Consider the following 144,179-nt stretch of genomic DNA (forward strand, 5'->3'; position numbering starts at 1 on the left):
CTTATAATTTTTTTATCATCAGTGATGACACGTCTGAGCATACAATGTCAGCTTGGTTCAAGAGTCGTCTGCATTATTTACGACAGGTTTTTTTTTCTAACTACACCTATTTAAAAGTTTGGATAATACGAAACTGGTTTATAGGTTTATACTGCATCTTCTGGTGTTGATTTGTGCGACAGCAGAATATATGAATTAAGTATAAGTGAAATAAAGCATAATTAATTTTATGATCAACTTGTCAACGTCAGGATCACATTATTTAAGGGACGATCAGGGAGTTTGCGTTCGAAGACCGTACAGTCCACAATCGGTACGCCAATCAGGCTAAGTCGCCGTGAGCATTGAGGCACTCATACCACCTAAGCACCACACTGAAGGTCTCCCTCTGATAAAACATCGTTCCCTGCTGCCCGAAGAAGTCTGTAACTACCTGCCTCATATCCTCATCGATTCCCGAAGGCCTTTTTCAAGGAACCGAAGTTATGGTAATCGCTTGGGGAGAGGTCAGGACTACAGCGCGGGTGCTCGAATGTCTCCCACTTGAGTTGTCGTCACTTTTGCATGACGTCACTTGCAGTATGGATACGTGCGTTATCATGAAGTAGCAGCGCGGAACCTAGCGCACCATTCTCCAACGATGGTATCCGACAGACTTGCTGCCCCACGCACGTTCTTCATTCTCCTACGGATGCCTACCGGTGTTTGTCATTCGTCAGCCAAACAAAGAATTACAGCACGCTGTCTTTGGAAGCATTTGGAAATGTTGTTGTTGTTGTGGTCTTCAATACAGAGACTGATTTGATGCAGCTCTCCATGCTACTCTATCCTGTGCAAGCTTCTTTGACTCCCAGTACCTACTGCAACCTACATTCTTCTGAATCTACTTAGTGTATTCATCTCTTGGTCTCCCTCTACGATTATTACCCGTCACGCTGTCCTCCAGTCCTAAATTGGTGATCCCTTCATGCCTCAGAACATGTCCTACCAACCGATTCCTTCTTCTAGTCAATTTGTGCCACAAATTTCTCTTCTCCTCAATTCTATTCAATACCTTCTCATTAGCTATGTGATCTACCCACCTAATTTTCAGCATTCTTCGGTAGCATTTGGAAATAACATCGCCATATTTCGCGTTTCCGCATTTACCGCATGCATGTTGAAAAGACAAGAATGCCACACTAATCCCATGCCAATATGTCGGTGCTTACATACACGCATCGGACTGGCGCTACGTTGCATATATGCCGCAGCAATGTCCTCAGGCGGAAACTTTTTGGTCACCCTTTGTAATTTCAAAATCATGCAACAGAACTGTCGCCTTTTTTCCCTCACTTAAAGAATTCTGTTAATTCTTCTCATAACTGGAACACCTGTTAACAATAGTCTGATCTGAACGCAGAATCGGGAAGTTCTTTGCTCTGCTTGCTAGTGATTCTTCGTAGCTGCCATGCCGTTGCTGGAAGGAAAACGAAGGAGGGTCTGTAGTCGGCACTTCCAGGCACTTATAGTTAGTCATTCAGGTTAACTGGAGGTCACTAGCTTGCACACTATGCCTTAGAATTCAGAGCTTGCCGTCGAAGTAATTATTGGATTTGGTGCTACCATAATAACACCGCTAATATTGGACCTGGATATATTCAAGTAATGTGAAATGTTGCAAGACGTCGCTTGCCTTAATCATAAATATGTGTCTGAGTGATGCTAAATGTTATTATTTTTGCATAAAGAAAAGTATTATCTTCTCATTGGCCTTCGAATTGTGAGCTACATCCTTAATTTTTATATATGAATTAGTCAATTTAGTCATGGTATTTTTGTTGCCTGTGCCTATGGTCACTTTCAAAACTCAAACTAATAATCAAAATAATTAATTTAATAAGATTGAACCTTAAATTGCTGATGTACCCATGTACCACCAGAATAAAACGGTGGCGTATTTAAGTTTACAAAATAATGAGAAGTTTTATTAATCCTTTTGTAATCGGTTCAAATGGTTCTGAGCACTATGGGACTTAACTTCTGAGGTCATCAGTCCCCTAAAACTCATAACTACTTAAATCTAACCAACCTAAGGACATCACACACATCCATGCCCGAGGCAGGATTCGAACCTGCGACCGTAGCGGTCACGCGGTTCCAGACGTAGCGCCTAGAACCTGCTCGGCCACCCCGGCCGGCCTTTTGTAATTAAGTAGCTGATAAATGTTACATAAAAATAACAAACACAAATCAGGAAAGGGATGGTGTCTGATTGGCAAAACATTCATGGATGCTGTACAAATTCTCCCGTCAATTAATCCCTTTTACAAGCGGGTCTGACTTTGTTTGGATGAATCGACTGTGAGACCCAACTCTGTTCAAATGGAATCAACTATGACCAAGTATACCACAAACTACGGCTCACCTGAGAACATGGAGCTGTGCATACCATATAACAACCCTACGCTGGTGCAGCAGTATTATATCCTTTCACACTGATGCAGGAGGAAGCAGAGGACGACGCGCTGTGGCGAGGAGCGGTGCGCTGCGAAAGCTGTAGTCTTCTCATTGTCAGAACGTTCGAAACTTCCGGATCAGAGCTCTGAAATCCCGGCAGATTTCAATGTGAGGTACACCCGTTCGCTGGTCTGGCCAAACCAGTTTGACTCACAGGTTAGACGGAGAGTGCTGGAATTGTCAAACGTGAGACGGCCGACTCAGAACGAATAAGTTCACCCGATGACACACGATATGTCCAAGATGATATGCAGTTCCACGTCGGTACAGTTGGAAACTGCCACTGGTTCTTAGTCCACCACAACATACAGATACCAAGTCTCACCTACTTGGGAAAGACATGATGTTCTGCCACCAGGGGAGGACCAGAAAACGAAGAAGCAAAGAATCAAGGACTCGGTACAAGAGCCGAAGCAAAACCAGCACCCCCACACTGCACAAACCAATCAAACCATCCTCTAATCTTTGAATCTCACGTCTTGACTGTTCTGTTCGCCTGGTAGCCAATCCAGACACAGCATGAGCGTTCCCACACTGGGGGAGCAAACCTCCACTTTGCGAATCCTGAGAGGAACCAATCAGCGACTCCAAATCTCTCTTGCATGAAAAAAGATTTTTGACTAGGGAGGCATCGTTCTCACAGTAATCATGACCACAGTGCCTCATTTACGGAGAGATCTAATCTTTCCAGGCCGACCATTTCCAATTTCAGAAAGAAGGCTGTTAAGCTCCCCAGACAGTCGAGCCCATGAAATATTTTTTTTTTTTTTTTTTTGCACTCGCTAATGGGACCTCATAATCATCAGTAGAACCTGGCGTCGGGGGTGGGGGTGGAGAGGGGCTTTATAGTGTTTCCTCCACTAAACACTTACCCCAGCTGCTCTGTCCATATCGTCTCAGCTTCTAACATGAAAATTCATGGAGTTTTATGACATTCCCACTGTTTGCACAAAAGCTCAATTTACAGTATTCTCTCTTAAATGGCTTCCTCTACCCACTTTCAGCCAACTGGCGTCGTGATGGGCCCAGGTAAAATGTTTTGCAACCAAGCACCTAAGTGCTAAGTGGAAAGAGGAGAGAGCTTCAGCCAGATGTCCCTCTGCATGTACAATCCACTGAGCGCTGCTTCCCCGAATCATTCACACAACCAGGTCGCTGCACTCAGCAATTCTGGCTCCTAATTCATCTCAGTGTTCTCCATCGCCTCCACTATGGCCCATCCAGTACAAGCTCTCTGCAGGTTACACATGCAGTTATAAAAGCATTCTGGCCACAATTTCCCAATGTAAAATAATCATAAACCGCACATAACAAATGTAGTTGGGGAACACCGAGACCATGACCTAAAATATGAACGTTATCTGACTGACAGTGATGTTGAAGTGAGAGAGTGGCGTGGGCTGCTTCAAACATGTTCGAGCTCAGCTTTCTCCTTGGCGACATTTGACAAAGAGAAGTTAATGATGCTGACACATTGCGATTGCATGCTCTCAGATGTTCAGCCCAATGTCACACAGAGTCGTTACAGTGTACAGGCATAACTTATCTCTTAGTATACAACTCGACAAATTGAAGTGCTGTCCTGAACGTTTCACGAACTATGCAAAGTTCACGGGACAAGGCAGTGTTGGGTGTGCTGTTTGCGAGCTTATACACTGTAGTTTACGCCATTGTAAATTATAACACTAAATGCGTCCACAGAAAGATGCTATGTCATGTTGCTAGAAATATCAATTTCAGTAGTGATTATAGTAACAGGAGACCACGTACCTACCAAACAGCCAACCCAATAAGCTCGATTATGTTAAAATATTGCAAGACTGTTTACAGAAAATGGACTATGTGGTAGCGAGTAGAAGTACAGTATTCTCCGCATGGAGGAAAAAGAACAAGAAAAATGCTTACTGTAAGCACTTTATCGACGATCTATGAGGCAGATACCTCTCTGTTCTGTGAACACTACTACGAATTATCAGATTCATGAAGAATATTGCCAAATTTGTTGCACAGATGTATATGTGAAGGAGAGGAAAGAAACAGCCAGAAAGAAGATTTTATCTGTTTTAGCGGTTTTAAAGGGGCCGTAATACGTAAGGTTCCAAATGCGAACTCAACTACTACTTACACATAACTTACCTAAGGACATCACACACATCCATGCCCGAGGCAGGATTCGAACCTGCGACCGTAGCGCCTAGAACCGCTCGGCCACTCCGGCTGGCTGTTAATCAAAGTTCACAATCCAATCATTGCTTTGTACGTAAGAAAGATGTGCATTCGCGCACTAAACAATATCTTAGGAGTTGTTAAAGCGACAGTATACAGTCATACGTCAAGTAGTTGTTTAACTTTCAATGATTCTGTCTTTTCCTGTGCATCCAACGACCTACATTCTTTTAGGAAATTGTCTAAATATATCCGATAGGCAATGAATCATTCAGACTGTAATATGAAAAAAATACTTCTGTTTTTCAGAGTAGTATTAATAACGTCTCCCTTAAAGAGCAGTAAAGGATCGCCACATCGTACTACAAAAGTATATGATAATTACTGATCAAAACATCTATTATTGACATAACTTAAAATACTTTAATATAAGACATACCCAAGTAAGAGCCGTTACGATTCACAAGACCTCGATAGTGCCACAAACTTAATAGCGACGATACTTGCTGCAGCATATGCGCAACAGAAAGAGTTCTATTTGTTTCTAGTAGCGTGTGGTAGCCACTTCAGTCATCATCTAGTCGAGTAGTGTGTAAGAGTGTTCAGCTTCTGAACACTATCTGTTTGATGCAAATACGTAGCCTTCTGCGGCCGTTGACCGCCTCATCAGATTCCTCCTGGTTGTACTGCCGAGTCATCCTGAAAGTGCTAAAATACTAAACTAACAGTCCTTTCGGTTGTGTTTCAGCAGCCTGCACCAGTGCATAGACTAATTCATTAGTACATTCCCTAAGAAAGGTCGCTGCAACGCTGCTGAAACATCATTTGCTTTAGTATTTTAGTTAATTATTTTGTAAGATGAAGGAGCTGAGTATGTTTGGTTCATACATCCGCCTCTCTCTCTGTCTCTCTCTCTCTCTCTCTCTCTGACAATCAGAACGAAATTACAGTTTGTCTTATAGGGTGCATGAGTTAAATGTGTGGCCGTTCACCTGAAACAGGTGAAGTGATAAGAAGTGTGATGCGTTGCAGACTGATCAGATGACAGAACTCGCTTTTCTCAACGAATAGCAGTCAATGCGAGGAATATTCGCGGCCATAAGACTTGCAGTCCAACGGCATGCTCGCCTATTTCAGGTAACCCTTGACAGTTGGAAAATTTCTAACGAGCGGTAACGAATGCCGGCACTGAGATTTATTTTAAGTAGCCATTAAGTGATACAACTCGACTTCGTTCTAATCTTTTCCGCTCCTCTCCTTTCTGTAAGGTTATTACTTGTAGAATATCATTTCTTTTTTCGTACAAGGCATCTAATAAATGTTCGAATTTATTAAAAAAGTAAAGAGTTCTACAAACGTCCTTATTGCTTAAGATAAGTATTATCACGTTGTTTGTGATAGGATGTTTTACTGTACATATAGTAACATCTGTAAATTGAAACTGACAGTACCCAATCGGTTCTCAATACAACTGTCTGCGAAAGAGTAGGCTGAACAGCGCTGTTAGTTCCTTAAATGTACGCAGTAACCATCAGTACCTCGGTCACAAGAAATGCTTTATAAACTTGGGAGTGATCCACCTAGATAATTTACTACCCCACTAATAAAGCAATACCCGGTGTTACTAAAACCTTTACTAGGCCACAGAACAACAAATCTATAAACGTAACGCAGACCCAAGATTTCAGCTGCAGCGCTTCTGAAGCCACTGGCCGAGAATATGATGACTTACCTTTCTAGCGGCAAACTAAAGGAAAGGAAGAGTAATATCAAAAGCTGCCGTAGGGAATTGAACTTTCTCCAGAATTTAGTTTCTTTCTTGCACATATTTTTCTGAGGTTTTACCTAATACTACACCAACATTTATTTACTCAGTAAAAACTTAAAATTAGGGTTTTAATGTGAAGTTTTCCCCTATTCGAAGGAAAAGAATAATAATGCTTATTAACCTGTGAGATAAGTACAGCTTGCATTTCTCGGACCCCAATGCCAGAGACATAATTACTGAGAGGGATTACATTTCGATTCTAAAAATGTCACCTCTTCGCCGGATGACAGTTTTCTCGTAAAGTAACGAGTTATTACACCGGAAGTCCATCCTCTGTAGAATGGCCAAAACACAAAACAAAGCTCAACATGAATTACACAAAATAATGAGAACACGAAAGTTAATTATTTAAGAACGTCTTAAACAAAGTGTTGATAATTATTTTAAGATGTTGTCGTTGTCAGTGCTCAATGCTCAATATAATACTACATACGTTTATTGAAATATGAGCTTGTCTTTATGCAATAACCAAAGGATTCGCAATCGGAATTAATATTTCGTTCTTAACATGTGACCCACTACTGCCGTAAGTGAAATAACTGTGGAAATGTATTGCATAAAAATGATATGAGATGTATTGGTCATGGTAGAACTCACACTACCACTTATTTAATCAGTGAAAACTTAAAATCAAGCTGTGAGCGAAAAAAATCATAATGAAACTTCCTGGCAGATTAACACTTTGTGCCAGACCGAGACTCGGACTCGGAATCTTTGCCTTTCGCAGGCAAGTGCTCTATCAGCTTTTTTAAACTCTATTTTGTTCGTTATTATAATATATGGACTATGTAATTATCCTATTCAACTAATTCTAATAAATGCCACATAATTCATTGGAATTATTATTACGTTTTCTTGAGTATGCTTCTAACGTTTCGAAGTACAGCTATTCAACGTTTTCGCCTTTGACTGACGCCACGTCTGCAATTTTGACAATATGGTTATTTTCAGATGGAAGACTTAGTGAATACGTGCATGTCAAAATTTTTATTTCTACTGTTATTCATTTCATGTTGTGTCATCTACAGCATGAAATGTTCATGTATGCCCGAAACAGTATCAGTTGATGTGAGCGCAGGCATGCGGTCATACACTTGAAAAGACCAAAAGCTCGAAAATGGAATCTTCGTTACCAAAGTCAAATTGATAACTAAACACGAAAACGTTTTCTTTCAAAAACGAATTGCTATCTACACACACTATGGCGTTAGTAATGTTAGTAGGATTACCAAGGTCAAAGATCAGTTTCTATTTCTGGTAGGACAATAGAGACATAATGAACAAGCGTATTAGAATTTTTGGACAATGGGAGAAAGGGGATGCACCAGGCATATCACATACTTACAGAATCTTACATATCAACAGTCAACGATAAAGATCAAAACTGGCTGAAGAACTGACAAAATCGAAGTAAATCAGGAGACGGACGAGATGATGTATGTCCACAGCACTTTTAATATGTCTGTTAACGACTATTGAGAAACTGGAAGTTTTTAATGCATCCTGGTTTTAAAATATCATACGATACGCAAACACTTGTTTCTTCTCTGAAGAACAGTTATTTAAATTATATATGGCGCCGAAGACAAACTGCAAATCGCTACCCATAATCTGAGCTTCTCTGCTGAGGTTATAATATGAAGATCTCTACCGATAAGACAGTAGTAATGGCACTTCTGGAGTAGAAAATATACGATCAATAAAAGTATTATATGACAAGACAAGTCAAAATTTTTAATTATCTTGGAAGTCAGATACGTTATCTCGAAGATCAAGATGTAAATACAGAACTTGCAAAATTCCAATATATTTGTGGTGCAGTAAAAATAACTTTAAAAAATTAGGTCGGAAATTAAGTTTTATGGAACGGCAGTGAGACCTTTGCCCCTACCGAGCGTCAGAGAAATATGCTTCCAGCGTCTGAAATATCACTAAGAGACGTGAAAGGATGTACAAAGTTAGATAAATAAGGAAGAGAATAGAAGCGAATAAAACTTGAGAAGAAAATATAATGGAAGGGCCGCTTGGAAAGAATATGAGAGCGTCGATTACCTGCAAACCATGAAGTATGTATCTCGTGCAAAGTGAGAGCTTCAAAGACACAAGAAGAGATGGCCGATAAGATGAAGATAACTTTTGCACACCCAAAATGTAGCCCGAAAACACTACAGTCTACGGCGGGTAGGAAGACTAGCAATGTGAACTTTAACCTTTTTTATGATGCACTCTTTTAATAGCTAGCGGGATAGTCGCCGGGTAAATCCGTACAAAATCGCCGATGCCGACCGAAATATAGCCGTTTTTGTACGAAATACTTCTACCAGAGATAGTAAAACAGTCTGTTTTCTATTTGAATTCGCAAGAATACAGCCGTCCAAAACTGACGACTGTAGTTTAACATCCACAATCTCAGTTACTGTCTCCTACAGTGACAACTTTTTTACAATGAAATAAATAAGATTTCGATTTAGTTAGGAACCTCCGTTCAGATGATACGTATTAAACTAACATCTTACACTGTGCGTCCTAAAGAAGGAGTGCATCGAATGTTATATATATGGGATGACAATTATTGAACTATGTGAAATCAATTCTTCATAATTTCTGAACAGTTTGCGTTAGGACGTTCAAACTGCCAGTTTGGCCGCGGGACATGATGGGAATTAGTGGTTTAGTTTAGCAGTGGTTTAGTTTAGCGACGAAGCCGACATTCGTATGGATGGGTTCATCAATAAACAAAATTGTCGCATTTGGGGGACTGAGAATCCGCATTTCGCGATCGAGAAGTCTCTTCATCCTGAATGTGTGACTTTGTGGAGTGCAATGTGCAGTCACGGAATAATCGGTGCGATATTGCTTGATGGCACGGTGACTATCGAACGGTACGTGAAAGTTTTGAAGATGATTTCATCCCCATTATTCAAAGTGAACCTGATTTCGACAAGATGTGGTTCATGCAAGATGGAGCTCGACTCCGTCGAAGCAGGAGAGCGTTTGATGTCCTGGAGGAGCACTTTGGGGACCGCATTCTGACTCACGGGTACCCAGAGGCCACTGGTAAGGCCCTCAGATGTCCTCCATATTTCCGGACCTGAACACATGCGACTCCTTTTTATGGGGCTATAGAAAACAGAAGGCGCACAGCAATAACCCCAAAACTATTGCTGAGCTGAAAACAACGATTCAGGAGGTCATCAACAGTATCGATGTTCTGACACCTCTGCGGGTCATGCAGGATTTCGTTATTCGTCTGCGTCACATCATCGCCAATGATGACAACATATCGTACATATCATAATCTAAATCCCAACAGCTGTAGTGACGTTTACATGTTGAATAAAGTGTGTGCAAGCCGTAGTTTGTAACCAATTCAGGTTTTTTCCATAAAGTTCAATAATTGTCACCCTGTATTATTTCTCAAAACAACATCCCTTTTTCTCGACTCATATTAATCGTACGCAGATGAACGAGGTACCGTTAGAAAGTTTTTTTAACAGTTTCTGACAATGATGCCAAATTTGCGCTAAAACATACCACTTGTGGAAAATTTTAACGTTATAGAGACTAATTGTCATAAGCAAAAGGGCCTCATGAATGCCCAGATTCATACCTATATTTTACAAAGCTAACTTATTAATAACGAATAACAGACTCCCTTTTCATGTTATTTTGTAACGAATACCGTTTTATTTGTTTTAAAGAAATTATTAACTAGATAATTTGTATCAGTAGTGTCACAGACAATAACATTGATCACTGCGGGTAGCCAGTCGTACAAGTTGACTTTTCTAAACATATTTATAACTGTCGCCTTTAATTGTGTTTTAGCTATTGCTACGGCCCAATGTGATTACACAAAGTCGTAGATAAATTAAAATCTCAAAATACAGTTAAAGGTTATTGCGGAATCAATGACACACAGGGTAAGAAACGAACGCTACGTTCTAACCTACACTTATCGCTTTTGTTTACTGCTTCGCATTTTGTATTCTTACTGCCTAATAAAATTTCATTTGTTATCACTACAAACAAATCGGAGCGACAAACGCTTCAAACAACAGTACCGTATTTACCAAATCCAGTCTTCACTCACAACCAATTGTATGCAGCGTTTACAAGGGTAACAAATCAACCAAAATTTTTGTATCCCTTTAAGAAAATGAAAATCAAGTACACAAAGGCTGCACTCTTATTTCAGATATCGTATACATCGAGGTATTCTAATGCACTGTAAAAAAAATTATTCAAAAGTATGTCCATGGAATTTTGTATACAAGGATGCGTCATAAATTCATGATTATTAATTCATGTCGTTCGATGAATTTTTAAAGGTGTTTTCTCTCCGTTCCCACAACTATCCTTATCCCAACGACTACACTTAGTCCAAACACCGTCATTTTTTTAAACTATAAATGTGTGAAAGTTTCGCACAGGTCCCCTGGTACTAATAAACAAAAAACTAGGCTCAAGCTTAAAAAGTCGCGTCGAGTCAATGTACAAGTAAGTCAGGTACTAAAGTACTGACGAATTACGGTGGTGTGAGTTCAAACATGTCTCGGGATGTAGATACTGCGATAATGAACACCGCTTTGGGTATATCAATTCAGGGACAAACAAATCTAAAGTTGGGCAAAAATATTTTGATAAAAGTAACAACGTAGAAACAGATAGTAAGAAATGAAATGGTCCAGTTTCTTGAAAAAGTACGACATGAAAATTTTAAAGTAAAAGAACATAGTAACGCTAGTCATTTTGAAAAGAAATTCATAAAATGTGCATAGAAGCTAAACCGGAATGTCTATAGTGAAAAGCTGAAGTTGTCTTCAAAAGAACAGAATTCAGCGTACAGATACGTCAAAAGCAATCTAGGACAGTTTAAAAGCAAAGACGGTAGCATGAAGAGTGCAACATAAATTCCGCTGTTAAAAGTAGAGGAGAGATCGGCTAGGTCGAAAGAACACACTGAAGGCCTCAAAAAGGGGTCGATGTCGACCCCCTAGAACCGACTAGAACCTACGAGACCAGAAACATACATTTGGACTTTCGAAAGTATTTAATTCGTTCAACCCCACAAAATACCAAAGGGAGATAAACGTGAAACTGTCGTACAAACAATTAGCTTGACACAATATTCATGCAATTTTGTGAGCAGAATGGTACAAACAAAGGAATGGAAAAAGGAAATTAAAGATCTGTTAGGTAAGGAACAGTTGCGTTCTAGGAAACGCTACTGACAGTAGAAGGAAGAAGAAAATCCAGCATATCTTCATAGGATTTTTGGAAGTGGAAAAACCACTGGAGACTGGAAAGTGGTGCGAGATATTTTATATCATAAAAATAGGTATACGCTACAGTTTTGTTGTTGTATTCAGTCCAGAAACTGGTTTGATGCAGTTCTCCAAGCTACTCTATCCTGTGCAAACCTCTTCGTCTCCGAATAACTACTGCAACCTACATCCTTCTGAATCTGCTTACTATATTCGTCTCTCGGTCTCACTCTACGAATTTTAACTTCCACGCTTCCCTCCAAAATGAAATTGGTGATCCCTTGAAGCCTCAGAGAGTGTCCTACCAACCGATCCCTTCCTCTAGTCAACTTGTGCCACAAATTCCTCTTCTCCCCAGTTCTGTTCAGTACCTCCTCCTTAGTTACGTGATCTACCCACATCATCTTCAGCATTCTTCTGTAGCACCACATTTCTAAAGTTTCTATTCTCTTCTTGTCTTAACTATCTATTGTCCATGTTTCACTGCCGTACATGGCTACACTCCACACAAATACTTCCAGAAAAAACTCCTTGACACATCTATACCCGATGTTAGCAAATTTCTCGTATTCAGAAACGCTTTTCTTGCCATTGCAAGTCTACATTCTATATATCCTCTCTATTTCGACGATCGTCAGTTATTTTACTCCCCAAATAACAAAACTCTTCTACTACTTTAAGTGTCTCATTTCCTAATCTCATTCACTCAGCATCATCTGATTTAATTCGAATGCATTCCATTATTCTCGTTTTGCTCTTGTTGACGTTCATGATGTATCCTTTTTTCAAGACACTGTCCATTCCGTTCAGCTGCTCTTTCAGGTCCTTTGCTGTCTCTAACAGAATCACAGTGCCATCGGCAAATGTCAAAGTTTTTATTTCTTCTCCACGGATTTTTCTTTTGTTTCCCATACTTCTTGCTCAACATACAGATTGACTAACATCGGTGATAAGCTACAATCCTGTCTCACTCTCTTCTCAATCACTGGTTGCCTTTCATGCCCCTCTACTCTTATCATTGCCATCTGGATTCTGTACAAATTGTAAATAGCCTTTCGCTCCCTGTATTTTATCCCTACCATCTTCAGAATTTGAAAGAGAATACTCAGTCAACATTGCCAAAAGCTATGTCTAAGTCTATAAATGTTAGAAACATAGGTTTGCCTTTCCTTAATCTATCTTCAGTACTGCCTCACGTATTCCAAAATTTCTACGGAATCCAAACTAATCTTCCCCGAGGTCGGCTTCTACCAGTTTTTCCATTCGTCTGTAAAGAATTCGTGTTAGTATTTTGCAACCTCGACTTATTAAACTAGTAGTTAGATAATTTCCACACTTCTCAACACCAGCTTTCTTTGGGTTTGGAATTATAATATTCTGCTGAAGTCTGAGGGTATTTCGCTTGTCTCATATCTTGGTCACAAGATGGAAGAGTTTTGTCATAGCTGGCTCTCCCAAGGCCATCAATAGTTCTAATGGAATACTGTCTATTCCTGGGGCTTTGTTTTGACTTAGGTCTTTCAGTGCTCTGGCTTATTCTTCACGCAGCATCACATCTCCCGTCTCGTCTTCATCTACGTCATCTTCCATTTCCATAACATTACCCTCAAGTACATCACCCTTGTATAGACCATCTATATGCTCTTTCCATCTTTCTGCTTTCCCTTCTTTGTCTAGGACTGGTTTTTCATCTGAGCTCTTGATATTCACACAGGTGGTTCCCTTTTCTCCAAAAGTCTCTTTAATTTGCCAGTAGGAGTATCTATCTTACCCCAGTGATATATGCTTCTACATCCTTACGCATGGCCTCTAGCCGTCCCTGCTTAACCATTTTGCGGTACCTGTCGATATCATTTTTAAGACGTTTGTTTTCCTTTTCACCTGCTTCATTTACTGCATTTTTATATTTTCGCCTTTCATCAATTACATTCAAAACCTCTTCTGTTACCAAGGATTTCTACTAGCCCTCGTCATTTTATCTTCTTGATCCTCTGTTGCCTTCACTATTACATCTCTCAAAGCTGCCCTACTATATTTCTTTCCCCTGATCTTGTCAATCGTTTCCTAATGCTCTCTCTGAAACTCTCTACTACAACCTCTGGTTCTTTCAGTTTATCCAAGTCCCATCTACTTAAATTCCTACCTTTTTCCAGTTTCTTCGTTTTTAATCTATAGTTCATAAATAATAAATTGTGGTGACAGTCCACATCTGCCCCCATGTCTTACAATTTAAAACCTGATTCCTAAATTTCTGTCCTACAACTACATAATCTATCTGAAACCTTCCAGTGTCTCCAGGCCTCTTCCACATATACAACCTTCTTTCATGACTCTTAAACCAAGGATTGGATATTATTAAGTTATGCTCTGTGTAAAATTCTACCAGGCGGCTTCCTCTTTCATTCCTTACCCCCCCCCCCCCCCCCCCAGTCCATATCCACCAACTACTTTTCCTTCTCTTCCTTTTCCTACTATAGACTTCCAGCCCCCGTGACTATTAAGTTTTCTTCTTCCTTAAGTATGTGAATAATTTCTTTTATCGCATCATACATCTGGGGAGCTAGTTGGTATATAAACTTGTACTACTGTGGTAGACGTGGTCTTCGTGTCTATCTTGGCCACAATAATGCGTTCACAATGCTGTTCGAAGTAGCTTTCCGCTTTCCCATTTTTTATTCATTTTTAAGCCTACTCCTGCATTACACTTATTTGATTTTTTGTTTATAACCCTGTAGTCACCTGACCAGAAGTCTTGTTCCTCCTGCCACCGAACTTCAGTAATTCCCACTATATCTAACTTTAACCTATCCATTTCCCTTTTTAAATTTTCTAACCTACCTGCCCGATTAAGGGAGCTGACATTCCAAGCTCCGATGCGTAGAACGCCAGTTTTCTTTCTCCTGATAACGACGTCCTCCTGAGTATTACCCGCCCGGAGATTTGAATGGGGGACTATTTTATCTCCGGAATATTTTACCCAAGAAGACGCCATAATCATTTAACCATACAGTAAAGCTGCATCCCATAGGGAAAAATTACGGCTGTAGTTTCCCTTGCTTTCAGCTGTATGCAGTACCTGCACAGCAAGGCCGTTTTGGCTGCTGTTACAAGACCAGATCAGTCAATCATCCAGACTGTTTCCCTGCAACTACTGAAGAGGCTGCTGCCCCTCTTCAGGAATCACACGTTTGTCTGGCCTCTCAACACATACCCCTTCGTTGTGGTAGCTACCTATGGTCCGGCGGTCTGTGTCGCTGAGGGACGCAAACCTCCCCACCAACGGCAAGGTCACGGTGGGATAAGCTACAGAGAAAATATATAATATGTACAGTAACAAAGAAGGAACCATAACAGTGAAAGATGTATAGAGAGGTACTCACAATAGGATGTAAGGTAGGAGATAGACTTTCTTGTTCAACTTCAACATAAAAAAAACAATGTAGGATAAGAATGAAAGATTCAGAAGCTGGATTGAAATTTTGGGTAGAAGGGTATGAATGAAAAGATTTGCGGACCACATTGCTATGGTCTGAGAAGGTGGAAAGAAATACAGAAAGAAAGGACGATTAGGGTTCAACGTCCCGTCGACATCGAGGTCGTTAGAAACGGAATACAAACCCGGATTGTATCAAGGATGTGGTAGAAAATCAGTCGTGTCCTTTTACAGGAACTATCCCGGAATTTGGCAGGAGTGATTTAGGGAAATCATGTTGTCGTTGTTGTTGTGGTCTTCAGTCCTAAGACTGGTTTGATGCAGCTCTCCTTGCCACTCTACCCTGTGCGACCCTCTTCAACTACGAATAATTATTACAACTTATATTCTTCTGAATCTGCTTGCTGTATTCATCTTTTCGACTCCCTCTACGATTTTTACCCCCTGTACTTCCCTCCAGTAATAAATTGGTGATCTCTTGACGTCTCAGAATGTGTCCTATCAACCGATCCCTCCTTCTAGTCAAGGTTTGCCACAAGTTCCTCTTCTCCTCAGTTATAATCAGTACCTCCTCATTAGTTACGTGATCTACCCATCCAATCTTCAGCATTCTTCTGTAGCACCACATTTCGAAAGCTTCTACCCTCTTTTTTTGTCTAAATTGTTTATTGTCCATGTTCCACATCCGTACATGGCTACATTCCAGACAAATACTTTCAGAGAAGACTTCCTAAAACTTAAATCTATGTTCGATGCTAACAGATTTCTCTTCTTCAGAAATTCTTTCCTTTCCATTGCCAGTCTACATTTTATATCCCGTATCATCAGTTATTTTGCTACCCAAATAGCAAAACTCGTCTACTACTTTAAGTGTCCCGTTTCCTAATCTAATTCCCTTATTATTTACTTCCACTACATTCCTGTATCTTTGTTTTGCTTTAGATAAAGTTCATCTTAATCCTCCATTCAAGATAATGTCCATTTCGTTCAGCTGCTCTTCCAAGTCCTTTCCTGTTTCTGACAGAATAACAATTTCATCGGCAAACTTCAAAGTTTTTGGAAGTTTCTAGCAGTTTAAAACTGTGTGCCGGACTCAGAGTCGACCTGGGGACCTTTGCCTAAAGCGGGCAAGTACTCTACCGACTGAACTACCCAGACATGACACCCAACCCGTCCCCACAGCTCTAATTCCGCCAATACCTCGTCTCCTACCTTCCGAACGTCGTAGAAGCTCTCCAAGCTAGACAAAAGTTCCGAGTTCAAGTCTCGGTACGGCGCACAGTTATAATATGCCAGGAAGTTTCATACCAGTACCAGCGCACACTCAGCTGCAAATTTAAAATTTCATTCTCAAAGTTTTTATTTCTTTTCCTTGAACTTTAATTCCTACCCAAAATTTTTCTTTCGTTTCGTTTACTTCTTGCTCGATGTACAGATTCAATAACCACTGTGTCCATTTTATGCCCCTTGACTCTTATAATTGCTATATCGTTTCTGTACAAGTTGTAAATAACCTTTCCTCTTTGTGGTTTGCCCCTGATACCGCCGAATTTCAAAGTGTGGCTCAAATGGTTCAAATGGCTCTGAGCACTATGGGACTCAACTTCTGAGGTCATTAGTCCCCTAGAACTTAGAACTAGTTAAACCTAATTAACCTAAGGACAACACAAACATCCATGCCCGAGGCAGGATTCGAACCTGCCACCGAAGCGGTCTTGCGGTTCCAGACTGCAGCGCCTTTAACCGCACGGCCACTTCGGCCGGCTTCATAGTGTGTTCCAGTCAATATTAGCAATAGCTTTTTCTGAGTCTACAAATGCTATAAACGTAGATTTGCCTTTCCTTGGTCTGCCTTCTAAGATAATTCGTAGGAGCCAGTATTGTTGGAATCCCCGACGTAGGCTTCTACCAGTTTTTCCATTCGTCTGTAAAGAATTCGTGTTAGTATTTTGCTACCGTGATTTATTAAACTGACAGTACAGTAATTTTTACACCTGTCAGCAACTGCTTTCTTTGTAATTGGAATTACTACATTATTGTTGAAATCTGAGGGTATTTCGCCTCTCTCATACATCTTGCAGATGGAATAGTTTTGTCGTAGCAGGCTTTCACAACGTTATCAGTAATTCTAACGGAATATCACCTGCTCCTGGGGCCTTGTTTCGACTCAGACCTTTCAGGGCTCTGTAAAATTCTTCTCGCAGAATCATATCTACGTCCACTTCCCTTTCTATAATATTGTCCCTCAAGTACATTTCCCTTGTATAGACCTTCTATATCTTCTTTTCATCTATCTAATTTCCCACCTTTGCTTAGGACTGGTCTATCACCTGGACTCTTGATATTCATATAGTTCCTTCTCTTTTCCCCAAAGGACTCCATAATTTTCCGTAGGTGGTATCAGTCTTTCCCCTAATAAAATATGCATCTAGATCCTTACATTTGTTCTCTAGGTATACTTGCTTAGCCATTTTGCACTCTCTGTCAATCTGATTTTTTAAACGTTTGTGTTCCCTTTCGCCTGCTTCGTTTGCAGCAATTTTTTATTTTCTTCTTTCATCAATTAAATTCAATATCTCCTGTGTTATCCAAGAATTTCTACTAGGCGTGATTTTTTTTACCTATTTAATCCTCTGCTGCCTTCATTATATCATCTCTTAAAGCTACCAATTCTTATCTACTGTTTTCCTTTCCTCTGTTCTAGTCAACCGTTGTTTAAAGCTCCCTCTGACCGTCAGCAACCTATGGTTCTTTCAACTTATCCAGGTCTGATCTCCTTAATTTCCTACTTTTTTCCAGTTTGTTGTCTACAATTCATGAGCATTAAATTATGGCCAGAGTCCACATCTGCCTCTGGAAATGTTTTACAATTTAAAACTAGTCCTAAATCTCTGTTTTACCATTATATTATCAATCTGAACCTTCCAGTGTCTTCAGGTCTCTTCCACGCATACAGCCATCTTTTATGATTCTTAAACAAAGTGTCAGAGATGACTAAATTATGTCTATGGAAAACTTTGCCAGGCGGATTTCTCTTTCATTCCTTTCCCGGCACTCCATATTCAACTAGCACTTCTGCTTCTCTTCCTTTTCCTGCTATCGAATTCCAGTTCCCCATCACTACTAAATTTTTGTCCACCTTAACTGTCTGAATAATTTCTTTTATTTATTCATATATTTCTTCAATTTCTTCATCTGTGGAGCTAGTTGGCTTTTAAATTTATACTACTCTAGTGGGTGTGGGCTTCGTGTCTATCTTGACTACAATAATGTGTTCATTATGCTTACCCCCATTCCTATTCCCTTATTCATTATTAGACCGATTCCTTCTAACTTCAGTCAATTGGTTTCTATTAAATACTTCTCACAATAAGAGATGAAGAAATTGGGACAGGAAATTAAATCGTGGCAGGTTCCATCAAACCTGTCAAAGATAGCTCAAAAAGTGAAAGAGGACACATCAGTTTCGTCACCAGTGCTACTGGAAATACGCAGTCTCATACACCGATTAGCAGCAGAACATTCATTTCAAAAGAGAGAACAGTCACAAATAACAAACGACTTTGCTAGTGCCTCACACTAGATTATAGATCAAGTTATTGTTCTACAGATTCATCGTGAGAAGATCCCGAATAAAGGGAGTCCACTTGAAACTTTTCTGATCTGCACATGCAATTTTTAAAAAATGTATAATACACAGTTATTTATGGTATGCAGTATCATGTAAAGCAACTCAAAAAGTTTTCTGTGGATTTTTTTCAAAGCAATGCGTCCTTTTTCAGGTGCTACACAAGCATCAGACACGAATATATCTCAAGAGGAAGCCCAATGCTAAATGTGGAATACGGAAACGAAATCACCAACTGCTGTCCAAAGAAATTCCTGAGTTGAATTTCTAAAAGAGCAACCAAACGTTAAGACGATTGTGGCTTGGTATGACAAGTTTCTAGCCAATGAGGCTGTAGACAGATTGTCAGGTTCCAACAGGAAACACACATCTGATGCAGTGGAAGAGGAGATCAGGTACATCTTCCAAGGACGCCCATTAAAGTTCGTTCGCCGAGCATCATGGGAGCTAAACGTCCCACGATCTACATTTAACATGGTGCTACATCAGCAAATTCGTTTTCTCGCATGCAAAGTTCAAATTGTGCAAGTCTTGAAACAAAACGACTTGAATATTCGCCATGAATTTGCTAATGAGATGTACCTGATCGGACAAAACCCAAGCTATCTAGAAAACATCGTTTTCTCTTCCTCACACGGCACAATATTCACATGTTGGGTTCAGCAACCCTCATATTTTTCGGGAGCGTGTCTCAGGCAGCGAAATTATCAGTGTGTGGCGTGGGCTGATGAAAGACAGAGTAGTTGGACCATTTTACTTCATCAATCAAACAGTAACATGAACAGTATTTTTGGACATTCTTGAGAAATTTTCTATCCCTTAGTTTCTTTCACTTCAACCAGATGTTATCTTCCAACAGGATAATCCAGCATCCACTGGAGTTTACACGTTCCTGAATCTAATATGTCCTCAGCGATATGTAGGATGTGATTAGCCAACCAAGTGGCCCCCGCGATCGCTGGGTGTAGCCCCTCTGGAGTTTTTCTGTGGAATTATGTGAAAGACATTCCGTATACCCACATGGGTTGAGACAGACATTTTATTAGTAACGAATGGAGACTATGTAAAAACGTACTATTTTTTTATTCAGAACATTTTTTGTTACATTAACTGGCTTCTGTGGTCGAGCGGTTCTAGGCGCTTCAGTCCGGAACAGCGCTGCTGCTAAGGTCGGGTATGCATGTGTGTGATATCCTCAGGTTAGTTAGATTTAAGTAGTTCTAAGCCTAGGGGACTGGTGAGCTCAGATGTTAAGGCCCATTGTGCTTAGAGCCATTTGAACCATTTTTTTGTTAATTTACACAATGTTGCAAAGTTCTAGTGTCTCATAGTATTTTAACTGCATTTGGAAATCAAAGAGTTTTCACGTGCACACTGGACATGCTTCCAAAAAAATGGAGATATGCTAATGTCCCTTCCACAAATACTACCTGGAAAGGTCGCTATGGATGTGCAATAAGACAAGAAACTTAATAATATTTTCATTTAAGAGGTAATAGCCAGTTTGTCACAAAACTCATAAATTTATAGTATTACCCTACAAAATAAGCCTCCTAATTCGTGAGACTGCTAATTAAATATCGATGTATCTGCAATGATCCAGATTGTATATTATTACTGTAATCAAGAGTTAATGCTTCCATAACGTCAGGCTATTACTTATTGCATTTAGACAAACTCCGAGTAAGTTGGAAATCGAGTGATATCGCTTGCAAAAAAGAAGAAACGAAGGCTGTCAGATGTAATGGGACAGAAAGTTCAACCTACAATAATCGTAAGCGCATGATATATCATGATAATTAACTAATCACATGCAATTTATTTATCTGTAACGTTTTTTGCTTTATACTGATGATGGGTGTGCGATGTCCCCATTCGGTTCAATTTATTTTATCCTAATTAGGATGTAATAATTGCTTTATTAACTTGTATGGCAATCAGAGTCGTAAATTACGGGAGACGATCGCATGCAGTAGATACTCAGCTATGTGAACTCTCTTTTGTCTCTGAGAGTTTGGAGTCTACCACACGAATTAGTTTAAATGATAGTAAACAAGCAAATGATTGTAGAGGAAGTCTAATAATTGTAATGTTAACTGCCTTTGAGGTGACAATTGTACACGATGTCAGTTCAACACAAAACACTTAAATTCGTAGGAATGCCTAATATTAATGTGCCTGTAATCACGCATAAGTAACTACTTTAAACAGCACCGCACTTGTGATCCAAAGTGACTTAAAAAGCTTTTAATGAGTAACCTAATAACCACTGAAGAGACTTATCTGCTTGGTGGTAAAATATTTAACGTTAATATTACAGAAATATTTCAGACACGGTATGAAAGAGTATAAGTCATTAATTATATAATGGTCCTCATTTACTATCTATAATTGATTTTAATTAACACAAGCTCAGATTTCGTGACATGCCACTGGTTTCGTTTTGCCAAGTACACAGTCACCAGTTTTCTGAAAGAAAAAAGTAGAAGTTTCACTTTACTTTGTGGTGTGTTCTTTTCAACGGTAACAGCGACACTCAGGATCGATTAAGAAATTTGGTTGGTTTATAATTTATATATGAAATCTCAGTGTTAGTCGGAGAACGGTTTTGTAGTCAAATAAATACCAGCTTTAATCACTGTAAAAATCTTTAGTTAAAACATTGAAACTCTAAGGATGTTGATCTTTAAATACATAAATAAACACATTACATAAGCATTTGCTTTATGAACAACCAATATATTATTACTCAAGTTGCAGTCACAATTACGTCATGGCTTTCAAACCATTTGCTAATGTAGCTTCCCCACATGAAGTCGACTTTACCTTCTAGCACAGACGAAATAATATTGTTACATGTTGTAGCACAGACCAAATAAAACTGTTACATTTCGCATGATGACGAGCTATGTCCAAGTCTCTTTAACAAATTCTCCTGAAACATTAAGTGGAAGCTTACTATTCGTGGACCTGAATGCTACAATATCTTCACTTATACATATAGCCAGCAATATGTCTCTTGTAGCTTGCAGATGCCCATGATCCACAATTTGTCAGAGCAAACCTCTTCTTCAGTAAAACACAGTTTACCTGTGCTTTAAGATATAATAGTAGCATCATTATATATAATAGTAGCATCATTATACAGTCATTCGAGGCTAACTTTAAAAGTGCTCGATTTTCACCACGCTAACACCATACCCTTGCACTGTGCTCAACTGTTACTGACTACTTAGACAATTTTTATTCGAGAGCAGTCTCTTCTCAAAAAGGATGAGATACTGATACTAAGATTAATATGCAGGAATTCCGTTAACAGTTATTAGTTATGTCTAAAGCAATGACTGTTTATGATAGACACTACATAAATTTTACAGTCGTTTTAGCACACTAACCGTTTTCACCAAATAAACAGAACCTAATGTATTTATTTCTTGATATAATTCAGAAAATGTTGTTCGTCATTTCCACCACGAGGTGGCAGCACATTACTGTGACTCATAATCCACCTGTTTATACAACCAGATTGCGTCACTGCAACTGCTACATAGCATGATCGTTTACATTAAGCTTGTCTCATACAGTACATCTTTCAGTGCTAGTGGATCACTACTTCAGCAGTGCCGCCTACTATTTTACAAAGTTACGATGTGTAAAGACAAACAATTTAAATGATCAAAATTTAGTAATTCTGTTGTTTGGTGGCAGAATAAATGAAGGTCAGATTCGCACCTTACATGAGAGCTTTATACATCACAACGGGAAGGTAACTATGACACCTAACTTAATTTGGCAGTAATGAGCAAATTTGCCTAACAGTTTGTAATGCCAAAAGGGATGACACTCAATCAGCGGTAATTAACACACCGTTCTCATAATTCATGTTTGAGCAGAATGTGAAACAAGCAGCAAGAGGCGTTTTAGTTTGGAATTCAGTGGGCGAGGGCAAAGGCAAGGCCCCACTGCAGGGGGTACCACGGAAATCACTTAAAGGGGTGTCCCAAGTGGAATGTCAACGACCGACCAGGTGACTCAGACAGGGAGAAAGAGTATAACGGCCCATCTGAGGGAAGACAGAACTGCCTTTCGGAATTCTAAATGGATACGAAACAAGACCACTGACGCATTTTCGATCATGTGTCCAGCGAGTGGTACATACGTGAGAGATTCAATGTACGCATTTAGGCGTCTGGAACGGGCACAAAAAATCCGATTGGCGGAAACGCGCAAGGAAGGAAAAAGAACCAAAGTTTTGACGCAATTTAATGGGAGGGACCTTGCGATTCGTAGCGAGAGATTCCACAAAATAAGAGGAAAGCCGTGACGTGAAGAACGAAAGAACCCAGGTGGGCAGACAGTTTGGCTATGAGTAAGAGAAGACGGAAATTTTCGAGAACTCTTCTCTGAACTGGCGTCAAGTGCAGAATGGAGCGCTTAATGCTCTGTACGACACAGAGGAGCAATTTATGTGAACATTTCGTTTGCAGCGGCTAATATCCATCTAGAAATTAGCTGTAGCATCATTTAGCTCCAACTGTGGAGAAACGAACCAGCTAATTAGGTAATTGTTCTTGCAAGAACTGAGAGGGAATTATAATATGCACACTGCTCTAACCATGCGCCACATTCTAAGACTAGGGATGAGTACGTGTTCTCGCGCATAACGAGAAACATAGGGAAAGTTTCTGCTGAAAAATTCAGCAAAGGTGTAATTAGTTTCATAGGAATTTCAGCGGAAGGGAGCGGGCTAGCAAACGACAGCTCATCGCAGCTTAAGGTAAATACCACGTGCAGAGGCGTAAACTTGTTGGTTCACCAGCTTGCGTCCACTGTAAACTCGAGCGACCTTGGGTAATCTTTTGCTCAATTTGCCACATAACTAACCATTCACCATAGACTTGATTGTCATCTTAAAAATAGTACCGAACTTTGAACCGGAATCGGACGATTTTCGTAGTACTGACCAACACCATAATGTAAGTGTAGGAACAATCTTGTAAAGAAACTTCTAGTTAAACTTTAATAATGTCGCGTTTAGGATAATTTAACTTTCTGAGAGTTAATATTTGATATTATTGCGTTTAGGATTATTTCACTTTTTGATGTTGACGAGATGCGTTATTCTGACAACTGTTTTTTGTTGTCACATTGAAAACTGTGTAAAAGCGTGTATTTTTGTGCTAATATTGCGACATTAAACAAGTCATTTCAACTTACATAGTTGTCTTCAGTCCTAGAATAAGTAAACCAAAAATATTGTACCTTACACTGTTAATAAAGAAATAGCGGCATTCCCGTACTGTCTATAACCGACATACGACGAAAATGTTTTTGTCGTATAATAAAATGAAGGCTATTCTCAGAGTCTGTGCTCTCGGGCTCCTTAGACGAAGGACGTCAGGACAGACTCTTTTGTAGCACAGGGCTGAAGCTGTTTGTAAACCCCGCAGATACTGACAAGATCGTGATGTCACCTCATCCACTGCGGAACGGCTACACATGTTTTGAAAAATAGTTTCCGAGATGAGAAGTTTTTCTTTCTTGGTCACTGGAACTAAGAAATGAGCGTGATAGGTATAAAGTATCATTTCTATCATAGAACATTACGGTATATTGAACTAGTGAGCTCGTCCACTTCTCCTGAAAATCGTCATTACATCACTTCAAACTATATTCATCATTACTGGATAATTTTCCATCAGCTTATATTTACTAGGTACTCTGGAGTTAAATTTTCGTGATACTTGGCTGTTACAAAAATTAAAGACACAAGACACAGAGGCATTGCAACCTGTTCCATCTGTCTCATTTAATATTTGTACATCATAGATGTTAACCATGGCTACTAAAATACCGCACGTTTCTAGTGAGTTACTGAAAGAAGAAGATTTAGAATGTAGAAATTTTTCAGTTTTGCGCCCAGTTACAGTAAAGCACAGGTACATTTCGGTAATGTTTACATCTATTGCAAATACAACTGTGTTCCTTTGTTCTAGTTTCTTGTTAATCGAGAGCCGTTTCGTACTGAATAAGACAAAGAAAGACAGAATACAGAGGGATTCTCCTACAGTAATTATGTTACGATGAAAGCTATTGTCTTCTGCATTCCGACTGTGCGGTACCTTTTTTAATAGAAACAATAGAGATCTCAGGTGTGACAATCTGTGTGATAATCGTCCTCGTAAAACTCTGCGCAGTCCAGAGTCCTGCCACTGACGCCGTCTCAGGCGTAGGAATAAGCCCTTAACTTCGTCTTCCTTCGTCTTACCTTTGCAGCGCATTACGACCTTCTGCTTTTACAGACAATGCTGATATTTCCATTTCCCTGCGGCCTTTTTAGTGACGTTCGTCACCTCAAACAGTACAAGTATATAACATTCTTACTACGAGTATGGTCCATGGTATATAAGCAACTTATCGGTTTTGTTCTGTAATTCTCGATTCGTTTGCTTATAATTTTCATTTATGCAGAAATCAAAAAGAAATTTTGGATCATGATGTACCTTTGCCGTACGCCTCAATCTACTTCCTTCTTCAAATCTTCGTACCCAACCACGGCGATTATTATTTTACATACAGGCCAATAATAACTTCTACAATTGGGAAAATTCCTCGCAGATTAAAGCTACTGTATTCTGACCCGGAATCTTTCCCTTAATGGGCAACGTCCTTACCAACGTAGCTATCTAAGCATGACCTGCAGTTCACCCTCACAGCTTCTATTCTCCCAGTATTTCTCATCCTCTTGTCAAACTTCTTAGACCCCCCTCCACCCCCCATTGCATACTTTGCAGGACTGACATTTCTTGATAATCAAGTATTGGCTAGATAGCTCACTAAGAATAGTTCCCATCAAAAGCAAGTTCTGATTTCTAATCTTGGTCCAACACACAGTTTCAATGCCTCTGGAATTTTGAAAATTGCGCACACTCACTACTGATAGCCTTCTTTCTGACTTTTGTATTACAGATAATCCTTGCAGTTAAAATTTGGGGACGGAGGAGGATCTCCGAAAGAGGTTGTAATCCCCCAAACGTCTTCAGCTCGATAAAGCCCATCACTTGTTAATATCGCTTCAACTTATTAATGCAGAGTTTATTAAGAGGTTCGTATATATATATATATATATATATTGTAAACATGTGACACCTAAAGTTCGAGAAAGTTGTATCCTGTCAAGTCAGCGAGTTTGCAACGCCCATCTGACCGCTGAATAGCGGTGTGTGGGAAAGATGACAACTACAGAGCAGCTGGGCGCTAGAAACCTTTGCCGATGACTGCTAAGAAGAAACTCTTATTGTTACGGACAGAATTAGCGTAATATGTTTGTTCGGGGAGAATGGTTTTGGCTTGTCCTTTTAGAATCTGAGTTCAGTAGCCCAGTATTGTTCGATTTGTGAGCCGCGAGAGAGGTTATCTCAAGAGTGTGATGAGATCGGCTCACATGTACGATACGTGAACTAGCCTGCAATGGGGATGGAACTCAAGTGTATTCTAAATCGTTTGGAAAGATATTTTGAGAAAATTATCGGCTTGTATAGAAAGTGAATATTTCGCCGATTTTGGTAGAGTGTAGACTCGTCAGTTTTAGGAAGAGCTCCGATTTATTGAAGCGTGAGACAAATTTCTCCTGTTTGTGATTAATGTGCTGCTTAATAGCCATTTGTAGGCGAACCGTGTTTCAATGTTTTTGGGAGATTTTCCGTTGGATGGTGTGTCTGAATAGACGTGTTCACGCGAAGTGGTTTAGTTATTTTGTGGTTGAAGACTGAAGCACGCTCTAAGGGATGGCAGCGTTGCATTGCCTTATTGTGGATGTATAGGTGTACGCAAGCAATTAGGAATAGTGACTTAGCGGTATTTGGATAGAATTTATTGTGGGACTTTAGCGTGAGCGCCGTAATATGGTAAATCCCGAAAATGTCGTTGGTTGCACTGAATGTATAGTCTATATTAAAGAGAACGGTCGTCCTACGTAGTAGTTATTTATTGAGAAACACTCGCAAGTTTACTGGGAATTTGAAAGCTTTTCCACTTGTCCGTAAACGACAAATCAAGTACCATTTATTGGGGAACACTATAATTCTCTCTGAAATAGATCACCGAGTGCTGATCCAGCGAGCTGGCGCAGTGGTTTGCACATTGGACTGGCATTCGGGAGGATGACGATTCAAACCCACATCCTTCCATCCTAATTTAGGTTTTGGGTGATTTACCTGAATCGCTTCAACTAAATGCCGGGATGGTTCCTGGCACGGTCGACTTCCTTACCGAATCCGATGGGACCGATGACCCAACTGTTGCGTCCCCTCCCCCGAATCAACCAACGAATCATGGAGTGCTGTGTTTTGAGTTTTAAATATTAGTGAGTAGCGGAAGTCAACGCCTGAAGTGGTTGAGCTTTGTTTATTTAAGGACCACATAATTAAAAAATGGCGGTGGCAGCCAGGTTTTTTGTTTTATTTTTATTATTTTCCGCTTAGTGAAGTTTTGGATGGAGAAACAGCAATCGTAAAGCAAAACACTGACTTGTATCTGTAAACAAATGAATGGTAGGAAATAAAAAATTCAATGTTTTAAACTGAAAAAGTCAGTATCCGACTTGTCCTTTATCCCTAAACTATTACAAAAAAATATTCAGAAGTTTTTTTCAAAGGAGGCTTATATCTCGGATATACGTACTTTTCGTATCAAAGTAAAGGCCAATAAAGTAAAAGACCGGCATGATGGTAAAAGCAAAGATCAAAGAAATTAAAACCCTAAAGAGAGTTAGTAGCTTGTATCCAAAAGTAAGATAATTAATCTTTATTTAGAAAGCGATAGCAAGTTTGTGGTTTATTGAAAGATGATTAATTGTAAATGAAACGTTATTCCATTTAGATCTGAAAAGTTGAGATTGACGAAAAAGTTTATTATGATAAAATTTTAATAGAGTCAAGGATGTTCTTGTAACACGGCGTTACTTATATAGGTTATCGTTGATTGGCAACGAAAGATAAACAATATTAAATTATATCTTTCCCTTATGAACGTATTCTCCAATTTACTGATTGCTTCTACCTACAATTATTTGTTGAAGCTTTAAAACAGAAGCAACTATAAAAGGCAATGGATCTATAAGAAATATTCATCAGTTGTCTACGAAAGCTGTCGTTTCTGGTACCTACGTTGTTGAGAAGGTGCTTGTTTGTGCCACCAGAGAACACAGATTAAGCTTCGCTATAGATTTCTGTTATTCGTAAAGTAAATATATCATTCCTACTCCCCGTAGACACTCGCATTTGGTATGTTTCTGGTGAATGATACTAGCTTTGGTGCTACTTATCTTTCAAACTAGTGAACCCTGATGAATACGTTGTTGTAATTAATATCCAGGTAGCTACCACTGACCCCATTATACGACGAAAAGTGTTATTGTGTCCATCCTTTCGTACCTAGTGATGTCGTAGCGAGCTGTAGTGTGATGTATAGCTTGAAAAGCTGAATATCAAATCTTACTTGACGTCGTCGTGTTAGTACACACGATTGTTTCAAATCTCGCAGATTATGTCGTTGAGTATAGGCAAGGTCTTGTCAGTGCAACTTAGGGTAGTATTATGAGAGTGTAGTACTACGAGATTGAGCTACATTGTTCGACTTTGCCTTTCACCTACGAATAGCAGTGCTGTTTGAGCCTCTTCATACAGTATATCTCTTATGAGTTAGTGGCATCTAAAGGGTGGCGCAGTAAAAGATTTTATTTAATCCCCTGGAAAGCAAATCTCATGAAGTCCAAAATATTCTTCTCACACTTATCATCGTGAAGAAGAATACAGCACTTTCATGAGCAGAAAATATGAATCACTCAACAAATCGTACCGTTTTAATCTCTGGATGGAAAGTGAGGATGATAATTATCGAAAGGGAGACATCAAGCAGTAAACTTATCGTATAAATTATATAAATTCATTCTTCTAGTGTAACAGCGCCGGGGGCGCGGACACTACCGTACTTCAGGGTGATTGCCTCAGGATGGTGTTTAGGACACTGAGTGCATAGCACCAGCCACTTGGCGATCGTGGAGTCAGGAATGCTCCAATAACAACTTCATTCTTTATTTAACCAGTTGCTCGTAAAGTATGTCAAGGCGATGTCTCGATTGCCCTTGGTCCCCAAGCAGTAGAAGACGCCACGGCAAAACACGGCTCGTACCAGGCGAGGGCGCAAGGGCGGCAGAACGCTGGTTCAGCAACGTAGCGGCGGCCGGAGCCCTTGCTGATGTCATGTCTACAGATGCGTGGCCAACGAGATACACGGGCCCTGCAAGGAAATTGTGACGTCACACTAGTCAGCTTGTCCGCTACACTTCTTGAACGCTCGTCTCCGTGCAGGGCCCATGGAAAATCAATTTATAATTCAAAATGTACCCACTACAGGTGTTAATTTTGTCGCTGAACTATCGAGAACTTGAGTGGCAGTTAAACATATTGTCAAGAATAATTCAATTCGTCTGAAATAGTTACTCACTCCCCGCCGGAGACGTCTGCAGTTTCACGTGCTGTGATATACGTGCCGCGACCTGTCTTTCTCGTAGGCCTCGTACAAACGTACGGCGGCAGTAGGAGCGTAAGTAGCAACCACACCGTACTGCTGGCGCACTAGGCGCGCGGCTAGCACCGAATGCTGGACGCCTCAATGATGCCCAGAAGCCAGTTAAGATCATCCCAAAGGTAACCCTCCCCCTCCTGATGGCTGCCACCCAATGCCCGATAGCACTGGGTCGCGCATCGGCAGCTAGTGCTTGAGCAGATAAACATACATAAAGCTCAGTGACTCACATTAGACCTTCGGCTAGTGTGGAGTTGGTATCGGTGTGGGCAGTCATCGGGAGAAAGGCTCTGCTAGACCTAAATGGTGATTAGTAAACAGTCACTCGACTCAATTTCATTATGACAAGGTACTGCTTTTGGTCCCCTAGTCTAGTCGGACAAGACGACACAGCACCGGGCCAGGACACGGAAAATGAAGGTCGCCATTGCGGTGGTCTGACCCTTGTGCTGTTGTAAGGGCGAACTCTATTAACCCTGACAGCATGATTCTACCGTTGGCTAGCTGGCCTGTCTCGCCACAGGTTGCGAAGTGGGGATGGAGAGGCGTTGATGCAACAAGAGACAACAGCATGAAAGCGATTTTTCAGGTTTGTCCGGCGCGATTGATTGATAGTGAGCTTCCCTTGCAGTTGTTGTTTCCATTTTCTGGACAATACTTCGACGACCGACCCAATCCTCTTCTTTAGGTGATCACAGAGTATCTGTGCTTGCTCTGTAAAACAAAAGGCATCAAATGGCGCAGTGGACTTCGGGAATCGAAGTCGGCTATAAAAAGCGGCTTGAGACCAACAATAAATGGTTCAAATGGCTCTGAGCACTATGGGACTCAACTGCTGTGGTCATAAGTCCCCTAGAACTTAGAACTACTTAAACCTAACTAACCTAAGGACAGCACACAACACCCAGCCATCACGAGGCAGAGAAAATCCCTGACCCCGCCGGGAATCGAACCCGGGAACCCGGGCGTGGGAAGCGAGAACGCTACCGCACGACCACGAGATGCGGGCTAGACCAACAATAGCTCACAGTCTTGTTGGAGTTGAGGCAGCGAGTACACATAATAGCCTAAGTCGCAGCACCTGAAGAAAACTGCTGTGTCGGTCGTCGAAATATTGTAGAGGAAATGGAAAAAACTTGGCTGAATACCCTCACTGTTAGTCAGGACGAGGAAACCTTGGAAATCAGATTCTTCACTATGCGGGGAGTGGACGTTTCAGAATGTACGTAAGTTGGACGATCTCCGTCAAAAGAAGGGTCGATTTCTCAGTACGTTGATCTTCCTAACGAGATGTCGAGATGAAGAAGTTGTACGTACGTTCGCTAAAATCAAACATCACAATAACATGCCAGTGGCAAATAGGATTAAGCGCTGTGCAAGCCTGGCTCCAGTACGAAAAAGAATTCGTGATACTCAACGGTTTCCAGACGCCTCTTCGAAATGAGGTTCTTCATCTCCATCTTTAAATGTCGGCTAAACTCTGTGAAGATTCTTGGGAATGGGTTGACAATACAACATGTCGCAAGCAGTATCTATGAATTTGAAAGCATCTACACGCCAGAAAAGCAAAATTCGATCGCTTGCACATTAGGCCAAGGGGAGATGCAGCAAGCCGTACTGTAATTAACCTCACTAAGAAACATCTGGCCGAGGATACAGTGAAGATCCTTGCTAAACGGCTAAAAGGGGCCCACTTCAAACATGCTACCAATAGCAGATAACATCAGCTTCTGTCACTTCGGATGCAGCAAAAGAGCTCTTATCAATGCGCCAATGCTAAGATCCTACATCTCCGAGGGAAGACGAGTAGTGCTGAGAAATCTGCAGGAGGACAGGGAAACTGTAATTGTGTCAGCTGACAAGGGTAGCAATACGGTCCTAATGTCACGTGTGAACGACAATAACAAGATATTCGACCTTTTGAATGATGACGCATACAGGCAGATAGATGTCGACTTTATGAATAAAATCGAGAGAAAGATGATGACTCTTCTCGATTGGTCAGCTTGCCGCATAAAGTCATGAAGGCAAAATACCTGAAACGCATTTTCAGAAAATATTAGGAAAGTGCGAACATCATACCCGCAACTCCGCCGCTTTGTAATTGCCTCAGTGAAATGTGTCTCCAGGATACAGATATTATGGTCAGCTGAGATGTATTCTTTATGAGAGTTCCACCTTCTGATTCCTCACAATGGAAAAGTTGGATGATTGTTTCACAGTACCTTTCAGGCACGTTCTGACTTATTTCCTGATCGATGGAAAATATTATGAACAAACCAATGGCTTGGAGATGTATAGTCCGTTATCGCTTGTCGTGGCGAACCTATACATGGAACAATTTGAAGCACTAGAATCCGCCTAGTTGAATGCCATATGTTGGCGACACGTTTTTGGTGTGGCTACATGGAACAGAAAAGCTTCAAGAGTTCCTGGGACATTTAAACTCCATCCATCGTAATGTAAAACCCACCATGGTACTAGAAAAAGGGGACCAACTACCCGTCCTCGACGTGTTAGTTAAGAGAAGACCGAGCGGATCCCTGCGTCACAGTACACATACAATACTTACACCCACTGACCTCTATCTCCTCACCACGCCTCCAGTGTATTTCACTCCTTTCAACTAAAAAAGTATTCTTTGTAGTTAAAGATGACCTAAACCCCCGAAAGCCAAGTGTGTATCCCATTCCATGCGGATGTGCCATGTCTTATGTTGAGCAGACAATCAGCAGACGAGGAGAAATGCAAGTAACTTCAGCGAAACACCCGACTAAGTCAACCAAGCAAATCAGCTGTCGCCGAGCACTGCCTCTAATGTAATCCAGAAATTAAGTGCGATGAGACCAGTATCGTGATGCAAAGGTCAAATTTCTGGGACAGCGTAATTGAGGAAGCTATCGAAATAAAGATGTCAGAAAACCTAATAAACAGGCATGGAGGTTTCAATTTAAATAATGCTTGGAACTCGGCACTCAATTTTCTTAATCATCGCCGACCGTCACATCCACCAGATTTGGAAAACGCTGAGGGAATTCGAATTTTACGGAGTATCAGTGCTCGTGCCGCGCGTGGTATCCGTGCGGTCTAGGGCGCCTTGCCATGGCCCGTGCGGCTTCCCCCGTCGGAGGTTCGAGTCCTCCCTCGGGCATGGGTGTGTGTGTTGTCCTTAGCCTAAGTTAGTTTAAGTTAGATTAAGTAATGTGTGACCTTAGAGACCGATGACCTTAGCAGTTTGGTCCCATAGGTACTTACCACAAATTTCCAATTTTTCAGTGCTCGTGTAGTAAAGCAAAAAAGTGAATCGAACTCGGCCATAAGTAGCTGCATGAGACCAGCGATAACTCACAGTCTGGTTGGTGTTCGGGCAACAGAACTCGCATCACCTGAAAAATACGGCTGTGTCGATCGTTGAAATATTTTGCAGAAAATGGAAACAGCATCTTGGCTGAACACCAGGAAGCTCACATTAAAGAGGACGAATAGTTTTAACACTACTTCCTAAACTTGATGTCTTCGCTATGTGTATGTTGGAGAGACATGTGTACCCGCAAAGGGTGAAGAAATTTGATTGTTCGGCTAAGTACGTTTGTATTTACTAAAGTCTTTTGTTTCATGGCATCCTCCAAAATTTCTTACAATCTTCTGTTCTTCTTGTATCTAGATATTTCTGAACATCATCATCATCATCACCTACATCAAGGACCGGATATTTGGTCCGTTCAGTCTCCTTCAAAATTGGTCAAGACATGTCTTCATTGATTTCACTAAAAATCTTTTGCCTCTTGATTTATACTGTTTCATGGATTTCGTGATTCTTGCATCTACGAGTAGCATACAGTCTATATGTTCTTTCCACGTGAACAGATAGTGTTGTCTATGTCAATTATTTTTTGCATGTTCAGTTTAGCTCAGATGCCATCAGTTGTCTTTCTAACAGGAGAATACCCAGCCTCGTATCTAAGGAAATTCATTGGACTTGCTTGTATTGCCTTGTCATATCTCTCCTTAAGTGTCCAGTTTTCGTATCCATAGAGTAGTGCTGGTACAGCCATAAGCTTGCAGAACTTTAGTACAGTACCTGTGTGAACTTTCTTTCCTAATGTTCTGCGTAAAGCTCCATAGAAGTAGTTAACTAGGTCTAACTTTGTATTTCATTTTTAGCGCTGTTTGTAATACAGCATCGTAAATATTTAAATGCATCAGCTTGCTCTTAGATCTGCTTATCAGTTTCAGTCTCGCATAGGCTGGTGTCATGACGATGCCATTGATTTTGTCTTTGTGAATGAAATGTTCAGACTGTATTCTCTCGCTATTTTCGAACACAACCTCCTAAACAGTATATTTTTTCTATTTTGTTTGTATTTTCCTTATTTCAAAGCAGATATCACGCTCCGGTGTTGTAATAGTGATTCTCCATAGACTTCTTGTCTTTTCTTTGAAACTCGCGTTCATTTTTTTCCGTCTCCATGATTTTCAATATCCTAGTAGTAAATTTGAAATTTATCCGGTTTCTTTCACTTTGTCTGCCGTCATTACTGATTCAACACCATACAGTTCTCCGCTCCTGATGTACAATTTCAGGAATTTTTCCCTCAATACCGTGTCAATATTTGGCCCTAGTGCTGTTCGTTTATGGAAGAAAACTTTCTTCAGCTACTGAATATGGCGTTAATATTTTCGTTAATCTGACGATCTTACTTCGTAGATAGAAAACTTTTATGTGTCATACACGGTATTGGTATTGTCATTTCTGCTTCTCTACGTCAGTTTTGCCTCAGCCCTGCAAGCCTCAGACAGAAAATTAGAACAGTATAGCATTTTTTTCTGCCACGTGTCCTATGCAGTTGACAGTTTCTTATGTTCTCACTCTGTTTCAAATTCCGTGTTAAAATGTAGGACCTTATGTACTTGACTGAATGATGTTGGTGGTATGGAGAAAAAGGAAAAAAATCAATCGCGAAAGTTTTTGGACGAACGATGTAGGAGCTAGAAAGATCACAGATCCGACGCGGGCTCTGCTCCGAAGATAAGCATTTGTTAAGTGACAGGTAACCTCGGAATCATCAAGAAGTGCCTTTTCTTTTAGGTCTACAGCTTTCTTGAAAATACAAGGTTGCATTGTATGTTACGGTATAGGCCGGGAAACGAATAGCAAAAAAGTTGTCTTCCTCGCGAACATTTAAGGTAGATAACCTGCACGGTGCTGAATGTAGAGCGGTGTGCAATCGGCGCAGCTATGGAGCCGCGGCAGCATCTCCACGCTATCGACTTGCGACTAAGCGACTGCTGAAAATGGTCTATCCTCTCTCACCCTCTGCGGGTTACGGCAACAAAGTTGCCGCCATCTCAGCAGTTTACGGCGAAACTTCGAACACCTGTGTGGAGGGCACGAAGTCAGTTAAAAGGAAATCAATCTCTCCATCCGCTGCAGCTCAAGCTCAGACATGAGCAACTCCACATGTTCGGACGTATCCCGAGCAGAGTTGTCAGCTCCGGCCAAATCAAACTAACATCGTAATGAAATAAATCACATTAAACCTGTAGAGTTTGAAAATCTGGTGTTTTGCATTCGATACGTTTCTCAGGTACTAGAAGGGTAATGTTGCTTGAGTTTATTTCGTACAACACAATGCTTTCAGTAAAATGAATCTGAAGCCAGCAATCAGACAGCATTCTAGGGGAAGCAACTACTAACCTGTTTAATGTTAGTCTCATCCTCTTCTTGCTATCGAATTGCACACGTGTAAATACTCTTGTACATAAATAGTCTTTTTGAGAATGAATCCAGAGATGTTGTTAATTTCTTAAAGAAAATCATTTCCATTTTGTAGGCTGTCATGTATGGGCCTAATAGGACCACGCGAGGTACAATCAACAAATGACGCTTTCGATGAATGGTCTTCCTTTCTGTCCAAATGTGTTTCATACATTCAAAATAAAGTCTTTCTTTAATCAGACCACGGTGTTCCAGTCCGTTTTAATTCCCCTCTGACCAACTTTCCAATCAAATATCTTTCGTCTGAACGTTTCTGTGGTGTCACCGCCAGACACCACACTTGCTAGGTGGTAGCCTTTAAATCGGCCGCGGTCCGGCAGTATACGTCGGACCCGCGTGTCGCCACTATCAGTGATTGCAGACCGAGCGCCGCCACACGGCAGGTCTAGAGAGACGTCCTAGCACTCGCCCAGTTGTACGGCCGACTTTGCTAGCGATGGTTCACTGACAAATTACGTTCTCATTTGCCGATACGATAGTTAGCATAGCCTTCAGCTACGTCATTTGCTACGACCTAGCAAGGCGCCATTATCATTTGCTATTTATCTTGTGATGCATGTACCGTCAGACCGATGTTCACCACCTATGGATTAAAGTTAAGTATTCCAGAAGCTACGTACCTTTTTTACTAGACTCAACTCCTTTAACTGTTCCAGATCTCACGCCAGCCTGCGTGAGCTTAAACGCGTGCCTTTCGGCTATCTCATAGTGGCTTGGCTGTCTTGCCAAGTCACAACAGTTTCTCTATCTGTAACGTCTGCCTGAGTTGTACCAGCTACTTTAACATCCTCCTTAATAGCAGCGATCCATTTAATTGGCTCAGTTTTGGCCTTACTTCTGTTTTCATAGAATCCTACTACTTGTTTTGTGAACTTAGTGGGTGCCATTCTTTTAATGTGCCCATAAAATTTAAGTCTTCGTTTTCTCATGTCACCATGTAGGTCTGCGTATCACTTCTCATTCTATAAGTTTCTGCGTCAGTAATTTTGGGGCCTAATATTTTCCTAATAATCTTTCTTTTTTTCTTTTGAATTTCTTCAGTATCCTCTTTCTATTTAAAATTAAAGTTTCTCCTCCATAAAGACATTCAGGTTTGATTACAGTGCTCTAATGTATGAGTTTATTGAATTTTGAAAGTGATTTCTCATTACAAATATTTTGTGTAAATCTGAATACAGTTCCAATTTTTTGACAGCGAGCTTCGTTTCCAACTTTTTCCAGACCGCTTTCTTCTATGATTTCCACCAAGTATTTAAATAAACCCGTGGTCTAGCGATAGCGTCTTTGATTCACAATCAAAACGTCTTCGGTCCCGTGTTCGATCCCCGCCACTGCCTAAATTTTGATAAATAATCAGCATTGGCGGCCGAAGACTTCCGGCATAAGAAGTCAGCCTCATTCTGTCAACGGCCTTGTCAAAGAGGGCGGAGGAGCGGATAGAGGTTCAGGGCACTCTCTTGTCCTATGGGTGGGAAATTGCCCCTAAAGGCGGAAGAATCAGCAATGATCAACGACATGAGGATGCAAAGGCAATGGAAACCACTGCATTAAAGTCACGTAACGTGTATCCACAGGACATGTGGCCTGTAATTGAAGAAGTGTCATGACGATCTCTCCATTGACAAAAAATTCCGGAATAGTCCCCCATTCGGATCTCCGGGAGGGGACTGCCAAGGGGGAGGTTACCATGAGAAAAAGATTGAATAATCAACGAAAGGATAACGTTCTACGAGTCGGGGCGTGGAATGTCAGAAGCTTGAGCGTGGTAGGGAAACTAGAAAATCTGAAAAGGGAAATGCAAAGGCTCAATCTAGATATAGTAGGGGTCAGTGAAGTGAAGTGGAAGGAAGACAAGAATTTCTGGTCAGATGAGTATCGGGTAATATCAACAGCAGCAGAAAATGGTATTACAGGTGTAGGATTCGTTATGAATAGGAAGGTAGGGCAGAGGGTGTCTTACTGTGAACAGTTCAGTGACCGGGTTGTTCTAATCAGAATCGACAGCAGACCAACACCGACAACGATAGTTCAGGTATACATGCCGACGTCACAAGCTGAAGATGAACAGATAGAGAAAGTGTATGAGGATATTGAAAGGGTAATGCAGTATGTAAAGGGGGACGAAAATCTAATAGTCATGGGCGACTGGAATGCAGTTGTAGGGGAAGGAGTAGAAGAAAAGGTTACAGGAGAATATGGGCTTGGGACAACGAATGAAAGAGGAGAAAGACTAATTGAGTTCTGTAACAAGTTTCAGCTAGTAATAGCGAATACCCTGTTCAAGAATCACAAGAGGAGGAGGTATACTTGCAAAAGGCCGGGAGATACGGGAAGATTTCAATTAGATTTCATCATGGTCAGACAGAGATTCCGAAATCAGATACTGGATTTTAAGGCGTACCCAGGAGCAGATATAGACTCAGATCACAATATAGTAGTGATGAAGAGTAGGCTGAAGTTCAAGACATTAGTCAGGAAGAATCAATACGCAAAGAAGTGGGATACGGAAGTACTAAGGAATGACGAGATACGTTTGAAGTTTATTTATTTATTTATTTATCGTATGATGTGTACATTGATTTACATCTATATACAATATTTTCAGGACTAAAATGTACAATCACAAGTTCGTACAATTTTACAGCTCTATGTCTAGTTCTTCGATCCACTTGACTGCTTCATCCGATGTACGATGAATATCCATTAAAGTTCCTCTGAAAGTACGATGAGGGCAGTCAGCAACAATGTGATGAATCGTCTGTGAGGGGGCACCACAGTCACAATTTGCAGAGCCAACCCATCCCCATTTGTGCAGTAGATAGCCACATCTGCCTTGTCCAGTTCGAATGCGGTTAATGATCCTCCACTGACGCCTTGGAAGATCAAATCCTTGCGTCTGCTTGGAAGGGTCCTCGACTAGATGTTTATTGGCTACTGAAGACTGATCCCACTGGAGTTTCCATGAACTGTTAATGTTGAAAGCAGATCCTTCAAGGTCGAGTGCTGTGCGCCATGGTGGTTTCCTCGATTTCAAGCGTTGGTGTGTTCCTTGTACAATATCTTGATGGATGGGGAGCTGGGGGTTCTGCTGAATGTTTTTCCACGTCTTTAGGAGAGCTTCTGATCTTCTTAGGGCTGGAGGTGGGATATTGCTTAGAACCGGCAGCCACAGCGTGTTTGTGCTCCGAATACATCCTGTGATTAATCGCATTGCCTGATTGAGTTGCACGTCTATCTTCTTAGTGTGAACACTGTTGATCCAGGTTGGGCAGCAATATTCAGCAACAGAATATGACAGAGCTAATGCTGTAGATCTCAGGACGTTAGTATTGGCTCCCCATGATGTACCAACAAGCTTCTGAAGAATATTATTTCTAGTTTTAACTTTAGCAGCCACATTTGATAAATGCTGCTTGAAAGACAGAGTTCTATCTAGTGTTAATCCCAGGTACTTTGGTGTACTACAGTATGGCAACACTTGGTCTCTGAATACAACTTCTGGTTTGTAATTTGACTGCGTTGCTTCACGTCCGTAGGTATAACCTTTAAATACCCTACACGTGACCCCTGGGTGGTGCTAAGAAAGCAACAACGATAAGATGAGACCGAACTGTCTGAAAAGACCTCTCGGTCAAAGAATGACGAAGGACACGTGCGGTCCTATTCAGGACCCACAAGCTCGTAGAATTGGACCATCTCTGCGCATCTGTCAACTGAATATCGAAGGGATAAGTCGAGCAAAATGTGAGTATCTTTCCAGGCTCACACAGAAATATGCAGTTGATATCATCGCACTTCAAGAAACGTTTGAAGTTCTCTAACGCTATAGATACAGCTATAAGGAATACCGCAGTAGGCAGTACAGTTGAAGAGGAATGGACATCTCTAAAAAGGCCCATCACAGAAGTTGGGAAGGAAAACATAGGTACAAAGAAGGTAGCTGCGAAGAAACCATGGGTAACAGAAGAAATACTTCAGTTAATTGATGAAAGGAGGAAGTACATACATGTTTCGGGAAAATCAGGAATACAGAAATACAAGTCGCTGAGGAATGAAATAAATAGGAAGTGCAGGGAAGCTAAGACGAAATGGCTGCAGGAAAAATGTGAAGACATCGAAAAAGATATGATTGTCGGGAGGACAGACTCAGCATACAGGAAAGTCAAAACAACCTTTGGTGACATTAAAAGCAATGGTGGTAACATTAAGAGTGCAACGGGAATTCCACTGTTAAATCCAGAGGAGAGATCAAATACGTGGAAAGAATACATTGAAAGCCTGTATGAGGGTGAAGATTTGTCTGATGTGATAGAAGAAGAAACAGGAGTCGATTTAGAAGAGATAGGGGATCCAGTATTAGAATCGGAATTTAAAAGAACTTTGGAGGACTTACGGTCAAATAAGGCAGAAGGGATAGATAACATTCCATCAGAATTTCTAAAATCATTGGGCGAGGTGGCAACAAAACGACTATTCACGTTGGTGTGTAGAGTATATGAGTCTGGCGACATACCATCTGACTTTCGGAAAAGCATCATCCACACAATTCCGAAGACGGCAAAAGCTGACAAGTGCGAGAATTATCGCACAATCAGCTTAACAGCTCATGCATCGAAGCTGCTTACAAGAATAATATACAGAAGAATGGAAAAGAAAATCGAGAATGCGCTAGGTGACGATCAGTTTGACTTTAGGAAAAGTAAAGGGACGAGAGAGGCAATTCTGACGTTACGGTTAATAATGGAAGCAAGGCTAAAGAAAAATCAAGGCACTTTCATAGGATTTGTCGACCTGGAAAAAGCGTTCGACGATATAAAATGGTGCCAGCTGTTCGAGATTCTGAAAAAAGTAGGGGTAAGCTATAGGGAGAGACGGGTCATATACAATATGTACAACAATCAAGAGGGAATGATAAGAGTGGACGATCAAGAACGAAGTGCTCGTATTAAGAAGGGTGTAAGACAAGGCTGTAGCCTTTCGCCCCTACTCTTCAATCTGTACATCGAGGAAGCAATGATGGAAATAAAAGAAAGGTTCACGAGTGGAAATAAAATACAAGGTGAAAGGACATCAATCATACGATTCGCTGATGACATTGCTATCCTGAGTGAAAGTGAAGAAGAATTAAATGATCTGCTGAATGGAATGAACAGTCTCATGAGTACACAGTATGGTTTGAGAGTAAATCGGAGAAAGACGAAGGTAATGAGAAGTAGTAGAAATGAGAACAGCGAGAAACTTAACATCAGGATTGATGGTCACGAAGTCAATGAAGTTAAGGAATTCTGCTACCTAGGCAGTAAAATAACTAATGACGGACGGAGCAAGGAGGACATCAAAAGCAGACTCGCTATGGCAAAAAAGGCATTTCTGGCCGAGAGAAGTCTACTAATATCAAATACCGGCCTTAATTTGAGGAAGAAATTTCTGAGGATGTACGTCTGGAGTACAGCATTGTATGGTAGTTAAACATGGACTGTGGGAAAACCGGAACAGAAGAGAATCGAAGCATTTGAGATGTGGTGCTATAGACGAATGTTGAAAATTAGGTGGACTGATAAGGTAAGGAATGAGGAGGTTCTACGCAGCATCGGAGAGGAAAGGAATATGTGGAAAACACTGATAAGGAGAAGGGACAGGATGATAGGACATCTGCTAAGATATGAGGGAATGACTTCCATGGTACTAGAGGGAACTGTAGAGGGCAAAAACTGTAGAGGAAGACAGAGATTGGAATACGTCAAGCAAATAATTGAGGACGTAGGTTGCAAGTGCTACTCTGAGATGAAGAGGTTAGCACAGGAATGGAATTTGTGGCGGGCCGCATCAAACCAGTCAGTAGACTGATGACCAAAAAAAAAAAAAAAAAATTAAATTCAGAAACCCTTTTTATTTTTTCATATTTCCTGTTCAAAAACTTTGGTGCTTGTTTGTTGCATGTCATATGCTCTGTTTTTTCGAATGATATTTGCAGTCCTACTTCTTCCGCAACATCTCTAAGAATTTTAATTTGTTTTTGAGCTGTGGCAATATCCATAGTTAAAATTGCCAGATAATTTGCAAAGGTGAGGCAATCTACTGTAATATTAGTTCTACCTAACTTGATTGATTGGTTTATATTATGACTCGACTTTTGCTCTCGCCATTCTGCAATTACCTTTTACAAAACACAGTTAAACAGTAATGGAGAGAGTCCATCTCCCTGTCTAACAACAGTCTTCATATCAAATAGTTCAAAAATCCATGAAGTTTAGTTTAAAGCTAGTGTTGGTTAATGATCCTTAATCAGTGTTAAATTTTTATTATCTGGCCCTTGTCCTTCAAATTTGGAAAAGAAATTCACAATCAACTGAGTCGTAGGCCTTTTTAAAATCCAGAAACGTACATACACTATTGTTACTAGAAATTCTTTGGTGCCTAAGGATTAGTTTTAAATTATGAATTTGCTCTGGACGGGGTCTGTTTGGTCTAAAGTCTGCTTGGTATTCACCAATTTTAGGTTCTAGCTGTTCTTAGGCTAGATCAAGTAAAAACTGCGAGAGAATTTTTAATGTGACCGGTAGAAGAGAGATTCCTTTGTAATTATTGACATCGGTTCTGTCCCCTTTTTTATGTAATGGATGAATTAGGGCAGCTTTCCAGTCCTCAGGTATTTTCTCCGTTTGCCAGATATGTCCTATTAGTTGAGTGATCTCTTTTATAGTATTAGGGCCAGCTGATTTTAGTAGTTCTGCAATTACACCGTCTTCTCCGGATGCTTTATTGTTTTTAAGTCTCTTAATTTGTTTAGTTACTTCGATTTCGGCAGGTTCTTTAGAGTAAAGGTTGGTGTTATTAGTTTGCTGTGGATGAAATTTATTCGTTGGTTCAGGACAGTTTAATAATTTTTCAAAATAATTAGTTAGTGCCTTACAGTTTTGCAGGTTGTTAAGAGCGAAACTCCCATTTTCATTTTTGAAGCAAAAACTTTGTAGTTGGTAACCGGTTAGTTTCGTTTTGAATGTTTTATAAAGTTTCTTGTATTCTTCTTTTGGAAGTCTTTTTCGATTTCTAAAAGTTGGGGATTTTCGTAGTTTCTTCTAGTCCGTCGGATTAATTTCGATGTTTCTTTTCTTATAGTTAGAAAGGTGTTGTACATATTTTCAGTTTTCTTACTGTTCCAATTTTTGAATGCCTCATGCCTAGATTTAACTGCTGTTTCACAATCCACCAATGGTGCTTTCGTTTCATTCGAAGCAGAATTAATTTTTTTGCTGTTTCGCTGAACTTTTCTTTTAGGCTTTGCCAATTGTTGGATTGCTTTTTTTGTCAAGTTCGCTTGTTAGAATTGTGGTTATTTTAGCAGTGTCAAATTTTCGGATAATATTTTATGTTTTGAATAGTTTTTGAGGGTGAAGTTTTACTTTTATTCGCGTTAAGTAATTTTCACCGTCAATATTAGCCCAACTTGTTGTTGTTGTTGTTGTTGTTGTTGTTGTTGTTGTGGTCTTCAGTCCTGAGACTGGTTTGATGCAGCTCTCCATGCTAATCTATCCTGTGCAAACTCCTTCATCTCCCAGTACCTACTGCAACCTAAATCCTTTTGAATCTGCTTAGTGTATTCATCACTTGGTCTCCCTCTAAGATTTTTACCCTCCACGCTGCCCTCCAATGCTAAATTTGTTATCCCTTGATGCCTCAGGACATGTCCTACCAACCGATCCATTCTTCTAGTCAAGTTGTGCCACAAACTTCTCTTCTCCCCAATCCTATTCAATACCTCCTCATTAGTTATGTGATCTACCCAGCTAATCTTCAGCGTTCTTCTATAGCACCACATTTCGAAAGCTTCTATTCTCTTCTTGCATAAACTACTTATCGTCCACGTTTCACTTCCGTACATGGCTACATTCCAGACAAATACTTTCAGAGAAGACTTCCTAACACTTAAATCTATCTTCGATGTTAATACATTTCTCTTCTTCAGAAATTCTTTTCTCGCCATTGCTAGTCTACATTTTATATCCTCTCTACTTCGACCATCATCAGTTATTTTGCTCCCCAAATAGCAAAACTCCTTTACTACTTTAAGTGTCTCATTTCCTAATCTAATTCCCTCAGCATCACCCGACTTAATTCGACTACATTCCATTATCCTTGTGTTGCTTTTGTTGATGTTCATCTTATACCCTCCTTTCAAGACACTGTTCATTCCGTTCAACTGCTCTTCCAAGTCCTTTGCTGTCTCTGATAGAATTACAATGTCATCGGCGAACCTCAATGTTTTTATTTCTTCTCCCTGTATTTTAATACCTACTCCAAATTTTTCTTTTGTTTCCTTTACTGCTTGCTCAATATACAGATTGAATAACATCGGTGAGAGGCTACAACCCTGTCTCACTCCCTTCCCAACCACTGCTTCCCTTTCATGCCCCTCTACTCTTATAACTGCCATCTGGTTTCTGTACAAATTGTAACTAGCCTTTCGCTCCCTGTATTTTACCCCTGCCAACTTTAGAATTTGAAAGAGAGTATTCCAGTCAACATTGTCAAAAGCTTTCTCTAAGGCTACAAATGCTAGAAACGTAGGTTTGCCTTCCTTAATCTTTCTTCTAAGAGAAGTCGTAAGGTCAGTATTGCCTCACGTGTTCCAACATTTCTACGGAATCCAAACTGATCTTCCCCGAAGTCGGCTGCTACTAGTTTTTCCATTCGTCTGTAAATAATTCGTGTTAGTATTTTGCAGCTGTGACTTATTAAACTGATAGTTCGGTGATTTTCACACCTATCAACACCTGCTTTCTTTGGGATTGGAATTATTATATTTTTCTTGAAGTCTGAGGGTATTTCACCTGTCTCGTACATCTTGCTCACCAGATGGTAGAGTTTGGTCAGAACTGTCTCTCCCAAGGCCGTCAGTAGTTCTGATGGAATGTTGTCTACTCCCGGGGCCTTGTTTCGACTGAGGTCTTTCAGTGCTCTGTCAAACTCTTCACGCAATATAGTATCTCCCATTTCATGTTCAGCTACATCCTCTTCCATTTCCATAATATTGTCCTCAAGTACATTGCCCTTGTATAGACCCTCTATATACTCCTTCCACTTTTCTGCTTTCCCCTCTTTGCTTAGATCTGGGTTTCCATCTGAGCTCTTGATATTCATACAAGTGGCTCTCTTTTCTCCAAAGGTCTCTTTAATTTTCCTGTAGGCTTTATTATCTCACCCCTAGTGAGATAAGCCTCCACGTCCATACATTTGTCCTCCAGCCATGCCTGCTTCATTTTTGAGACGTTTGTATTCCTTTTTGCCTGCTTCATTTACTGCATTTTTATATTTTCTCCTTTCATCAATTAAATTCAATATTTCTTCTGTTACCCAATGATTTCTACTAGCCCTCGTCTTTTTACCTACTTGATCCTCTTGCTGCCCTCACTACTTCATCCCTTAGAGCTACCCTTTCGTCTTCTGCTGTATTTCTTTCCCCCATTCCTGTCAACCCATTCTCTGTACAACCTCTGGTTCTTTCAGTTTATCCAGGTCCCATCTCCTTAAATTCCCACCTTTTTGCAATTTCTTCAGTTTTAATCTACAGTTCATAACCAATAGATTCTGGTCAGAGTCTACATCTGCCCCTGGAAATGTCCTACAGTTTAAAACCTGGTTCCTTAATCTCTGTCTTACCATTATATAGTCTATCTGATACCTTTTAGTATCTCCAGGATTCTTCCATGTATACAACCTTCTTTTATGATTCTTGAACCAAGTGTTAGCTATGATTAAGTTATGCTCTGTGCAAAATTCTAAGAGACGGCTTCCTCTTTCATTTCTTAGCCCCAATCCATATTCACCTACTATGTTTCCTTCTCTCCCTTTTCCTACTGTCGAATTCCAGTCATCCATGACTATTAAATTTTCGTCTCCCTTCACTACCTGAATAATTTCTTTTATCTCATCATCCATTTCTTCAATTTCTTCGTCATCTGCAGAGCTAGTTGGCATATAGATTTGCACTATTGTGGTAGGCGTGGGCTTCGTGTCTATCTTGGCTATAATAATGCGTTCACTATGCTGTTTGTAGTAGCTTACCCGCACTCCTGTTTTTTTATTCATTATTAAACCTACTCCTGCATTACCCCTATTTGATTTTGTGTTTATAACCCTGTATTCACCTAACCAGAAGTCTTGTTCCTCCTGCCACCGAACTTCACTAATTCCCACTATATCTAACTTTAACCTATCCATTTCCCTTTTTAAATTTTCTAACCTACCTGCCCGATTAATGGAGCTGACATTACACGCTCCAATCCGTAGAATACCAGTTTTCTTTCTCCTGATAACGACGTCCTCTTGAGTAGTCCCCGACCGGAGATCCGAATGGGGGACTATTTTACCTCCGGAATATTTTACCCAAGAGGACGCCATCATCATTTAACCATACAGTAAAGCTGCATGCCCTCGGGAAAAATTACGGCTGTAGTTTCCCCTTGCTCTCAGTCGTTCGCAGTACCAGCACAGCAAGGCCGTTTTGGTTAGTGTTACAAGGCCAGATCAGTCAATCATTGAGACTGTTGCCCCTGCAACTACTGAAAAGGCTGCTGCCCTTCTTCAGGAACCACACGTTTGTCTGGCCTCTCAACAGATACCCCTCCGTTGTGGTTGCACCTACGGTACGGCTATCTGTATCGTTGAGGCACGCAAGTTTCCCCACCAACGGCAATGTCCATGGCTCATTGGGGGGGGGGGGGGGGGGGGGGGGGTAGCCCGTTTCAAATTTCTTTGTAGTTAGAGTATGAAATTGCTACATGATCGATTTGAAATTCCCCAATAAATGTATTGGGTGACTGGCAAAATGTTTGTTTAGAAGGGTTATTTTTAAAATGTATTTATACGAGTTTCAGCTCAACATTTTTGCAAGTTTCAACAAGTCTTTGGCCATTTTGGTTCGTCCATTTATGCGCAGGAAATCCATCTACCGTTTTCTTTTTCTCTCTCTCTTTACCTAGTTTTGCATTGAATTTTTGAGATGATGATTTCTAATGTTACCCAAGCTTCTTTAACTTCTTCAGGTTTTTTACTGCTATCTTCATTGACTGGGGCATGGGCAGCAGTTAAAGTGTATTCTTTATTTGGGCATTTAAGAAAAATTGTCATTAGTGTATTATTAATGGGTTTTGCCTCCGTTATTGAATTTAAAATGTTTTTGGAGACTGTAAAAGGAATTCCCAGATGTGGTGCATTATTAAGCAATCTTTTATCAGTTTTACTTTTAAAAAGACTATAATTGACTAAATCCATGGTGTTATTGTCCGTCATTCGTGTTTCTTGAAATGCCAAGATTTGAATCTTCTGTTCTTTTAATGTATCTCCCAAATTATGAAATTTACTTGGTTTCAAAAGTGTGTCCGTTAAGTGTTGCAAAAAACCTATTTGTTTTGGTTGTAAGTTAGTCAGAGGACTCCTATTTTCTCTGTTGAATCACATTCGCCGCCCCGGAATCCAAAAGACCAGTTGCGCCCGTAATACTGGTGGTGGATCGACCACCTGGAATAATATTGTGATTATCAAAATGCTCCCTGATGATTGTATGTGGAATCAGATGGAGTTAAGTATTCATTGAATGAACTCAGAGTATTAAGAGTGGAAGGGTTGGTTCCAAAATATAAATTTCAGCTGCACCAGTGCTGAACAGACGCCAACGGCTTTGCAGCAGTGGTAAAACCGGTTAACGTGAGATCACCGATGTTAAGCGCTGTCGGGCTGAGCTAGCACTTGGATGGGTGACCAACCGGTCTACCGAGCGCTGTTGGCAAGCGGCGTACACTCAGTCCTTGTGAGGCAAACTGAGGAGCTACTTGATTGTAAAGGCAGCGGCTCCGGTCTCGGAAACTGGCATACGGCTGGGAGAGCGGTGTGCTGACCACATGCCCCTCCATATCCGCATCCAGTGACGCCTTTGGGCTGAACATGACACGGCGGCCGGCCGGTACCGTTGGGTCATCATGGCCTGTTCGGGAGGAGAGAGTTACTGTTGCACAAACGCTGACCACTTTGCCGCTCGCTACAAGACAGACGCAAAGTGGATTTGGTTTTGTTTTGCTATGGTCAGGGACTGCTTATTCTGTATTCGCAGCTGTCCATCATACCTGATGGAACTTCACGTGCCCTAAGCCAGCATCTTAGACTTTTAGTTACAAAGTCTTGAAGTCTGGATGTAGGGTGTTACTTCATTTTGATATAAACACTTTATTTTATTATTAACAATTAGTTTCATACCCTCTTGGGCATTATCAGACTACACTACGACAAAAACTGAGTGGCCTCCAGTTGTTTATGATTTACGCGTCAGAGTTGGAAAAAGTGCAACAATTGATGGCTTCCCTAATAAGAGCTTCGTACAACCAGAGTAGGTACGGGCAAAACTATCACATACATGAAATGCATTTGTAAAATGAAGAGCGTTTACCTTACACGATGATGTATTATTAAAATCTTACGTAAACTGGTGCAGAGAAAAAATATGTGTATGGGTTGCACTTTTTTCCATTTCACACTTGGAGTTCACGTCTGTGATACTTGTGTCCGTACCTACTTTCGTTGTGCGGATCTCTGCTGTTGAAGTGTAACTTCATAACGCCCAAGATATCGAAATCAGCTAATTGCTAAAAATGAAATAAACCATTTTTTTAAGTAAAAGAACAATCAACACAGGAATATGACTCCTTTTAACAAATGTAGACAACCTTCTTCGGACATTCAGCAACAACAGTGTGAGTCTGCAGTCCTGCTATATGCATGTTCCGGTACGCTACAATATACCGAAGGCAGACACAGTCGCCATTACCACGTAGCCATGTGCATCCAGATAGATTGCCGAGAGTTCTCTGTTCAGTTAAAGTGTTACCAAACCGTATTGTACGACAAGAGATCTATCACGGACGCAGGCAAGTCGCGCCACCCTAAGTGCCCATCGTTAGGGGCCTTTCCCACGCGCAGGGTTCCTCATCTTGTTTATATACACCAACGAATTCTAACATGAACGTTGTCTCTCTTTTCCATGGCCGTCCTTGGAACGTACGGAAATACGATAATGCACTCGGACTTGGAAAAATGGTCGTTCAAATCCCCATCCAGCCAACCAGATATATGTTTCCTGTAATTTCCCAAAAGCACTATAAAAAAGTCTGTTATATCTCTAATCCTGATTTACTGCGTGACATGCGTGCTGGTAGGGCACGTAGAACGTGCTAAATGAAACGTAACTTCTAACCTGTTCTTTTTAAATTGATCTCACTATTAAGACAGGAGAAACCAAGTAAAACAATGAAGTTAATCTGAGAACTGGTTTGTTGCCTCTGCATTATACTCCACATCAGCTTCGTTACCTGCTTGTTCAGTAGTTATGATGAACAATTGAATCACGTCGCATATAACAATTATCTAATGTACCGAAATAAAATAACGACTTGCTAGCAAGCAGGTACGTGAAGCTGACATGGGCAGTGCATATAGCGTTCTAATACTTTGTATACTGTTCAGTTTTTACCGAAAAATCACAGTACACCTTCACTAATCTTTCTTCTAAACCAAACCATGGAACTTAAAGAATCTAGGGAACGTTGGGGATACTTTTGCATAAGTGATGAAACACTTGTATAATTTACAGTGTGGATATAATTTACAGTGTGAATCTTTGTTTCTTAAGATGGAGTCACCTAGTTGAACACACGTTGAAAAAGACCAAGAAAAATTATCCAAAAGCAGATTATTACTAAGATATGATTAATTACAGCCAGAACTTTTCCACACCGTAGAATGGTCCTCCTAACACAATAAATCAATAAAGATGTCTCAGATGCACCTGTTTGGGAAGGCAACTAAGTGAATATTTAGTATCAAAAACAGTCTTGATCACAAATTATTTATTCCGGTGACCGGTTTCGAACAAAACTGTGGTCATCTTCAGACCTACAAGTCATGTACAAAGCTTTGATCAGAGGGCTACATACATTAAAGAAAATACATAATGCTATAAAACGATGAATTAAGAATGAGCAAGAACCTCCTTCTGGTGGTAAATCACTACTGGAGAAACCAGTGCACGTCTTACTACATACACTGGCGGCTCCACCGACTTCTGACAGATTGGTGTCATTGCTAACCGATGGGTTATGGGTCGAATAACAACGTAAAATTTCGTAGTTAAAAGAAAATTGACAAAAAAGGAAAAAAAACATAAATCTCAGCTTGTTCGACAGCTATTGTCAGTTAAGAAGCGTTAAAGATATTTAAACATGTAGTATAAGTGAACATCGTTTAGGCAGTACATGGGTTGCTCTCTCAAGGCCCGTTAGTGAACCATTTAGAACCAGTGGTTGCCATGGTGAAGTTAGACGCCGTTCCAAAGATGTGGTAGCAGGCTTCTTTCCACTGAAATCGTTGAAGAGTCAATAGGTAAACTAGTGGTTGCCATGGTGAGGATGGGCGCCATTCCAAAGATGTGGCAGCAGACTTCTTTCCACTGAAGTTGCTGTAAAGTCGAAAGGCAAACTAGTGGTTGCCATGGTGAGGATGGACGCCATTCCTAAAGATGGCTTCTTTCTAACGAAGTAGTTGTGAAAGTTGAATGGCAAACGCTGTCACGCCAGACGATGTACTATTGAGCAGCAACATGTCTTTATTGAAACAACAGACGCTCTATCAGGCCGCTTTTCAATGAGGAGGCTGCAAAAATACTCCCACAATGTATTCTAAAGTAACTAAGAGAATCATTTTGGATAAGATGTAAGAAATTCACTGTCCAGTCACATTAATGTGACAATCTGTCAAAAGCCGGAATAGCTACCTTTTGGCAGCGCGGATCGCTGAAGGACGTGCAGAAAGGGAGTCAATGAGGTTCTGTAAGATACTAGCAGAAATGTGGAGCCATGCCGACTCCAGCACCTTGGCAGCTGCGCTAACCCGATTGAGGTGGTGCCACAGATCGTCAACTGCGCTTAAATCCGGGCAGTTCGGTGACAATAGAAGTACGATAAAGTGGTCCTGGTGTCCTTCGAACCACGCACGTACACTGCGAGCTGAGCGACATGTCGCATAGTCCTGTTGATAGATGCCTCAGTTCCGAGGAAAATCGAAGTGCATCTAGGGGTGTGTTGATCCACTGCGCCTTCCAGAATGACGAGATGACCCAGGGAATTCCACGAAAACATTCTCCAGACCGAAACTCTTCCTCCTTCGACCTGGACGCTTCCGACGATTGTTGCAGCGTGTTTTGCTGTCAGACGTAAAATGTCATCCGTCCGATGGCGATAAAAAGTGATTCATCTTAGAAAGGTCGACTCGTGACATTCAGTAGTCGTCAAGTTGGCGTGCAAATTTCAGCGTTCGTCATTGATGGACAACAGCATGGGTGCTTTGAACAGGCGTCTGTGTGAAGGCCCATAGCAGAAACGTATGCTGAACAATTGTTGATTCATCTGAGCGATCAATTACTCAGCAGTTACATGTCTATTCGACAGTGCGCATCTCCACAGCGCCAGTTTTGGATAGCGCCATTTTGCGATGCATGGTATACCTTAACCATGGCGACACGCGAACTCTCTACGAAATTAAACGTTTCAGCAATGCTTCCACCCTTGGTCCGAAGGCCAACGACCACACCCTTTAGGACGTCAGATAAAGTGCTCCGTTTCTACATTACAGCAACGACTTCATTTATCCTCCACTACCGTCTGTGAGTGGTTATTGCATGTAAGTCTTATTGAACATAGGTGACGATTACATTAATGTGACTGGACCGTGTATTACTCGCTCCCATTCTTTGGAGGTACACAAGAGAAAATATTTCTCTGCGAACTACCATTCACTTACCTTAAATTCAAAATCGTGATCGAATGTACGAACGACAGCAAACTGAGCTAAATAAGGATAATGGAATCTTCCTGGTGTAGGGAAGCAGCCTACTCACGCCGTAGTAAATTCACATCAGTCTTTCCATTGTGTGCCAGCCTAGTCCGCTGTAACTAGCTCTGACGTCATAAATGTTGCGCAATACTTTTAAAATCAAGCAAATAACCTGAAACGGTTCTAGCATGTCAGGAGTAATACTAAATTAATATGTGTTGAATGTTAGTTCGATAACTTTAACCATTTTCGAAATTTGGACGTTTTTCTGTAAAAATCATTGGCGCAACAGAAAAGAGCTAGAGACTTAAAAATTTACATTTAGATTCCTTTTTCATAATAATGTAATAGAAACAGTCTTCTGGATCTCACAAATTAAGATTTTAGTTGAAATTCATAATTTTCTGGTTTTTGTCTTATAAATTAAGGAAGCAAGATAGATTAAGTAAGCTAATAAATAAGGCTAGGATGTTTAAATTTAAGTAGAATGGAGATCCGCTATAATCATAAGGATGTGAGAAGTTTCAATTGAATAACTATAAAACTAAAGCGATAGCTTTTCTCCAAAGGGCAAGTTCAGAGCTCGTCTACTGCGTGTAGTGTAATTAAATTAATTCTCTCGCCCAAAATATTTAACTTAGCCACATCAAACTTTTATTATGATTACTTACCTGTGTACTGAATGCACATTTAAATTGAGAGCTTCATCGGCCATCAGCAAAGGAAGCAATGATTTATTCAATAACTTAATGTGGTGCATTACTAGCCCAGAGGCTAGTCGGGAGAGCCGATTCGATCAGGCGTTCCCTTAGCCGTCCGCACCGCGGCTTTATATACAGGGTGAGTCACCTAACGTTACCGCTGGATATATTTTGTAAACCACATCAAATACTGACGAACTGCTTCCACAGACCGAACGTGAGGAGAGGGGCTAGTGTAATTGTTTAATACAAACCATACAAAAATGCACTTACCTGTGTGCTGAATGCACATTTAAATTGAGAGCTTCATCGGCCATCAGCAAAGGAAGCAATGATTTATTCAATAACTTAATGTGGTGCATTACTAGCCCAGAGGCTAGTCGGGAGAGCCGATTTGATCAGGCATTCCCTTAGCCGTCCGCACCGCGGCTTTATATACAGGGTGAGTCACCTAATGTTACCGCTGGATATATTTCGTAAACCACATCAAATACTGACGAACCGCTTCCACAGACCGAACGTGAGGAGAGGGGCTAGTGTAATTGTTTAATACAAACCATACAAAAATGCACGGAAGTACGTTTTTTAACACAAACCTACGTTTTTTTAAACGGAACCACGTTAGTTTTGTTAGCACATCTGAACATATAAACAAATTCGTTATCAGTGCCGTTTGTTGCATTGTAAAATGTCAATTACATCCGGAGATATTGTAACCTAACGTTGATGCTTGAAACCTCCGACGTTCTGTTGCATGCTGTAAAAAACACGGGCCACGGTCAGCGAGCAGCATCTGCAGGGACATGTTTACGGTGACGACCGTGTTTATGAGTGTGGCTATAGTGCACTGTTGTGGTTTGGTCTAGCTGTCACAGTGCCCGCATGTAGCACTTGCTGCTATTGTTATTCTGCATTCGTCTCCACATGCAGACCAACTGTAGTACACTGTGTTACCAGACGTCTGTGATAGTGTAGTGCTGTAGGAACTGTGACCATGGTGTATTCGATCTCTGAAAAGGCGGAGATGATACTCATCTATGGCGAGTGTCGACGAAAAGCAGCTGAAGCCTGCAGGGTGTATGAAGAACGGTACCCGGACAGAGAGCATCCAACGTGCCGCACATTGCAAAACATCTACCGCCAACTGTATGCAACAGGTATGGTCGTAGCACGCAAACGGGTCCGTAACAGGCCCGTCACAGGAGAAGCGGGTGCAGTTGGTGTGTTAGCTGCTGTTGCCGTGAACCCACACATGAGTACACGGGACATTGCGAGAGCCGGTGGACTGACTCAAAGTAGTGTCATGCGCATACTGCATCGTCACCACTTTCGCCCAGCAATTACATGGTGATGACTTTAATCATCGAGTGCAATTCTGTCAATGGGCATTAACAGAGAATGTGTTGCAGTTCTACCTGTTTACCGATGAAGCGGGTTTCACAAACCGCGGGGCAGTGAATCTACAGAACATGCATTACTGGTCCATGGAAAATCCTCGCTGGCTCAGACAGGTAGAGCGACAGCGACCATGGACTGTAAATGTATGGTGCGGAATCATTGGCGACCACCTCAATGGTCCTCACTTCATTGCAGGGGCCCAAACAGCTGCAACATATATCGCGTTTCTACAGAGTGATCTGCCAACGTTGCTCGAAAATGTCCCACTGGAAACGCGTCGACGTATGTGGTATCAGCATGATGGTGCACCTGCACATTCCGCAATTAACGCTAGGCTGACCTGTGGTGTCACTGCCAGACACCACACTTGCTAGGTGGTAGCCTTTAAATCGGCCGCGGTCCGTTAGTATACGTCGTACGCTCGTGTCACCACTATCAGTGATTGCAGACCGAGCGCCGCCACACGGCAGGTCTATAGAGACTTCCTAGCACTCGCCCCAGTTGTACAGCCGACTTTGCTAGCGATGATTCACTGACAAAATACGCTCTCATTTGCCGAGACGATAGTTAGCATAGCCTTCAGCTACGTCATTTGCTACGACCTAGCAAGGCGCCATTACCAGTTACTATTGATGCTGTAGTACATGTACCGTCAAGAGCGATGTTCACCATTTATGGATTACAGTTAAGTATTCCACAGCTACGTCCTTTTTTGCTAGTCTAAATTCCTTGACCTGTTCCAGACCTCACGCCAGCCTGCATGAGCTAAAATGCGTGCCTTTCGGCTTCCTCTCTTAGTGGGTTGGCTCTCTTGCCAAACCACAACATGACCCTTGACAGGATGTTCGACGGGTGTTTCATAGGACGTGGAGGACGCATAGATTGGCCAGCCCGTTCTCCTGATCTTACACCTCTGGACTTCTTTCTGTGGAGCACGTTAAAGGAGAATGTGTACCGTGATGTGCCTACAACCCCAGAGGATATGAAACAACGTATTGTGGCAGCCTGCGGTGACATTACACCAGATGTACTGCGGCGTGTACGACATTCATTACGCCAGAGATTGCAATTGTGTGCAGGAAATGATGGCCACCACATTGAACATCTATTGGCCTGACATGTCGGGACACTCTCTATTCCACTCCATAATTGAAAACGGAAACCACGTGTGTACGTGTACCTCACCCCTCATGGTAATGTACATGTGCGTCAGTGGAAAAGACCAATAAAAAGGTGTTAGCATGTGGACGTAACGTGCTGTTCCAGTCTCTTCTGTACCTAAGGTCCATCACCGTTCCCTTTGGATCCCTACGTAATTCGGTGCTCTCCGATACACACGCTCGAACAGCGGAGGAGTGTTACTCAAGTGTCAACTTTGGGTTACAATGTCTCTGGATGTAATTAACATTTTACAATGCAACAAACGGTACTGATTACGTATTTGTTTATATGTTCAGATGTGCTAATAAAACTAACGTGGTTCCATTTAAAGAAACGTAGGTTTGTGTTAAAAAACATACTTCCGTGTGTTTTTTTATGGTTTGTATTAACCAATTACACTAGCCCCTCTCCTCACGTTCGGTCTGTGGAATCGATTCGTCAGTATTTGATGTGGTTTACGAAATATATCCAGCGGTAATGTTAGGTGACTTACCCTGTATAAGAACGCTGCGCGAGGAAGCAAGGCTCCAGTTCTCTCCAGACGCTGAATAGCACACCATCTGTGTCGGGAGTCGCGTCGCGTCGCGTCGGTATCATTGCTATAAACAGCCTTGGATGCCGTAATAAGTTACTCGGGATGTGCATAACCATGAAATCATTTTCGAGTGAAGTGTTAATTCAGGGATGACTTTAATTATCTATCTTCAGTTTGTGTATGTCGTATTTTCACGTGCCGCCGCGGGACAGACATTCTACCATTATTTAGCGTGGCGTTTGATGAACCTAATCATCAATTTATGACGAGCATTCATTTAAACATTTAATTTGGACAGTTATAGTTGCATCAGCGCATTAGACTCTGAACTGCTCTGTTAGTCAGATTGTGTGGATTTTTTTTTTATCTGTAACTTTCAGTATACAGAGAACGTTTTTTCACGATCGTTTTTGATTATGAATCCCAGACAATCTCCTAATTCCTCAGAGCTATAAGCTGTAGCTATAAGTGTATTTCTCAGATGAAGTGGGCACTAGGAATTCCAATTACAGGCTTCACGTTTTGCTAATCACTTTCTGGTTGCCAAAATTATAGTTAGAGAGCCAGTGTTGAGAACGGCAAACACAGCATAAATAATAGGAACATTTATATAACAATTAAATCCACCCGCCGCCCCACATACGGTTAAACGGCAGGGAAGTGCATCTTTTCTACATTTTAAACAACATAATTCCACCCGCAGCCCCACATATGGTTCATCGGCCGAGAAAAACAAACAAAACATTTATATAAACAACATTATTCAACCAGCCGCCCCACAACAGGTGCATCGGCTGGGAAACAAACTGAGTAAAAGTGAAAGTGATTTTTAAATATTCCGATTCGCGAGTGAAATGCGACACGCAACTGAGTAATAGAACAGTGATAGTGTTACGTGTGCATGTGGGCGACGCAATTGGATTAACAACGCATCTGGATTGACGGAGCTGACACTGAGTCTAGCGGCGCTGCCGGCATTGCGAGAAACCAATTACGCCTCACCGCAGTCGTCCGCCGAAGCAACCGGAGTCGCGCCTGCAGTTGCGGGCCACGCAAACACACAGCAGCAATCGGAGTGCCGTCTGCAGTTCAACGCGCTGCATCGCATCAGTAATCCTGGTACGCCGCGCCGGCAACGCCATACGTTGTGCAGAAGGAACTAAATTAAGTGAAAAGCTGTTAAAAATTTTACTAACCTGCACTAAAAGACTGTCGGCAATGGAACAGCCAGAAGAAACCGCGGTTAAATTTAAATCAGAACCTATGTCTGTTGAGGGAACTATAAATCCAGACATCCGTTCAAGTGTAAATATTCATGAAAATAGTAATGTTAAAGTGAAATATGAAGTATTGTCTCCTGACAGTAGTGTGAGAAGGGGCAATGATTCAATAATAGAGACCCCTGTATTAAAGCAGAAATTAGAAATTGTTGATTTATTGGATGATAGTTTATCTGATGAATTAAAAACGAAACAGCCATCAGAGGTGGTAGAGTTTAAACAGGAGAAGTTAGATATGACTGATCAATCAGAAGTTTTATTTAGTTTTGATGGTTAGTTTATCATCACCTGAGTGTGAAAAGAAACCAACTAGTGAGCAACCCAAAGATACTGGGGCTATTGATTTAAATGTTATATTACAAGCAATAGCTGCAAGTAATGCAAAAATGTCAGCCAGTAATGCTAAAATGACAGCTGAATTAAAGTCTGAAATTGTGGCCAGCCAAACCAATTTTAATAAACGGTTTGAGGCAATGGACAATAAATTAGAAACCAATAATGCTGAATTAAAATATGAGATTGTGGCCAGCCAAACTAATTTTAATAAACGATTGGCGGTAATGGACGATACCTTCAAGGCTGGTTGCAATAAGTTGAAAGAGGATCTGGACAGTTTGAATTATAAAATTGATTACAATCATGAGGATATTAAGAAAAAGGTTGCTCACCAATTTTCTGAAATGTATAAAACAGTAAAATCGGAAGTTACTGAGGTTCGCAAAGACTTCCAAATGGAAGATGCGAAGCTGGAGCACAAGTTAACAGAAAAGATCGAGGCGGAATCTGAACTGTGCTCAGATAGGTTTAAAGATGTTAATATAAAAGTAAACATATGACATGCAGAAGTAGATGCAATCAAAACTGATACTACTCATATTGTTCAAAGAGTAGATAATGTTGAAATGAGAGTAGAAAACATTAGTACTAACATTGCTAACATTGAGAGTAAAGTAGCTTCAGTAACTTCTGGTAATGGTAGTATACAACAAATTGTAGCTGCAAACGCCGCTTTTATCGAGTGTCGGCAGTTCTTGCGGTTCGATCCAGATAAAAATATCCACCCACTAGATTTCTGGAACGATTTTGAAGATGTGATTCCACCAACTTGGTCTGAACGAGAGAAAATCTCATTTATTAGAAGCCATTTAGCAGGTGACGCCATGCGTTGGTCAGCTGATGTTATGTTGAAGTGTAAAACATTAGCGGAATTTAAAACAGCTTTCATTCATGAGTATTGGTCTAGTAATAAGCAAAATGAAGAGTTGAGAGAATTTTGGAGTGTAAAACGTTTCAACGTAGGCAAGGAATCTATTAAAGAGTTTGCCAGGTCATGGATCTCACGTTTGTCACATTTGGACGAAAAGCTAAAACCTGAAATGATAATACTAGGTCTTGAAGCCAAACTGCCATGGTATTAGCAAACTAGAATTATATCTGCCCCTAGATACAATCTGGACCGTTTCATTGAATATTTGGAACGTGTAGAGCGTGTGGCTGCCAATGAGGAGCAAGCACGTAATAACAGAAATGCTAATAACACTAGTAGTAATTTTAAGAACGAGCAGAATGGCAATGTAAACATCAGAATAGTAGGTGTTCGCCATCCTAAGAGAGGTAGGAATTGGAGAAATAATTATCAGAACCAACAATGGCATCCAAATGATAGTAATTTTGTTCCGAACAAAATTATGCAGGTAAACAACAGTACGGAAAGCAATGCTGTGCCAGTTAACTATAATGGAAATAAAGGAAACAGTAGTAGGCCGAGGCAGGAAAACTAGTTCCCGTCTATGAGGACACTGGCACTCACCAGGCGGTTACTTTCCCTAAGCCAGTAATTACAATAATTGGTCAAACAGATCAGAATACTCAAACTGAACATATGGATGAAGGGTCGGTAGCAGCTAAGAATACAGCAGAAATATTAGAGCACTCACAGTATTTGATAGATACCGTGTTAGAGACGCTTTCTAAGTGGGAAGAGAAAGAGAAGGCGCAGCATTGTAATGGTAGGGAAGAGCTACAAAATACTGAATTGTCAGGTGAAGAAGCAGAAGAAATTCATGCTTATATTTACGATGAGGATGATGTGCTCTAATCTAAAGTGCCTGTGCAGGATGTTGATACTGTACTAATAGATTTAGAACAGGAGGTAAGTGAGAATGTAGAGGGTAGCCTGTTGGGGGTCGATGAACCCAGTAGCTGTGACCAGTTGTCACTTGAGAAGGAACCCGACGATAATAATGAAAGTGGTTTAGCTGTAACTAGTGTTTTGCCCGGTCTGGAGGCGCAGAATCGCTCAGACTACAGTAATTTGGGTCATATTCAGCAAACTAAATGTAATGAAGTCGTGCGGTGTTTCGATTTGAAATTAATAGACCGACTGGAAAAGGCAGCTAAAAATGTAATTCAGGAAACCCCTACAAACTTTGACCTAAATGTAATGAAGACAGATGTCGATCACTTTAGTTGGAGACAAATCCAAAAGGAACTATTGGATGAGTTTGCGGAACCACCTGTACAAACTAGAATAAGCCACCCTATAATAATAGTGAATATGTTGGGTATCAATGTACGTTGTCTCTTAGACAGTGGAAGTGAGGTGAGTGCGATATCTCAGTCCTTCTTTGATGCGTTACCTGGTAAAGACAAGCTTACAGTAATGAGGGTATCAGGACTAAGAATAATTGGTGCTACTGGCAAGGTGTCAAAAACGGTAAAACATGAAGCTTTCCTGCCCTTTAACATTAATGGTAATTTAATTGATCATCCATGTTTAATTGTAAACAATCTCAGTATTGAGGTTTTAATTGGCATAGATTTCTTGTCAAAATATCAGAGTGTTGTTGACTTTGAAAGAAGCCAGTTAAAAATGGTCTTGCCGATAACCGGAGTAATTACAGTACCTTTTAGTGATAAACATGTAGTAACTAATGATGAAACTTGGGAGCTGCCTATACGAGTTCTGAAAAATAGGAGATATTGGGACGAAGGTGTTAATCTTAGTACAAGTAAGTTAAACACAGAAGAAGAAGAAGCAATTATTTTGGACAAAATAGAAACTAAATTGCAGGAAATCGATAAAATTTTAGCTAATCAGAAGGAAGAACTGAGACAGGTTTTGAAAAGGCATCATAAGGTATTTTCAAATAGACCTGGCGTGGTCAAAGGTTATGAATGTCAATTAAAGGTGAAACCTGGCCAAGTGTTTTTCAGGAAGCCGTACCAAATATATGTAGCTAGGAAGGAGGCGGTTCGAAAGGAGATACAGAGAGTGCTAGAGTGGGGTGTGATTGAAAAAGCGGTCAGTGAGTACAATAATCCTCTTGTTGTTGTACCAAAAAGAGACGGGAGTGTCAGATTGGTCTTGGACGGTCGTTGGTTGAATGAAATAGTGGTTAGGGAAAGTGATAGACCGCAGAACATGGACGAGTTATTGCAAAAGTTCCGGGGAGTAAAATTCTTAACTTCTATGGACATCACGTGTGGATATTGGAATTTGTCACTGGCGGAAAGTTCAAGGAAGTAGACAGCTTTTTTGTACGAAGGAGTATGTTACCAATATCGTGTGGTACCTTTCGGACTTAATATCTCTGTTTGTGCCTTCGTACGTGTGATGTGCCATGTTTTAGGACCAGCCTTAAGTAATAAAATAACAGTCTACGTAGATGATCTGTTAATAGCAACTCCTACCTAGGAAGAACACATAGCTTTATTAGAGGAAGTGTTAGAGGCTATTGAGAGAGGTGACATGAAACTAAAGATTGAAAAGACAGAGTGCGTTAAAGAGGAAATAGGTTTCTTGGGGTATATGATAAGTGGAAAAGGTATTCTGCCTGACCCAGGCAAGCTAGCAGTCATTGAAAAATTTGAGACTCCCAGAAACAAGAAGCAGTTGAGATCGATGTTCGGTCTTTTCGGCTTCTATAGGCGTTTTGTTAGTTTTCAGGCTTTTAATGCGCCCTGTCTTCACCTCCTGCTGTAAAAGAATATCCCTTGGGTTTGGACAGCAGAATGTGAACAGGCGTTCGAGGTGCTTAAACAATGTTTAATTAATAGTCCTATTTTACATCATCCTGATTTTAAAAAACCATTCTGTATGTCTGTTGATGCTAGTGGCTATGGTATAGCTGTGGAGGTATTCCAAGTAGAAACAGAGAACGAACAAGAAGTGCACAAGACTATAGCTTTCGCTAGCCGATCTTTACAGGCAGCAGAGAGAAATTATGGCATCTCAGAACTGGAAGCATTGGCAATTGTATTTGGGGTACAGAAGTTTGAGCAGTATCTATTAGGTCACAAGATAATTGTTTACAGTGACCATAAGGCGTTGACCTTTTTAAAGACCTGTAAGTTGAGGAATGCTCGTTTGGTAAGATGTTCATTGTATCTCCAGCAGTTTGACCTTGAGGTTAGATATATTCAAGGGAAAGACAATCTGGTAGCTGATGGGTTATCTAGAAGTGCGGAGCTCTGTGACGATGCGGGAATTACAGCAACCGACCTAAGTGAAGTATGAATGTTTGCATTACACGAAGTAAAGAAGGAAAGTGCATTAAAGAGAGTGATTAAGAACTTGAGACGTGAGCAGAATGCAGATGACCAACTGAAATTAGTGAAGAGCTATTTAGAAAATGCGAACTATCCTAAGGTTTCGCAATACTATTGTCTGCATAAAAAAATTATTCTGTTTAGGAGGAAAAAGGTAGGTGTTTCTGAGTGGAAGCTGTGCTTTCCCTCACAACATGTAGATTTACTAATCGACTATGTACACCTGAGGTATGGGCACTATGGTGCAAAGAAGTGCATTGCAAAATTAAAAGAGAAGGTTGTGTTTGACAACATGTACCACCGTGTGGCCAAGCGTCTAGCATCTTGTGTAGTGTGCCAGAAAGTCCGTGCTGCTAACACCAGAATACAAGGGGATATGCATTCAGTAGAGCCAACTGAAACCCTAGAATTACTGGCTTGTGATTTGTTTAGCCCTCTTCCTGTTTCGAGAGGTGAGTGCACCCATGTTTTTGTTGTTGTGGATGGATTCAGTAAATATGTTAAGCAATACCCAATTAAAAGAGCAAATGCAAAAACGTTGGTAGAAAAGTTGGAAAAAGATTTCTTCGTGAACGTTGGCGTTCCGAAGAATTTGCTGTCAGACAATGGGCCTCAATTTACTTCTGATAGATTTAAGGAATGTCTAGATAAGGCCGGAGTGAAACATCTGAAAATATCTGCGTATTTCCCCCAAGGAAATATGAGTGAACGTATTATGAGAGAACTGAATAGGCTTTGCAGGACTTATTGTGCTCGGAAACACTCAAGTTGCGCAGAGCACGTGAAGTATTTTGAGAATGTAATTAACAACTTAAGGCATGATGCAACTGGTTTTGCGCCTTGCGAATTGATGTTTGGCCAAGAACCGCACAATGTGATTGCAGATATGGTAGAATTCCCTATTCTAACGCAAATATCCACAGGCGAGAATACAGAGAACGTTTTTTCACGATCGTTTTTGATTATGAATCCCAGACAATCTCCTAATTCCTCAGAGCTATAAGCTGTAGCTATAAGTGTATTTCTCAGATGAAGTGGGCACTAGGAATTCCAATTACAGGCTTCACGTTTTGCTAATCACTTTCTGGTTCTCAAAATTGTAGTTAGAGAGCCAGTGTTGAGAACGGCAAAGACAGCATAAATAATAGGAACATTTATATAACAATTAATTCCACCCACCGTCCCACATATGGTTAAACAGCAGGGAAATGCATCTTTTCTACATTTTAAACAACAAAAATTATCCCACCCGCCGCCCCACACTGGCTTAACTGAGCTCAATAAGGGTAACCGAACGCAAAATAATCGTAACCCTAAGATAATCAAACACTTACTTCGCAAGAGGAAACAGAAGCGCTCCACCGATTGCGTCTGTGTACTCGCCTTCTTCAGCCAGGCGCACAGAGAGCCCCAGAAAACAGTCTCGCCAAGTCATTTTTCTCCGCCGTCAGGCGAAGGGGAACGCGATATTCCTTAAATCCGAAAATGACCAAACAACCGCTGTTCCACCCATCTTAACTTGTCCTCCTTTTTTTCTTTTTTGTGACTCTCTCATCTTCTGTCGTGTACCTCCCCCCCCCCCCCCCTCCCAACCTCTAATTCCTCCAGCCCACCGATCCCCCACAGCCAACGCTCCCACAATCCCCAGAGCATGGCCCCTCTATTCAAAACATAGAGGAAAGAGGCTCGTTAGGTTTGAAAATGTTGAGTCATGTCTCATTAGAGACCGCATTTCTTGTCTCCCTACGCTCCTGGCCTTCTCTGTTGTGTGCAAAATGGCGCACTATTTATGGTCCTGGAGAAGAGGTCAATTGACAACTCCAATAACCCTCTCATTTGAGGCTTAGCGTTCTGCTATCCCACTCATGATTTCTGTCACGTCCAAACTGACACTGTTTAAAGTAATGGAGAAAAAGTTCACTTGAAACTGTGTATCAACTTTCCCACCTGTTCTGGCCCTGTCCCTTTCTCTGCCACCATCCCACGCTAATTCCCATTTATCCATAGAATCATTCAACTACAATCACACATGGAATAATGGATAAGGGAATTAAAATAGCATCTATAGAAGAACGCCTAGCTTATCCCATATTCTTACCAGAGGTTTTAGTGCAGTCTGCGGCAGAGCAGGGTCTGTCTTTTGTTCCTACATCTCCTATGCTCTCTCTCAGTCACTATTGTATTGGCAACTTCTGCCACCGAATGTAACAGCAACACCAAATATAGTGGGATGAGGTAGAAGGCACTGTATTAGGACTCGTCTGACCTTTCCAAGTGATATATTGTTTCCAACTACAGTGCCCCCATTCCTCTTGATCTGCATCACTGGGTCCCACTATGCTGAGGACACCACTTTGCTGTCTGCGAAATGGCTTGGCGTGGAATGGCTGCCTCAGCAACCCATGTACGCACTGCTGTGTGTCAGCCTTATACGGCAGCGGAGTTGCGGTATTGTAAGGATGCCAGCTGTTGACTCAGTGGTCTGTGTCCTTAACGACTCAACGCTGCTCAGTGTGAGCCACAGGTGGCCAGCTGCTTGCTTCTCGCCAGTGTGGCTAAGATCACCACAACAACAAGTGCCCTCGATCCGGAGTCTTAATCTGCGGCCCTCGCCTTGGGATGCCTCCAGCGTGTGTTGGAAGCCAGGATGATTGCCCGTGGTAGTGAGCCATGCATTGGCTCGGTGCTGGCTGGCTACAGACCCCGCATCGACCTGAGAGGGTCGAACCAGCGACCCAATGTGGACTGGAATGCTGGCGCCCCATCTGCTGCGGCGTGTAGCTGGTGGTGTGATATGCCCTGCAGTCCAGGAGGGCTGCCACACTTGAATGAATCTTGTTAGAAACACGCACCTATTTATATGCAGCCGTGCACCTCTCTTTTGCCATACACGCTGCTTCACGTCACGTACTCATAAAATGCTAGGTTGACCATTGGGCCCCTTCTGCCTGTGATTTGCAACATGCAAAACCGCTACATATACTCTTTCAGCAATTTGACGGCCCTGTGTCCTCCATTCTGTTTCGCAACTGTTGGTATACGTAACTCACAGCTATATGGCGCGCACCTGGCTGTAGCTTGTGCTCATAATATTACACAAAACTAACTTTCCCTATCCTAAATGGCGGTACCGCTACACTATCATCGAAAAGTTCACCTATCTCTGTATTTCTTCCTTCCAACGTCCTTTCACTCTGCAGTAGTAGATACAAGCTAGGCAGTGTAAAGCAGCGTTGACGAAACCACTACCTAATACCTATCACAAAGAGGCTGCGTAACTCAAGTTGCAAATCAGTTCCTGAAAGTTCATTTTCACAAATTTCGGGCGGTAGGAGGATGCAGTTTAATTGCAGAAAGCATCTGGAAATTCTATAAAAACGGCTTTTTATTCATTAGAAGCACATCAAATTGCTATCAAGTCCGTATTTAATAAGGCAAATGCTCAGTCATTCCAATTTCACTGTCTATAGAACGTATTTCACACGGAAAAGCAACCAGAATTTCTGCAAGTTCGACCCGATTACTTTTGCGATCTAACAGTCACTGACACCACTATCAGCGAGTTGAACATTCAGTCGTTTCAGTGGTCTTCTATGTCAGAAGTGTTCACCAAAGTATTCCATAAAGAACACCTAATATGCCACGTGGAGTTGTCTCTACGACCAAAAGATCACGCGCTTATAAAACTTCAACTACCTAATTCCGAAACATCACACTTTCCTGAAAATGTTCGGAACTTAAGCCGTTCTAGTCACGACACGTTCTAAACACAATGAACTCCCTAGTTCTTCATTTTACATACTATTTTCACGGAGACATCTAGCATGATGTTATCCGGAAGTAGGTTAGCGAGCAACTAACTCGATGCTCCTCTCCTCTCTGCCTAGCTAACTATGTTTGTGTGGGAACCGCTTAGTTCTGATTGGCTGTTGATCTGGATGACCAATCAGAATGATCCTTCCCGATCATTCTCGCAGCAAAATTTGCCTTAGCCTACCATTAATCAGATAGTCATTTACGTCATTTCTAATATATTGTTTAATAAAATAGAAAGAAAGGCAAAATTTTCTTTAAATTAATATAGAAACTTATTCTGCTTCTAACTTTTATTCTGGCTGCTCTCTTAGAAAGGCAAGCACACATCGACATACGTCATCAGCATCGTGGTTGCAACACGATTTTCCCACGGTTCAATTTTATAAAGTTTTACATAATATGACATCAAGTTTTTACGTATGTCCCACAAACACTCTCATTCATTGTCATGTATTCACACAACACAATAATAAGCAAATAATAATTTTGAATGATTTTTTACTACATAATGTGGAGTAATTAATGTTTTGGAAAGAAAATTCCAGTTAAGTTATTTTATATACTGTGAGCTTTGTTATGACTTCAGATGATAATAAAAGACATTTGTTTATTGTTCATAACTGAGTTTTGAAACATGAGTGTCGGTTTTAGGACATTTAACTATGACAGGTAAAAATCTGAAATTTTGACAGGATCCTTTCTTTAATAACAAAATATTGCTTACCAAGTTTGAACAAAATCGGATGATAATTACTATGGTTTATATAGATTCGTAGGGGGTATGAATTTGCGCACCAACTGAATGTTACTTCAGACCGTTCTCATGGTTAGGTAACGTCAACTGGGCTGTGAGTCAGAGCGAAGATAAAACGTAGCCTTCCTGAAGCCACCGTGCAACATGGGTGCGTGCCTTGCTGCATCGACTACTATATCGTAATAACTTGCTACAAGTCTTGCCATGGTAAGATTTTATCGTGGCAGTCGCGATACAGTGCAACAAGCATGACGCGCAAGTGACACATTTAGTCAAGCTATTTGAAGCGAATCGACAGTCACGTTAAGAGTTAAGGAAAGTACCGCGACAGTCCCTTTGAAAACGCACGGCAGATTTCCTTCTCTATCATGTCCCAAATCTGATATTATGCTCCGTCTCTAATGATCTCTTCGATGGGGTTTAATGCATGCTGTTCTTTTTTCCTGAAACATTGAGGTAGATTATTGCTTCTATTAAGCGTGTACGTTGGTCGTTTAAAATACTGTGTTGAGTGAATGTTCCATCTAGGTTGTGTTTGTGCCTTCATGGTTTGTTATGGAAATGAGTGGTAAAAAAAAGTGAAACACGATTCCTCCACATAGCTTAAGCATCCATTCTCCTCAGTTAGTCTAATTTATCATTTTTTTGAACTAATGAAGTAATCAACGTAAAATTTGTTGCGCATTGTTTATTACCCTTGGACAACATTATAGACTGAGAAAATTGATTTCAGATAAGATTTTCAGACTGCAGGACTTCCGTCATGGACACACTCCATTCTGGACAAAGCAGTTGTAACTCCTTGGATGGGGGTCTTACAGATGACTGAATAATGTGTAAAAACACGTACATTGATTGCTTCATTAATTTTTTCATAAAAATCGCTTATTTTATAAGGTGACAGAGGAAAATGGAGTCTTAATCCCTGGAAGTATACAATGTTTATAGAAGTAAACCTAGTCTTCTTTCTTTTTCTTTTTTTGGGAGCTAGAATACGTTCTAGCAGTCAGAATCGGCGCAAGTAAAACTTGCGCGGAGTTGTACGGAAGTCAGCATACTAACGTGTAGTCTCTCACACGCGAGCTAATCTCATCACGAGTGAGATACCGTGATCGATATATAAAATTATTTTGTAACGTTCCACCTCCATCTTGCAGGAAATATCTTCAAAGATAAAACTGATGTCTCTGAAGATGACTCCCACAGATGGGCTTCTCAACCCGGAAGTTTTAAGTGTAATAAACACAGGTTGTGAAAGCCGTCATCATACTATTACAGATTGAGTTACTACAGAAAAAATGGCCGATAATCTACAAATAGCTCGATCAGGCACGTGGAAGAGCCGTGAATTTATAAATTCATTAAAAGGTTGTTGTGGAAGTCAAACAACAAGTGCAGACATAATGCCAAAATTGGAGCTAATCAGTTATTAGCCGATTAGCTCCTGTGCTGGTATGATGTCTGCACTTGCTCTGTGGCTTCCTTATACCATGGTTTCATTATTCCATTTTTGTACATGCAGTATGCGGTACGCATTTTATTTTTTACTCTCGCAGATTCTGTGATGGTTATAACCGTCTGAAAAGAGCACTTAGTGCCTGATACCGGTTAAGGAAATAACATTTATTTTGTGCTACTGGTCGCCGATTATTTCAATAAACAGAAATTCATGTTGTTGAACATATATAAAATACTAAATAAACTATTACTAGAACATTCTGGAAAGAGAATAAAAAAATTGTATACAATTATACACATTTAGACTAAACTATACATTGAGGAGAAACCTCGGAACTGATTCTGTCGTAAATATGTTCTGCCACTATAATATTGCATCTCCTCGAACACCACAAAAGAGAGAGCCTAATTTGACGTCTCATCTGACGGAAGTACGACCACCAACGGAAATCCCGTACATTGTGAGACACTGTAGCTAGGACTTCAATTCAACTGAGAAAATTTCCTCACATTGAATACTTATTCCTCCCTAGATTCTAACCGGCTTGCAAGAGTGTCAAGACAACGTGTACTTACGGAATATGACACTGGACGTTATAGGGATAGTACGATTTATCACAGTAGTACTGACATTCAACATACTTGATTCATTGTGCCATGTGTGTATCGAGACTATTGCTTCGAAAGGCTATCCAGCCACGATGTAAGTCCTTTGAACTGCCCATTCTACGGCACAATGCCACACAGCGGCAAGTAATCCATAGTAATTAATGAGCTTATACAAAATCACAATGTGATACAGAACATAATAGATGCATACCACACAGCATGCAAAGGTAAAAACGATCTATGCGTGCCTAAAAATCAAATACAGTTAATTTCAATATAAATTACCTCTGTGAAATGAAGTGTGAGCTGTTTTTAAACTTCCTGGCAGATTAAGGCACTCTTCCGAAGCGGGACTCGAACTTGGGACACTTGCCTATAATATTGTCTTAAAACTTTCTGAAAAAATAGCTAAAGTGTATGATTAATTTGTAAGTAAAAAAGTAAGATTTAATTTTTCACATTAAAATCTTGTGATACTTTGAGTTTTATGAATTTAAATATATGTGAAAAAGATAAAGTTCACCTTTTTCCTGAGAAATGTGTACTCTTTACTGTTTAAGGTGGAGCAGCGTTTCACAACCCCAAAATATGACCATTTTCTTCTTCGGTGAAATCAGTGTTTCCCAGCCACGTATTCTAATCTTTGTGTTGAAATTTTTCACTACTGGGTGTGTGTGTGCGTGTTTCGGATTTCGACGCAGTCGAAAGACAGCAAGAAACAGTTGACTCTCCATCAACTAACATCATCTGTACGTCACGCTCTTTTTAATGCTTCCTCGTTTACACGCAGTTTCAGAGTAAACAAAACGAAATTTTTCCCTTTTGCTTAAACAAACAATTTTAGTGGAGGGAGTTCTTCTCAGAGAGGGAGCTCTTTGCAGAGAGCGAAATTCTTTTAAAAGTTAAAAGCAGATCAGAGGCAGACCTGAACGCGACAATGTAGCCAAGTTTAATGCTGCCATTCAACGATGAGAAACAGACCAGGTGGTACTAAAGGACTTATTCGTGGACAGGAACAGCGGTTCATTACATGCCAACAAAGAAAATCAGAAATTTGGCTTTATTCACTTCGCTTTGTGATATCTACTCCATTTTCACTTGCGACATTATACTAAAGCAAGCAGAAAAGATTAATATGATTATTAAGATGAAAATCATTGCTCCTTGCTTCCTTCCTTTATCGCAAGGTAATACTCTCGCTTCTCGAGGACGAGCAACGCCTAAAGGGTTACTATTTGCTGCTCTTCTGGGAAAACACTTAAAAAACACAAAGACTTCTAAGTATTAAACATAGGCGAAATACTTATGTATTTTGAAAATTATGAATATGATAGTTATACGTTGTTGAGATTAAATACGGTTTATTTTTCGAGACATTCGCTGTCCGAATTGCATATGAAACAACGACGGACTATGTCGTACTGAAAAAGAATCCTACAATGGGACATCAAGTTACTATAAGGAAGGCTGTGTACTTCTCTCGTGGTGTAAGGCAGGCGAGTAGGTAAATAGATGTGAGGAGAAGTGGGTATCAGTGGTGTAGGATGCTGTTTGTGACGTTGAAATGAGTGTAATACTGGATGTAGGTAGTAGGTGAAGGATGTTGGCACTGTGGCCATAAACTCATCAAATGAAAGCGACGTTTTTCCACTTAGGTTGTATTTATTTGGACCTTTCCTTCGTTATACATCTAGATCCCGCTTTTAAGTCATTAGTAAATGTTTAGCTCGAACGAGGTGCCATAGGCGGGCAAGTGACAGGTTAATCACACGATGCTATTAAGTGCATCAAATATCTATTGAGCCGCCCTGAGAAATAGAATTTATGCACCAATATGAACAAGAGCACAGCGCGTGAATACGTTGTCAGTGAATACAGTGGCACTTTGTTCGAGCTTAACTCTCGATAATCACTTAACATGGAAACTAGTTGTGTAGCGAGGTCCAACTTGTTACAACCTAGTTAGAAAATGTAGTTTTAGCGTGATGTCTACGTCGTGGTCATTAAGAATATGTAGGCACAGGAACATAGTATTCGGGGTATGAATAATTAGGACAAAAACCAGACAATGATTGTGAAGATGAAAGGGAGAAAAATCTTGATGTCGGAGAACATAGGAAGGAGTGAGTTGGACCCGGCATAAACGATAAATGAAGAGTGAAATGTCAAACAAGTGCCATTTTCCGGACAAGGTGTTTTCAAAGCTGCTGTGCGTTGGTGCTCTGTTGCATCTCCCTGGACTTCTTCCAAGGGTCTTATCATGGAGAAAATATTTAAAACATTCGTTACTAGGTAGCGTATTGTCTCTGTGCCAAGCAGTGCAGTTCTAGGTGGCATGCACCTAGGCCTCCTCCGTTTAGCTAATGCACAGTTGCCGGCCGCGGTGGTCTCCCGGTTCTAGGCGCTCAGTCCGGAACCGCGCGACTGCTCCGGCCGCAGGTTCGAATCCTGCCTCGGGCATGGATGTGTGTGATGTCCTTAGGTTAGTTAGGTTTAAGTAGTTCTAAGTTCTAGGGGACTGATGACCACAGATGTTAAGTCCCATAGTGCTCAGAGCCATTTGAACCATTTGATGCACAGTTTGTGTCGCAAGCAGTGTACTTGTTAGCTTGTATTTGTATCACTAACACATCTTTACGAGAGAAGGAGATAATTCTGGTTTCCAAAATGGTAAAAAGTAGGAAAAGTGATCTGAGAAAGCAACATTTTCTCGGCGACACAGCTTTTTTACAGTAAAGTTTGAAACTTCTGGTCCAAAGAGTGGCGTTGTGTGAGAAACAGAAGTCGACAGTAAAATATTTCTTCCTTAATTTAATTTGGTTATTCTCTAGTAAAAAATTTAAAAGATGTAAGAAATGTTTCTTTTGACTACAGTGCTACCAGTTAAAACATTACTTCTGTCGTTCTCTACTTGTGTCATCAAAAATAAAACAACTGCCTCAGTATTAACGGCGCTTGGAACAAAATCATTTTTATTTGCATTTAGAACCAGTCAGTTTCAGGTATGCCATCTAGAAATTCTTAACAAATTATTTTATAATGTGGATCATTATTTTTTGCAGTGATGAGATTAGCTGCAGAATTGTGTGATATAAGAACACGTGCTCAGATTTTTGGATACAAGTAAGTTATGTACCAAATGAGATATATTGTTTTTTTGGTTCTCCTGCTTTTGTATCCCGCCTGGAAGGCGGCGCGTGGGTCTGCTGCTGTGATCTGTAAAATAGGCCGAATGGAGGAAGCATGTAGGAGCAGGAGAAGTAAAGCACTTTGGTACTGCATGTAAAGTAAAAGCATATTTAATAGAGAATGACATATACGTAACTTTTGGTAATGATGATCACGTTGGCGCGATGCTGTTGTCCACGTATCAAGCTAGCAGTTACTAGTAGTTGGACAAACTATCATTGAAGTAACAAAGTCGTGTGGTCGTCTGCTCTTGACGAACTAGGCAGAAGAGCGGTGCGGCGCTCGTTGAGCTCCACAGCGTCGGCTAGAGGGCGCTGTGGTCGGCGTAGTTCGTCCGCTCTCGTAGTGCCAACCTACGATCGTGCACCTCTGTGCCATCGGAACTATCGACGCCACACCTGCCAAATGTTGGATTTGGCACTTAGTACGTCTGATATTTCCACCCTTCAAAAATCAGAGTATATTCCATTGTATGATAGAAGAACCCCATCGGAAATGCCTTAGGAGACGATACAGAGGTTGTGTTTATGTAGGATGAGATGTGTTGAGTGTGGTGTGGCAGTACGCAGAAACACAGTGTTGAGTGTGGATGAAGAATTTGATGGACTAACAATGCCTTCTTGTAGAAGAAAGTAAACTTACGAGGAAAGTAAGTCACATTTCATGATGTTAGGATTTTTCAGGAGTTTATGTACCGGGTGATCAAAAAGTCAGTATAAATTTGAAAACTGAATAAATCACGGAATAATGTAGATAGAGAGGTACAAATTGATACGCATGCTTGGAATGACTTGGGGTTTTATTAGAACCAAAAAAATACAAAAGTTCAAGAAATGTCCGACGGATGGCGCTTCATCTGATCAGAATAGCAATAATTAGCATAACAAAGTAAGATAAAGCAAAGATGATGTTCTTTACACGAAATGCTCAATATGTCCACCATCATTCCTCAACAATAGCTTAGTCGAGGAATAATGTTGTGAACAGCACTGTAAAGCATGTCCGGAGTTATGGTGAGGCACTGGCGTCGGATGTTGTCTTTCAGCATCCGTAGAGATGTCGGTCGATCACGATACACATGCGACTTCAAGTAACCTCAAAGCCAATAATCGCACGGACTGAGGTCTGGGGACCTGGGAGGCCAAGCATGACTTAAGTGGCGGCTGAGCACACGATCATCACGATACGACGCGCGCAAGAGATCTTTCACGCGTCTAGCAATATGGGGTGAAGTGCCCTCCTACATAAACATCGTACGTTCCAGCAGGTGTTTATCAACCGGGCGATTCTGTAACATATCGGCGTACCTCTCACCCTTCACGGTAGCAGTTACAAAACCAGAATCACGCTTTTCCTCGAAGAAAAAAGGCCCGATAACGGTAGATGTGGTAAATCCAACCTATACTGTGACTTTCTCGTCGTGCAGTGGAGTTTCCACGACAGTTCTAGGATTTTCGGTAGCCCAAATTCTGTAATTGTGGGCGTTGACAGATCCTCGGAGCGTGAAATGAGCTTCGTCGGTCCAAAACACGTTACTCAACCAATCGTCACCTTCCGCCATCTTTTGAAACGCCCACACCGCAAATGCCCTCCGCTTCACTAAATCGCCAGGTAACAGTTCATGATGCCGATGGATTTTGTACGGATAGCATGGGAGGGTCGTTTAAGTGCCAACCAAACAGTAGTGTATGGAATGCCGCTGCGACGTGCGACTGCACGAGCGCTGACTTCCCCGTGCATAGACAAACCCGCTACAGTCTCCATTTCTTCCTGAACTGTCTCAGCAGCATTACGCCTTGTGCTCGGTCGGCCATTACGCGGTCTATCGCCTAAACAACCCGTGCCTTCGAACTTCGAAATCATTCTCGCCACAGCTGCATTTGTCAACGGACCTTTGCCCATTCGAATCCCCTTCCTATGGCGATAGGATCGTAACGCTGAACTAGCACATTTCCCATTCTGATAATACAGCTTCACTAAAAGCGCCTTTTCAGTTAACGTCAACATGCTGCGACTGCTGGCGCATTTGATTCTCTCTCTTTTTTTTTTTTTTTTTTTTTTCTTTATTGTGATTTTATCACCTTACACAAGGCGGGCTGTCAGCAGCTGAGTACGCCGCTCTTCAGCCTTGAGATTTACAATAAGTAAGAAGTAGAGAGGGGCACAGAGAATACAATCACAATGGCGGGCAAAACAATGTAGACACCAAAAAACAAAAAAACACGGAGCCGTTCATGCCTGACGAGAAAACATCACTGACACTAGTTGACACGGCGCACAAAACAGGGATGATGGCGATGGTAAACGTGAACAGTGGCGGCGTTTCGGCGTACAAACACTAAACACAAATGAAGGCACACACACGAGACACTAATGGCGATGACCTCCGGGGCGAGAATGTTCACTATGCGTGTGCGAGTCCGGGAACCTGCCAAGAGAGGAGGAGGAGGAAGGGGAGTGGGAGAGCGAGAGGGGACAGCAGAGATGCCACGAGCAGGGGAGATAGGGGGGAGGGAGGAAGGGGGAGGGGAAGCCCAGGGGAAGAGGGTTGGAGGGAGGGGACGGGGGAAAAGGAAAGGGAAGGGAAGGGAAGAGAAGGGAGGGAGGGTGAATAAAGGAAAGGACACCGGAAGTGGGGGGTGGGGCAGGGTCAAAGTTGATAGGACGGGTAGATGGAGGGGAGGAGGACATCATCAGGGAGGGGGAGCTGGAGGAAGCCACCTTGGGAGAGGGTAAGGAGGGTGGAGAGATAGAGACCGGGTGGGCCGTGGGAATACAGGCACGGCAGCGGGCGAGGGTGAGAGAGGATCGGGGAGATGAGCGGGTGAGGAGGATCGAGTTTACGGGAGGTGTACAGGATCCGTATCCTTTAAAGAAAAAGAAGGAGGTGGGGGAAGGGGATGAGATCGTACAGGATCCGCATAGGGGAGGGGAGACGGATGCGATAGGCCAGGCGGAGAGCATGGCGTTCAAGGATTTGGAGGGATTTATAAAAGGCAGGGGGGGGGGCAGAGATCCAAGCCGGATGGGCATAACAAAGGATAGGGTGGATGAGGGAATTATAGGTGTGGAGGATGGTGGAGGGGTCCAGACCCCACGTACGGCCGGAGAGGAGCTTGAGGAGACTGAGTCAGGAGCGTGCCTTGGCTTGGATTGTCCGGAGGTGGGTAGTCCTGGAGAGGCGGCGGTCGAGGGTGACGCCAAGGTACTTAAGGGTGGGAGTGAGGGCGATAGGACGGCCATAGATGGTGATGTAGAAATCAAGGAGGCGGAAGGAAGGGGTGGTTTTGCCTACAATGATCTCCTGGGTTTTGGAGGGATTGACCTTGAGCAACCACTGGTTGCACCAAGCGGTGAACCGGTCAAGATGGGATTGGAGAAGGTGTTGGGAGCATTGCAGGGTGGGGGCAAGGGCAAGGAAGGCGGTGTCATTGGCAAACTGGAGAAGGTGGACGGGGGGTGACGGCGGCGGCATGTCCGCCGTGTACAAAAGGTACAGAAGGGGGGAGAGGACGGAGCCTTGGGGCACACCGGCGGAGGGGAAAAAGGTGTAGGAATCTGTGTTATGGATGGTGACATAGGAAGGATGGTGGGAGAGAAAGGAGCCGATCAGATGGACGTAGTTAATGGGAAGAGCGAAGATTTGGAGCTTGAAGAGGAGACCAGAATGCCATACGCGGTCATAGGCACATTCGAGGTCCAGGGAGAGGAAGATTGCGGAGCGACGGGAATTAAGCTGTTCAGAAAGAAGATGAGTGAGGTGAAGGAGAAGGTCGTCAGAAGAGAAGGACGGCCGAAAGCCACACTGGGTAACGGGAAGGAGGCGGTGCTGGAGGAGATGCTGGTGGATGCGTCGCGTGAGGATAGATTCCAGGACCTTGCTGAAGACCGAGGTAAGGCTGATGGGACGGTAGGAGGAGACGGCGGACGGCGGTTTGCCAGGTTTTAGGAACATGAGGATACGGGAGGTTTTCCACAGGTCAGGGTAGTAACCGGTGGACAGGACTATATTGTAGAGCCTGGCCAGGGTGGAGAGGAAACAGACAGGAGCTTCACGAAGGTGACAGTAGGTGACATGATCGTGACCAGGAGCGGTGTTGCGTTTTGTGCGGAGTGTAGCAATGAGATCCTGTGTAGTGATAGGGGCATTGAGTTCCATGTGTGCAATGTTGTCCAAGTACTGAAAACCAGGAGCGAGGGGAGGGACAGAGGTGTCAGTTCGATTGCGGATATCCGGGAAGAGGGAGTAATCGAACTGGGGATCATCGGGGATGGAAAATACATCTGAGAGGTAGGAGGCAAAGTGATTGGCCTTTCTAAGGGTCTCAGGGAAAGGGTGATCATCATGGAGAAGAGGATAGTAGGGGGAGGGTTTAGTTCCTGTAAGGCGATGGAAGGCTGACCAGAACTTGGACGAGTTGATAGGTAGGGTAGCAGTTAAACGGGTGCATGTCTGTCGCCAGTCCCGGCGTTTCTTAGCCGCGAGCAAATTACGAATGTGTCGCTGGAGTTGCCGGTGGCGTCGTAGTGTGTCCGGGTCACGCGTGCGGAGGAAGGCACGGTAGAGACGGCGGGATTCATGGAGGAGGAGGACGGCCTGTGGGGGTAAGGTAGGATGGTGGGGGTGGAGGGCGACAGTAGGGACGTGGGCCTCCACGGCCTCAGACAAGGTCTGCTGGAGAAAGGAGGCGGCATGGGCGACATCATCGGGGTGGTGGTAGGTGAAAGGGTGGCTATCGACCCGGGCGGAGAGGGTATCCCGGTAGGCATTCCAGTTGGCACGGGAATAATCATGGACGTACTTAGGGGGAAGGTCATGATGGGGGTCAGGGCGGGGGCGGGGGCAGCGACCGTTGGAAACGGTGAGGAGGACAGGGAGATGGTCACTACCAATAGGCTCCAGGACATCCACCGTTATGCGGCCAAGGAGGTTGGGGCAGGAGAGGATAACATCGGGAGTGGAGTCGGATTCGGGACGGGTGTGCTGGGGGATGGGAATGAGGTCGCCTTGAAGGGAGGAGAGGAACCGATGCCACCGCCGTAACTGGGCAGCGGAACGACTATGGATGTTGAGGTCGGCGGCGATCACGTAGGAGGAGAAGGTACGGTCGACATGGGAGAGGAAGTCGAGGGGAATAGGGGCGTTGGGGCAGACATAGATGGTGGCGCAGGTAACGGTAAGGCTGGGGAAGAAGAGACTAAGGATCAGGTGTTCAGTGGGGTCGGGAAGGAGAGGTTGGAGCCAAACGGGGATCTGGCGATGGTGCCCGATGGCAACTCTGCCACGCGCAATTGGGAGGGGATTATCGGAGCGGTGGAGGAGGTAGGGCGAAGTGTGGACGGTGTGGTGGGGTTGGAGCAAGGTTTCATTAAGGAGGAAGGCATCTACGCGGTGGGTGGCAAGGGTGTGTAGGAAGAGGTTCTTGTTGGCGGGAAGAGAGCGGATGTTGTTGAAAAGGATATGGTACTGCCATGCCATGACAGGGATTTATACAAGGGTGTCAAGACGAGAGAAGGTGAAATGGACCTGGTTGTTCGAGTAGGTGGCGTACATTTTGAGGTGGAAAACGGAGCGGGTGGCGAGGGAGATCTGTTGGAGGGTGTGTGGGCGCTGAAAAGGATGAACATTCTGCAGGACAATGGTGAGGAATCTGATGATGTCCTCAGCGGTAGGGGGTGGCCGAAGGGAGTTGCCGGGAGGGGTGGGGGCGTCCAGAGGGCGGACAGGAATGGTGAGTTCAGGAGTGGTAGGAGGGGGTCGGGCCTTACACTTCTAGGAGTAGGTGGGATGAGGGAGGTTACAGGTATTACAGGAGGGGGGGACTGGAGATTGGGGCACTGCCGTAAAAAGTGGGCTTGCCTACAGTGCGGGCAGGTGGGGGCCTCGCGGCACTCAGATGTTGGGTGCGCATTATACCGCAAGCACCTTTGGCAGCGGAGGGATTGAGCAGGGGAACGGGAGCGGTCAATTTTATAATGCTGGTTAAAAAGGAGGGCACCCTCCTTCAGGAGACAGTCTATGGAGGGGGCGTGCTCAGAAAAAAAACCGCATAAGGCGGGTGGGGCCGGCAGCGTTATGGATGCGGCGAACCGCACGCACCTCCAGATGGGGATGGGCCTGAAGCTCCACCAACACCTCCTCCTCCGTGATCACTGGACTGAGCCGAGTGATCACGGCGGTGAGGGTTGGCGGGCGACGCGGACTTTGGGGTTGGTGGGAGGGAGGTGGCGAAGGAGCAGGGGTGAGAGAGGTATGAGGGCCAAAGCAGGTGACAGGTCTGTGTGGAGGGTAGGGCTGGGGGAGGAGATGAGTACCGAATCACGGCGAGGAGTGAGGAGGGAGATGGGGGCACCAGGACAATGCTGGCAAAGGAAGAGGGTGAGGTTCCAGGCTTCAAGGAGGGAGGGAGCCAGGCGGGAGAGGAGGTAGCGGTAGGAGGAGGGGGTAGAGGAGGAGGAGGGGGGGCAGGGACGGGCGGGGAGACATCCATGGCATCAGGGGTGGGGGAAGGGGGACGAGGCGGAGCCTTTTTGGGAGCAGAGGAGGCAGGGGTGCCGCTGGGGCGCTTGACGGCGGTGGAGGAGGTGTGGGGGATGGGAACAACTGGAATGTGGCGGGGAGTGGCATGTCCCAAGGCTGGAGTCGGCGCCGGAGACGGTGAGGGCGATGGCAAAGGCGATGGTGAAGCCGATGACGAGGACGATGAAGGTGAAGGGGAGAGTGGAGCGTGGGCAGTAGCCCACTGGGCGACCACCCTGGCGGGGGCCACAGAAACGGAAGGAGCAGAGGGAGGGAGTGGAGGGAAGGGATCAGAGGAGGCGCAGGAGGGAGGAGCCGGGGACGGGGCGACAAATAGGGAGGGAGATGAGAGAGTGAGGAGTGGGGGGATGGACTGAGGGGGGAGTGAAGCGGCACACCACGTGATAGTGGTGGCAGCAGCGGAGGGGGAGGTGTAGATAATGGCAGTGGTGGTCGCGGTAGAAGAGGTGGTGGGGGTGGACATGATGATAAGGGGGGAAACAAAGGAGCAAACGAGAGACACAGAGGAGAGAGGGACGGAGAATGAAGAAGGGGATTGGGGCCGAAGCCCCACTCTGCTGCCGTTGGGGGGGGGGGGTGGGACCCGGCCAGCTGGCTGGTGGGGACGTCTCGGCGGCTGCTGCTGCTGCTGCTGCTGCTGGGGGCAGCTAGGACCACCGCTGGTCGCTGGCTGCAACCGCTGGTGGCGGGACCGCCGCTGTATGCCGGATGCTGGGTGGTGGCCGCAGGCTGGTGGCCGCTGGCTGCTGGCTGGGGCCGGCGTAGGCGAGGACCGCTGCGTGCTGCTGGCGGGGACGCCGCTGGCTGCCGGCGTAGACCGCCGCTGGCTGCCGGCGGGGACCGCTGCTGGTGAGGACCGCTGCTGGCGGGGACCGCCGCTGGCAGGGACTGCTGCTGGCTGCTGGCTGCTGCACGTCGATGGGCTGGCTGGCTGGCTGGCTGGCTGGCTGGCTGGCTGGCACCTGCAACACCTAACACTTCGATCGGTACCAGAAGAGCACAGATCGAAGGGCGGTATTCGACTGAATTACCGCCGAAGATGGATTCTCTCTCTAATTACAGCTCCTTTTATACACGATTGTCATGCGCAGTCACTGACGTTTTGCTGTCCAGCGCCATCTGTCGGACATTTTGTGAACTTTTTTTTGTTCTAATAAAGCCCCATGTCAATCCAAGCATGTGTGTCAATTTTTACCTCTCTAGCTACATTATTTCGTGGTTTCCTACGTTTTCAAATTTATACTGACTTTTTGATCACCCGGTATAACAGTTTTATACGATATGTCGTGTGAACCTTGATAGATGTAGAGAACGGTACAGAGAAAAAAAATCCCTATTTTCTGCTATTTCCCTATATAGTATTCAAGTCAATTTTCGCCACTACAGGATTGCTGTTTTAGTATTCCAGTTATTTGGCTACAGCAGAAGTAACTGTGTAGTTGGAAATCAGGGACTAACCTTACATCCTTCTCAATAAAAACTAGGTTTAATTTATCCACTAGTGTTGTTACTGGAACTTGTCTCAGGAACAGCGCACGTTGGCAATATGTGCTGCTGAGTAGTTGCGCTTCCCTCCGGCGCTACTGGGACAGGCGTTCCCGAGTACGGCGTGACCTCTAGCTCGCACAGTCTTTTAGAGGGACTAAGGAGCAGAGGACGAACCCTCGACCGTGACCTAGCGACGAGCGGTGGCCACTGCCGCCGCAGTAAAAGGGAGTGTCCGGCCGCAGAGGCACGAGAGGTCGACACGGAGCGGCGGCGCCGTAAAACACGGTCGCCACACACCTCGGCCTCCAGCAAAATGGCTGCGCCGCAGGCCACGATATGCCAGCCGGCGGCCGCAGTGTTTAAGAGGCGGGGCCAGCTGCTAAAATTAAACCAGCGCGCCACGGCCCCCGGCATCTCGCATTTCACCGTCGTAAACAGAGGCGTTACAGTAGCGCTCGCGTCTGTACCTGGACACCCGTCAATCAGCACTGAAACACACTCAATTACGTATATAAGTTTATTGCAGGTTTGATTCGGCGTGCCACAATTCCCACTTCTCCGCCACTCTCCTCATCTCAGAGAAGCACCTACAGCCAACTTCCTCTATTATTTGTCGTATACGGGGTGGTCCACTGATCGTGACCGCGCCAAATATCTCGCGAAATGAGCATCAAACGATAAAACTACAAAGAACGAATCTCGTCTAGCTTGAAGGGGGAAACCAGATGCGGCTATGGTTGGCCCACTAGATGGCGCTGCTATAGGTCAAACGGATATCAACTGCGATTTTTAAATAGCAAACCCCCATTTTTATTACATATTCGTGTAGTACGTAAACAAATGTGAATGTTTTAGTTGGACCATTCTTTTCGCTTTGTGATAGATGGCGCTGTAATAGTCACGAACATATGGCTCACAATTTTAGACGAACAATTGGTAACAGGTAGGTTTATTAAATTAAAACACAGAACGTAGGTACGTTTGGACATTTTATTTCGGTTGTTCCAACGTGATACATGTACCTTTGTGAACTTATCATTTCTGAGAACGCATGCTGTTACAGAGTGATTACCTGTAAATACCACATTTATGCAATAAATGCTCAAAATGATGTCCGTCAACCTCAATGCATTTGGCAATACGTGTAACGACATTCCTCTCAACAGTGGGTATTTCGCCTTCCGTAATGTTCGCACATGCATTGACAGTGCGCTGATGCATGTTGTCAGGCGTTTCCGGTGGATGACGATAGCAAATATCCTTCAACTTTCCCCACAGAAAGAAATCCGGGGACGTCAGATCCGGTGAACTTGTGGACCTTGGTATGGTGCTTCGATGACCAATCCACCTGTCATGAAATATGCTATTCAATACCGCTTCAACCGCACGCGAGCTATGTGCCGGACATCCATCATGTTGGAAGTTCATCGCGATTCTGTCATGCAGTGAAGCATCTTGTAGTAACATCGATAGAACATTGCGTAGGAAATAAGCATACATTGCACCATTTAGATTGCCATGGATAAAATGGGAATCAATTATCCTTGCTCCCATAATGCCGCACCATACATTAACCCGCCAAGGTCGCTGATGTTCCACTTGTCGCAGCCACCGTGGATTTTCCGTTGCCCAACAGTGCATATTATGCCGGTTTACGTTACCGCTGTTGGGGAATGACGCTTCGTCGCTAAATAGAACGCGTGCAAAAAATCTGTCATCGTCCCGTAATTTCTCTTGTGCCCAGTGGCAGAACTGTACACGACGTTCAAAGTCGTCGCCATGCAATTCCTGCTGCACAGAAATATGGTACGGGTGCAATCCATGTTGATGTAGCATTCTCAACACCGACGTTTTTGAGATTCCTGATGCCCGCGCAATTTTTCTGCTACTGATGTGCGGATTAGTCGCGACAGCAGCTAAAACACCTACTTGGGCATCATCATTTGTTGCAGCTCGTGGTTGACGTTTCACATGTGGCTGAACACTTCTTGTTTCCTTAAATAACGTAACTATCCGGCGAACGGTCCGGACACTTGGATGATGTCGTCCATGATACCGAGCAGCATACATAGCACACGCCCATTGGGCATTTTGATCTCAATAGCCGTACATCAACACGATATCGACCTTTTCCGCAATTGGTAAACGGTCCATTTTAACACGGGTAATGTATCACGAAGCAAATATCGTCCGAACTGGCGGAATGTTACGTGATACCACGTACTTATACGTTTGTGACTATTACAGCGCCATCTGTTACAAATCGAAAAAAGTGGTCCAACTAAAACATTCATATTTCTTTACGTACTACACGAATATGTAATAAAAAATGGGGTTTCCTATTTAAAAAAAAAACGCAGTTGATATCCTTTTGACCTATGGCAGCGCCATCTAGCGGGCCAACCATTGCGCGATCTGGTTTCCCCCCTTCAAGCTAGACGAGTTTCGTTTTTTGCAGTTTTTTCCTTTGATGCTCATTTCGTGAGATATTTGGCCCGGTCACGATCAATGGAACTCCCTATAACCATAACCTCTCTCTTCTCCACAATGTTATCCATCCACAGCTTACTCTAGCAACATGAAGCTATGCCCTGATGTCTTAACACATGTTTCAGCAGCCTATCCCGTCTTCTTGCCAGTGTTTTCCAGTGTCTGCCTTTCCCTATAAGTTTTGCCTTATATAGCTCCCTCGAGAAAAATGTTATTCGCCAATATCGTAACATATATTCTTCCAATCTCTCCCTTCCTCTTCTCGGTGTTTTCCAAATATTTCATGTCTACTTATTCCTTATATTATCCGCATATCCCCGGGCGCTTATGACTGAGCAGTTGAGCGCCCCACAAACCGAACATCATCATCATCCACATATCCCACATATCTTAGTCGACTCTGCGAAGAACGACCTCATTTATAGGTCATCGGTCCACATAGCTTCAAGTATTTTTCTACAACGCCATATCTCTTTTCCATCTTTCCTACGATTCAGGATTCACTTCCATACAGTGTTTGTTCCAATGTACACCTTGAAATTTCTTTCTCAAAGTGAGGTCTATAGCAGACTTCTTTTCGTGATGAATGACTTGTCTATGCCAGTCCTCTTCTTATACCCATGCCTCCTGCATGATACATCTTGCTTGTAAGGCAGCAGAATTTCTTCATTTCTTCTAACATGTGAGCTTCAGTTATTATGCTAAGCCTCACTTACGCTACTGCTAATTAATGCTGACTCTCATCACTTTACCTTGGTCCGTACTCTATGTTCATTAGAAAGTTCGTTCCATTCAACAGGTCTTGTAATTCTTCACCACATTCAGAGGATAACAATGACATCGTAGAATCTTGTTATTGAGATCCTTTCTTAATTTCCACTCCTGAAATCTTCTTGCATCTTCTACATCACTTATTTCATGTACAAACGGAAGAAAAAATAGAAACACTGCACCTCTGCTCTGAGACCTTTCTAATTTGAGCACTTCCTTCTTGGACTTCTAGTTTTATTATTTCCTCCTTGATCTTAAACATGTGACATATTACTCGTCTTTTCCAATAGGACTGATGCGCCCCAGAATTATTTTCCGGATGGATATCAAGAAACTGTTAAAAGCTCTTCCCTGGCAAGGCAAGAAGCAGAGCAGAATCGGTGAACGGTCAGACAGAATCCCAGCGACAGAGAAACGTTGATGTTGTAGCAGCAAACACGAAAGCTATTGTAACATCCTGAATTGGTTGAGGGTTCATGGAGGAAACATAGCAAAATGACATCATGGCGACAGATGGAGGTCATAATGGTGGCAGCACAAAGCGTTCCAAGTGAGCTCAGACTGAAATCAAGAGTACCTATTCAGTAACTTACACTGCAGAAAAGAAAGGCAGACAGGCAGAGTTGTGACATCCTGAACCGATCAAGAGTGCTGACCAGCTCAGAAAACTAGGACACAGTCTGATATGATATGATGTATAATGTATGATGAATGATACTGTAGTGCCTGTGTTGTTCAGAACTACAATTCAATGTTCTGGGCATGCTTGCATGCAAGCATACTTATCTACTGACATTGGTCGAGCAACTTTCAATTTAAATGTCTTCCATGTATTGGAATATACACAATGGATGTACGAGTGCAAGCAGGTTGTACACACGTGGTTAATGAGATACGAAAGTTTGGGTCTGGACCCGAAATGTGCTCGGATAGCCTAATGGTAAGGTGACTGCTAGCGATAAGTGGAAAATCCGGTTTCGAATCTCGATCCGGCACAAATTTTCACTGTCGTCATTCTATTGTACAGCTGGTGCCTGTCCGTATTCACAACTGCAAATACATTTCATGAGGGCACATTCGGTCATCCCAGCAGAAAGATTACGTCATCAGAGTGGCCTGACAAGTACATATACCCTGACTTCCATAGCTTAGCTCTCAGTTGTAGCTCAGAGTTGCAGCTAAGCTGTGACATTCCATCCGCGACCTACTGATATGACTATGATCTAAAATACAACTACCAGTAAGGTCTGATGGACTGTGCTGTTGAGAGCTGCTTCTGCCTCATCACCACCTTCGCTCATGGGAAGGCTTTGGTACTTTCCAATTCCAGGCCCCTCCAGGTCTCAATGACAGTCCTTGGCGAGTTGATCAACCACCATCGTTCCAGGGGAGTGCAGTAATTGCTGACCCCCCCCCCCCCCCCACTCCCCGTGACTCAGAGTATAAGCTGACACCAGCAGTCTCTCGCACCGAGGCAGTGGTGTAACTTTCCACGATTACAGCCACAAGGGCTGCTAGGTGGTTCTCCAGGTTGCAGTCTACGACGTCAACGAGAGCACCTTGCATCGGCTGACTGTGGGGCTGGGTGACTATGATGAGTGAGGCACTGAGTGCGCACCTCCGTCGCCATGTCAGTATAGACTGTGAGACGTTCTGGGTCAGCGTATACCAGCGTGACCACCGCCCTTCTGCCCATGTACTGCTGGCACCCGCGAAGGAAAATAACTATGTACCTGTGATCCATAAATGTATATTCTGATGACAATGTCTCATTAGCGCCTTCTGTTCAAATGGTTCAAATGGCTCTGAGCACTATGGGACTTAACATCTGAGGTCATCACTCTCCTATAACTTAGAACTACTTAAACCTAACTAACCTAAGGACATCACACACATCCATGCCCGAGGCAGGATTCGAACCTGCGACCGCAGCGGTCGCGCGGTTCCAGACTGAAGCGCCTAGAACCGCTCGGCCACACCGGCCGGCTATCGCCTTCTATCCTTCGACAGATCCTCACCACCACATTCCACACAACACTATCCAGACTACTGATAGGGGCCACGGTCCTAGTGCTCTATAACATATATCAATTTTCCTACCGATTTCACATGTGGTACACCACTTACCGGTGGCTGTTTGCTTATGGCTGTTTGCCTCCCAGGGCCACTGGGAGACGAGATAGGAAATCAATAATGGCATATTAGTGGTAGCCAGATAAAGTATGACATAATGACTCCTAAGAAATACGCGTTATCCAAAGCCAATGTGCCAGTCTTTCGTGAAATTCTGAATATGGAAACATACAGAGTGAACATTTGTTTATGACCCATTAATAAATGGAGTTTGGTGCTGTACAAATACGGGAGTTGGACAAAAAGACGTGAACACCGCGATAAATGTACACTTGACCATGAATGCAAATCTAGCCAATCCTGCAGGTTGTATTTGAACACTAACGGTACTTGCGCAATGTCCTTAACACGTTGCAAGTATCAAACAGTGGTCTGTGTTATTATGAGTCCCAAGTGAATTCGAAGTGGGCAAATTGTTGATGGTCATGTGGGGGGGGGGGGGGGGGGGGGGGGGGTTTCCGTAACGAAAGGATCTGAAGCTTTTCGTGTTTCAATAGACACAGTATCGTAGATTTATACCTCACAAAGAGGAAGTGGAGAAAACGTCATCCACTAAGTCCCATAGCCGATGAAATTGTAGTGATCATGACAAAAAAGGAGGCTAACGGCTGCAAAAGTCAGGTCCAGACGCAGGGAACTGCAGAGCGAGTTGAAATTCCAAACCAACTCATCAGTGACTAAATGTCTGTAACAGGAAATCGTCGTGCTGAAGCCATGAAAACTGGGCTATGTAGCAATGGAAAAATGTCATTTGGTCGGGTAAACCTTGTTTCTGTTTCCAAATTATGTCATATTATGTCCTAGTTTACTTCCCAAGACTGAAACATGAGGGGGGGGGGGGGTGACGGTTTGGGCAGCCACATCGTGGTATGACATGGACTCCATGGTTACTCCGCAAGTTCGCTTTACTGCCATAGATTACCTGACCATTTTGGCTTATCAAGTCCATCCCATGGTACAATATTTGTTCTTCAAAGCCGATTTTTTTCCAAGACGACCAGATCCCTGTCAAACAGCTCGTATCGTACTGTTTTCGTGATCACAGAGAATGAAATGTCATATCTCACTTGCCACCAGTCACCAGATCTCAATATTACTGAGTCTTTGTTCTCTACTCTGGAGAGAAGGGTGAATGATCGCTCTACATGTCCATCATCGGTACCTGAACGTGCCAATATTTTACAGGAAGAATGGTATAACAGGCCCTTGAAAACTATACAGGACTTGTACTTATCCATTCCGAGACGACTGGATGGTGTTTTGAATGCGAATGAGTTTCCTTCACCGTATAAGGCATGGTAATACGTTGCGTTTTTAGTGTTCCCAAACTTTTGTCCCCCCTCCCCTCTATAAGCGAATTTTTTGTGTAATACGTTATTGACAAGGCCCCTTTTTCGATCTGTGAATCATTTTTCTGCACCATTGACAATATTTTAGATGCAAATGCTATAGAGCATTCAGTCCCGACAGCGTTTCATGAGACATAGTGTTATGGTCAGTGTTATGTGTTTTCCGTGTGTACAAATTGACAGAGAACGGATCTGAAGCAACCGTCAGGCATGAGACCAAGCAAATCCTAAACCTTTCTCATCCATGACATGAAAGACTAATCTACGGTGACAGTGCTTTGGGTATAAACTTTCCACAATAGTAAACTTTAACGAGGAATAGTAGAAGCTTTTTAAAATTTCGAGGTGCTGGAATTTTGTCCGTCACTTCCGTCTGTTCTGTCAATAGTTCAAGATCGTCCTTAACGTGTGCCCCAAGATTGCAAGGTCAAAAAAATTGCACTTATCTATTCTGCACATAAGAATCACAGGCTGAGCCTGACGAATAAACCACCCAATCTGTCTAAGGGTTGCCCTCTCGTGGCTAACATTGTTCGTACGTTATTCAAGTAGTTAAGACACTGTGGGGGTGGAAGATTACAGACACCTTTAAGGTTCTGAATGGCACTCAGCTGTAATAACGGCATAGTTCATAAGGTATATTGATAAGGCATATTGATCACTAAGATGGCTTGTATTTCTGCACTCAGCGGTGGTTCCATGTACACATCTGCAAGATTGGTTTTATAAAAAATGCAAAAGGTACGAAGGGATATCGGTTGCATTCCACTCGTGGGACTTAGCATAGCAACAGGAAACCTAAATCTAATTCTCTGAACAAAGATTTGAGACACATTGCTCAACAAAGATTTGAGTCGCATTCCTCTCAAATGATGGTACTTTAAGTATTGTGTCACTCCATTCGGTTGTTCGTCAACTTAGGCACGACAGATAAAGAAATCCATCATCGTTATATGAGATTCGCGCTAGCAGAGAACATTCAAGTTACCGTCATTATACTACTATTAAAATCCCATACTACCTCTGTCGTCTCTCTCTCTCTCTCTCTCTCTGTCTTTCTCTATGTAACGACTGATTCATAAGGAAAGAAAGGATATCAGTTGTTCATTACAGACAAACTAAAGGAACATCTTGCTCATCTCACTGGATAAAGGAAAGTTCAAGGTTTGGACACAACTCCGCCCTTGTTTGTTTGTAGCAACATGGTGACTACAATAACTTTGTGTGTTGGATTGTGCACGAAGTGAATCCACTGCTCAAGTGCAACGAACATTCCGACGTCGATTGCCGGCCGGAGTGGCCGTGCGGTTCTAGGCGCTACAGTCTGGAGCCGAGCGACCGCTACGGTCGCAGGTTCGAATCCTGCCTCGGGCATTGATGTGTGTGATATCCTTAGGTTAGTTAGGTTTAATTAGTTCTAAGTTCTAGGCGACTGATGACTTCAGACGTTAAGTCGCATAGTACTCAGAGCCATTTGAACCATTTTCCGACGTCGATTCAGGAAGATGCCGTCTCGGCACAAGCAGATTTATGACTAGCATATAAAATTCTGGCAAATTGGTGACATGTGCAAAGACAAGAGGACTTCTTGGCCACGGACATGTGATGAAAATGTGGAGCGCATCCGAGATGCGTTCACACAAAGCCCTCGGAAGACCAGGAACTTTAACTTACTCATACAACGGCATGGTGTGTTCTGAAATGACGCCTGCATATGAAGCCTTACAAGACGCAGCTACTGCACAAATTGCCTCCCTGCGACTTCGGACGAACTGAGTTTCGTGTATTGGGTAACGTAAATCTCCATATGCAATAATTTGGAGGTCACGAAATCCTTGCGTCGTCATCGAAATTGAAAGAGACTCACCGAAGCTGAATGTGTTTTGTGTCGTTTCTACTCACAAAGTTTATGAACCTTTTTTTTATGAGGAGGAAACTGCGACAGGAAAGTCATACATGGGCATGTTGCAGAACTGGTTATTTCTTCGACTTCACGAAGTTTCCAATGATTTCATTTGAATGGATGACAGCGCCCCGTCTCCCTTTCACCTTGACGGGGGGTTTCATCATAACACAGTCCCACAACTTTAGATTGGAAGAGGTGGACAGCAAGATCTTGTTCATTGTTTTCGGCGTCCTAGGCCACGAGACCTCACACCGTGTCATTTTTTCTGTGGGGCACATGAAAGACAGAGTTTTGTCCTACCTGTTACAGTTACTCGTCAAGAGCCGAGAAATTGAATTGTTGAAGCTGTCGATTCAATAACCAGGGACCTGTTGATTCGTGTGTGGAATGAAATTGACTACTGTTTAGATGGTTCTCGAGCGACGCCACGCCGCGCCACGCTGCGCAGAACGGCTCTGCGCGCTCAGTGTAGACGGCGAACCGCGGTGCGCCGCGTCGTGCCGCGCAGTGTTCCGGCTGTTGTCGGTACATCAAAGGAAGTGGCGCGTTTGCGCGCGCTCAGTTTAGACGGGGCTTCGGCTCGCTCCATCTTCAGACCGTGCGCGCGCTCCATCTGGAAGACAGTGCGCGTCTCGGAGCGGCGCGGACGGCGCTCTCCTCTCTGTACAGCTGTGCACGGGGTGCAGCAGCGCGGCGCGCTCAGTGTGGACCCGCCTTAATGCTCATGTTCAGTGTATAGTAGAGCAGCTGCGCGAACACAAAAATTCTAACCTTCTTCTGTCTACTGATGTCAGCAATATGTTTCCGTCTTTCATAGTTTGTCTATAATGAACGGTTGAAATCTGTTCTTTCTTTTTGAATCACCCTGCTCTATCCCAAAGGCGTGATCCGTACTTGGATTCCTAAAATGTAGTGCTCCTGACGGAGAGTTTTGTGGATTTTGCTTAACTCGCGCTACAGAACTATGGATCCCACACTTGATACCCGTAAACACACCTCCGCATACCGTTAAAACAAAGTATGAAGTCTGCGGTAGAGGAGCATCAGGAAAACTGTGGCCAAAATATTCATTTTAGTTACTCTAAGCTTTCTATAAAAAACTCTGTATGGGAGAAAACTGAATAGACTTATTTCAAAAATTTTATCCTCACATAACGTGTACTTAGGTATCGTATTCAGTTGCTGAGAAAAACTGTTGGCTAGCCCTGTGTTGCGGGTGTGAGCAGTGTCGAGGAATAAAACTTTAAACTTCATGAAATACAAAATTTGAAATAAAGAAAATTAATCTAAGTACCAAAAAAATTATTGTGTGCTCCATGAAAACTATACAACTAAATGTGCCGAAGTACAGTATCAACGTTGCGTAATATAAAACACAATGCTGACTTGGAATATACACAAAAATAAATTACTGCTCTACTCGAAAGAAAATAACTGTTTGAAATAACCAATACTGTTCACGTAAAACTAATCTGCTTGCTAGGGCGAAGCCTGACAGTCCTGACTACACACAGTGTGCTCAAGAATGCAAGATGAGATCTGCCATGAATTAAAAGTGACTTATTTCCTGCTCAGCCCGCTGTTTTGGTGTCTGATGTACAGACGTTCTCGAACGCAAATACAAAGCAGTAGATGCAGCAGCTAAGGATAAATAATCCACTCAATTTTTTTTATCAGAAACAATCTGAGACTTCGTGTGGCGCAAGGTGCAATGCACACACAACAAAAACTTCACAAATTTACTATACATCTTGGAGGTGGGTTTTACTCTAAAGAAAACTGATCTTGAAAAACCAAACTCTGTTTATTGACAAAAAGACTGTACAACATAAAAAAATTCTAACAAATACAAAATTCTGTCATTACAAAAATTACAGATATCACAACCAGATGCGTTAATTTGTGATACAATGAAAAACAAAGAGCTCGAATTAACACAATCACGAATGTTATTAGTTATCTGCGGGACAAAGATTTCCTACAGTTAACGGTTCCAACCAACATTTCATTTTAGCACATACCTTTGTTGTCTTTAAAATGAGTCCAAAATCTGTTCCATCACTATGAAAAACGAGAAAGTATTATAAATGAGTTTTCACCTCCATAGTAAAGTATTCCAGATAGTTCTCCCAGATTCACAAAAAAACTGTTCTCTGAAAACCTCGACTGCTCACTTTTATGGCTCAAATAAGAATGTCCCAGCGCTGCACAAGTGACTGACTAGCAAGTTTGCCACAGATAAAACTAAACACAGAGTCAAGGATCTTATTCAATACTCATTCGGCTTTGTTCCAGTACAGCAAAGATGATTATTTACAATAGTAGAAAACATACATGAACCTTACGTTAATATTCGTTTCAATTACGTACGTGCGCTGACAATATTTGTAGAAGGGAAGTCCGAGAAGCAGCTGAAATCTCCGAGAACGAATGTAACTGCAGTAGAGAAGCCCGCTATAGACTTGCAGCGTCTTGGCTTCCCGCCAGCAAGAAAGTAAATACGCAGTACGCTGTGCGAGAAATACAAACAACCACCGGAAAGCCACCTCTGCGACACGACAATATTTTGATAAAGTTTCCCACCCTCTCTTGCTCTGCCTCTTTCGCTATCTATCCTATAACAACGGTAGCAGTAGAACTTCACCCGCTATCCCACTTCTTGAATAAAAGTGCGCGAAAATTCCCTTTCATAAGTGAACGCGGCACTTGTCACTGGCAGTGTTCATCAAACTAGGACCACCAGAAGATCCTGAAGAAGATCCTAGCAGATGGGAACAAACATCTATTGTGTAAAATGAAAGTGAAGAGGAACATGACGTGACCTAGCAATACCCAAGATTTTACCTTCATATAGTAAATTGTCACCAAATAAGATCTGCAGTCTTCATGGGCTGAATTCTCATTTGGGAGATATAGAGCTCAGATTCCTGTCCAGTCATTCAGGTCTACGTATCCTGTGGTCTCGCTAAGTGCTTTCTTTGAAAAGTACAATCTATGTCATTCGTCTTCGTTGTCCTATCCGAATTTGCGCTTTGTCTCTGATGACAAAGTCTGCAATGAAACGTTGATCTCTCGCTTTTTCCTTTCTAATAGACACTGGCACGAGGCGCAAAGTCTCAGTGAAAAAGAAACTAAATGCTGTTAAGCATGCTCGTGTGAAGCACTGACGATTCACTACATTGGGATAACTCGAATGAAATGCTCGCGTTCACATCATGAGCAGCTGGCAGCAACACAAACAGCAAAATTCATCTCTGCTGAACGTGAACTTTGAGAAGAGTCATGGAACAAGTAAAAACAGTAATTGTGTTTTATTGGCTTCTTTTGCATAATTTGGTATATTTTGCTGTGTGCCATCTGGGTGGATTAACTGTAGCCTAAACATTTTTACTTAAAAGATATCAAGTCTTGTAGTTCAGTCTTGCGTGTGCAACATGTTACGTTACAAATAGCAGCATCCTTACCTACTTCCCCTCCCCGCTCGTCGCCACCTGTTTGCTGTTGTAAACCCTCCACTCATCTATTAATTTGACGTCACATTGGGACCATTTGTTACATCATGAGACAATTTTTTCCTTGGTTGTTTTCTTATCAGACCAATGCAATAATTCTCTACTATACTCGGATTGTCATTGGCCTTTTACTGACTGCACCTAGCTTCATTCTCCTTGTTCCTATTTTAAATGACCTATCACCGATGAGAGTTTAAATTCTGCTTTTCTTCTGTCACTTTAGACTAAACTACATATCAAAAGACGGTATGGATGCTATGTGAGGGCTACTTCCTCCTTGGGCTGGTTGCTTGGCAGCCCTCATCTGGAGATACCACATAATACCAAAAACACTCTTACGCCATGTGATATCAGAACTCCTAACAAGCACTTTGTATTCAAGAGAGGTGGGGCTCCCAAAGTTTACCCCCGACGGAACATTTTGAGTATCCTGATAATGTGATGTAAGACCTTGTTTATTTTGAAGGTTAATAAAATTTTTAAAAATGAGAAAAAATTGTATTCGCTGATTACGTTAACTTCAGACCATAACTAATAACACAGAAATCATAATAATTTCTTTAAATAATTAGTTTCGTCAAAATGGCGAAAAACGCGCCATGTTATTATCACTTTCTCGCGGAACCAACAGTCATTTCCTGCAGAACATCAGTATTCCAAGGAAGGCAGTTTGGGAACTCTGCAATAGAGGGCACCCATCATACAATAATCTCTAACTGACAACATTCTAAACATTCTGCGTGGTGTCTGTTTGTTCTATATCGTGTCTCCCTACCACTTTCGCGCAACGACGTTCTGAGCGTTTTTTTAGGGAATTGACTAGTTTGAACCTGGGACCTGTTGCTGGTAAGGAGACGCCAGACCACACATGACATGTAGAATTCAGAAGAGTTCAGTGAGACTAGCGATGATATAACCAAATACTTAATGATTTCAGCGTCAGCTCCACTGCACTCCCTGTAAAAGAATCTTAATACTAACTAAATTTAGTGGAAGGGGTTCAAGGCTTTCCTATTTTTAGTTAGCTGGTAAAATAATGTCGAAAAAGCAGTTAAGTTTACCACTGGAAATTTTATTCTACTCACAAAACATCGTTTATAAATTGCACTGTTGATAAAAGAAAATGTTTTAATACAGGATGGTAAAAACCAAGTGCGTTCAACAAAAATGTGAACGAATATTCCCTGAGTGGGTTTCCAAGTTCTACAATGGATCAAAGGATGACCTATGCCATATCACATCTATAATCTAGGTTTAAATTAAGTTTCACAAAAGAGAAAACTATCAAAATTGTCTACAGTGACCCTCAATTATCTTTAATTACTTATCTAGCTTGTCGTAAATTACAGTGGCTGATGTGGCTTCTCAATAACTATATAACAGAAAAATCATCGCGTATCAGATTTTTACTTCAAGTGGCAAATGTGAACACCATGAGCTTTAATTGACGATCGACACTAGTATTACGCTAAAAGGGGATGTAACAGATGAGACTTCTGCAGTTCTCAGTGAAGTTTTAGGCGCTGTTATGCGGCATCGCGTGCGTTCATTACCTTGTCGGTGTTCGTCAGGAGGCGGCGGACAGCACAGATCCGCTCACCTCGCCGTCTCCGAAGCAACTCTGTCCTAACTTCTTCTTACTACAATTTACCGAAGTTGGTTTAAAAAAAACTATCTGGCTGTGTTTTCATGTGACCAATCAGGGTCTCAATGTTAACCTTGAGCTCCGCCTACAAAAACTCTGGCTATCCAATGAGAAACGTTATACTTTTTGTGGGGGAGCAATGTTTTTAAAGTTTGCAACGTAACAGAGACGCGAAAAAGTCTCACGCTAAAACTTGCAGCTGGTGTGGTCCTTTTAACGTTATCGCAAGATCTATACTGTTCTTCTGGAGGGCTCTATCTTTTAACATGGGCTGGGGGGTGGTCCTAACGTAACAGAGACGCGAAAAAGCCTCACGCTAAAACTTGCGGGTGGTGTAGCCCTTTTTGTGTTATCGTAAGATCTATACTGTTCTTCTGGAGGGCTCTAGCTTTTAACATGGGCTGGGGGGTGGTCTTGACGTAACAGAGACGCGAAAAAGTCTCACACTAAAAAACTTGCGGGTGGTGTGATCCTAGCAGTTAGCTGACGACGTGGGTGTCCGTCCGTCCCTTATCGTAGGGCCTTCTCGCTTAACACGGTTCTGCTCTCGGCTTCTGTTCTCGTTTCTCCCCTTGGAACTGCGTCTGTCTCACGGTGGGAAGGTATGACATGCATTTAGGCATTCTTGTGTTAGTCTGTGGTATTCCATTTGCTCATTCGTTACTCGTGTTGCTTTGGTTAATTTAATGTCACGATTTATTCGGAGCTATGTGACATACTACTGGATTTGCTCATCATGTCACGGTTTTCATGGAAGGTGTTGGATTTGCCTGACACCTTGCAACATCACCTGCCCACCAGACGCAGCGGGACAGTAAAGCACATTCCTGGTGCTTCGTACATTACAGCAATAACAGAACCACTCTTCTCCATATCTAGTTGTGGTAACCATCTTCTCTGGCCTCCTGCTGAAGACTTTTCCGTCCTCCAGGCAGTCGATGTTCATGACAGCTTAGTCACGTCCCTCTTTGACGCAGGCTACCCAGCTCCTTGGCACACCATGTCCCAGCTGAAGTTTCGATTCGGTTGCTGACCACCAACCGTCTATAGCTTACTCCAACTCTAACCAGCGACGACAATTTGCCCAAGTTCCCACCCCCGGGTGGACAAGCCCCACCAGCAACCTGGCCGTCGCCCAAGGCTTGACCGCCAGCGAAGCGCCGCAGGATTGATGGCGCCTCCCCTGTAGCCCTCACGCTGCCCTCCAGAATATGTTCCAAGTGGTGCAGCTCACTGTTCCAACACACCACACTATCAGAGCTAGACTTGGAACAGTGTTGCTGGTGCACCAAACGCCGCCAACCGCGCCCTCTGGTCAAACTATTAGCGCCAGAGAAGAACTGGCATGGCCAATTGGGTGGACAGGAAGAGCAACGTGCCGCAACTTTAAATTTCACGGTAGACACGCTATCTATGTTAGAAAGACTTGAACAAAAGTAATTGCAACTGAACAGGATGTACACAGTTCAGTCACATTAATGTGAGCACTGCTTCTGTTGGAAGTCAGCGTGCAATAACCACTCATAAACGGCAGGTGGCAGCACTAACAGTGAAGGGTATATGAAGCACGTCGCTGAGACCCGGAAAACAGCGTAGTAGTTTTCGTCATGCGGAAACTGAGCGATTTATCTGACGACCAAACGGGCATGAGCGTTGACTTTCGACCCAAGGATGGAAACATTTCGGAACTGGCTAAGTTCGTAAATTCTTCGCGTGCAGCCGTGGTTGAAGTACTCTGTGGATGGCAAAATTGCGCTATCTAAAAGCGGAGCCGAGGCAACTATAGTGCACTACGAGTCATTGACGTCAGGGGTGAAAGACGGCTGTGGAGATGTGTACGGGAGAATAGACATGCAACCGACAGCCCAGATAAACCAAGGGCCTACAACAGTGTCTCCTTAACGCCCGTCCAGCAAATGTTGCTCTGTATGGGCCTCTGCAGCAGGCACGTGTTTCATGCACCCATGCCGACTTCTGTTCAGCAGCGACAAAGGCTGGAATTTGCAGGCCAGTGCAGCAACTGGACGTCCACAGGTGAGTATTTCAGATGAATTACGTTTTAAGCTCCATCGGGAAAACGGCCGGTGGCGTGCACGGCATGAAACGTCTGAAAGCAACCACCCTGTAACAATCGTCGGAAGGGTCCAGGCCGGAGGAGGAACCTTTATTGTCTGGAGAATGGCATTCTCTGGCTCATTCGTCATTCTGGAAGACACGATGGATCAACACAAGAATGCATCTAAACTTGGGGCCCATGTCCACCCCTACATGCAGTTTGCTTATTTCTCGGCACGACGGCATCTACCAGCAGGACAATACAACGTGCCACACAACTCGCAGTGTACGTGCGTGGTCTGACGAGCACCAGGATTTTTACCGTACTGCTCTGCCCACCAAACTTCTCGGATTTAAATCCAATCGAAAACATGTGGGACCACTTCGATCCGGCTGCCCGCAACATGGATCTTCAACCGAGAAAGCTAACGCATGTGGCCACGACACTGGAGTCCGAATGGGGCCAGATCCGTACATGTCGTGAAAAATAGTTGCTATTATTCTACGAGCACGTGGGAAAGGGTGCGCCCCTGTCATCATGGGTGGCAAGAGATAAGTAAGGGGTCTACCCGATACCCGTGGTCTAGGGGTAGCGTCTTTGATTCGTAATCAAAACGTCTTCGGTCCCGGGTTTGATCCCCACCACTGCCTAAATTTTGATAAATAATCAGCATTGGCGGCCGAAGTCTTCCGGCATAAGAAGTCAGCCTCATTCTGCCAACGGCCTTGTCAAAGAGGGCGGAGGAGCGGATAGAGGTTCAGGGCACTCTCTTGTCCTAGGGGTGGGAAATTGCCCCTAAAGGCGGTAGAATCAACAATGATCAACGACATGAGGATGCAGAAGGCAATGGAAACCACTGCATTAAAGACACGTAACGTGTATTCACAGGACATGTGGCCTGTAATTAAAGAAGTGTCATGATGATCTCTCCATTGGCAAAAGATTCCGGAATAGTCCCCCATTCGGATCTCCGGGAGGGGACTGAAAAAGGGGGAGGTTAGCATGAGAAAAAGATTGAATAATCAACGAAAGGATAACGTTCTACGAGTCGGGGTGTGGAATGTCAGAAGCTTGAACGTGGTAGGAAAACTAGAAAATCTGAAAAGGGAAATGCAAAGGCTCAGTCTAGATATAGTTGGAGTCAGTGAAGTGAAGTGGAAGGAAGACAAGGATTTCTGGTCAGATGAGTATCGGGTAATATCAACAGAAGCAGAAAATAGTATAACAGGTGTAGGATTCGTTATAAATAGGAAGCTAGGGCAGAGGGTGTGTTACTGTGAACAGTTCAGTGACCGGGTTGTGCTAATCAGAATCGACAGCAGACCAACACCACAACGATAGTTCAGGTATACATGCCGACGCCGCAAGCTGAAGATGAACAAATAGAGAAAGTGTATGAGGATATTGAAAGGGTAATGCAGTTGTAGGGGAAGGAGTAGAAGAAAAGGTTACAGAAGAATATGGGCTTGGGTCTAGGAATGAAAGAGGAGAAAGACTAATTGAGTTCTGCAACAAGTTTCAGCTAGTAATAGCGAATACCCTGTTCAAGAATCACAAGAGGAGGAGGTATACTTGGAATAGGCCGGGAGATACGGGAAGATTTCAATTAGATTACATCATGGTCAGACAGAGATTCCGAAATCAGATACTGGATTGTAAGGCATACCCAGGAGCAGATATAGACTCAGATCACAATATAGTAGTGATGAAGAGCAGGCTGAAGTTCAAGACATTAGACAGGAAGAATCAATACGCAAAGAAGTGGGATACGGAAGTACCAAGGAATGACGAGATACGTTTGAAGTTCTCTAACGCTGTAGATACAGCAATAAGGAATAGCGCAGTAGGCAGTACAGTTGAAGAGGAATGGACATCTCTAAAAATGGCCATCACAGAAGTTGGGAAGGAAAACACAGGTATAAAGAAGGTAGCTGCGAAGAACCCATGGGTAACAGAAGAAATACTTCAGTTGATTGATGAAAGGAGGAAGTACAAACATGTTCCGGGAAAATCTGGAATACAGAAATACGAGTCGCTGAGGAATGAAATAAATAGGAAGTGCAGGGAAGCTAAGACGAAATGGCTGCAGGGAAAATGTGAAGACATCGAAAAAGATATGATTGTCGGAAGGACAGACTCAGCATACAGGAAAGCCAAAACAACCATTGGTGACATTGAAAGCAACGGTGGTATCATTAAGAGTGCAACGGGAATTCCACTGTTAAATGCAGAGGAGAGAGCAGATAGGTGGAAAGAATACGTTGAAAGCATCTATGAGGGTGAATATTTGTCTGATGTGATAGAAGAAGTAACAGGAGTCGATTTAGAAGAGACAGGGGATCCAGTATTAGAATCGGAATTTAAAGGAGCAGAAGGCATAGATAACATTCCATCAGAATTTCTAAAATCATTGGGGGAAGTGCCAACAAAACGACTATTCACGTTGGTGTGTAGAATATATGAGTCTGGCGATATACCATCTGACTTTCGGAAAAGCATCATCCACACAATTCCGAAGACGGAAAGAGCTGACAAGTGCGAGAATTATCGCACAATCAGCTTAACAGCTCATGCATCGAAGCTCCTTACAAGAATAATATACAGAAGAATGGAAAAGAAAATTGAGAACGCGCTAGGTGACGATCAGTTTGGCTTTAGGAAAAGTAAAGGGACGAGAGAGGCAATTCTGACGTTACGGCTAATAATGGAAGCAAGGCTAAAGAAAAATCAAGACACTTTCATAGAATTTGTCGACCTGTAAAAAGCGTTCGACAATATAAAATGGTGCAAGCTGTTCGAGATTCTAGAAAGTAGGGGTAAGCTATAGGGAGAGACGGGTCATATACAATATGTACAACAACCAAGAGGGAATAATAAGAGTGGACGATCAAGAACGAAGTGCTCGTATTAAGAAGGGTGTAAGACAAGGCTGTAGCCTTTCGACCCTACTCTTCAATCTGTACATCGAGGAAGCAATGATGGAAATAAAAGAAAGGTTCACGAGTGGAATTAAAATACAAGGTGAAAGGATATCAATGATATGATTCGCTGATGACATTGCTATCCTGAGTGAAAGTGAAGAAGAATTAAATGATCTGCTGAACAGAATGAACAGTCTAATGAGTACACATTATGGTTTGAGAGTAAATCGGAGAAAGACGATGGTAACGAGAAGTAGTAGAAATGAGAACAGAGAGAAACTTAACATCAGGATTGATGGTCACGAAGTCAATGAAGTTAAGGAATTCTGCTACCTAGGCAGTAAAATAACCAATGACGGACGGAGTAAGGAGGACATCAAAAGCAGACTCGCTATGGCAAAAAAGGCATTTATGGCCAAGAGAAGTCTACTAATATCAAATACCGGACTTAATTTGAGGAAGAAATATCTGAGCATGTGCGTCTGGAGTGCAGCATTGTATGGTAGTGAAACATGGACTGTGGGAAAACCGGAACAGAAGAGAATCGAAGCATCTGAGATGTGGTGCTATAGACGAATGTTGAAAATTTGGTGGACTGATAAGGTAAGGAATGAGGAGGTTCTACGCAGAATCGGAGAGGAAAGGAATATGTGGAAAACACTGATAAGGAGAAGGGACAGGATGATAGGACATCTGCTAAGACATGAGGGAATGACTTCCATGGTACTAGAGGGAGCTGTAGAGGGCAAAAACTGTAGAGGAAGACAGAGATTGGAATACGTCAAGTAAATAATTGAGGATGTAGGTTGCAAGTGCTACTCTGAGATGATGAGGTTAGCTCAGGAAAGGAATTCGTGGCGGGCCGCATCAAACCAGTCAGTAGACTGATGGAAAAAAAAAAGTTCCATCAAAGCCTGGCACGAGTAATACCAGAATCCTTATAAACTTTAACTTTGTGTTCTGCCTTACGGCAGGTCTTGTCGTGCGGAAAGCCTCGTCAGAGAGGTCCACGGCACCAGCGTCTAGGGAAGTGATTCCAGTTGCCTTCCACTGATGACGATGAAATGATAATGAGGACAACACAACACCCAGTCCCTGAGCGGAGAAAGTCTCCGATCCAGCCGGGAATCGAACCCGGGCCCCTTGGCGTGACAGACCGGCACGCTGACCACTCAGCTATCGGGGAGGACAGAACCCTTATAAGTAGATATCTAAGCAGATGTAGAAATCCACGTAGCCTATATGCTGCTTTAGTCGCACCAGCAGCTGTATTACGTCTGAGTCATTCCTGCTTCGTTTATATCAACAGAGATCACCAAAAGCTGCCATAAAGTAACACGAATATTGTTCTAAGACACACCATGCACTGTAATTTTCCCTTCAAGCTCAGACTGATTACTGAATTAATCAACGTTTCTCTTAAACATATTTACAGATGCATTGGGCAATTCCTATCACATTTATCAGAATAAACCGTTCATACTGTGTACCACTAACGCATATTCATAAGAGAGCTACATCGCTTATGCTGAACAATAAGCAGGATGTGATGACAACTTGTAACACGATTTCTTTCGACCTCACAATGGGGAGGAAACATTCCTCAGTTCAATTCTCAACATCCGTTTTAGTAATTACTACACAAAGCTGTAACTTAATGTTAGATTACGATCAAGAATATGACATATGATGCAGTACTAAAATGTGGTTATGATTTGCCTCTACGTTGTTAGTACTAAAAGGCTATGATTGGCCTCTACGTTGTTAGTATCTGAGATCTAAATTACTAGGTTCATCTTCAGCAGACGAAAATTCAAGCCAGTGACAAGGCTACCGTCAGAGCTCTACCTCTAACGTTCCAAACGGGTTGAGATTGAGCCACACTGCAGACTGTCTACGCAGCATACGCAATAGATTCTCAGATATTTGAGAGAAAGTTAAACATTTTAAATATGTAGTATGCAGCAAGACAAATGAATACAACAATGATGTGAAGCAAAAATTAAATAGATGTACTTTCTTATGTGAAACGATTGTAATAAATTTGCGGAATAAAGCCTGGATAGAAACCGATCTGAAGTTTAACAAAACAATAACAGCGTCAACCCTTACATATGAATGTGAAGCACAAGAAACAACGAAATATCAATAAAGTAGGCCAAAGGCTCAAGAAACGAGGTTTCTAAGAAGAGTGGAAGGATGTACAAGAGAAGCTGTAAAAGAAATGAATCTGTTATGAAAAAATATAGGAATACGTAGCCTAAAATAAAAATTAAAAGAATGTATGGGAAATTGAAGGAGCATACAGACCATATGGATGGAGAAAGAGTCTTGCACTGGAAGAAGAAATGTAGGAAAGCCACACAAGAGAAGGAGTACCATGAAAGGCAATCAACCTAAAACAGTATGTGAAGAAGATATGTGAGCAGCTGTAAGGCTTTAAAGTAACAGAACTCAGTTCGTTGTCGTCGACGGCAGTGTTCATCGGAGACAAAGGTATCGTCAGAAGCGCTCCAGGGGAAGCGTGACAGGACCGCTCTTTTTCACTATGTGCATAAATGATCTGACGGACAGGATCAGCAGGAACCTGCTTTTGTTTGATGATGACGCTGTAGTGTCTTCTTCGAGCGATTGTTGGAGGATATAGCATGAATTCGATATAATTTCATTTCGACATAAAGAAGGGCAGATTGCTCTGAACGTCGAAAAATGTAAGTTAATGAAATGAGAAGGAAAAATAGTACTATAATGATCGACTACAATGTTTGTGGTGTACTATTGGATAGTGTTACATCGATTAAGCATCTCGGCATAAGGTTGCAGAAGAATATGAAATGGAAGGAGCCGTTGATGTCGGTTGTGCGCGAGGTGAATCGTCGGTTTATTGGGAGAGTGCTACGAAAAGGTAGTTCATCTACAGGGTGTTACAAAAAGGCACGGCCAAAATTTCAGGAAACATTCCTCACACTCAAAGAAAGAAAATATGTTACGTGAACGTTTGTCCGGAAACGCTCAATTTCCATGTTAGTGCTTATTTTATTACTTCTAGTCAAATCACATTGATCATGGAATAGAAACACACAGCAACAGAACGTACCAGCGTGACTTCAGACACTTTGTTACAGGAAATGTTCAAAATGTCCTCCGTTAGCGAGGATACATGCATCCACCCTCCGTCGCATGGAATTCCTGATGCGCTGTTGCAAATGGTTCAAATGGTTCTGAGCACTATGGGACTTAACATCTGAGGTCATCAGTCCCCTAGACTTAGACTACTTAAACCTAAAGACATCACACACATCCATGCCCGAGGCAGGATTCGAACCTGCGACCGTAGCAGTCGCGCGGTTCCGAACTGAAGTGCTTAGAACCGCTCGGCCACCGCGGCCGGCGCGCTGTTGCAGCTCTGGAGAATGGCGTATTGTATCACAGCCGTCCACAATACGAGCACGAAGAGTCTCTACGTTTGGTACCGGGGTTACGTAGACAAGAGCTTTCAAATGCCCCCATAAATGAAAGTCAAGAGGGTTGAGGTCAGGAGAGCGTGGAGGCCATGGAATTGGTCCGCCTCTACCAATCCATCGGACACCGAATCTGCTGTCGAGAAGCGTACGAACACTTCGACTGAAATCTGCAGGAGCTCCATCGTGCATGAACCACATGTTGTGTCGTACTTGTAAAGGCACATGTTCTAGCAGCACAGGTAGAGTATCACGTTATCATGTATGAAATCATGATAACGTGCTCCATTGAGCGTAGGTGGAAGAACATATTGACGAAACTAAAATGAGCTCTAACATTGAAATTAAGCGTTTCCGGACACATGTCCACGGAACATCTTTTCTTTATTTGTGTGTGAGGAATGTTTCCTGAAAGTTTGGCCGTACCTTTTTGTAACACACTGTATAAAGGAGACCGCGTACAGAATTTATACGACCCGTCCATGAGTACTGCGCGAATGTTTCGGGTCCCCAACAGGTCGTATTAAATGATGACGAAGAAGCCATTCAGAGGTATAATGCTAGATTTGCCATAGTTTCGATCAACAAGTGAGTGTTCAGAAAAGTTTCTAGAACTCATTTGGGAATAAATAAAGAGTAAAAGACGTTCTTTTCGCGAAACGCTAATGAGAAAGTTTAGAGAACCGGCACTTCCAAAAGACCGCAGAAAGGCCCTACTGTCATCAACATACACTGCCCGATGAAAATAGCGAAGCACCCACAAGACATTGACGTATGTCAGTGTAACTTTGTACGTGTACACAACATCGGCGGTTAGGTAAATAATTACAATGTATTTCTCTGTGACAGAACGTCCACTAGCGTGCATTAGTGTTGCCAGACCTGGTAGGCGACATAAGGGGCGTGAACAGCATCAGATGTGGTGGCCTCTCTGTAGGACAGGGATATTCCGCGTACTGGTGTTAGACACCTTATCAGCACCTGGCATAGTTTGAAAGGAGCCCCATTATGAATCTCCATTTGGCTGGCTGGTCGAACCGTGCAACATTTAGATTGTGGAGCTTTCTGGTGTGACACTGGCTCACCCCGGCCCCTCGTGTGTCACCTCTCATGCGACAGTGTGACAGCATTGTGGTGCCATCCTTCAACAGGGCAATTCCCGTGTACGCATGGCACGTATCTCTATGAACTGTCTGCGTGATGTTGAGATAACTACTCCCCATAGTCAGCAAGATCTCCAGACCTGTCCCCGAGAGAACATATGGAGGAGCACCTCGGTCGTCCTCCCGGTTCCAGTGCTAGTGTCTAGCATAACAAGGACGAGTTACAGCAGCTAGGGAGAGCTTGCCTCAGGAGAGCATACAACTGTACTCTGACTCGCTTCCCAAGCAAATCAGAGCATGCATCTGGGTCAAAGAGGGTGGAATACCGTACTGGTAGGTGGACTCATACTCACAAGTCCTCTTTAAATTTGATTCGATTTTGTAATCACTGCAGTAACATCACATACTCTCTTAATCTGTGAAGTGTCATTTCGTTTCCACCTCCTCTCTCTGTGTTTGACTTTTTTTTGTGGGGCAGTTTACATGTCGCATAATGACTGCGAAAGAAGATAAGAGTAACTAAGGATCCCACGGAAGCACAGAGATAATCGTTTATCCCTCGCTCCAATAGCGAGTGAAATGACTCGTAGTTGGAGTTGTAAAACTAACATATGCTACCGTAGACTACGATAAATAAGCGTAGACTATGGTACTTTCCCTGGTAGCTTTGATTAATTAATGTCGTGTCCGCATTACCTGTATTGCGTACCTGTCAGGTGTTACTTCATAAAGATCCCTTCTTTAGGTACGCGATAAGTGTCTTACTACACTACTCGCCATTAAAATTGCTACACCAAGAAGAAATGCAGGAGATAAACAGGTATTCATTGGACAAAGATATTATATTAGAACTGACATGTGATTTACACTTTCACGCAATTTAAGTGCATAGATCCTGAGAAATCAGTACCCAGAACAAGCACCTCTGGCCGCAATAACGGCCTTGATACGCCTGGGCATTGAGTCAAACAGAGCTTGGATGGCGTGTAAAGGTACAGGTGCCCATGCAGCTTCAACACGATACCACAGTTCATCAAGAGTAGTGACTGGCGTATTGTGACGAGCCAGTTGCTCGGCCACCATTGACCAGACGTTTTCAATTGGTGAGAGATCTGGAGAATGTGCTGGCCAGGGCAGCAGTCGAACATTTTCTGTATCCAGAAAGGCCCGTACAGGACCTGCAAAATGCGGTCGTGCATTGTCCTGCTGAAATGTAGGGTTTCGCAGGGATCGAATGAAGGATAGAGCCACGGGTCGTAACACATCTGAAATGTAACGTCCACTGTTCAAAGTGCCGTCATTGCGAACAAGAGGTGACCGAGACGTTTAACCAATGGCACCCATACCATCACGCCGGGCGATACGCCAGTATGGCGATGACGAATACACACTTCCAATGTGCGTTCACCGAGATGTCGTAAAACACGAATGCGACGATCATGATGTCGTAAACAGAACCTGGATTCATCCGAAAAATGACGTTTTTCCATTCGTGCACCCAGGTTCGTCGTTAAGTACACCATCGCAGGCGCTCCTGTCTGTGATGCAGTGTCAAGGGTAACTGCAGCCATGGTCTCCGAGCATAGTACATACTGGTGCAAACGTCGTCGAACTGTTCGTGCAGATGGTTGTTGTCTTGCAAACGTCCCCATCTGTTGACTCAAGGATCGAGACGTGGCTGCACGATTCGTTACAGCCATACCGATAAGATGCCTGTCATCTCGACCGCTAGTGATACGAGGCCGTTGGGATCCAGCACGGCGTTCCGTATTACCCTCCTGAACCCACCGATTCCATATTCTGCTAACAGTCATTAGATCTCGACCAACGCGAGCAGCAATGTCGCGATACGATAAACCGCAATCGCGATAGACTGCAATCCGACCTTTATCAAAGTCGGAAACGTGATGTTACGCATTTCTCCTCCTTACACGAGGCATCACAACAACGTTTCACCACGCAACGCCTGTCAGCTGCTGTTTGTGTATGAGAAATCGGTTGGAAGATTTCCTCATGTCAGCATTTTGTAGGTGTCACCACCGGCGCCAACCTTGTGTGAATGCTCTGAAAAGCTAATCATTTGCATATCGCAGCATCTTCTTCCTGTTGGTAAAATTTCGCGTCTGTAGCGCGTCGTCTTCGTGGTGTAGCAATTTTAGTGGCCAATAGTGTAGATTCCCCTAAAAACCGCCAGTGGTAAACCGTCTAGATACTGAAAGAGGTTGTATAAATGGCTGGGTAACCTACTGAACATTTTTGTTCTGCATACGAGTAGTTATGCTTCTGTCTATAACTTATGAATAAACAGTTTTTATAACACAACTGAAATTGTCAATAAAGGTTTCTTGAAATTACTGCAGTCAGTCCCCTTTTGTTTTGTTCTTCAGTTTTTATTATCCAATTACCGGTTAGGTACCGCCTAGCGATTCATCATCAGATGGTACATATTTATTGACTGTATGCAGCAGTGTGGAAGTCACGTAGCTGTGGCAAAATGTGTAAATGTAACATGCAAGCGCTGAGTGCAGGGAGAATTATTCACATTATGGGATCGGTGTTGTTGCGTTACTTACAGTTATTAGTATCCGTTGATTGGTTCTTGGCGGACACAGTATTCTGCAAAACATAATGAATGTTCTACAGTGACGTTAATTTTACTGCACTTCACACACTTAGCCACAAGCAACACTTTCCATATGCTTTACAAAACGCAAATAAACCAAGGAGTACAACTAAAATTATCTCAAAGAGTTTGTATTAGGGCAGAGAGCCTCTTTTTTCTCCTCTTCTAATTCACATTGGCGAAAGCAAGTACAGTATGTATCCATTTCGCTATTGCAAAAATAACATGCAGCTATGGGGCAAAGTTGAGATGTGTATTTATAAAATCTATTACACAGTGAGTCTGTACAACTTTAACATTAAAATTTCGGTTGACGTTTCATTTATCTTTTGTTCAACTAACATTGATCAACACTTAGGAAATAAACAGTAAACATCACAGCATTACTTTTTATTTATAATAATGAAATATTAAGCAAGGTGGTGCGGGGGAGAAGGAGGTTGTATGTATGTGTATGTGTCTGTGTGTGTGTGTGTGTGTGTGTGTGTGTGTGTCAGTGCGCACTAGAAGAAGAGACGGAGGTGTGTAGCTGTACCAATATGGAAGAGAGAGAGAGAGGGGAAGGGTAGGGGAGAATTTTTTTTTTTTTTTTTTTTTTGAGTTGTTTAGTTTTTCAAGTTCAATGATTCTTTAAAATTTTGGAAAATGGCTTATTTGTTAAGTCTGTTTGTTCATTTAAGATGCTGCGGAGTGATTTATTGTTATCTGCGAAAATCTCAAACTGTTCCAGGAGGTCCATTTTTACTACTTTGTCTGAAATGTGTACTATATGGAGATTTGTTTTGATGTTTGTAACTGAATGATAAATTTGTGCTAGGTGGATTGCAAAACTAGATTTACTTAAATTTTTAAACGTAGTTTATCTGTGTGTCCTTTGTATCGAGTGATGCTGTAGTAAAGATAAATAAAACAATAGAGATGTACCATATAGCACTAGAAAACGTTATTTCCTCAACAGTAAGGAAAAATTCGGAAAACTGCAAAACAAAAATATTTCAAATGTCACTTCAGTAGTTACTTGAATTTGCTTAAAACATGTTTCTGTTATTCATAAACAACTTTCATATTTATCAATAATAATAGGAAACTCGTGTCTTTGATCATGCTGAAGAATGTTCCACTTGTATGGTGACCGGATTTTATGGACCTTACGTGACCTTGATCCATAATGACAGTACGATACAGTATGATCTCCTCAGAAAATAATAATTACATTATATCAACAAAAAGCAATTGCAGTAATCTCATGTACCAAAAACTAACAGAACAATATCTACCAATATAAGGACAGGGGCATGCATGAGTAAGTAAAAGTGAAATGCATTTTGGAGATGAACTGAGCAGGTGGTTAATGGCATTGGAAAACATTACTTAACAAGAGAACGGCGAGCTTCAGCACAGAAAGGGATAAGGCGAGAACAATACATTATTCATTTTAACGTAAATATGGCCGGGACCGAGGGAAAGTGGCCGGACGGCTTTAACAGGGCTAGGCGGCGACCCGGCAAGAAAAAATAAATTTCACCTCTATTGAGATGGCGTTTGTCTGAAGCCATACTGGATGACGCAGACGCGACACAGGGGGGTGATCTCCATTATATAAAAGCATTTTGAGAACTTAACTTTCTAAAGATTTCTCTCATCTCGCAGGTGACCGCACAAGTGTGTGGAAACTAGCGAGGGCGTTGAGAGCTTTGCTTCTGTGAAGTGTGGACGGTATACCTCACGTATCATGGCGACAGATAGCAAAGACGTAGTTAATTATTCCTGTGGAAATTTTTGCAGGCAAAGAAATTGTGCATGTCACTTCAACTCTTAGCGAGTGTGCAACAGCCATTACTTCGACTAGGGAAAAATTAACGTTCTACGGAATGCAGGAAAGTTGAGCCTGAGTGAATTCAGTCAAGGCCAGAGTAGGGAATTAGCGTTTCAGATCCAGCACGGAAATAACGCCGTTGCAGATCCAGCTTGGTAATGTACCATCGCTCATAAGGCCACAGTAAATATTGAGTCGAGATTTTGCTCACTCTAACTTGTGTACGCTTTGACCATTGAGTATCAAAAGCTAGGATACTAACGTACCCTCGCATTAATTGCATGGGAGTTCTTCATTGGTTTAAAAGGTAAACTTATTCTCCACCAACTCAATGCATTGACCAGCTACACCATCGTAGACGTAAGTTAGCTGCTGAAAATTTTTAATCATTCTTGCCTATGATAATAACTTTCATATGTAGAGATAACGAATTTAATAATCGCCAATTCAATGTCCAAGAGTTAAATATTTTGTTATTGAGTGATGGAAGTAATTGAACATGACTGTTGTGTATCACTTGACCCCTGAAAGCACAGTGATAAATTATATGTAGAATGAAAAAGGGAACAGTTGTTTTGTCATTCTAGAAGATCCCGAACTTTCACTTTCATTAATTTATGCATTCTAGTCATATGACAGCAGCATTTCTAATTGCACTTAATATTAGCTGCCTCACAGAGCGAAGTTCATACTCATATAGAATGTCTGTTTAACACCCTGGGCTTGAAAGACAGTTCTGATATTTAGTTCATTTGCACACTAAGTGGTAAGCTAACTTTGCACATGTTCGTCCACTGGATGTGCAGACACAAAGAACAGCGGACGCTTACAGATTGAGTACGAAATAACGATAGTAAATAGTACACACACACTCACACACACACACACACATATATATATATATATATATATATATATATATATATATATATATATATATTTTGCACGTAATTAGAACTACACATCATTTAGTGTTACTCCATTGTTTATTTTATATCCTTCCAGAATGCAAACTGCATTTTATTCATAACAAAATTAGTTGATTGCAGATCTCATGTGCTTTTGTTTGATCAAAGAAATTAACTTTGATGCAATTACAGTTTACATGAGAAAACACACATATATATATATATATATATATATATATATATATATATATATGTGTGTGTGTGTTTTCACATGTTTATGTGTGTGTGTGTGTGTGTGTGTGTGTGTGTGTGTGTGTGTGTGTGTGTAAACTGTACTTGCATCAAAATTAATTTCTTTGATTAAATAAAAGCACATGAGATCTGCATTCAACTAATTTTTGTTATGAATAAGCCGGCCGAAGTGGCCGTGCGGTTAAAAGTGCTGCAGTCTGGAACCGCAAGTCCGCTACGGTCGCAGTTTCGAATCCGGCCTCGGGCATGGATGTTTTTGATGTCCTTAGGTTAGTTAGGTTTAACTAGTTCTAAGTTCTAGGGGACTAATGACCTCAGAAGTTGAGTCCCATAGTGCTCAGAGCCATTTGAACCATTTTTTGTTATGAATAAAATGCAGTTTGCATTCTGTGAGGAAATAAAATAAACAATGGAGTAACACTAAATGACGTGCAGTTCTAATTACGTGCAAAATATACAAAGAGAAAAAAACAAAGAGGAGTCATCGGCTCCCATTTTCTCTCTTACACCGAGCGAGGTGGTGCAGTGGTTAGCACACTGGTCTCACATTCAGGAGGACGACGGTTCAAATCCGTCTCCAGACCATGATTTAGGTTTTCTGTGATTTCCCTAAACCGTTTCAGGCAAATACCGGGATGGTTCCTTTGAAATGGCACGACCGATTTCCTTCCCCATCCTCCTCTAATCCGAGCTTGTGCTCCGTCTCTAATGACCTCGTTGTCGATGGGATGTTAAACACTAATCTCCTCCTCCACCCCTCTCTTACACGTTCATTTATGTCTCTTTCACTATCATTTCTACCAATACTACCAATAATCTTACCATTTGCTACTTTGTATATGCAGTGTACCAAAACTACGTAACTGCAGTTTTGGCAGTGCGCAACTCTATTTGTAGCGGGATATTTGTAACGGGGCGCTACGCACTGTATAGTGGCTTGCAGAGTATTCATATAGCGGCAGACGTACAAAAGTGTAATATAAATGCTCGCCCTTATCTGTTTGGAAAAACTACTTGAGGGACCACGAGTAAGTTAACAAAAATAGTTAATTAACGTTCCAGTGCGTTAGTTTTCGACTGTCAATTCCTTCTAACTGCAAGGTAAAGCGAAAGTTATTCAGTTCCCAGAGTGATGTTAATAATGTCATCATTTCAAATTATTTTTTGCGGCTGTCCTCGTCGGTTCATTTCCGCCTCGAGTAATTAACTGGAGCGAGATGAAAGGATTAATTCGCTGCCGCTTTTTGCTCAGCGGAAAAGACAGCAAACAAAAGACAGAGAGATCGCGAGTGCAGCGCGAAGCGGAGAGCAGAGGTTATCCCACAAAGAGCGCCCGCAGTCGAGCGGCGGCGCGGCAGTGTGGCCGCGGGGCAGCGGGCCTGCGCTGCGTAAATACGTTAATTCAGACGTGGCGCGGCCCGTTTTGCGTCTTTGCTTTCAGGAGGCCGGCAGCGGGCCGCGGCCTTATAAAAGCAGATGGCGAGCGGCGGGGTGGGGTCCGCTGGAGGTCCTTTGTGTCGGCGCCCGGACGGTTTATTTTTCCTCCGGGCTCCACATTTCCGCCGGAAGGACCGGCGGGCGCCCACGGGCTGACGTGAGTAAAGCCGCGGCCAACACCCACACTCCTCCCCTCCACAACACATCCAGATTGCACAGTCGTCGTCTCTCAGGAGGGTGTCTGACACAACGAGCACTAATTACAGAGTGCAACATGCATTCCACGCCCCACCTTGCAGCCGCGATGTGCGGCGAAATTCTCACCACACAGTGAGTTAATTACAGACTGCCGAGTTGAACTCGCACGTGAGAACTCGGTTAAGGCAGCAACATTGTTTTCATCATAAGCGAGGTGTTAATTCTCTAAGCTCGTGCCGGGCTCCGTACAGCTACCTTAGTATTGTTATTCTGTCACTGCAGGACATATATTCCCTTATGAGATTTGCTACTGATAACGCGAGCTCGTTTAAAAGTACAGAAGTACCTATTCAGCGAACCAACTTCACGTTGCGAACATATCCTTAACTACTGTCAAAGATGTGTGCAACACCCTGTACTGCACACTCTAGGACAGAAAAAGCGCCGCACCACGAAGGAACTATTCGAATGGGACGTAAATATGGTGTACATGTACAGGCTAACAAATCTCGATTTCAGAAAAAACTGGATGATTTATTAAAGAGAAATAGCTTCACAAAGTCAATAACGAGTTGGCCAGCCGCGGTGGCCGAGCGGTTCTAGGCGCTTCAGTCCGGAACCGCGCGACTGCTACGGTCGCAGGTTCGAATCCTGCCCCGGGCATGGATGTGTGTGATGTCCTTATGTTAGTTAGGTTTAAATAGTTCTAAGTTCTAGGGGACTGATGACCTCAGATGTTAATTGCAGCTGACCAGAGTGGCCGAGCGCTTCTAGGCTCGACAGTCTGGAACCGTGCGACCACTACGGTCATTTAAGATGCTCCAGAGTGCTTTATTGTTATGAGCGAAAAATCTCAAAGTGTTCCAGGAGGCCCGTTTTTATTCCTTTGTCTGCAATGTGTAGGATATGGAGATTTGTTTTGATGTTTGTAACTGAATGATAAATTTGTGCTAGGTGGATTGCAAAACTAGATTTACTTAAATTTTTAAATGTAGTTCATCTGTGTGCAATTTGTATCAAGTGATGCTCTAGTAAAAATAAATAAAGCAATAGAGATGTACCATATAGCACTAGAAAACGTTATTTCTTCAACAGAAAGGTAAAACTGAGAAAACTGGAAAACAAAAATATATCAAATGTCGCTTCAACACTTCGTTGAATTTGCTTAAAACATGTTTCTGTTATTCATACACAACTTTCATATTTATCAGTTATAATAGGAAAGTCTTGTCTTTGATCATGATGAAGGATGTTCCATTTGTAAGGCGTCCGGATATTATGGACCTTACATGAGCTTGATCCATAACGACACTATGATACAGTATGACATCCTCAGAAAATAATAATTATATTAAATCAACAAAAAGCAATTGCAGTATTCTCATGTACCAAAAACTAACAGAACAATATCTACCAATATAAGGACAGGGACAGGCATAAGTAAGTTAAAGTGAGATGATTTTAGAGATGAACTGAGTAGATGGTTAATGGCATTGGAAAACCCTACGTAACAAGAGAAACGCGAGCTTCAGCGCGGAAAGGGATAAGGCCAAAACAATACACTATTTCTTTTAACGTAAATATGGCCGGGACCGAGGGCAAGCGGCTGGATGGCTTTAACAGGGCTAGGTGGCGACACGGAAAGCAAAAATAAATCTCACCTCTATCGAGATGGCGTTTGTCTAAAGCCATACTGGGTGACACAGACGCGACACAGTGAAGAGATCCCCATTATATAAAAGCATTTTGAGAACTTAACTTTCTAAAAATCTCTCTCATCTCACGGTGGACAGCACAAGTGTGTGGAAAATAGCGAGGGCATTGATAGCTTTGCTTCTGTGAAGTGTGGACGATATGCTTCACGTACCATGGCGGCAGATAGCAAAAATGGTTCAAATGGCTCTGAGCACTATGGGACTTAACATCTTAGGTCATCAGTCCCCTAGAACTTAGAACTAGTTAAACCTAACTAACCTAAGGACATCACACACATCCATGCCCGAGGCAGGATTCGAACCTGCGACCGTAGCAGGCAGATAGCAAAGACGTAGTTGCTTCATCTCTGGTCCAATATGCAATCATTTATTCGGCTTGCACTGATTGACAGATTTGTTGGATGTCCTAGTGAGGGATATAGTGCCAAATTCTGTCCAATCTCCGCGTTACATCATCAAAATCCCTAGCTGTCTGGAGGGCCCTGCCCATAATGCTCCAAACGTTCTCAGATGGGGAGAGATCCGGCAACCTTGCTGACCAAAGTAGGGTCTGGCAAGTACGAAGACAAGCAGTAGAAACTCTCACCATCGCATGATCTTCCTGTAAAGCAAGCCCAGGATGACTTACCATGTAGGGCAACAAAACGGGGCGCGGAATGTCGTCTACGCACCGCTGTGCTGTGAGGGTGCCGTGGATGACAACTAAATGGATCCTGCCAAGAACAGAAATGGCACCCCAGACCCGTTGCCGGGACGCATAGCGAGAGACAGTCAGGTTGGTATCCATCCGTTGTCTGAGGCGTCTCCAGGCACCTCTTCGGTCTGGAATCTCATTGACTCGAGTAGAATTCTCTTCCGGGATGAGTCCCGCTTCGAACTGATCAGCGAAGACGTGTCTTGAGACTCCCAAGACAGTCGAGGACCAACCTGACTGTCGCCCGCCATACGGACCGACAAGTAGGAGTGACGGCTGGCGTGCCGCTTCTTTTTCATAGGAGGACGCCTTTGGTTCTCATCCAACGCAACCTTAAAGCACAGCGGTACGTCGACGATATTTTATGCACCAATCCTGCGCTTACATTTCAGCAAGATAATGCCCGCCCTCACACGGCGACAGTTTCTACTACTTGTTTTCGTGCTCGCCAAGCCCTAACATCGCCGGATCTCCCCCTCAACTGAAAATTTCTGGATCATTATGGACAGGCCCCTCCAACCTCCTCGAGATTTTGGCTATCTAACACGTCCGTTGGACAGAATTCTTCACTATATACTTCAGGACAACATACAACAAGTCTATTAATCAATTCCAAGCCGAGTAACTGCTTACAGAAGAGCCAGAGGGTGGACCAATGAATTATTGACTTGCTCAGTTTGTAAAGCAGTGACTTGCTCAGTTTGTAAAGCTGTGTCTTCTCTCTCTTGAAAAATATTCCAGTTTTCTGAAACTGTTTTAACTTGCTCTTCTATAGATGTACGTGACATCTATCAATTTCCGATCTATTTGGATATTTTTTTGTTTGTTTTCTGCGTGTATATTTTCCCTGGGGTTCTAGATTATTACTAAAGTGAATAACGATGAATGAGAGGCATTTCCTTTCTTTCTCTTGTAGGAATGTTACAATGGTAATACAGACCGCTGATATGAATGTATTAGTACTTTAAGTCTTTTAATTAATGTTCAATCATAGCTCGGTAGAAATTCGATGTAATTAAAATGAAAAGCACAAAAATGTTAATTGTGTATGGTGCTAATTATTGTAGAACACCTACATTTTTATTGTTTTCAGTTACAAGAACCTAGTCTACTTGATTGTGTTATTATAATTTTGAAGTTATTAAAACTAGCTGATATGCACGGAAACTGTTTACAAAACAAATGATCCACCCATCACGATTTCAGTTTCGTGGTCTCGGCAAACCATTCCACTGAATCCTTGAATGTTACTTGCTGACAGACCATGACCGACACCTTTCCCTTCCTTATCTATTATTGACATTTGTAAAATAAATGCTAATACTCATTGTTAACTACAACATTTATTCCTGCATCTTTAGTTCTTGGCAGTGATTTTGCTGTTTTCATTGTTATTTTCATTCTTGGATTTTAGAGTCCGGTATTTTGTTTCACAAACACATATTTAATTTTTATGAGCTCCTTTCTTACATCTCACCAGGCATTCTACACATTCTCCATTATGTTCATACACTGATCAGCCAAAACATTTATGACCACTGCCCAACGCGATGTTGGATGCCACCTAGAGGCGTTGCCGGCATGTGATGCGTTAGAAAAAGTATGTAAACGGAGCAGACACGGACGGGGGTCACCCTAGCGAAGATATGCTCTGCAAATGGGGAAATCCATTGAGATAAACTACTTAGACAACTAGCAAATTATTATTACACAGAGCCTGTAAGTGGGTATCTCGAAAACAGCGAAGATGGTCGAATGTTCTCATTCTACCGTCGTGAGCATCTAAGGAGCGGTAGAAGGACAGTGAAACTACCACTAGGCGCTAAATGGTTGGACGTCCACGACTCTTCACAGAACATGAGGTTTGGAGGCTTAAAATTACCAAATATGCAGCAACCAGTCACAAAATCATGTTTTATTTATTCACTTTTGCAAATCGATTTCAACTGATTAACAGCCATCATCGGTACTTTCAACCAAATATGTGCCCTGATTAGTAATACTACAGGTCAAACCTCTGCTTAAGACAGTATTACTACTCAGGGCGTATATTTGGTTGAAAGCACCGATGATGGCTGTTAATCAGTTGAAATCGATTTGCAAAAGTGAATAAATAAAACATGATTTTGCGATTGGTTGCTGCATATTTGGTAATTTTATGGTTTAAGGTCGCTGCACGACTTGGGAACCACATGGAGCCCACCATTCATAAGTTTGGAGGCTTGTCTGCTCTGTAAAGTGGGATAGATGGTGATCTGTGGCACAACGCTGGTGCACATACAAGTGTTTCGAAGCACACCGTTCTTCGTATATTGTTGAACATGGAGCTCCGCAGCAGACCACCCCTATCTGTTCACATGTTGACCCAAAGGCATCGTCAATTACGATTGTAGTGGGCTCGGCACCATCGGGATTCAACCGTCGATCAGTAGAAAAGCGTCGGCTCTTCGGGTAAATCACATTTTTGCTACACTGGGTCGATGGTCGTGTCCACGAACGCCGTCATCGAGCTGAACGGCGGCTCGGAACGTGCAGAGTACCACGGATGCAGGCTGGTAGGAGCAGTATTACATCATGGGAGACTTTCTACTACACTTGAATGGGACCTGTGGTAGCAATCGAAGACACGCCGCCAGCTGCGAACCGCCTGCATTCCTTCATGCTTGAGGTCTTCCCCGACAGCGATGTCATCTTTCAGCAGTACAATTGTCCATGTCACGGTTCAAGATCTGTGCTACAGTGGTTTGAGGAGCATCATAGTGAACTCACATTGATGTCTCGGCGACCAAATACGTCTGATGTAAATCCGATGGAACCCATCTGGGTCGCTATTTGGCGCCATCACGGCGCACGCAAATGAGCGGCCCTTTATTTACGCAAAATACATGACCTGTGTGTAGACATCTAATGCCACATACCTCCACAAACCTACCAACAAACTGTTGGATCCCTGATACGCAGAATCAGTGATGTATTTCATTCCAAAGACCGACAAACAAGCCGTTAAGCAGGTAGTCGTAATGTGTTGACTCATTAGTAAATAACATTACATGTAAGGGCGTCCCAGGAGGAATGGACAATATTCAGGGATATGGCAGAAATGGCCATTCGAAGCAAAACAGTACAGTAAACACCGGCTCTAAAATGAATACCTTCAGAGCTATGAACTCTTCTTCATCTTTGCTATTGTGAAACACTTCTCCTGTACCGAACATGTAAACATAGCTCTTAAGCTTTGCAATTTAATACTAGAAAATGTGTACTTCTTTTGCTCCATACTAACTCATCCCAAAATGTGGAAAACAAAGTGCTTGCAGTAGAGGAGATTCATCCCACAGTATCTAAGACGAAGTAGTGCTCATGGCTTTTAAGGTAAGCATTTTAGAGACAGTATTTATTTGCCTTTTTTGCTTCGAATTATCGTTCCTGTCATGTCCTTGAATGCTGATCATTCCTCCTCGGACACCCTGTATTCCGTCGAATGACAAGCCAAATAAATTAAGAGCGGCTGCAAGCAACTGTCATCATGTTTAAGAGAATACTAATTCGTAGCATTTAGAGAGTCATTATAGATTTGTTTATCGTCTTTTTGAAAATTTCATTATACATGCGGCAACAGGTTTCAGTCTTTCTGTATTTAAATGTAAGTGTATGTTTCTGCAAATATAATTATTAAAATAAAAAATTAAAATGTAATAAGGGATAATTATTGTAAATGAAATTTCTTGAAAATATTGGTTGTAACCTTCGAAGGACCGCCATGAGGAGAGAGGCGTACGAAGCCGCAAACAAAGCAAGAATCGAGTAAAAATTAATGGGCAATCAGTCAGGTGGTCAGTTCAGGATACTTTTATAACGGACAAATCAACGGTGTCTCAGTAAACTAGTGAGTTTATTCAATTTAGATTCGACTTACTTGAAAAATCAGTTGCAATTTAAAATATTAACGGAGTTTCCAAGAGAAACCTCAACTTTTTAACATTTAAGAGCAAATATAAGCCGAGGATTCCCGTATCTGATATTCTTGTTGTTTGTTGCGATAGCTGCAATATGTTTCTGTAATTCTAGATATTCTCCTTTTCAGTTTCCAATACATTCAAATTGATGCTTCTTTTCCAACTTTCATTTTTCCTTGAACTCATTTCGCTACTTCCTCCAGGCATCGTATCAGCATATTAGATGTATCAGGCAAAGTATTTGTAATACATGTACATACAATTTTTTCAGTGGCAAGTCGCCAATTGCAACGTATCTTCCGTTACTGCAAAAATCAAAAGAGAAAGAAACTTTAAATCTGATAAAAGTATGCAGTGCATTAAGAAAAGATGGAGTAACAAAAGTTTTGGCCCAGGAAAGAGAGGTCAAAATGCGATAGCATGAGACGATTACCGCTGTAATGCACATCAAATAATCTCCAGCTATTTTATTATATTTCATCACCCTTAACGATTTATGTAAGCCATCCCTCGTTTCTTTTCCTCTTGATGTTTCATGCACCGTCCCTAATACACTGAGAAAGCGGTCGTCTTCTTCTTCGTGGGAGGCACAGTGATATAGTAAACCGTCATTCTGACTGTTGGGACTGTGCCAGTAGAGGAAACCTCTATCTGAAAAAGGAAACGGTCAGTTACCATGTCTCAACAGGCTGACTCAGTCTCTCCGCCTTCCACGTAGTTGGCAACAGCTCTACTTTTTTAAGTCGGAAGAGTACCGGCTTGTGGTGGCCATCAGCCCAGAAAAAGTCCCGCTGTCGTCACATCCGTCCCATTCTGTTTGAGCTTCGAGGCGGATCTGCACATGCACCATACAGCCTCGTCAGCGTTCGCGACCGCGACTAGCTGTAGCCATTTCCCGCCCTGCTATAGCCGCCGTACCACAGTAGCGGTTTAGCCGTTCATTATTTTGCACAGAACACAGCAACGCAGTTCGTTAGCTCCAGTACTTCGCATTCTGACTAAAAAGCAACGTTTTATAAGTGTTAAACATGGTCAAAATGTTTAAACCACGTTGGGCTTGTTAGTAGTTTTGATCGACTGTGAATTTCTTTTCTTTTTTTAATTAGTAGTTCGGTTTTCTAAGTCAGTTTGCTGCTGAAGGATCAAATAATTTTAATATGATAGCAAGACGGATAGTAAGTGTGTAAGAAGGATTAGGACTTAACGTCTTTTGAATGGCGATATCTTCAGTGATAAAGTATAAGCTCGAAGCCAAGATCTGGAGAGAATATCAGCCGTGGCATTACGAGTCTCAGTAAAATGGATGACGTGTTTATGAGTGACGAAGCGAAGGTTCGGTAACACACGTTCTTCGATCAGCAACTGGCTTCAATTACAATGTTCAAATATCTGAGAGTAACTGTAACGATCGTATACACTTGTGTAATGAACTGATACCAGAATCCTAATTTGGCACGAAAGAGGTCTGGTAACCCATTAGTGAGCACTGTTCGTCTATCCTGGGTCCTTACCACTTTACATAAATGAAAGAGACAGAAAAAGAACTGAAAGTAAAGCTCTACGATTCGTCTCAGGTTGTTCAGTCGTCATGGGAGCGTGATAGAGTATGACAACGAATGTCGTGGACATCATGTTCGGCATACGTGTCCTGAATGTGCCTAACGTATGAAGAAAATCCGTAATGGTTGTAACCAAATTCTATGCTAGTTCCCAACACCAAAGTACAGAATGACAATTATTGAACTATTTTCAATAAAATCTCCATAACTTCTGAACAATTTGCGTTAGGACGTTACAACAGCACGGTTGGTCGCGGGGCATGATGGGAATTAGTATGCGCTGCATGGTTTGGTTTAGCGACGAAGCCCACTTTCTTTTGGATAGGATCGTCATTAAAGAGAATTGGCGCATTTGGGGCACAGAGAATCCGCATCTCACTATCGAGAAGTCTGTTCACCCTCAGCGGGTGACTGTGTGGTCTGCATTGTCAAAAATGGTTCAAATGTCTCTGAGCACTATGGAACTTAACTTCTGAGGTCATCAGTCCCCTAGAACGTAGAAATACTTAAACCTAACTAACCTAAGGACATCACACACATCCATGCCCGAGGCAGGATTCGAACGTGCGACCGTAGTGGTTGCGAGGTTCTAAACTAAAGCGCCTGGAACCGCTCGGCCACTCCGGCAGGCCTGCATTGTCCACTCACGGAATAATCGGTGCGATATTCTTTGATGGCACGGTGATTACCCAACGGTACGTGAAGATTTTGGAAGATGATTTCATCCCCATCATCCAAAGCAATCCTGATTTCGACATACAAGACGGAGCTCGACCTCATCGAAACTGGAGAATGTTCGATGTCCTGGTGGAGCACTCTGGGGACTGCATTCTCGCTCTGGGGTACACAGTGTCGAATGGCATGGGCCTCTATTGGCACCACATTCTCCGGATCTGAACACGTGCGACTCCGTTTTGTAGGGCTATATTAAAGACAAGGTGTCAAGCAATAACCGCAAAACCATATCTGACCTGAAAACAGCCACTCAGGGGGTCATCGACAACATCGATGTCCGACATTTCAGCGAGTCATACAGAATTTCGCTATTCGTCTGCGCCACATCATCGTCAACTATTGTAGGCATACCGAACATGTCGTAAACTAAATCCGAATATCTGTAGTGGGCGCACGCCGTAGTTTGTAACTTATTTCCCTTTTTTTCATATAGTTCAATAATTGTCGCCCTGTAAGTTCATAAACTGCACTTTACTCCTTAGATAGAATGTCTTTCTTCCCAGAAGCCGCTCCTGTATGACGTTCTGCCCAACAAACTATCCGTCCTTTGATACATATTCCATGGAGTTCCTTCCTCACCTACGTTTCGAGTACCTCCACGTACAGAACTATGTCCGTATAATTGATCGTTACGAGTCTTTTTCGGAACTACTTTTCACTCGCGTGTATTTTTGATATCCAGGCTCAAAGGTTCAGTGACTTTTCTTCGTACAGTACATACAGTGTGGGCAAAATAAAACTGATCTGGAAAATATTTACAGTACGACTGACATCGGATTGCCCCTTACTTAATTAATATTACAGAAGATGCTGGAAATGGTAACCGCTTCGAGGCCATTTTCCGACTCGGTTTTGCACTGCAGACTTTGCTGAGATTTTGGTAGAACACTTTTAGTCTAAAACTGGAATAGTTCCTCACAAATTTTCCACGAACCATGCTTCGTATGAAACTCGACAATGAACAAACGCTGTTTTATCGTGAGTACAGTTCTGTGTTGCATGCAACTGGTCATTAATTACGTCTGCTCCTGTCACTTACTCGAAACTAGTGAAACAGCAAAGTACTCGGGACAGAGAATGCGGAAGATGCGCGTGCACATGATGTGTCATCAGCGGATTGCTGCTTCGAAATCACGAAATATTCGACCATTTATTATGGTGGACAGTTTTCCTGTTCATTAACAAGGATCGAGCCTATCCAGTTTTATAAATTTCCTTTATTTTGATCGCTCTGTATTTTGGTTTGCAAATATCGAACTCCTCTCTAAAAAGCCTTGTGAAAATTGATGTCTTTGACTGCAGAATGCATTTTATATTTTCACAAGAGAGCAGTAACTGTCCTCGAAAAAGATTTCTCATCTGTTGATAATACCGTTGAGACAAGTGTGTTGTTCACACTCCTGCTGAAATTATTGAGGACATTATTCTAGTGTAACTCAGAATGGCTGTTTCAATCTTTTTTAGTAATTGATCAAAACAGGCACAATTACTTGAAAAACAATTTTATAATTCTGACCTCTTGTCAATATCTCTCTTAATATCTGTAAACTGCGACTCAGATTTTTATTTCAGGACTTTTAATATTAATGTATATAACTGTTAATTAATATTTACTTGTACTCAAAATGGCTGCTTATTTCCTGTTTTTATTAATGGTCAGTTTGCCACAACCACCAGGAAACAATTATTAGTACTTTTTAAGGTAATTCTCATTTTATGCAGTATTTTATGTCATCTAAGCGTGAGGATAGGTTATGAAAGTGCTCCCATGCGCGGTTATTACTATCCATTTTAACATATTAATAAGCAAACATACATCAATGGACCATTGTCCCAAGAACATTGCTGACGAGGGAAGAGTTTATTCTCACTGATATAAGGTAGAAGTGAAGTCGGGCAACTCAGCTAATGGCGTGCAATATATTTCACAACAATTTCCGAATTATTCATTAAACATTAAATTCTAAGCCAGGCAAATATTGTAATTATGAATGACCGTCCTATTTGCCGCAAACTGAGCATTCGGCAATTAAACAAATCTATATATGTAATTCTGAGACAGTCAAATTTTTTGTAAGTATAAGGAACTTGGCAGGTTTTAAAATACAAAAACACAGAATAACTACACTCCCTTGACAACAAGTTATGTAGTCAGCTACAGGGACAGCTTACTTACAGATGTTATAAGAAATATCAGCATGGTCATGAACAAGGTTGCAGTAACAGAATATTAAAGATTGAAACCCTTACTTAAGGCTGCACTGTAGCTAGTGGCTACGCTGACAATGGAAATGATCTTATCAAGCAGACTGACTTGAAAAACAACCGGCCCGAAGTACACTATCTGATCAAAAGTATCCGGACACCACTATGCAATGCGGAACTGAGCACTAGATGTCACGAGACAGCGCTCCTTACTATAATAATATTGTGCTGCCGCGGTGGCAGTAGACGACGCAACAACGAGCAGCAGAGACAACGACCAGCGTGCCAACACCGACACCGCCCTAGAGAAGCGGAGTCCCGTTTCAGCGTGACCCTTCGATGCCGAGGTGGGGGCCGCCTGCCTCCGGCTGCGGGAGGCCTACGATCGGCGGCCGCAGGTGGAGACGAGAGAGAGGCGGCACACAACGTCACGATAACCTCCTAGACGGAGGACCACGCGATCAGACATCAGCCAACGCAGACGGCCCAGGCGTACGATCCAAAGCTCCTCCCGAAGATGGTCGGCAATCGAGCCGCACAGATGGCACAAGTTTCGGCACTATAAGTTTGCAAGCGGCTTCAGTGATCGCTTGAAGACAAGAAGCAAGATCGCGCAGACAGACGAAGTTGTTGGGGCCCTGATGACAATTGACGCGAGGGACCAATACAAATGATAAGTCAAATGCCGTTTGTAAGAAAGAAGCAGACAAAAGTAAGGTGGCGACACCAGCAGCTCTTGCGGAGTTTTGGAGGTTTTTCTTCTTTTTTCATTGCTGTAAGGTGAGTACTGGAACTGTCCCCAACAATCCCCTACGAATAAATTGCCAATTGGAAGACATGAGTTCCCCATCCCATACCCAAGGCATCAATGACGCAAAACTAAAGATGCAAACCAGCAAATAAGAGCAACCAAGCTCTCAAATACTCTGTCTTCCTCCATAAGAGGAAGGAAAAAAATGAGCCTCCCCCCCCCCCCCCCACACCCCAAAAAAATGAAATTGTTGTCAGTGGAGAAGTAGAGTTGGTCGCTCAGGAGAATTCAGTGGTTTAGAAAGTGGGCTAGTCACTGGATGTTACCAGAGTAATAAATTCATCAGCGACATTTCAACCGTTATAAAGCTGCCCAAGTCGGCTGTTGATGACGTAACGGTGAAGTGGGTGCGCGAAGGAACAACCCTAGCTAAACCAAGACCAGGCAGATCTCGTGTACTGACGAGTGGAGAACGTCAAACATTGCGGACGGCGGTTGTAAAAAATCGCACGAAAGAAGCTCAAGGAATCGTGAGTTTCAAAATACTATCAACACTCAACCTAATACGGTTACTGTGTGTAATGATGAAGAACAAGGGTGAGTGATGACTCACGCTATACGCTATGTCAAACAGATGAGAAGGTCTGGATTTGACGAGTGCCTGGAGGAGGTTACTTGCCACCGCTTATAATACCAATAGCGAAATACGGAGGCGGTTATGTTACGGGACGCGGGTGGTTTTGTGGTTAAGACGTAGTCCCCTTATCGCGCTTAAGACATTGTTATATGCGGAAGGATATGAACACATTTTACATCACTATGTACTATGTACGGTAGAAGAACGGTTCTGAGATGATGATTGTTTGTATCAGCATGACAATTCACCCTTTCATAATGCGTCATCTGTGAGGCAATGGTTTGTGGACAATAACAGTTCTCAAATGGACTATCCTGCCCAGAGTCCCTAACTGAATCCAATGGAACCCAACTCGGATAAATCAGAACGTCAGGCTATAGACCCCAGCGTCCATCATCACTACCTTCTCTGGTTAAATGGATTGAAAGTACGAGGGCAGTTCAATAAGTAATGCAACACATTTTTTTTCTCGGCCAATTTTGGTTGAAAAAACCGGAAATTTCTTGTGGAATATTTTCAAACATTCCCGCTTCGTCTCGTATAGTTTCATTGACTTCCGACAGGTGGCAGCGCTGTACGGAGCTGTTAAAATGGCGTCTGTAACGGATGTGCGTTGCAAACAACGGGCAGTGATCGAATTTCTTTTGGCGGAAAACCAGGGCATCTCAGATATTCATAGGAGCTTGCAGAATGTCTACGGTGATCTGGCAGTGGACAAAAGCACGGTGAGTCGTTGGGCAAAGCGTGTGTCATCATCGCCGCAAGGTCAAGCAAGACTGTCTGATCTCCCGCGTGCGGGCCGGCCGTGCACAACTGTGACTCCTGCAATGGCGGAGCGTGCGAACACACTCGTTCGAGATGATCGACGGATCACCATCAAACAACTCAGTGCTCAACTTGACATCTCTGTTGGTAGTGCTGTCACAATTGTTCACCAGTTGGGATATTCAAAGGTTTGTTCCCGCTGGGTCCCTCGTTGTCTAACCGAACACCATAAAGAGCAAAGGAGAACCATCTGTGTGGAATTGCTTGCTCGTCATGTGGCTGAGGGTGACAATTTCTTGTCAAAGATTGTTACAGGCGATGAAACATGGGTTCATCACTTCGAACCTGAAACAAAACGGCAATCAATGGAGTGGCGCTACACCCACTCCCCTACCAAGAAAAAGTTTAAAGCCATACCCTCAGCCGGTAAAGTCATGGTTACAGCCTTCTGGGACGCTGAAGGGGTTATTCTGTTCGATGTCCTTTCCCATGGTCAAACGATCAACTGTGAAGTGTATTGTGCTACTCTTCAGAAATTGAAGAAACGACTTCAGCGTGTTCGTAGGCACAAAAATCTGAACGAACTTCTCCTTCTTCATGACAACGCAAGACCTCACACAAGTCTTCGCACCCGAGAGGAGCTCACAAAACTTCGGTGGACTGTTCTTCCTCATGCATCCTACAGCCCCGATCTCGCACCGTCGGATTTCCATATGTTTGGCCCAATGAAGGACGCAATCCGTGGGAGGCACTACGCGGGTGATGAAGAAGTTATTGATGCAGTACGACGTTGGCTCCGACATCGACCAGTGGAATGGTACCGTGCAGGCATACAGGCCCTCATTTCAAGGTGGCATAAGGCCGTAGCATTGAATGGAGATTAGGTTAAAAAATAGTGTTGTGTAGCTAAAAGATTGGGGAATAACCTGGTGTATTTCAATGCTGAATAAAACAACCCCTGTTTCAGAAAAAAAAGTGTTGCATTACTTATTGAACTGCCCTCGTACGAACATCCAAGATGCTAGAGTAACTTGTGTCAGCGACTTCTGTTGATCAACAGAACAAAAACCAATCCAAGTTGCAAATATTTCATTTGCCACTGGATGACTAGTTTTAATCTGAAAATGGGTCTCAGCCCGAACTAGTCTTCGAATTAAATATAAAATATTTTTAACTTGGACTGGTTTCTCGTTCTATGCATTGAAAGTGCCCGCAGCGCAGTTAAAGACGTTACAATGCTGTAAGGTGGACATACTGTACTGTTTCTCCAAGGTGGACTTGGATTTAAAAAAATGTTAACTAAATATTACGATAAATTTTATAAATAATCGACAAGTACGGCAAAGAAGAAGAGATAGAACTACAATGGACATGTTTTTCCATGCACTCTTGCACTTATATGCATGAACTATCTTTCCTTCGTCTTTTACTTACCTTATCTGCTTGGATTCGGACCTAAGAGGACGTTCTTGTGTAAATCTCATCTGGCTGTAACAGCGGATAATGTAAGTTGTACTTAAAACCCGAAAATTATAGTGGTTATTTTGTCAAAAGAACTTGTATATTTGGTCAATCAATTGGTAGTCTGATACCTGGATCGTCTTAAGTAGATATGGGCCTTAACAAAGAATTTTCATTGTTAGACGCCATCTTAGAGAAATCTTTAACATTTTCTTTTAGCTCATCTACGAGACGTGCCGTCGGTTAGGACAATTAACTTTATTTCAGATCCCACGAGGCCGGAGGCAGCTACTAATAATTTAACAATTTTACTTACAGATTTTTTTTATATATTACGAGATAACATCCCAGCCAGAAAAGGTCTGGTCACAGGATTCCAGTTCCATTATAGGATTTCATTTGTAGATGCTACTCTTGTTGTCTTGTATTGGGGAATCGAGACGAAACCACGATATTAAAAATGGTTCAAATGGCTCTGAGCACTATGGGACTTAACAACTGTGGTCATCAGTCCCCTAGAACTTAGAACTACTTAAACCTAACTAACCTAAGGACATCACACACATCCATGCCCGAGGCAGGATTCGAACCTGCGACCGTAGCGGTCACGCGGTTCCAGACTGAAGCGCCTTTTAACCGCACGGCCACACCGGCCGGCAAACCACGATATTAGGTTACGTATTGCAGTAGTGTACATCGAACAAACTTGGTAAACATTCTCTGGTGCAACAAGCACACGACTTGTCACGAACCTGGAATAATATCTGTAGTGTTGGGTAAACAACAAAACGACAGTTAACTGTCAACGATTACGCAACTACCCTGAGAACTGAGCTAGTTTACTGAGTGCTTATACACGGCGGGCTAAATTAAACAACATATTACACTATTAATAATATTCCTACATTAGTTATTTCTCTTTTATGCTGAGCCGTTGCATTAATGTGTGTTTCTTTTTTATATAAGTCACGGCTCATATTCATTCTATTACATTACACTGACAGCAAAGAAAAAGAGTCACAAATAATTTTTATTTTATTACATTGCAGTACCCCATATTGATGTTCACTTTAATTGTTTTTTCTTAGCTCGTTTGTTCCTGAATCGAGACAATATAATGAATTATAGTAATGAATACCGAATAGAGATCATTTAAGTTTACGGATTGGTAAAATATGTTTCATACAAACTCTCGGCGCTTGAGCATGGCTTTATTTTGATAAAGGTCCGTTCACGTTACTTTAACCGTGTTTCTTCTCTCTGTGTTTAAAATCGGATTTCGTTATCATACGGTGGATCGAGCTGGACGACTTTTTGCTTGGAAGTACGGAATCTGTTGCCATGCCAAGTCACCTTACAATGACCAAAGATACAAAATAACATATACAGGTCAGTAATAACGTGATATTCTGAAATAAAAACACAATTTAAATTACGACACTGACGTTATGCAGTTACGAGTGCCGTTTGGTTGCAACTCGTGAATGTATTAATAAAATAATATAGTATTATTGGTATTGTGGCAAAATGCGTGGGATCTGTACAAGACCTAGAAAACAAAAGGTGTCTCTTATTCAGCTGATGAGATGACGATCAATAATCTTCAAATGTTTCCAGCGGCTGCACACAATATTTATACAGCCATGGACTGTATCTATGGCTCAAATTACTTCTTTATCTCATTACTTATAATTACTTTTTCTGCTAATGAAAGCTCAGCATGCAAATGCGCCTTTAAACTGCCTCCTGAGTTGCGAGGTGAAAGGACACACCTGCAGGCGAGAAATTCACTCCAAAGCACGTTGCATGCATAACTCTACAAATACACACACATATCACATACAGGGTGTTACAAAAAGGTACGGCCAAACTTTCAGGAAACATTCCTCACACAAAAAGAAAGAAAATATGTTATGTGGACACGTGTCCGGAAACGCTTACTTCCCATGTTAGAGCTCATTTTATTACTTCTCTTCAAATCACATTAATCATGGAATGGAAACACACCGCAACAGAACGTACCAGCGTGACTTCAAACACTTTGTTACAGGAAATGTTCAAAATGTCCTCCGTTAGCGAGGATACATGCATCCATCCTCCGTCGCATGGAATCTCTGATGCGCTGATGCAGCCCTGGAGAATGGCGTATTGTATCACAGCCGTCCACTATACGAGCACGAAGAGTCTCTACATTTGGTACCGGGGTTGCGTAGACAAGAGCTTTCAAATGCCCCCATAAATGAAAGTCAAGAGGGTTTAGGTCAGGAGAGCGTGGAGGCCATGAAATTGGGTCGCCTCTACCAATCCATCGGTCACCGAATCTGTTGTTGAGAAGCGTACGAACACTTAGACTGAAATGTGCAGGAGCTCCATCGTGCACGAACCACATGTTGTGTCGTACTTGTAAAGGCACGTGTTCTAGCAGCACAGGTATGAAATCATGTACATACTGACGAAACTAAAATGAGCTCTAACATGGAAATTAAGCGTTTCCGGACACATGTCCACATAACATCTTTTCTTTATTTGTGTGTGAGGAATGTTTCCTGAAAGTCTGGCCGTACCTTTTTGTAACACCCTGTATATAACATACATATCATAACACAATATTTGCACAAAACAGATTTTCAATGTTTGAATGTGGCGTGTGCGCCTGTAACAGTTTTATGCTGGTATTGCGCCTGCCGCTCATGCGCAGTCACGTAAAGTTCAGTACTAGAGCAATCGTTGCGAAGCGAGTTAATCACACTCGGTCCGTGTGTTCATGTGAAGAAGATGTCGCAGACACAACATTTATCTTCATGGATTTCACAAATGTGGGTTAAAATTTAAAACAGGTACAAAATCCTAAAGTTACAACATTCGTTAACATGAAATTACAAATTCTTATTGCTGATAGTCTCTTTCGCACAGTATTGAGCTTGAAATGTCTTTTTGTTTCAGATATAACGTCTTTTCACGACGTGTCGTCGTTCACAGTCCCATGAACCGAAAACATACGATAACATTATAAAGGTGAGTATTGTTTACGGCAGTTAAATGTCATAGTTTGCAGTTTTGATACAGATACGTGTGTGCGATCACTCGTAGCACAGTTCATATTTTTTTAATTGGTTACACTGATTATTTAGACTGATGTCACTGTTTCTTGCTCTAGGTTGTACATCGCCTGACATAAGACTGGCGCATTCCTATTCCACAGCATAAGTTCGTGAAGGCATGAAACCAGGACCTCGGACGGCATGATGCTGGCGTCGATCCTCGTTTAGGCCAGGTAACAGTGTCCGTCATTTCCGAGACCATTTTGCTCCCTGAGGACCCGTCCAAAATTCCTCCACCCGTCGTGCGGTCTTCATCGTTTTGGAACAAAGCGACCATAGGTGCAGTATGGAACCAGTTCTTGCTTTTCAGACTTGCAGAGATGTAGATATACGGAGATGCAGTTCAGTTAATGTCAATTTGTGATGCACTCAAAAGTGTCGGAGCACTTCACTATGACAGTTTTTCCACGTACTCAGTTTGTCAGGCGATATACAAATATTCGTACACAAGTAATTGTGACGATTTTACATTAACAGTTTGTAAACAAATTTCCAACATAAATAGTTTATCACGTCATTATACATAGCAATATATCATGAATGGTCTTTTTCAGTTACACTATTGGCCATTAAAATTGCTACACCAAGAAGAAATGCAAATGATAAACGGGTATTCATTGGACAAATATATTATACTAGAACTGATATGTGATTACATTTTCATGCAATTTGGGTGCATAGATTCTGAGAAATCAGTACCCAGAACTACCACTTCTGACCATAATAACGGCCTTGATACGCCTAGGCATTGAGTCAAACAGAGCTTGTATGGGGTGTACAGGTACAGCTGCCCATGCAGTTTCAACACGATACCACAATTCATCAAGAGTAGTGACTGGCGAATTGTGACGAGCCAGTTGCTCGGCCACCATTGACCAGACGTTTTCAATTGGTGAGAGATCTGGAGAATGTGCTGGCCAGGACAGCAAAACGAACATTTTCTGTATCCAGAAAGGCCCGTGCAGGACCCGCAACATGCGGTCGTGCATTATCCTGCTAAAATGTGGGGTTTCGCAGGGATCGAATGAAGGGTAGAGTCACGAGTCGTAACACATCTGAAATGTAACGTCCACTGTTCAAACTGCCGTCAATGCGAACAAGAGGTGACCGAGACATGTAACCAATGGCACCCCATACCATGACGCCAGGGTGATACGCCAGTATGAGCGATGACGAATATACGCTTCCAATGTGCGTTCACCGCGATGTCACCAAACACGGATGTGACCATCGTGATGCTGTAAAGAGAACCTGGATTCATCCGAAAAATGACGTTTCTCCATTCGTGCACCCAGGTTCGTCGTTGAGTGCACCATCGCAGGCGCTCCTGTCTGTGATGCAGCGTCAAGGGTAACCGGAGCTGATAGTCCGTGCTGCTGCAAACGTCGTCGAACTGTTCGTGCAGATGGTTGTTATCTTACAAACGTCCCCATTTGTTGACTCAGGGATCGAGACGTGGCTACATGATCCGTTGCAGCCATGTGGATTACGTGATCTACCCACCAAATCTTCAGTATCCTTCTGTAGCACTAAGTTTCAAAAGCTTCAGTTCTCTTCTTGTCTGTCATTTATGTTTCACTTCCATACAAGGCTACACTCCATGCAAATACTTTCAGTAAAGGCTTCCTAACGGATAAAACTCTATTCAATGTTAAAAAATTCCTTTTCTTCAGATATGCTTTCCTTAATATTGCCAGTCTAAATTTTTATGCTCCCTACTTTGGCCATCATCAGTTATTCTGCTAACCAAATAAAAAAAACTGTTCTATTATTTTGTTTCGTTTCCTAATCTAATTGCCGGCCGGTGTGGCCCAGCGGTTCTAGGCATTTCAGTCTGTAACCGCGCGACCCTTACGGTCGCAGGTTCGAATCCTGCCTCGGGCATGGAAATGTGTGATGTCCTTAGGTTAGTTAGGTTTAGGTAGTTCTAAGTTCTAGTTGACTCATGGCCTTAGATGTTAAGTCCCATAGTGCTCAGAGCCATTTGAACCATTTTGAACCTAATCTAATTCCCTCAGTATCACCTAATTTAATTCGACTCATTCCATTACCCTTGTTTTGCTTTTGTTGGTGTTCAACTTTTATACCTATTAAGAACATTTATTTTAAGCAAGAGTCTGTTGCTGTTAATTAATTGTATGTTGTATGCGGTTTTCTCGGGGTTTTGAAGATTTATCTTATGCTGCACATGTTATAGTCAATTTAGAAAGCGTTATTTTAAGCTTGTTCACTGATGTGGCTATTTAAGTTTTATCGACGAAATGGAAGTGCACTATTAGAATGTATCTTATATATGTGGATAGAGGTTATTTAATTGCCCCATGCCTGAAAATACGGTAGCCTATGGCTTATACCTTGGAGAAATTTTTATGTGATCTATTTTCCAGACGAGCAGAGTGTCCACTGCCTATAACAATTGAGTGGTCAGAAAGGACTATGTGCAATTGGCTACGTGTAAGATTGAGATCAACGTTCATTTACAATGAGTGATGGCGGTTCCTAGTTGTATTTAGTCTAAATCGTCGATAAAACACATGTATTTGGTGTACGAGAATATCTTGTGGCAAGAAGTTATTTAATTGTGATCCTTAGAATTTGTAACACTTAGTTTACAATTGATAAACAATTATTCTGCACCTTGCTTACCCAGTTACCTCTCCCTCTACCGACCTGTGTAATACTGATGACGACAATGACGACGACGATGAAACTCTTTCGAAAGATTTATACTAGGTAGGAGGAACGCCTGCTTGATTGCGCACGTTAGTTAATTGTTCCTTATATATTGCTCTGAAAATGAAAAAAATGATACTGAAGCTAGGAATAAATATAGCTCTCGTCTCGATTCTTAGAATAGAAAAATGTCCGTGAGGAGCCAAAATCACTGTAGTGTGTCAGTAATGTCTGTGCATTGTTCGCTGGGAGTGATGTGATACCGGTTGCATAAGAGAAACGAAACTCTTTGGGCGTTACCAATTATTTAGCGCCTTGGCTCTCGTTCACATTTCCTTCTTTCACTGACGGTGGTGTACAAATTTAGATTCTCATGCGTAGCACCCATGCGTCACTCAGCACGCCATAGCGCTATCTTATCTTCTTAATTGCTCCTATTACATTAGCGTATGCAGCAAACGGTGTATTTGTACCCATCTATCTCTGTTACAATTTCACTCTCGACGTCAGGCTGCTCGAGCACCCTTTGTACCGTTATTCAGTAAAGCGATATCTTTCCAGGCCATCTGCGAAGACTTACGTCTTTAATTTCCTGACTGTGGGCTGCTTGCAGTACACGACTGCCCTTGATACAACAACAAAGAGCGGCAGAACAAGCAGTAAAAACGAGGCGAAACGCCGTGCAAGGCGTTCACCGCAATAATGTGCTTCGTTAGCCATACCAGTTAAACTTAATGCTAAGTATGTGCAGCGCTGACTTTAAAGCTAAGCACAATGTACGTAATCAACGCAAAGCCTCCAGATTCATAAATGACATACAAAAAGCAGTTATTCTCAAGTACATCTACAGAAAACGCAGTACTAATCGGAGAAGAGGTCAGTGCGCACGTGAACAAGCTTAATTCACGTCCTACGATTGATAGTTCATTTTAGTTTATTGTGGAACTCCTTCCGTTGCTTTATAATCACCTGCCGCGCATTCTAACACCGTAGTTTTAGGTTACAAACGTTAAAACGTTCCCGACATTGCCCCGCTTTACATGTCGTTACTACTCACAGAGTGTATAGATGCTTGTGTATATGATTCCTGAACCCTTACGAAACTGATCGTCTCTTCTCCATCACTATGCACAGGAATAAACGCAGCATTATATATATATATATATATATATATATATATATATAATGCAGAAAAGACGCACGTAATCTTAATAGCCCATCAGAAACTAATAAGTTCAGATTTCCGCGAACGGCTACCTCCTATTCTGCTCGACGGTACTCCAATACCATATCAGAAAACAGTGAAGAACTTGGGTGTAACTTTGGATGAGCATCTCAACTGGGCGAAGAATACAGTCGCAGTGTGCCGAAAGACGTCTGCTTGTCTCTATGCTCTCAAAAAGTTTCGGAACATATTTCCACAGGACTTGAAACGCCAGTTCGTGCAAGCACTCGTTCTACCGAACCTCCACTATTGTGATGTGATTCAACAAGTCATGAGTAGCGAAAACAAAAGACGGCTAGAGCTAACCATGAATGCCTGTGTGCGTTAAGCCTGCAACATTCGCCGATCATGTTAGTGCTTCATACTCCGAGCTAGGGTGGCTGCGGCCGGACAAATTGCGTGACTACCACACACTATGTCTACTTCACCGACTCCTCGTCGCGCAAGCACCCCAGTACCTTGCTTCAGAGATTAAAAACCTGTCATGCCATCATAATCGAAACACGAGGTCACTCTTATTTGGTATCCTAACTGCGCCCACTCACAAAACAAAAACTTTTGCAAACTCCTTCTCAGTTGCCGCTGTCCGCCTCTGGAACAAACTGCCCCTTACCTTGCGCAAAATTCAATCTCCTGCTGCTTTTAAGAAGAAGTTGAAGCATTTCCTACTATCATCCTCATAAATTTCTCCACAAAATTAATGTACAAGGCCAATCCTCTCATCTGTCAAATAGCAAAGCTAGCGTCTCCTATCTTACTTCTGAGATGCCTTCCTCTTCATCTATCTCTATTAGCCACGCAATCTTCTTTTCCTTTATATTTCCTTCATTAAGTTTCATCATGTCTCTCTATTCTTCTCCTCCCTTCACCATGAGTCTCCCTCATACTCCCTGCTGCCAACACTCCTATCTAAAATCTGTCTCTTCAATAATGTCTAATTATAACAGTACTTATGATCTACGAATATAAACTCTATATGTATGTATTTTTCCAGGTGCACCTTTCTAATTGTTTATTTCACTTTTTGTATTAGATGTAGTTCAACATGCCTACTAAAACATATGAATGTAAAATAAGTAGAATGCCTGGTTAGATGTAAGGGCCTGATGGCTCTAATCTTGCCAGGTTAAATAAATCAATAAATAAATAAACTGGTCACGTAATTTTCGGTCACGCATTTGGATCATAATTTCTGTTACCTTTTACACAACTTGTTGAGAAATTCGCGACTGTATATAAACATAGCAATGAGAAAACACAACACGGTGACAGTGAAACAATTCCAAATCAATTAGATTATTTTAACGATATGTACCAAATTATTTGTATATCTTTTACACCTTAGACAATAATTTCATTACAGAATGAGATTTTCACTCTGCAGGAAAGGCAAAGGTCCCGAGTTCGAGTCTCGGTCGGGCACACAGTTTTAATCTGCCAGCAAGTTTCAATTTCATTACACTTTCTAAAACAGAGTTCCAGTGCTCCACTTATAAATGTTTTGAACAACATTACACGAAATAGCGTGCAGAAGCCCCCACTTACAGCGAAGTAATTGAAAATGTAGGGCGTGTCTTAATTTTACTCAGATTACCTTTATATATGCTTTATACGGCGTTATTGTGTTTTGAGTGTGTCCCTTTTATCGATTTAGATCAGGTCATTCATGCAAAGACAATATGTTTGGAATTAAAAACGTTATAGAAAACACGGAAAATTAATAACAGAAACCCATGTGGCCTTTTTTGACCTTGAGAAGATTTTTGATGATGTCAGGCGTGATAGCCTGTGAAGATTAGGTCTGAAGGTATATATCCTTATCACCTAATAAAGGTAGTGAAAAGTCTTTACAAAACTACACACATTGTAACAAACACAGGTAGGAATCGATTAGAAGAAATAATTATTAACCAAGGTGTTAGACGAGGATGTGGACTATCACCTACCATTTTTAATATTTACATTGACTTCATTCTTCGCAAATGGAAATGTAAAGCAAACAAAGGACTTAAGATAACGAATGAGCAATACCTGAACATATTTTTGTTTGGTGACGACATCGTTATTATTCAAAAGTATGAAGATGACCTCCAAAGACCAGTATACTAGCTGAACAAAATTTCCAAGCAGTACAACTTTCAAATTTCTAGCAATAAAACCAAAATAATGGCATTCCGTGAAAAATATGCAGTCCGATCAAAAATTGTTTTAGATAATTCAGTTTTAGAGCAAGTGTCTCAAAGCTCTTATTTAGAATCTGACATTGTAAATGAAATACACAAATTCCAAGCTGTCTCTGGTACCATTAGCAGAACATTGGACCATAAAGTACAAAACGAGACCATCATGAAATACTACACTGAAGAGCCAAAGGAACTGGTACACCTGCCTAATATCGTGTAGGGCGCCCGCAAGCACACAGACGTGCCGCAACACGACGTGGCATGGACTCGACTTATGTCTGAAGTAGTGCTCAAGAGAACTGATACCGTGAATCCTGCAGGGCTGACCAATAATTCGTAAGACTACGAGATCTCTTCTGAACAGCGAATTGCAAGGAATCCCAGATGTTCTCAATAATTTTCATGTCTGGGGAGTTTGGTGGCCAGCGGAAGTGCTTAACAGGAGAAGAGTGTCCCTAGAGCCACTCTGTAGCAATTCTGGACGTGTGGGGTGTCGCACTGTCCTGCTGGAATTGCCCAAGTCCGACGGAATGCACAATGGACATGAATGGATGCAAGTTATCAGACAGGATGCTTACGTACGTGTCACCAGCCATAGTCGTATCCAGATGTATCACTCGACGTATCCCATATCACTCGAACTGCACAATCCCCACACTGCACAATTCCTCCACCAGCTTTAATAGTCCCCTGCTGACATGCAGGGTCCATGAATTCGTGAGGCTGTCTCCATACCCGTACATGTCCTTCCGCTCGATACAATTTGGAACTAGATTCGTCCAACCATGCAACATCTTTCCAGTCATCAACAGTCCAATGTCGGTGTTGACGGACCCAGGCGAGGCGTAAAGCTTTGTGACGTGCAGTCATCAAGGGTACACGAGTCAGCCTTTGGTTCCGAAAGCTCATATCGATGATGTTTCGTTGAATGGTTGGCACGCTGACACTTGTTGGTCTCTCAGCATTGAAATCTGCAGCAATCTGGGGAAGGGTTGCATTTCTGTCGCGTTGGACGATTCTCTTCAGTCATAGCTGGTCCTGTTTTTGCAGGATCTTCTTCTGGCCGCAGCGATGTCGGAGATATGTTGTTTTACAGGATTTATGACATTCACGGTACACTCATGAAACGATCGTATGGAAAATCCGCACTCCATCTCTACCTCGGAGATGCTGTGTTCCATCGCTCGTGCGCCGACTATAACACCACGTCCAAACTGACTTAAATCTTGATAACCTGCCATTGTAGCAGCAGTAACCGATCTAACAACTGCGCCAGACAGTTGTTGTCTTATATGGGCGTTGCAGACCGCAGCACCATATTCTGCCTGTTTCCATAACTCTGTATTTGAATATACAAGCATATGCCAATTTCTTTGTCACTTGGGTGTATAAAGCAATGGCGGTTCCTGTGTTACCCCAAGGAAGCGAAAGCTGGATCAGCACAAAAAAAACAACAAAATAAACTTCAAACATCAGAGATTAGGTTCCTAAGAGAGCCGAAGGGCTGCACAAGAGGAGATGTGATTAGAAAGGAAGATATTAGAACAGAATTATGTATTTTCAGCATGAATGAGACAATTCAAAAATATCACGAAGATTGGAGACGACACCTCATGAGAAAGGCAGGTCACATAACTTCTCAGAAGATTCTGAACTACAAGCCAAAAGGCAAAAGAGATATTGGAAAACATCGAAAAATATCGGAATAATTTTGTTTGTGAGTTCTGAACAGGGAACAACCTAATCCTTGGAAGTAAATGATGATGATGATGATGATGATGATGATAATGCCATTTTAGCTCCATTACTGTCCAATTTTTGCTATTGAGACACCACCATGCCCCTTAGTGTAGACAAAGTCTGTCAAACCGAACCACATTGTTGACTGGCAGGAAGGTCGAATGTTAACCAACCTTCTAGAGTTGCAGTGGACTGGAGATTTCTGGGACTGTTTAGGCAAGTTCCTCCCAACAATGCGGGCAGGTTGGTGTGCTTGCTGGACGAGAGAAGCAGGTGACTGATTTTTCAGTTGCTGTGATTTTCGATGGCGTGTGGTGTGACATAACCACAAACAAGTATGGAATCCCGATAATCGAACTGTGTCTTATTATACGGCTATTAACTACGTTAGGGCTCAAGGCAATGGTGCAATAGTCATAACCTAATTACTTTTTACTCAAAATATGGCTGACTACCCATTCAGAAGAAGTTTCTCCGGTACAGGAATGTTCAAGATGGATGCAAATCCGCTAGTAACCGTTGTCCTCTACAAACCACGGCTTAAGTTTACAATCCGGACACCTGTTAGTGGGCGTTAATGTGTGGGGTGTCCACCCTTCCTCTTTATGACGGCTTGAACTCTGCGAAAAAAACGTCAATGAGGTGTCTGAATGTCCTCAAGAGCCGAAACCTAAGAAGGTAGTGTTGTAGGAAGTTCAGGTCTGAGCGAAACCGACGGTCTTGCTCATCCTAAATGTGATACAGTGGATTCAGGTCTCGGCTCTATGCAGGCAGTACTGTCATGCGAATACAAACCATCATTGTCTCCGGACTGTTACTCCAGTGTGCACAGTGTGTTCATTCGCTTCCACATTCAGCGTTTTATTACACTCTAACTGCGAAGATACCCCATACCGTGACACCACCTCCTCAGTACTTCATTGTTGTCACTACATATGATGGTATGTAATGTTCTCCGGGCATTCACTAAACCTACACTTCTCCATCGCATTGAAATAGGACATAGTCCGATTCATTAGTCCAAATCACTCTCTTCCATTCATCACCTATGCAGTGTCGTCGTTCTTTACACCACGTAAGGCGTCGCTTAGTAGGGACTACAGGAATGTATGGCATATGAAGAGCTCCCTACGCACAGTCATTGTTTTAGTTGGACTGCTGGTAGCGCTTTGGCACTCTAGAGAGATACTTTCCGTTGATTTCATTCGATTTTTTACGACCATCCCGAGAAAATCTCGACAATCCCTGTCCGTTGGTGCGTAAGGTCTGCATGGTTTTGTTTTAGCTTTGATTATTGTTTCGTATTGCCACTTGTCAATCACATCACCATTAAACTTCCTGACATATTAAAACTGTGTGCCGGACCAAGACTCGAACTTGGGACCTTTGCCTTTAGCGGGCAAATGCTCTACCAACTGAGCTACCCAAGCACGACTCACAACTCAGCTTCAATTCTGCCAGTACCTCGTCTCCTATCTTCCAGACTTCACAGAAGCTCTTCTGCGAACCTTGCAGAACTTGCACTTCTGGGAAAAAGGATATTGCGGAGACATGGCTTAGCCACACCCTAGGGGATGTTTCCAGAATGAGATTTTCACCCTGCAGCGGAGTGTGCGCTGATGTGAAACTTCCTGACATATTAAAACTGTGTGCCCGACCGAGACTCGAACTCGGGACCTTGCGTGTCGTGCTTGGGTAGCTTAGTTGGTAGAGCACTTGCCCGCGAAAGGCAAAGATCCCGAGTTCGATTCTCGGTCCGGCTCACAGCTTTAATCCATCAGGAAGTTTCATATCAGCGCACACTCAGCTGCAGGATGAAAATCTCATTCTGGAAACATCACCATAAGTCGTCTTGGGAAGCTTTAAGGTGGCTGAAATGTCCCTTACGGATTTGTTACTCAGATAACTTTCAATGACTAGTCGATTCCCCTAAACGACCTATTCTGTTCTACTGTTTCGTACTGAAAGTACTCCCTGCCTCCTTTTATACTGGCAGGTCCGCCTCTCGTCACATCTAATGACCAATTCCGCACTACGTAATAGTACCCGGCTACTTTTGATCGATAGGTGTATGCTGCGTTGCGGAACCACGCACGTTACGTATGGCCTGGCCTAGGTGGGCAACAGCAGGGGACGTTTTTATGTTGTAGCGAAAAGAAGAGTTGAAAATACAAGATGACAAGTTACATGTACATGTGGATACTGTACATCACAGGCCTTTGAATTTGTTTTTTAACTGTGGCGACGCACGAATGACAGAGCATAAATTACACGTACTCAGTATCACGAACAAGTAACTTTAAAATACATGTACGCAATTTTTGTGTGTCTGTATTGAGTGTCATTCTAATGGATTCTCTCTTAGCTTCCTCTTCTGAGAGTAAAGAACAGTGTAGTAACTGTTTCTCATTCCCTTCCTACAGCTAAGTTGAAACATGTCATTCAAGGCCGCACATAAGGCGACACATCCGCTTAGCTATGTTTCCGAAATGTAGATCTATATCTATACTCCATGAGTCACCTCACAGTGCGTCATGGAGGGTACTTTATGTACCACTGTCACCTATCCCTGTTCACGTACCAGTCGCGAACGGTTCGCAGGAAGAACGATTGTTGGTAAGCTAAGGTGTGGGCTCCAATCTCCTTAATTCTGTCATCACGGCCTTTACGCGAGATATGCGTATAGTGGTTTACTCTCCTAGGACCAAACGCTCTGGGTAATGTTAAGCCACACTGTGATACCTATCGCCTCTCATGCAGTGTCTGTCACTGGAGTTGCCTAAGCAATTCCTCAACGGTTTCTCACTTGCCAACTGACCTGTAATGAAACGAGCTGTTCTCCTTTGGATCTTCGTGATTTCTTCCAACAATCTTGCCTGACACGGGTCCGAAACTGGCGACTAATATTCAAGTACTGTATTGTATTTTGGCAGCTTTCTCCTTTGTTGATGGACTACATTTCCTGAGGATCGCTGCACTGAATCTCAGTATGGCATCTGTCTTACCTATGAGTAGTACTACATATGTGGTAGCTCCGTACGCATACTCCTAGATGTTTTGTGGAAGTAATTGTTCGTGCGATGATTTAAAAGAGGAACTTCAATGCAGTCCTCTTCACAGTTTAGCATTGTAACCTTCTGTCTGTCATCAGTCATCAGTCGCCTAGAACTTAGAACTAATCAAACCTAACTAACCCAAGGACATCACACACTTCCATGCCCGAGGCAGGATTCGAACCTGCGACCGTAGCGGTCGCTCGGTCCCAGACTGCAGCGCCTAGAACCGCACGGCCACTCCGGCCGGCACAGATGGCTTCGAACCGTGTACTGACACACGACCAAAACTTCTCAGAAATTTCTGTTCAGTCATTTGATAGAATTTTATTTTCTAGTTCTTTTCGCGCTTCTCGCAAGGCTCTCCATATGCTAATTTTTGGCGTCGTTCAGTTCTTATTTGTCTGTGAGGTTTTGGCTGCGTTTAAATTTGCAGGGAAGCTTGTAGCATGCTGTTTTATTTATTTCGTATTACCGCTAGTGGGCGATAACAGTTCAGTGACTTTACTTAAAAGAACCAGTATACTAGATAGCATGACCCTGTAAGTTGAGTTCCAGCTATCCCCAATTACCGGCACAGATTCTCTAACCACACGTGTGAATGCCTTATTAACGAATCTGACTACTTTTAAACCATTCGAGCAAAATTCATATATTTTGGGTTTCTATGGAACCAGTGACACGTTTATGGATTATAGCAACCTGGATCTAGCAGTACCGCACTACGATAGTTACACGACACTGGGGTATACCTGATTGTATTTAAATCAGACACTGTTTTAACAGTTTTAGTAAGCCTTTAGGATCATTATTTTGAATGTTATGATAATATTCCGTTACCCTAAAGGCATGCACTGCACTTCGTAATGTTAGAAGTTTTATTAATATTTAGATATGCGTGAGATACTAATCGGTAGAATAATTTATTTACTTTATCCACGATAGGTGTTCTCTGATGTTGAAGGGAAAGAGTCTGTTTAGCACCAACGCCTGGAGAAGTATAGCTATGCTCAAATTTGTTAAGGCCTAAAGTGGCGACGACAAAGCACGCATTTTTTTCTTTCGCAGATTCATTTAAACTTCCTTTACGGGATTAACGGGCACTCGTTCACAACCGACACTTCGTGTACCGCATTTGAAGAAACAAATAAAAACAAACGGCTTCAAGTTCACGTGTAAACTGAAAAAAATGAGTACCTCTGTTCCTCTCAACTCTATCGTCAAAAGTTGAAAAAGTTTCATTTGAGAGAAAGCTATTATAAATAATTCATGTGAAAACCGTTAATGAAAGAAAACTTATTGTTATAGGCAGAAAAGACAAGTTATGTTTACTGAATGTTAAAAGATGAAAGGTGATTAATTGGAAAAAAAACTAATAGGGATAGAAGGAAACGAGAAGGATTAGTTTGCTCTTCGTTAAGAGCAAATTAAGGAAATGCTCGATTGAATTTACGAGTTCTGATTAAAGCGAAGCAGAGATAACAGTCAGTTGTAACGTCTGTCGCTAACATAATCATTTAGTGGATTATTTATAGTTTTTTTTTCTGGGAGAAGACTCACTCAGATAAACCGATGGATAATACGAGAGTAAAGTTCGCTACTTTCCAGGTAGAGATTTAATTTGATATCAGTGTGTGTAAAAATCGTAATAACTCTTAAGAAATAGCATCGCTGAATTTATTGTGAGGACAATCTTTATTCACGTTAATCGATAAATTATAAACAAAAGAAGTTTCGCTATGTAAAATTAAAAGTTACAAATCTCAACTGGATCAGAGCAATGTTTTGGTTGAAAGCGGGGTTTTTACGAAAAATTCAAGTAGCTAAATAATAGACTCAGAAGGCTGGAGATTCGTATATAGTCTCTGTTTCATGTAAAAACTTTCAATACCTTACATACCTCTTTCAGTTCTGAAGTTGTTTACTAAAATTCATATTTCATCCTTATTCCTGGTAAATTATGTATAATTCGTATTTGTAATACGACGTTCTAATTACAGCATTCAATTACATTCATTAAAAAACACAGCTGTACTATGTTTCAAGACTGTATTATATATAAAAGTGGTTACAAGGACTTTTAAAGAGCCAGTTCAGATGTCATGTTCTACTGTTGGTTCCGTTACAAAAATTTTAGCTGGCAAAGTTTAAATACAGTCAACCTAAAACTTTTTCAGTAAGTAAAGCAAAATTAACGATGTTGTTGTTGTGGTCTTCAGTCCTGAGACTGGTTTGATGCAGCTCTCCATGCTACTCTATCCTTTGCTAGCTTCTTCATCTCCCATTACCTACTGCAGCCTACATCCATCTGTATCTGTTTAGTGTATTCATCTCTTGGTCTAACTCTACCATTTTTACCCTCCACGCTGCCCTCCAGTACTAAATTGGTGATCCCATGCCTCAGAACATGTCCTACCAACCGATCCCTTCTTCTAGTCAAGTTGTGCCACAAACTCCTCTTCTCCCCAATTCTATTCAATACCTCCTCCTTAGTTACCCATCTAATTTTCAGCGTTCTTCTGTAGCACCACATTTCGAAATCTTCTATTCTCTTCTTGTCTAAATTATTTGTCGTCCACGTTTCACTTCCGTACATGGCTACATTCCAGACAAATACTTTCAGAGAAGACTTCCGAACACTTAAACCTATGTTCGATGTTAATAGATTTCTCTTCTTCAGAAATTCTTTTTTCGTCATTGCCAGTCTACATTTTATATCCTCTCTACTTCGACCATCATCAGTTATTTTGCTCCCCAAATAGCAAAACTCCTTTACTACTTTAAGTGCCTCATTTCCTAATCTAATTCCCTCAGCATCACCCGACTTAATTAGACTACATTCCATTATCCTTGTTTTGCTTTTGTGATGTTCATCTTATATCCTCCTTTCAAGACACTGTCCATTCCATTCAACTGCTCTTCCAAGTCCTTTGCTGTCTCTGACAGAATTACAATGTCATCGGCGAACCTCAAAGTTTTTATTTCTTCTCCATGAATTTTAATACCTACTCCGAATTTTTCTTTTGTTTCCTTTACTGCTTGCTCAATATACAGATTGAACAACATCGGGGAGAGGCTACAACCCAGTCTTACTCCCTTCCCAACCCCTGCTTCCCTTTCATGTCCCTCGACTCTTATAACTGCCATCTGGTTTCTGTACAAATTGTAAATAGCCTTTCGCTCCCTGTATTTTACCCCTGCCACCTTTAGAATTTGAAAGAGCTATGTGTTAGCTATGATTAATTTATGCTCTGTGCAAAATTCTACCAGGCGGCTTCCTCTTTCATTTCTTAGCACCAATCCATATTCACCTACTACGTTTCCTTCTCTTCCTTTTCCTACTCTCGAATTCCAGTCACCCATGACTATTAAATTTTCGTCTCCCTTCACTACCTGAATAATTTCTTTTATCTCATCATACATTTCATCAATTTCTTCATCATCTGCAGAGCTAGTTGGCATATAAACTTGTACTACTGTAGTAGGCGTTGTTTCGTGTCTATCTTGGCCACAATAATGCGTTCACTATGCTGTTTGTAGTAGCTTAACCGCATTCCTATTTTCCAATTCATTATTAAACCTACTCCTGCATTACCCCTATTTGATTTTGTGTTTATAGCCCTGTATTCACCTGACCAGAAGTCTTGTTCCTCCTGCCACCGAACTTCACTAATTCCCACTATATCTAACTTTAACCTATCCATTTCCCTTTTTAAATTTTCTAACCTACCTCCCCGATTAAGTGATCTGACATTCCACGCTCCGATCCGTAGAACGCCAGTTTTCTTTCTTCTGATAACGACGTCCTCCTGAGTTGTCCCCGCCCGAAGATCCGAATGGGGGACTATTTTACCTCCGGAATATTTTACCCAAGAGGACGCCATCATCATTTAATGATGATGCCCTCGGGAAAAATTACGGCTGTAGTTTCCACTTGCTTTCAGTCGTTCGCAGTACCAGCACAGCAAGGCCGTTTTGGTTAGTGTTACAAGGCCAGATCAGTCAATCATCCAGACTGTTGCCCCTGCAACTACTGAAAAGGCTGCTGCCCCTCTTCAGGAACCACACGTTTGTCTGGCCTCTCAACAGATTCCCCTCCATTGTGGTTGCACGGTTGCACCTACGGTATGGCTATCTGTGTTGTTGAGGCACGCAATCCTCCCCACCGACGGCAAGGTCCATGGTTCCTGGGTGAGGGGGGGGGGGGGAGACTTACCTATGCCTAGGGCGGTTGACAGCAGATGTTCCGTTTGGCGGCCCGCTGTGCCCTTACAACCAGAGAAGCAGTGGTGAGACACACATCGCACCAAGGTATCAAACTGTCCATGTGCCTCGAACGAGGTCAGAGCTAAGCAGACTTGAAAAGGTAGGTAGTGAATTCGCGAGGACTGTACACCGTTCTGGATCTCTTATATTTTACAGAAGTAACTGTTTACGTGCCGCCCAAAATTTTGATAAAACAGCTACGCAAATGGCAAGATTATTTCCCACTTTTAAGGCGAGCAGTTAACTACTGGAGATTAGAAGTCAGGGCGATACACCAAACTTCTTGGAATTTGCTGTAAAGGTCGCCTCTGAACTGTTTATAAGGCTGTGTCCGATAGGGATATTAGTTACAATACTATTTTGTGCGTATGAACTTCTACAGAGTAGATCAATCAGTTAAAATTCAAAACTTTTATTTGTACTCATAGTTCCTAATCCCACTGCGCAAGTAGCAACTTGGAGCAGTTTCTTCCAGTGAGTACAAAGAGCAATAGGACATGCAGAGTGAAAATTATGGTCATTATGTTCTCCATCGCTTTCTGGTTAACCGCAAAAATAGGTTTCAGGCTCCTGTAGAAGGCGGAGGTAGGTACAAACGACGCACAGATAATTCAAGAGGTTTTTCCTAACGACATAACGGAGAACAGAGACCTTTCGATTATTACACGCTGCCCCACACATTCAGCGTTCATTCATGCTCCCAGCGGTCAGCTTTGTCAGTTCCGACAGTAGTTGGCTGGCGGTGCGACGTTATCTCTTTGCCCGACGCAAGTCAGTGGGCGGTGGTCGCTAAGCCGAATGTCAGCATCGTATGCGCATCTCCTTGCTTCTACAACATTTAATAACCAGATACAAGACACACATATTAATAGGAACCATTACTGTGGACAGATCGATTTGTATATGAGCTAAGGCGACGTCTTGAACGACTTACAATAACGGTCAGTCCTTTTGACACGTTATAAGTTCTCTTTGATTTAAAAGCTTTCTGATCTGTGGGAAAGTGACCTTGTTCAGCCTGCAGATGATGGATAGCTTTCCGTAATCGTCGTTATTGGTTGAAGTCTGGGCCCTCTATGCAGGCTTGAGCACGAGCGATTTTCCCATGATGGCAGATACTGTGCAGTGCCCTATGGAAATAAATTTTGAAAAGCTCGGAAAGAAGTATTAGTTAGATGGGTGTTATTAGCGTCAACGGAAACGCGCTAAGGGACTGTCTGCTACACTACTGGCCATTAAAGTTGCTACACCACTGGGATGACGTGCTACATACGTGAAATTTAACCGACAGGAAGAAGATGCTGTGATATGCAAATGATTAGCTTTTCAGAGCATTCACACAAGGCTGGCGCCGGTGGCGACACCTACAACGTGCTGACATGAGGAAAGTTTCCAACCGATTTCTCATACACAAACAGCACTTGACCGGCGTTGCCTGGTGAAACGTTGTTGTGATGCCTCGTGTAAGGAGGAGAAATGCGTGCCATCACGTTTCCGACTTTGATAAAGGTCGGACTGTAGCCTATCGCGATTGCGGTTTATCGTATCGCGACATTGCTGCTCGCGTTGGTCGAGATCCAATGACTGTTAGCAGAATATGGAATCGGTGGGTTCAGGACGGTAATACGGAACGCCGTGCTGGATCCCAACGGCCTCGTATCACTAGCAGTCGAGACGACAGGCATCTTATCCTCATGGCTGTAACGGATCGTGCAGCCACGTCTCGATCCCTGAGTCAACAGATGGGGACGTTTGCAAGACAACAACCACCTGCACGAACAGTTCGACGACGTTTGAAGCAGCATGGACTAAGAGCTCGGAGACCATGGCTGCGACTACCCTTGACGCTGCATCACAGATAGGAGCGCCTGTGATGGTGTACTCAACGACGAACCTGGGTGCACGAATGGCAAAACGTCATTTTTTCGGATGAATCCAGGTTCTGTTTACAGCATCATGATGGTCGCATCCGTGTTTGGCGACACCGCGGTGAACGCACATTGGAAGCGTTTAGTCGTCATCGCCATACTGGCGTATCACCCGGCGTGACGGTATGGGGTGCCATTGGTTACACGTCACGGTCACCTCTTGTTCGCATTGACGGCACTTTGAACAGTGGATGTTAAATTTCAGATGTGTTACGACCCGTGGCTCTACCCTTCATTCGATCCCTGCGAAACTCTACATTTCTGCAGGATAATGCACGACAGCATGTTGCAGGTCCTGTACGGGTCTTTCTGGATACAGAAAATGTTCGATTGCTGCCCTGGCCAGCACATTCCCCAGATCTCTCACCAATTGAAAACGTCTGGTCAATGGTGGCCGAGCAACT

Source organism: Schistocerca americana, chromosome 2, assembly GCF_021461395.2.
Source record: "Schistocerca americana isolate TAMUIC-IGC-003095 chromosome 2, iqSchAmer2.1, whole genome shotgun sequence".
Lineage (NCBI taxonomy): Eukaryota > Metazoa > Arthropoda > Insecta > Orthoptera > Acrididae > Schistocerca > Schistocerca americana.